This window comes from Anguilla rostrata, chromosome 5 (genome assembly GCF_018555375.3).
Source record: "Anguilla rostrata isolate EN2019 chromosome 5, ASM1855537v3, whole genome shotgun sequence".
NCBI classification, from domain to species: domain Eukaryota; kingdom Metazoa; phylum Chordata; class Actinopteri; order Anguilliformes; family Anguillidae; genus Anguilla; species Anguilla rostrata.
The window spans coordinates 22,943,302-23,053,677 of NC_057937.1; the positions used below are offsets into that span (position 1 = coordinate 22,943,302).

A 110,376-nucleotide genomic window follows, 5' to 3' on the forward strand; every position below is an offset into this window, starting at 1 on the left:
AAACAATACAGCATAGACAAATATGCCACTGATGAACAACATCGTGCAAGTACAAAACAATACAGCATAGACAAATATGCCACTGATCAACAACACTGTGCAACTCCGAAACAATGCAGCATAGACAAATATGCCACTGATCAACAACACCGTGCAAGTACAAAACAATACAGCATAGACAAATATGCCACTGATCAACAACACAGTGCAACCACGAAACAATGCAGCATAGACAAATATGCCACTGATCAACAACACCGTGCAAGTACAAAACAATACAGCATAGACAAATATGCCACTGATGAACAACACCGTGCAAGTACAAAACAATACAGCATAGACAAACATGCCACTGATCAACAACACAAGGAAAATCTGAAACAGTACAATATTACCAGAACGATTGAATCAAAGAAACAAAGACAACAAATGGACTACATTGTTCAGGAATTCAAAGACAAGGTTAGCACTGGTCCCCAATATGTATGCTCCATATGCCATCGACAGCTATTTAAACATCAAGTCATACAATGTAAAAAAGACACATATGGAAAAAGAGGGAATGCTATAGCTTCATTAGCCAGTAAATGCATTACTGAAACGTACCTTCTCAAATGCGAAAGCACCTCTGTAAAACACTGTACAGATCCTAATAGTACACTGTGGATTTGTTACACATGTCACAGAAAACTTCTTCATGGCAGAATGCCTCCAGAAAGTGTTGCAAATAATTTGGTTTTGGATCCCATTCCACCACAGCTGAAGAACTTAAATTCGTTGGAACAACATTTGATTGCAATAAACATTCCTTTTATGAAGATGCTTGCTTTACCAAAAGGGGGACAAAATGGTGTTCATGGACCTGTCACGTGTGTACCATCTAATGTCCCTCAGATTGCAAGTGTACTTCCAAGACCAGAGCACGATGATTTCATGATTCGTGTGAAATTAAAGAGAAAGTTAACTTATAAAGGCCACTATGAATATCAATATGTAAACAGTGCTGCTATTCATAAAGCTTTCTCATATTTGAAACAACATAACCCATGGTACAAAGATATTACCTTCAACCACGAATGGATTAATCCACTGAACAAAATTCAACAACCCAATGGAAATGATGACATACATCAGCACACATGTGAACCTCTGTCTTTTGACAATGAAAACTGTCTTGAGATTAATACAGAAAACGCTAATGATGAAGCATCCACCGAAACAACACCAGATGATGAACACATTGATGAATCAATACATGATACACAGCAACATGGAATGTTCAACGATACATGTTTACAACCTGTCGATATTGTCCAAGAGGTGATGGATCAACACTTTGATGGAATTTTGTCTCTGGCCCCAGCACAACACAACAACCCAGTCAGATTATTAACCAGTGAAGGCAATGAAGCAAAATGCTTTCCTGTTCTTTTCCCCAAAGGTACTGGTACTTTTAATGATACTAGGGAAGAAAAGTTAACCATATGTAGATATTTCAATAACCGGATACTCAATGCAGATGCAAGATTTGCCAAGAACCTGGACTACATTTTTTATGCACAATATTTATCTGAGATTAACCAAGTGGTCTCAAATGTATCTATTGCACTAAGAAAAGGATATGACTCTGGCAGAAAAATTACATCAGACATGCTAATGAACAAAGATTCACTTCAAAGAATTCTCCATTTTGACGAGGGATACAAATTCATGAAACCTATCAGAGGCACACCTGCTTTCTGGCAAAGTGTTCAGAAAGATCTTTTTGCTATGGTCAGACAGCTTGGAATCCCAACATGGTTTTGTTCATTTTCTTCAGCTGACATGCGATGGAAAGAGACATTGCAAATTTTCCTCCAGCTAGAAGGCAAACATATAAATGCTGATGATCTGGACTGGTCAGAGAGATGTGATCTCTTGAGAAAGAATCCCGTAACAGCTGCCAGAATGTTTGATTATCGCTTTCATTGTTTCCTTAAAGATGTCATCATGTCACCAGCTCAACCAATTGGAAAAATTGTTGACTACTTCTACAGAGTGGAATTTCACCTCATACTCATTGTCTATTCTGGGTTGAAAATGCACCTCAAGTTCATAAAGCTGATGATGCAGATGTTGTAGCATTTATTGATCAATATGTGACATGTGAAATGCCACCTCTTGATGATAGGGATCTGCAGAAAAAACAAAACTGTCTGTCGCTTTAACTTCCCACGGCCACCATCAAAAAACACTTTCATCACAAGGAATAAAATTTCTGAAGAACAAATGCACCACAATAGTGAGCCTAACCAAAAACAACCTCAACAACAAACCAATCATCCAAGGCTTTCAATGGAACTTGCAGGACAGATAGAGAGTACGGCAAGTTGTCGTGAATGCTGACATATCTTTTGACTCTGCAGATTCCCTCTTTGCATCTATTGGTATATCCCAGGAGCTGCTTGAAGCTGCATACATACACATGACAAAAAAAACCAATGTTGTTTTACAGAGAAAAACATCTGATATTTGGGTAAATCAGTATAACACACAACTTCTCCGATGCTGGAATGCAAATATGGATATTCAGTATGTTGTTGACGCCTACTCTTGCATTGTGTATATAATATCTTATATATCTAAGCAAGAGAGAGAAATGGGATTATTGCTACAACAAGCCCAAAAAGAGGCCTCAAATAACACTGATGCTAAACTAGCCTTGCGGAAACTTGGCAGTGTTTATCTTCATAACCGAGAAGTATCTGCACAAGAGAGCATATACCGACTAACCAATATGAGACTCAAAGAGGGATCAAGAAAGGTTCAGTTCATTCCAACTGGTCAACATCCTATCAAAATGAGTCTTCCGCTTCATCTTCTTCAGAAAAGACTTGAATGTATTAACACTGAAAATGACAGCATATGGATGAACAGCATCACAGACAAATACAAAGGAAGACCAAAAACAGAAGCATTTCCTGAAATGTGTTTGGCAACCTTTGCAGCACAGTACAGAATTCTGTCAAAATCAGACAAGTCATCACCTAACAGCATAAAACTGGATTAGGATTTAGGATTTGTAATAAAGAGGACACGCACAGACGCTGCTGTTGTGCATTATGCCTGCTTCTCACGCACAAAAAACCCTGAAAAATATTACCACAGTATTCTACAATTATTACTTCCTCAATACAACAATTCTGAGTTGAAACCACCAAACTTCAACACATTTGAAGACTTCTATCACACAGGCTTTGTCAAAATCATCAACAGTGAACTTAAGGCTGTGAAATTCCTGGTTGACACCAATCAAAAACTCTTTGAAAAAGAAGCTGACGGAATTGACAAGGCTCAAGAACATCTAAACAGAGATGGATGGGCGCTAATTTGCCCAGAATCAGAATTACAACGTCTACAGTGTCTGGAAGCAATGACCAGTCATGTAACAAACACAGGGGAAACTGATGAAATCCTTCCCGATCTGCAGCCAGATAAAAGCAACACTTTCACTATCGAACCTAGGTTCTGTGGGTTGCAAAACGACACTGCAATGTGTCTCCTACAGTCACTAAATGAAAAAGAGCTGCAATTATTTTACAAGATTCGGCAGTGGTGTTTACAAAAACTCAACGACGAAAACCCAGATCCATTTTATGTATTTATCACTGGAGGAGCTGGCACAGGCAAGTCCCACCTGATAAAAGCAATCAATTATGAAGCATCTCGTATCTTGTCACAGCTATCAGAAAACCCAGATGACATGCATGTGTTACTCACTGCTCCAACTGGTGTTGCTGCTTACAACATTGATGCTGCTACAATATGGTAAATGGTAAATGGACTACATTTATATAGCGCTTTTATCCAAAGCGCTTTACAATTGATGCCTCTCATTCGCCAGAGCAGTTAGGGGTTAGGTGTCTTGCTCAAGGACACTTCGACACGCCCAGGCCGGGGTTTGAACCAGCAACCCTCCGACTGCCAGACAATCGGTCTCACCTCCTGAGCTATGTCGCCCCACAATTGTTTTTCAATTGGAATAGATGTCTCATTACCATATCAACCACTTGCAGAAGAAAAAATTAATACTTTGAGAGCCAAACTCAACAAGCTCCAAATACTGATTATTGAAGAAATTTCAATGGTTGATCATAAACTTCTTACATATATCCACGGACGGTTAAGACAGATCAAACAAACAGGTGACTATTCCTCTTTTGGTAAAGTGTCTATCATTGCAGTAGGAGACCTATATCAATTGCCACCAGTCAAAGGAAAACCCTTGTATACACAACCAAGTGGTGTTAACTTATGGCAAAATCATTTTGCTGTAACAGAACTCACAGAAATACTCAGACAGAAAGACACACACTTTGCACAGTTGCTAAATCGCTTAAGAACACACAAGAAAAAGCAACCACTGCAACAAAAAGATATCAACATGCTGAAAAGTCGTGAGACAGGAGAAGGAGAATTCAGTGAAGATCTTCACATTTATGCAACAAACCAACATGTTGGACAAAATGTGCCCTCATACCACCATTGAAGCTCAAGATTTTGACAGGGATGCTAAAACTGGTCACTTGAAAAGAAAAATGACACACCATCTCAAAGTTTACAATACTTGTTTGGTAAATACACTGCATCTTGGCATACATGTTACTGAAAAACATTGATGTTTCAGATGGACTTGCAAATGGAGTCTTTGGAACAGTTTCTGACATATGTTACAAGGATGATGACACTTTCTCATCAAGGATATATGTCACCTTTGATAATGAAAAAGTCAGAAAAATGGCTCGAAATAAAAAACCATCTTCCAAAGCTGGACTGGAAAAAGCCACACCAATTGAGCCTGAAGAGGACAGAATAACAAACAGTGGTGGTGTGAGACATCAGTTTGCTCTGAAATTAGCTTGGGCTTGCACTGTTCAGAAAGTACAAGGCTTAACAGTGGAGAAAGCTGTTGTCTCTCTCAAGAAAATGTTTAGCTCTGGACAAGCATATGTAGCACTGAGTCGTGTAACATCTCTTGAAGGACTCATCATTGAAGATTTTAAAGCCACTGCTATATATGCTAATGACACAATTCACACTTCAATACAAAACATGCCTGCATTCATTGAGCCACCACTTCAATCCTTCAATACAATGTACAGAATTTTTCTGCACAATGTTCAAGGACTTTCTGCTCACATCAAAGACATTCGATGTGATCACAGGTATTTTGCAGCTGACGTCATTTGTGTGACAGAAACATGGCTAAAACAAGAACATTCTACCCAAGACACTCATCTCAACAACTTTTCATTTCACAGCAAACCAAGGTGTCTTGCATATGATGACACTGAACATATCTTCATGGAACTGAAGAGACAGCAGCATGGTGGTGTTGGAGTTTACTTTAAAAATGATGCAGACTGCAACATCACACATTTGCCATGTCGAAACATTGAATGTTTAACATTCAACATAAAGTCACTGAAAGCAAACGTTGCCATCCTCTACAGACCACCATCCTACAGTTTGGTTACTTTCAGAACAAAACTGCTGCATTTGATTGATCATCTTGACACATTCTTGGGAAACAAAATAATAATGGGCGACTTCAATGAAAATCTCTTCATTACACAAACTGTTCAAGATTTCATGCAGCAACATGGATACACCCAACTTGTTAAACAAGCAACTACTTAATGGCCACCTTAATTGACCATATCTATGTCAAAGATAACACACCTTATAAAATTGATATTCAAATAATGCAAACATATTTCAGTTTCCATAACTCATTGATGTTTTCCAGTAAATCAATACAAATTCCAGAAAACAAATGCTGAATCAAATTATTGCCTCTCATGCAGCCTATGACACAAGACCAATGCCATTAGTTAACTGAAGCAAACAATGAACTCTTTCCGATACATTGATTTATTTGTCGCAGCCCGCCACATATTGATTTTCTATTTTTTTACACTTTAAAATGGGTAAAATATTCCACAGCTGCGCACACCACATTGATTCACTCAGCCCCTCTTTGCCCCGCTCTCGCTGTCTCACTCTTTCTCTCACAAACACATCAACAATGGACCCATCTGTGAATAGGCCCTCCTCTCCATGCACACTCAAAATGTGATCATGCACAGGAGGAAGATTTGTTGTTGGCTTTTCCCCACAGACAACACAGCTGGCCAAATTCCTGAATACAATCAATCCAGAGTTCACAAATGGTTAGTCTCATTAACACCTCTGCACACATTTTTCCATAACTGATGCATTCAACTTAACTCTCATAAGTTCCTCTACCTATGTTCTTAACAAAACACTGACAATCTCCAAGACCCAACTCTTCAAATAAGTTATTAGCAAGCAGGTAAGGACCCTAGCTAGTAAGGATAGATATAACTTAACATTACAATACAGCTGGCTTGTCAAGGTTAGCACGCTGTCATAAAATTTTCCCCTCCTGTGAAAACTGCCTGACTTGTTTACATTTTGGACAGATGTGGCAAGTGACTACATCTATCCCTGTTTCAGTCACAGCACTTTCAACACAAGCAATATCGGAAGCGCTATCCCAAAATTTCTTTTAATCATGAAGACACTTTGGGATACATTTTGAAAATAGAAAATCAATATGCACCACAATTATATCAACAAATACCATCTTTGGGGAAACAACACTATATTCTGTAAATACATTGCACTACTTATCCCCATTTCCACTATGAACTGTCAACATGATTTCTTCACGATGAACAGGGTAAAAGCATCACTTTGAAAAGCACAACAAATAATTACGCATTTTCTTTATATTACTGCACTTTCTGGTTTTCCTTTTTTCTTTCCTTTATCCTCAGGTGAAGACAGACCTCCGAAACCAGCTTCAAGGAACAACACCTGGCTGCCTACTTCACCATCTCCATAAATGGACGCCATCCTGACGCCTTCCCATATGATAGTGCATTGGAATATTTTTCCACAAAGCCCTGTAAAATAAGATGTTGAAACAAACAGTGCACACTTTGCAACAAGTAGGCTGTGCAGCAGTCACTTAAAGTGTAGCAATGCAGCACTCACTGTATATTTTCCCATTTATTTTACACAAAGTGTTGCCAATGGAGCACTGTATATTTTCCCGTTATTTCACAAACTCTACCAATTGAGCACTCACTGTATGTTTTCCAGTTCTTTCACACAAATTAAAGCTATAGACCACTGTATATATTTCCTTATATGTTCCATGGAACTGTATATATTCTGTTATTTCTTTCTCACAAAGTACTTCCCAATTCAAATATTTCCAGTGCCCCACCTTATATGGTATTATTTCATAACTCATTTTAAAAAGCGTGTGCCTCCCCCCCCCAGTCAGCTACCACTAAAAATACAATCTCATTCTGTGGAGAGGGGCATACAGGGGATGACCAATAATTGGATGGCCCATGTGCGTTATTTTGTATATTACATTTACATTTATTTTCCCTTTGCGTTTTTGAGCTCTTGCCATTTTACTTATGATTTTACTCTGTATTTTTTTCTTTATTTATATTACAATCTTTTTGTGATCTCTTGTCTTTTTTCTTTGTGATTTTCCTTTTCACATGTTTTATTTCCATAGATTTTCACTTGGTGTTTTCTGATCTCTTGCCATTTTGTTCATGATTTTCATTTGCCTTTTCACATTTTTTATATGCATACATTTTTCCTTGGTGTTTTTCTCATCACTTGCCATTTTATTTGCGATTCCCAATCTTTTCTGTGTCATTTTCCAAAACACTTTCAAATAAACAATTACTTTTCTCCTATTAGTGGTTACATTAAATAATTCATTTAAATATGCAATTATCCTTAACGACATTAACTGGACTTCTTGGACTAAAAATCACTACATCTTTACCATTCTCACATTGTCTTACAAAAACTTTCTTAACACACTATACAGACTTCATTTTATACTTAGCCACATTTGTATTTTACAGTCTACCTCAAGCAGGCCCATTTTTTAAGCTACCCTGACAGTAGTGGTATCATATGAAACTACAGATCTTGGATACAAGCCATGTCATGCTACCTCATCTGCAAAGGGAATCAATATTACTGCCATCTATACTATCTAGTTCTTATTAGGGCTCCAAGCAGCAAAGCTGCTGAAACCCTATTGTCTCTGTTAGGATTATTCTTATTTTTCTTTGCTAAAAGTTTCTCAGACTCAGCAACCAAATGTCCTACACCAACCACATTTGATACATGGCTTCCTATACCCCCACTACTCAAGCACTACAAATCACCTATGTCAACCAGATGGTGCCACTATAACAAACGGTCATGCTTAAAAAGCCCATAAATCCCACACCATAATCCACATGAACACAAAACTTCATTCACCTATGCATCTGAACGTGCTCTACAACTTTGCAATTCTATCCACCTATGTCCACCATATTCTTTGCCCACCACTTTTACTTTTTTGAAAAACAGGTTTTTCTACAACGCTTTTTCAATTTTGCCCCATTCAGCACCAAATCACATACACAGCCTCAGCAGAACAACCTACATAAACGCAATATAAATGGGCCCAGTCACATACACGTTATGCCCACTGTCAACCAACACACTTCTCTAACATTGACGAAACATGTCTCTTACCACAAAATTGCCCGTAAGTCATCAATATTTCCTACAATCATCATGATATTCACTACATATGCTGGATGAACATATATGATCATGACAACTAAACCATTTTCAAATCGCTCCATAGCAGCCACAATACTGCAAAAAAACATGTATGCCCAATGCTTGGACCCCTCCCAACGCCGCTTGCGGCTTTAATTATTATTATTAGGGGTCCAAGTAGCGAAGCTGGTGGAACCCTATTGTATTTGTTAGGATTATTAGGGGTCCAAGCAGCGAAGCTGGTGGAACCCTATTGTATCTGTTAGGATTATTATTATTAGGGGTCCAAGCAGCGAAGCTGGTGGAACCCTATTGTATCTGTTAGGATTATTATTATTATTATTATTATTATTATTATTAGGGGTCCAAGCAGCGAAGCTGGTGGAACCCTATTGTATCTGTTAGGATTATTATTAGGGGTCCAAACAGCGAAGCTGGTGGAACCCTATTGTTTTTGTTAGGATTATTCTTATTATTTTTCTCTGCTAAAAGTGTCTGAGGCTCAGCACCCATAAGTCCTAGAGCAACCAAATTTGGCAGGTGGGTTCCTATGGGCCCCCACTACTCAGGCACTAAAAATCACCTATGTCGGCCCAATGGTGGTGCTATAACAAAGGGTCACACGTAAAAGGCCATAACTCCCACACCATAAGTTAGATCAACACAAAACGTAATCGACCTATGCATTTGAACGTGCTCTACAACTTTACCATTGGCACCACCTATGTCCACCATATTGTTTGCTCGCCATTTAGACTTTTTAGTTGGGTCGTGGAAGTTTTCTCCGCTAAAATGTCTGAGGCGCAGCAATCATAAGTTGCAGACCAACCAAATTTGGTAGGTGGGTTCCTATGGCCCCCCACTACTCAGTCACTACAAATCACCTATGTCGGCCAGATGGTGGCGCTATAACAAAGGGTCATACTTTAAAAGGCCATAACTCCTACACCATAAGTTAGATCAACACAAAACTTCATTGACCGACGCATCTGAATGTGCTCTACAACTTTGGGAGCACCTATGTCCGCCATATTGTTTGCCCGCCATTTGGACTTTTTTGTTAGTTGGGGTGCGGAAGAGCTGGAGCTCCAAATCTAAGTGTTACGACATCTAGTAAACTTCTTTACGGCAAGCGACATCCATGGCGACGCAAGTAATCCGACACCGTAGGGTCCAGTTTTCATCAGTGAGGCGAGGGTCTGAACGTCGGGGAAGCAATGGAAGACAGTGACAGCCAGAGTGCATGCTAGGTTATTAAAGGTTTGTTAGTAAAAGCTTTTTGAGAGGATGAATTATTACTTTTCTTTGGCATGGATCCATTTGAAGACAGTATCGGGGGAGTTCGTTCAGTCTTTAAATCTGTCATTATGGTGAGAAATAGCTAAACCATTTTATTGGTAGGTTTTGAGTTTCTGTGCAAACGCTCGAAAACACGCTGGTATAATAAAACAATGATGGCAATACATGTATAGTCCGCTTCGTTCCGTTGCTACCATAACATAACGACCTACAGCTGCAGTTTCTCGCTGCAATTACTAATATTGACCATAAACAAAAGACGCAATTTATGCTGTAGTCTGCCAATGTCTAAATAAATAATACGGTCCATTTGAAGACAATATCGGGTGAGTTCCTTTAGTCTTTGAATCCGTCATTATGCTGAGAGAAACCGTATTCTCAATTTAATCTCTAAATTGACTGTAAGCTTTGGGTTGTAACTAGGTAGTTGTTTCGTAGGTGACTTAACTCGTCTTAACTATCGCTTGTATTTTTGCATAGACTGCGTTTTTGCTGTTCTTGTTTGTGTTAGTGTTAATCAGTTTAACCTACAGGGTCCAAGTGGAACTATGCGGTTGTTCCCTGCACTCGGAATATATAGTCCGCTTCGTTCCATTGCTACCATAAGATAACAGACTATCTTGTGTCTACAGCTGCAGTTTCTCGCTGCAATTTCTAACATTGAATATTCACAAAAGACGCAATGTATGCTGTACTCTGCCGATGTCTAAATAAATAATACGCTACGGTAAAGCTTTAAGAGGATGAATCATTACTTTTCTTTGACATGGATCCATTTGAAGACAATAACGGGTGAGTTCGTTACTCTTTAAATCCGTCATTATACTGAGAGAAATCGTATTCTCAATTTAATCTCTAAATTGACTGTAAGGTTAGGGTTGTAACTAGTTAGCTGTTTCGTAGGTGACTTAGTTAATGCACTCGTCTTAACTATTGCTTGTATTTTTGCATAGACTGCGTTCTGGCTGTTCTTGTTTGTGTTAGTGTTAATCAGTTTAACCTACAGGGTCCAAGTTGAACCATGCGGTTGTTCCCTGCACTTAGAACGGTAGGCTGCTGCCCTCTAGGGTTTTCGACATACTTGTTCCTGGTTATGGTTATACACTTTGTTGTACGTCGCTCTGGATAAGAGCTTCTGCCAAATGCCTGTAATGTACTGGTATGTGATATTCCGTAGCAACAAGATAAACCAGACATTAGCCCTAAATAATATGCCAATACAGCAGTGAAAACGCTGCTCACTGAATAACGAAATAAACGAGACAACGTTTTTTTTTTTTAATTATACCATGTCATTATCTGGGACTACGCATTTAATAAATATACAATCTTACCATCGGGTTTACGCGTAGAGATGTCCCTTTTGCGAATGAGTGGTCATATATTGTCTTGGACAATCCGTTTGTGAAATATAGGCGCATATGTGACGCCTGCGTCGGCTATCTTCATAAAGAGCTGTGCATAATACCACAGGTGTTGCTTACGACGTTGTTGCCCTTTTTAGTGCAATTTGGCTTGATTGACAACTCATTTATTCCGTAGGTGAGAGTATAAGCTTTCTAACGATGTATAACATGTCTGATTTTGCTTTTGGAATAGCGTTTTATAGGTCAGCGTTACCGAACATTTTCTCATCTGCCAATGTCTAAGTAAATAAAACGGTCGGCTGCTCTGCGGCCAGCACGCAGATCGCGACTTGATATCTCGTCTTTTGTTTCGTTTTTTCTCAATGTCGCATTTATTATTTGAAATGTGTATTTATGTGTTATTATTCTATCTGTCTCTGAGGCGCTCTGAAATGTTTATTCTCTGCTAAGCTGAGCAATGGATTGGAATAGGTTTGTGTCTGATGTAGTGTTGCACGGTACACCAAAATTTCAGCACTTTTTCGGTACTTAAAAAAAAAAAAAAAGAAACGGTTCGGTATTAGAATTTTCCGACGTTCGGTAGTTTTGCATCAAATGTAAAAGCCAGGGAAAATTGTCTCCCGCATTACTGATTGAGAGGATGACAAGTGTAATTTGTCAGAATCTTCGCTAGAAGGCAGTAGCAACTAAGGTTGCCAAGTGAGGTGACTTGCGCTTGTGCACTCAGCTCCTTGATACAGCGCAAGCTTTGACTCAGTTCACTTCAGTAGCAATAGGTGTTCCAATTTGGCAATATTTTATTATAGATAGATGCTGTATTGTTATTAAAATATGCTGTTTTTAAATCTATTTAAAGGTGAAAGACCTGTTTTACAGATTATTTAGTTTACAACTGTTTAATTTTTGAAATATATTTAACATATTTTTCTATTGTTCAGTGTTGTAACACTATAGGCCTATGCATATTAATATGTTGAAGCGGCTTCAACTTAAAGGTTGTTAATGAACCAGGTTGTTAATAAACCATGAATTCGAAAATGAGGTCAACCCTTGTGGACATTACGTTTCTGATCTATTAAGGTAATTTCAGTATCGTTAGGTACCGAGTATCGAATTAGCATTGTTTAAGTTTCAAGTATCATTTCAGTATTGAGTATCGTGATACTAAACCTGGTATCAGTATCAAAGTCAAAATTTTGGTATCGTGACAACACTAGTGTGACACCTGTTTTAGTTGCGGCATGGAAGCGCTGCAGCTGTACATACACACAGGGCCATATATGTGTTATGACATCCCATCTAAGTGTTACGACATAGTAAAGGCCTTTACGGGAAGCGGCCAGGACACATCCATGGCAACGCAACTAAGTTTTCCGACAGCGTCTCTTAGCACAAAATTGGCCATAAGTCATCAATATTTTATACAATCATCATGATATTCTGTAGATATGTTGGGTGAAGGCATATGATCATGAGGAAAAAGCCATTTTAAAATCGCTCCATAGGGGGCGCGATGGTGCCAATGCTTGGACCCCTCCCAACGCCGCTTGCGGCTTTAATATGTATTTGATTTTGAATACAGAGACAAAGAGCCAAATTACCTTTGTGTGCACACAAAATAGTGTAGATTATGGTCAATTCTGTAAATTCAGATGAAATTATTTTGAATTTCTACAAATAAATTTCAACATTCACATTCATTTTCACTTCCCAATAAACAGGTTTAGATTAACTGGACTTACTCAAAGGTACATTGAACCTGCAGCCTTGATACGCCCCAAAGACACCATGGTGAAGCTACTGGCATAGAGGAAAAATAAAAAAAACGTCTAAAAAGCCAAAACTTGACAAAGAAGTAGTTGCGTAAAATAATAATCAGAACCAATGTCTGCTTCACACACTTTGTGTCGGTTCCAGGCAGCTGACATTTTGGGAAAGATATCGTGGCAGCATTCCAATGGACCCTGCTCACATTTCTTACTGTACATAACAATCAAACCAATAGATGAATAAATACAAAACCAATATGTGTGAATGACTAACCAATACATGCTCATAGCAAACAAATATACAGTATATGTGAAGAAAACCAAAGTTTGTGACAATAACAAACCAATATACAAGCATAAATGTAAAACCAATGTAACCAATGTAAACAACAAACCAAAATATGTGCAAATTATTCATTCATACATGCGTATATTAAACCAATATGCATGTGAAGCAAACCAGTATGCATGACAATCAAACCAATAGATGCATAAATTAAAAACCAATGTATACATAAATGACAAACAAATTAACACGCCAGTGACAAACTGACTGAAGCGTCAATGAAAAACCAGTACATACGCATATCAAACCAATATATATGCCAGGAAACCAATACACTTGTACACTATATGGATTATTTTTTTCCTAAATGGTGCCCCATATACGTGTCCATCATTAATTCATAACAATGGCATAGTTTAACTGAACGAAGTGGGAATGGATGAGTTTTGGTTTCATCATGTTTTAAATACATGTATTTCATAATTTATGTCCTGCTTCAGCATATATTCAGCAATAATGTCAGCTGGGGGCCAAAGTAAACAAAGGGTAAGAGTATTTCTTTTCTTCTCTGTTTCTGCTTCATGTGTGATATTGTTATCAGGAGTATGTCTGTTTTCAACATAAGAATAGGATAACACAAGGAAGTTCTGCATGTGGGTACGATGGACAATGAGGGCTAACATGGAGGAGGGTAGTTCTGGGACAATGGAACTAACTGTTCCCGAGGTGTTGTGGGCCTAACTTGATAACCCTGGTGATATGCTGGCTCGCACTGCCTATGTATCTACACGTTGGGTTGTGGTGGTCATTAGGGGCCATGTGGTAGGGTATGTAGCATCGGCATTGTCAATACCTGGAGCTCGCATCAACGGAGCACGGGTCTGTTGAAGTTGGCAATGCTGTTTGGGGGCCGCTATGGGCCATGTAATACATTCGTAGTGTATAGTCCCATAGTATAAATATTCATAGGCATGTTAGACTTTCTTTTGGCAATGGGATTGGGTTTCATCATTGAGTGCTTATTCTTTTCATTAGGGCACAAGTATCTTGTGTTTATTATAAATAAAATACATTTGCTTTTTATTTATTTCATATAGCTATTGCCAAGCAACAAAACAACAAGTCTATCCCATGTGGCATGCTTGTAACATACAGAATGTAAATAAAGCATACATATAGAAGGTTATGTAAAGCCTACAGAAAATTAAGACTGGCTGAAAAATGTTTCTTAATCTTCCAAATTGACATGACGACATACACAAATTAACTGTATTTAAAAGATGATGAAACCACAACTCATCCAATCCCACATACATACCATTTTTGGCAATAAACAAAAAAACCTTCCAAATTGGTTTCTGGTTTAAACATCCATGCTCAGTCTGCTCTTTTGCCAAACGAAAACTAGAGCCCATATACATCACCAGGTGCTGAGTATCTTCTCCGGTCGTGCTCTGCCAGGCTTTTACTACAGCCACCTTTCATGGCTAGTTGCCTTACATTTTCTCTTTAGAAAATACATCAAGAGCGGAGGCTAAACAGCTTCCACCTGCGCTGCCTGAGGTACATACTGACAATCACCTGGAGGGACAGGATCACACACACTGCAGTCCTGGAGAGAGCACGGCTTCCCAGTATGTACTCTCTCCTGAGGCAACGTCTCCACTGGCTGGACCATGTCCGGCGGATGGACGACGGATGAATCCCGAAGGACATTCTTTATACAGAGCTATCATCTGGAAAGAGGCCAACTGGCCGCCCACAGCTACGCTATAAGGATGTCTGCAAGCAAGACCTCAAGTCCTTCAACATCAACCCTGTCACCTGAGAAGATGCCACTCAGGACCATCTTCAGTGGCAGCAGACACTCTGCAGTGGGCTGCTGACCTATGAAGCCATCTTGGCTCAACACCGTGAAGCAAAGAGAACAAAGAGGAAGCACCAACAACAGGACACCACCACACCATCAACATCATCAGGGCCGGCCTACACATGTAACACCTGTGGCCGAGTCTGCCTCTCACGGATTGGACTCCACAGCCACAGCAGACGCTGTGCTAAAACCCCAGGCACGAGACTGCAATGCCAATGATGTTTGAGATCATTGTCTTGTGGTAGAATGAAGTGCTGTCTGATGAGTTTGGAGGCATTTGCTTGAACTTGAGCACATAAGATGCTTCTGTATACATCAGAATTCATTCTGCTGCTGCTATTAACAGTTACATCATCAATGAAGACAAGTGAGCCAGTACCTCTGGCAGCCATACATGTCCAAACAGTTACACCCTGCCACCATGTTTCACAGATAAGGTTGCTTTGGATCTTGGGGAGTTCCTTTTGGCCTCCACACTTGCCATCACTCTGATACAAGTTAATCTTGGTATCTCATCTGTCCACAAGACCTTTTTCCGGAGCTCCGAGCTCCGCAGGCTCTTTTAGGTACTTCTTAGCAAGCTGGTGGTTTGCATCTTGCAGTTTGGCTTCTGTAGTTCTGTTTGTGAAGTATTCTGCGGACAGTAGTTGCTGACTCATCCATGCCTGCCTCCAAAAGCGTGTTTCCGATTTGTCAGACAGGTGTTTAGAGGTTTTTCTGCATTATGGTGGGTAAGAATTCTTTGGTTATCAACTGTATAGGTCTTCCTTGGCCTACCAAGTCCTTTGTGATTACTGAGCTCACCAGTGCTCTCTTTCTTCTTTCTACAGTTACAGATTTTGGTAAGCCTACGGTTTAGCCTTAGACTCTTTAATAAAAGTTGAGAATCTGCACTTAAACTGCATGTGATGTTTGATTACAAATTGAAAGGCATCTGCCTTTTCCCGGACATGGCATATTTAGTTCTATCACACCGTATGTACAATGGTTTCATCTATGGAGGATATACTCCAGCTGAACTGAGTGTGATACACAGTTATACACTGGCTGTGTCCCAATACGAAAGCAGCTGCCTTAGAAGGAAGCATTTGAAGGCAGCATTTTCACTATTTTCAGAAATTTTCAAACTTTTCTTTCGTAGGCACGTCCCAAACCGAAGTCATCAAAACATGCGTCCTTCTAAGCTGCCTCGATGCGATTTCCTCAGAGTTCTCACTTCCGTTAAATTAATTGTGGTGGAAATGTGAATATACAGTGAACACAATTGTGTGTTATAGTCACATCTAAAAGAAAATTTAAATTATTTAATACACTGGAATAATGTATTTAATGTTTTTAAACCCCGGTCAGTGAAATGGATCTAACCAGCTAACTTACTTGTAATCACATTACTTCCCAATAGAACAACGTAGCTAGCGTTAACTTGGCTTTAGAACATACAGCGAACCACTGAAATCATGATAATCTGGTTTAAACAAAAAAATAAGTAGCCAAACTAGTTATGTAGTTATGTAGTTATGTAGTTAGCTGAACATAAAACAAATTTTGTTTTCCCTTAAATATAGAATTAGAACAATTATGGCAATAACCACAGAATCCATATTTATTTGCGTAGTCTGTCAGTTGGAAAGTTAAAGACGTCAGCTGTAACAGTAAACACTGATCTCGAGCGGGCACGCAAACTCTCTGTAATGTCATCCTGCCTTCAAAGTGCGTCCCAAATTCATTGCCTTTTGAGGTGCTGTCAGGCAAAATTTCATCCCCCCTATTCACTTCTGGGTTACGTTGTGCCGTTACATTGCGCCGATTGGCCAGATCTCTCTGTCCGAAGATTCACATTCAAATAAGCTTTATTAGCATGACGTGTATATATACTCACCGGCCACTTCATTAGGTACACCTGTTCAACTGCTTGTTAGCGCAAATATCTAATCAGCCAATCACGTGGCAGCAACTCAATGCATTTAGGCATGTAGACATGGTCAAGACAATCTGCTTAAGTTCAAACCAAGCATGAGAATGGGGAAGAATGGTGATTTAAGTGACTTTGAACGTGGCATGGTTGTTGGTGCCAGACGGGCTGGTTTGAGTATTTCAGAAACTGCTGGGATTTTCATGCACAACCATCTCTAGGGTTTACAGAGAATGGTCCGAAAAAGAGAAAATATCCAGTGAGCGGCAGTTCTCTGGGCGAAAATGCCTTGTTGATGGCATGATAGAAAGGCAACAGTAACTCAAATAACTACTCTAGTGTTGTGTCGTTCGCGAACAATTCGTTCGAAAGAACGAATCTTTTGGGTGAACTAACTGAACTGAATCACTTCCTGAAACGATTTGTTCAGTTCAGTTGAGCTCTCAGTCTGTTGCGAGCGAACGTGAACTGGTCGTTCAAAGACTGACTACCGTTCGCAGACTCAGTGAATGAATCAGTTCAGTGATTTGTTCACTGAACGTACTAGGGATGTGATGGTACACTGAACTGACGTACGCCCAAATCGTTCGTGAACGACACAACACTAGCCTGAATCGTTTGCGAACAACACAACACTAGTTTGTTCCTCTTGCTGTAGCGAATGCAAGGAGCGAGGAGTCTCTGGGGAGGAGAGTGGGTATGATATGGAATAATGGATAATAAATGGATAATAATTGAACATCACTGTCAAGTGTGCTTTTATTTTCAATGAAATAAGACTTTTTTTTAACATGTCTCAAAGTAGGCTAGCCAAGGCTACTATTTTATCGACTAAATTTTATGAGAAAACGATCTATCTACTTAGCCAATGTATATCAGCACTTTCTCTTTCAAGCAGCCGACGTATATCGGCACTTTCTCTTTCAAGCAGCCGTTAGAACAAGTCAGGGTAAAGAAATCAGCATCCATGGCTAAAACAACCAATTTTGGGAAACTTGTTTCAAACGAAATTGTTTAGAATAAAATCGAAACTAAAACATTTTATAAAAAATCGGGAAATAAAGTGTTTGGTTCTTTGGCTATTAAATATTCTGTGGGAAAATGCTCTGACCCATAGACCGTATAAAAATATGGACAAAGTGCTTCATGACCTCACCCACTGATCTGCTATGATTAGTGCTCACTGGTGCATGAAGCCCAAATTAGGGCGCAGCCACATTGCCCGTTGCAACCAATGCAAGCGCAATGGAGCGAAAGACGAGTCCACAACTACAGGAAAATCCACCCCGACTACCTTACATGGTAATTAGACACGCCCACGTCTGGACAACAAGCGTGGCCTTGCAACCACAGAACCGTACTGTCATAACATTTCAAAAAAGTTAATTGTGCAAGATATGTTTAGTGTTACGATATTTACATAAAAAAATAGATCATTAGCTTACTAGCTAGCTAGTTATATAGACAGAAAGATAACAGAACTCTAGATAGCTAGACAGATGTATCACAAGATAGCTAGCTAGCAAGTTAGCTAGATAGACAGATAGATCGATAGCAAGACAGTAAGCTCGCTCTCACTAGCTAAGCAAATCCCGCTAGCTTGTCTTCTTAAAGAAGCTTCAAAACTGCTTACAAATCTGATTTCACCAACAACATATACAAATTATAAAAGACGAGACTATGAGAATCAACTGAAACCCCAAACTGGTCAGAAATCGCGTTTTGACATAGAACCTTGTTTATCTGAAAGTGTCTCAAATGTATTAACCGAAAGAACTGGAGAGAAGAATCCTTAGAATAGCGGTTAGTACAGTTGAACGCAGCACACAACATTTTTGGACCTTGGACTTTTAAATGGTGAGATCGTATGTAGCTAGCTAATCGGAATAAAACAGAGACTGTAAAAAATATGGACAAAGCTACTGTGACGTCACCCATTGACTCTTCGTGGGGCTCTAAAACACGTTTTGAAGCTCAATGGCGGGCACGGCCATGTTGTCGATTAGGAGCCAAAACCATAGAGTTAAGCGGTTCTGTGATTTTTACAATGTGATTGACAGTCCGATGTGAGAAAACCCATCAACCTGAACGAATGATTGCAGAACGAACTTGAGGCTAGCTGACTGTCTGCCGTTATATTTTAAAATATATTATCGAATGTTTACGGAGTTTAATTTCGATCTGTGACTGTACTGTGTCATGTAATCACGTTATATGTATGACATTAATAATACAATTATGTTCAGTTATCTTCAATTTATGTTTCTCAGCAAAACAAATATGCTTAGCTAGCATATCAGCTTGCCAGTGAGCTAGGTCGGCTATCCGTGGTTAGCTCACGCATTAGCAATATGAACTACAGGGGAAGAACATTGGCTACACTGATGTTCAATCAATCAGAGATGTGTAGGCTACTGGTGATTTGACTAGGCTAATTTTCATATAACTGTCTGGTAGACCTGCTGTTAACCAAGCAAGTTATCGTCATAGGTTTTCGCCACAGTCAGTTAATGAGCCAGTAACTGCTCCATCGCCGTTTGTGGTGTTCACTTGCTGGGTGACGCTAGCTGACCAATCGTTTGCAAGTTACTTTTTACCGAATAAAAATTAACACTGTCAGCGGTGATTAACAAATCTACCAAGTATTTTAATAACTGATCTGCAGGCGTGTAAATATGACAACGCACTCTGTACAGCTAGCTTTCCACCTGGTGCATGAAGACAAAAATAATGTACATTGAATTTCTAATTATTATTAGGCTATTTTTTTTTCCTTGTAGATCATCAAAACCAATGGAGAAAAGCCAATATACGCAAGGAGCCCCCAGGACCGATTCTGAGAACCACTGTCTTAAATGCTCTTGTCGGTCTCTTAAATGCTAAAAACATGTTCCTTTCTAAATGCCAATCTTGCAAAGATGGTTAATTTCGTTAAATTCTGCGTGTGTAATTTCATCATGTGTTGTATGTTATCCAGCAAATAAACCTTAAGACTCTTAATTCCCTTCGTGAAACTGAATATTTTGCAGTGTTCATCCCAAAATCGCGATTATAGTAGCTTTGTCACATGCGTGAAGCATGGCCCAGGTAGACATTTACGGAATGTACACGACTGACAAGCCATCAAACACGTTTGAAAAATTGAATATTTGCCGGTTAGGTTTAGCTAGCTAGTCAAATTCCTTGGTAGCCGAAGTTGCGAACTGTTTTAGCATAGGCTACTGGACTACCAAATATAGCAAGCTGATTATGCTTTCTGCCAACTAATTATTTGGTTAAGTAGGCTAAAGGAAATAGCAAAAATGACTCGGCTACTGAAAAACTTCAGAGGAGGATTATTTTATGGTCGTCTAGTGCAGCTGTAAATAGCAGACGCCATAATGAAATCACTACGAAATGGGATGCCTGCATTTTCTGACTTTGCACCGCTGGACCGTGGTCGGAGCTGCAATGTCAAGGCCAAGAGGTGCCACCTCCCACCCAGTGACCATAGACTGTAGCCCCTACTGTAGCGTAGTCCTTCGCAGTAATCAGGAAGTGACGCAAACTGTACCTCATTGGTCCACAACAAATATTATAACAGTGCCCAAATGACACAATAAATCATGAAATCTACCCATGGACAGTCATAAGACGAATTAAATACACATATTGTGACTATTTGTTCTCATGAGAAAAAATTATTGACTTCATATTTTGACCACATTTGTACCGTAGACTTACATGGAAACCGGATATGAAAACACCTATACTGGAGCCAACCGTAGTGGCGCTAGTTAGCAACCAGGAACAACAAGACCAGGAAATGAGCTTCAAAAATGAAGTCTGGTTTTGGCCGCTTGGAATAAAACGACACAGCATCACACCTGCCGCTGAAGCACTCTGTCTGGCTGCGAGGATGGGGAAATCCTTATATGGTCATACGGTAGTAGGACAAGCCACATTGCAGGCAGGAAATTAACCCAGATTTGGGAATCTTGGCGGAATTATTTTTTAAAATCAGACCCAGGGGAGACATTACAAGGGATGGCATTAACTAGTTAAACCATCACTTCTTGTGTAAAAAATTTATTGACTTTATATTTCCTCAGAGAAAATTGGCCTCTTTTCAGGCTTTCCCCATTGACTTAACATTGGGTGGGCGGGGTTTCAAGTTCTTTTTGCAACGAGGCGTTGCAGTTCACGCAGTAGCCACTGGGGTAAAAGGCTTCACTAATGGAGGCGAGTTGTTGCCCCTTGGTGTAACCGCAGTGACTTCCACCTACTGTGACGTCATGTGCATACCCTCTATATACGGTCTGAAGTCCTCTCTTCTTCCTCTCCTTTCTCTATTGGCAATAGGAGGAGCTCAGCTGTTCATTCGTTCACGTCACCCTCTATCTCACTCCCTTCTTCCTTCCTTCCTGCAACACAGGGAAACCTAGCGCTAGAACTCGCAGGTTTTCTACGAACAAAACCCACTACAAGCCTTTCATTGTCAAATTAACGACCTGGGAACAGGGTGAGTTAAATATTTGTTGGCTAAGTTCTAAAAGTAACATAAAATAAACAGGTTAAATATTTAGGAATGCAAATCAGGCTGACCGCGTACAATTTATGGCGAAATCCCCTACGATATACAATGACGAATCCCGTAAAACATTTTAAAAACGCTGCTTGGAAAGGTTCCGGTTTTGTTTTGGCATTCAAGTCTTGGTTTAGTACTGTAATCCTGCTCAAATGTCTAACCAGGTCAGTAACTACAGCCAAGATGTCGTCTTTTTAATTTCACTTCCACATTCTTTCATGCCACAAACAGATGGCGTCGGGGGGATGGAGAGAAAGAAAGAACCGCATGAACGAATGCAGCAGTGCGCTCCTCGTCGTCTGTCCATCACAGTGTTGTGCCGTAGTCTATACGAATGATGTGTATCACCGACTGAACCAAAACAGAAGCAATAGCAAACCGTTCCGGTTGTAGGCTGAAGAAAGTTCCGGTTCAAATATGCTTCCCTTTTAAGTTGCTGACACGTGCTTGTGGTATAAACAGTAAATGCTTACTGCTTAGCAGTCATGTGCAAGTTAATTATTAGAAGAGGAAATTCCCCATTGCAATCAGCAATCCTGTTGCATTCAGTAAATTCGTTAGTAAACCTTGAAGTAGTTTCGCTATACAGTATACCAAGTCAGCAAGCAGCTTAAAAATTATATAAGAAATGGACCTGCAAGATGTGATACGGCTATGGTTCAAGTGTTGGCAAGCTTGCAAGGAAATTTGGTCCTAAGGAGATGACGGATAAATTCCGGTTATTTGGGAAATATTTGTAAGTAGATTAGTGCTTTTAAAGGCGGAGGAACATCTGTAGTGTAAATCGTGGAAATCAGTTTTCATCTGATAAAACTAAGTTCATAGAACTTGCAATACAATGAAATTGCTACTTTTTCATGTATGGTTTACTTGCACTACAGCTGATCCTAGGGCATGGTGACCCAAAACAAAAATGTTATGGTGGCCCCAAAGTGCTCCAAAATAGAAAATAAAAAGAAAAAATACTTTTTAAAAGTTTGGAATTGAGTGGCCCTAAACCAGGGCGTATAATGTTTGCCGGCTGCTTTCACTTACGCCAACACCGAAGTATGCTACTCGCGGTTGAAAGAAGTATTGATTTACATGTACAGCATTTAGCATTTAAATGAACGCTGATTTTGGCCATGTGGACCTCCTGGTTTAGTTTTTTAAATACTTTTACATCCGTGTACTTCTTGTTTTTATGGTTAATGTTTCAGTATGGAGTATGCAAAAAACTACACCGTTATAGTTCTGATTTATATATTTTTAGGGGATCTACTGACAATTTTAGCTTAGCTAGTTGTACATGGGGGAATAGCTGATTCCTGATGACTGGCTGCAGACTCTTTTGACTCTGTATTATAAACATCACAGTGTTATAAACAGTTTTACAATGGATTCGCGCGCCATTTAGCAGGTTGCAAAAAAATGCTATGTATTCGCTGTTTTTGGGAGTAACCACCGAATTCATACAAACAATACTGAGTATGAATTGGTCTGTCAGTTCATTCGTTTGTCACTGTAGTATTAGGTGTCCGTCACAAGGTACAACTTTAATAATATTATCCATTCACGGCTGGCCTGTCACTTGGGACATTGGTGAGTCAGGATTGGCATCATTGTTTGTATTTTCAAATGAATTGTTATAGTGCTATATGCTTGTCATGACTTGAATCAATTTAGGAGACATTGGGCAGCATTGCTTTGGCAGGACAGCTTTTTAAATTTCTGTGAGGCAAGATAGCCTATATTGTTTGTAGTACAGTAACTTGGGGTCAATTTGATATCAATACTTCTAATGGCAGGCCTAGATTTAGCCAGTTTGAATGAATGACTTACAGACAGTGCTTTGTAAGTGTGAGTAACTTGGAATTTTTGTATGTTGAAAACGTGTTTTTCATGAGATATCATTTGTTTTTGCACTGTGTTTTTAATGAGTAGCCTAAGTGATAATTAATTAATGTAGGCTATGACAGACATGCATATGGTGCTCTCGCAGAATGATGACACAAGTCTGCCACATATTCTAATAAAAAGAAGCAGTTCTTTTTCACTGCTAACAACAAAAGCTTTTAGCTGACCGCATACGGAGACAGTCACTTTCAGCTCGCTCAGCTTGCTAGTATTCCAGTAAAGCTTGCTACCAAGCATGTTACATTACTGTTCTATATCGCACTCTTTTTCCCTAACAAAAATGATTAGTGTCATTAAAAGTAATGAACCCCCGTTTTCCAATGCATAAATAAGCATTATAACATGGTTTGTGGAGAACCATAGACCGTATAAAAATGTGGAGAACCCACTGTAACTTAGCTAACTAACAACAACAATGTAGCACAGAAGCTAGTTATATTACTAACCAGTTTAGCCAACATTATCTTACAACATTCTATTGCATGTAAAAGTGAACAGGAATTTGTATGCACAGTAAAACTATTTAAAATACATGTTTCATATGATCTTACCTGCAAATAAAACCAAAAAGTTCAGCTGACCACATAGGCAGACGCTCACGCTATGTTCGCCAAGCTTGTAAGTAGTATTTTAGCAAACTTGCTTCCAAGCAAGACGTTCTGTGCCTGCGAATATCACCCTGACTGGTGGCCACTGTCATCTGCTGGCGTCAGCTGGTATCGCATGAGGTAACAGAAAGAAAAAGATTCTTGCAGTAATGTGTATTTAATGAAAAACACGTTTTCAACGTACAAAAATGGCAAGTTACTCACACACTACGTACCTAACATGAACATGCTGAAAATGTCAAAAGTGGAAATGTCCTGAAAGATTTTGCAGATGCAAAAGCAATAGTTTAAATGTTGGATTTTTAGTTAGCCAGCAAGCCAGTGTACCTTGATTTTCTCTTTAATTATCAAGGCAATGACAAGTAATTGGCTAGCATAAGCTGAAGCACCATTCAATGAGTTTGGAGGCATTTGGTTGAACTTGAGCAGATAAGATACTTCAGAGTTCATTTGGCTGCTGCTGTCAGCAGTTCCATCATCAACGAAGACAAGGGGGCCAGTACCTGTGGCAGCCATATACGGCCAAACCATAACACCCCCACCATCATGTTTCACAGATGAGGGGATCTTGGGAAGTTCCCTTAGGGCTCCACACTTTGATCTTTTCATCATTGTGATTAAGGCTGTCAAAAGTGCCATGAAATTGAGTTTGAATATTAGCTTTTGTAATTAGTTAGCCTTTGAATGTACTAAAATATCATTTGCCTACAATTCACCAAAAATAAGCTGCTTATTGTCGGGCGCAATATGTACGTGACGCTCACTCTAAACTGGCCTGCGCATTATTTTCCACAAGCGGGCAGTAGAATAGAGGACATCGGTGAACTTTCATACTAGGTTACCACATCTGGGGCCTCATTTATAAAAACGTATTTCAGATCAACTATGTGGCGCGAAGGTAGAAAATCATGTCAAAGTAGTGATTTATAAAATTTCAACATGACTCGATTTGACCGTGGAAACGGTTGTGGCTCTACGTCAGGTCTTCACTTGACATATGCACACAAGTTCATTTTATAAATGAGCCCCCTGCAGTTTCTACCAAGATAGCACACATATATGGCAAGCCGTTTTAACATTTAATAGCTAGACTGGATATGTATTGCAGATCTCATAAAAAACACGTTTTCAACGTACAAAAATGCCAAGTTACTCACACGTACAAGACATACACCGTCTATAACTCATCCATTCAGACTGCCAAAATCCAGGCCTGCCATTAAAAGTATTATATCAAAATGACGCCAAGTTACGGTACTACAAACAATATAGGCTATCTTGCCTCACCGAAATTAAATAAGATGTATTCCAAAGCAATGCTACCCAATATTTCCTCAATTCTTTCAAGTCACTTGGCCCTGTGTGTATAAGCATGCAGTACATGGACAGGCCAAACATATGTGTGGATGGCTTTCTCACAGTCAAGATTGATTGAATAGGTGTCTATATATCCAATTTGTTTTGGTATGTATGTATTTCGCTGCCCAGCCTTTCTGTTGCGTGAATGATTGTATGTTTCTTGGTATAAATGTGTGTTCGTAAATGTGAATGTAACATGCTGCGACGGAAATGTCCCCATGGGGATAAAGAAGTTCTCTATGTATGTATGTGCAATATGTATTTTACATGCAGTGTTTATTGTATGTAGCAAATATACAATAACTTGTACATTTACTCAAATTGAGCTCAGAAGCAAGTATAAACATGTTTTCTGGAGAAATATGCTTCCTGTAGTTACTCACCAGCAGTTTTCCACATGAATTCCAATGTGTTCCTTGAGGACATTCAAAATATTTGACACTTTGATCTGACACAAAGTTTGCATGACATTGGAAAATGGTAAGATTACAAAACACAGGGCCAGGGTAGATATGGTGCAAAAGCAATAATTGAGAAGTAGTAGACAATTATTAGTGAGGGTTAAAGCAGGTTAAAGAAACGTGTTCCTAGCTGGGCTTGAACCTAGGACCCCACTGTAACCTTGCCCACTAGGCCACAGGCAGACTAGCTGTTTAAACTGTAAATGTTTCAGAGTAAAAAGGTATGGGTATTTTGCGTGTGTATGCAAGTTTTTGATTGGGTCGTGTAGGTGAAGATTTGGCTGGTGTCAGTAAAATGAGCAATGGGGAGACATGTTGTTAGTGGGATAGGCGGCAGAAAAAATAGGAAGAAGAAGAAGAAGTAGAAGAAGAAGAAGGAGAAAATGCAAAATCCCCTTAGTTTGGGGCTTTATTGTGTGGACATGTGTAGTTGTTTATGAATTCTGTCTGTTGAAATGGGGTGAGAATGTACAGAATTTAATGTTTATAAGGGCTGAGTGTCTGTGGCAGTTGTGGTTATTTCTGTGGGGAACCCTGAAAAGTGCCAAACTCTCGGTGCTGTATAGGTATGGGGCATGCCCCCACACCAAGGCGTAACTTGGCGGGATGGCATACCTGCCATCCCAATATCCGTAATTCAATTCTTCCTAGTCAAAAAGAACATTTCAGATATCCACAATGACATTGGGCCTCATTCACCAATATCTTCCTAAGTTTTTTCTTAAATTTGTTCTTGAGAAAAGTCCTAAGAAAAGTCTACGTCAGATTCACGATGCGTTCTTAAACCGCAGAATTGTTTGCACGTGTTCTTAAAATGATGATTCCCATTGTCCTCGTAAATGTAAAGCGCGTGCCAGTTGTTCCTAATTAGCATAGGTAAACGCCCTGCCAATCCCCATAAAAGAGCATGAGACTGCAGGGCCGTGTGCGCACACAGAAATCGAAATGAAAAGTGGAGAGAGAAGTCAAGAATGCCCAAATGAAAATCTAAAGATGCTGGAGCACTGGACTCCAAACTAGGGATGTGACAGTATGAAAAATTTCACGGTATGATAATCGTACTACTCAATATCACGATTTTCGGTAGCCTAGGCTATATCACGGTATCTGGTTTTAAGCTAAAAATAAATAAATAAATAAATAAACACAAAGTTTACAACTCGATCTGTTTATTTGTGCATCTGCAGATTTTTTAAACCATTTTAATTGAAAAATAAAACAAAAAACGCAACTGAATAGTTCACTCCTTGTAATTGTAGCTATATTTAGAATAATAAAAATCATTTTTCCTGAATAAAAAAGTGAACCCACACGGATGAACGAGTTCGCTTTTTGGGGGGATATGATTCTTCATTACGGTCGACATCAGAATCAGCGTCAGACATCGCAAGTGTTGTAAGGGACTGCAAACGGAGATGCAGTGCAGCTGTATAAAGCCGGGCACCCACCGCACGCGTATCGACCGCGAGCGCACTACGCGCGTAACTGAAGCGTAGTTGAAGTACTGTTATTACAACGGCAGCGGGCGACGTCGTCTCCACCAGATGCGAACGCGTCGCGTACCGGCTGCGAAGCTCGCGCGACACAAGCGAACTGAAGCGTAGTTTTTCGCTTCTGTTCTATTTTTTCGGCTTGTCGCGCGTCACGGTGGCCTGTTTATACACAGAAATATGCTCTAAAATGCTAGGTATACATGCTCTGATTTATATTTCATCCTTATATTACTGGGGGTGTGTCCCTAGTTACCTCCCAGATATTTTATAAGCAGCTAAAAAAAATACAAGCCTTTTCGTTTTGTAAAAATAAAAAAATAAAAAAATAACTGGAACCTGGGGAAAAGGCAAACTTAGTTTCGCTGTCTTATTTTGCGGAGGGGGTGGGGTAAATTTGAAAATACACCACAGAAAGACGTAGCCTATTGAATGACGTAGCAGTGAATGCACCGAGCAGCGGTTTGTTAGCTCGAGTGTTGGAAGGTAGTTTTTAACCAACCATTGCTCAGCCTATTTGACTTCTCCGATGTGTTCGTTCGCCGTGCTTTCAAAAAGGGCTTGTTAATAAAAATCAGATAATCCACAGAGCTTTTAAAAAATCAGATTATTTAGTGGTTTTGCCGATGAAAATGCATTTTATAAATGAAGTTGTAAGCAAGCCTTTATTGCGCTTGTACTTCAAAGCTTCCGGTGTTCATGGCGTTGTGGTGTTCATATCCCTTCAAGATTAAACTGTTACTGTCTTTTTCATGATGATTTTACTAAATATGATCCTATAAATGTTTTGACGTGAATGACAAGACAACACGGGAATTCCCAATGGTTGATTACGGATTATTTATTATTATTATTATGATCATTATATATTCTTCATGAAATTGGCACGCTTGTTAACCAAGCAAATAAATTAATACAGTTTGAGATTGATTGTTATGCAGGCTACGTTGCGATTTAAGTTTATGGTAATTCTTGAAAGCGTTTACTTTCTCACGTATTTACGAGTTAACGAAATATTACCAAATTAACAAACTGAAAAAGGTCTCTCACCAAAGTATTCACTTAACCCATAATCAACAGTCGTGAACAAACGTGAAATACACGATGTAATCCCACTGCAGACTGCGAGAGCTACTAGGAATATATAGCTTTTACGCAAGCCTTTGCGCGACACAAACGGAACCAGTGGAGACACCCTACGCGTCGCGCCGTGCTGCTTACGCGACGCTTACGCGACGCGTGCGGTGGGTGCCCGGCGTAACAGCTAGCTAGCCAGCGTTGCCACTGCCAGGTGGGAAATATTAAACTATCGTACCGGAGGCTTAAAATTATCAGAGTTTAAAGAAAATTATCGTACACAGACAAAAAAGAGAAATCATACGTGTAAATATGTAGGCTAATTTTACAAAAATAGCGTAGGCTATTTATTGTAAGCAACAACCTTGTTTGACACGCCTACTCACATACTTCAGCCAATGAGTGCAATACCAACAGCCACAAAGGGGAGAAAAACATTTGCGCACCACATACGCTGCGTGGAAGCAGGCAACTCCCTGGACCCTAATCAGATGAATAGACTCACACTAAAAAGCCTGGTCTATGGATGTCAAATAGCCTACAATTAAATCGCTCAAACATGTAATCGTTGAGAGCTATAACGTTATGATTCATCAGCATGGAAACAACAGTTGTATAAGTCATTAGTGTAGAATTATAACGTTATGCTGTATCAATATTTGTTTGTTCTTGTGAAAGCATGTCTCTCTTCAAAACTTCCAAAAAGTCTCTCAGTGCATAACTGGCACTACCTAGTCTGAGTTCAACTTCAACTTCAGTTCTTCCGACGACTTTCTCTTTGCCTCTCCCCTGCTTTCACCTGACTCGTCGGCACTCATTCATCTAGTTTTTAACTCGTTTTTTACATGAATGGAAAAAAATAACATCGCTGGTAATTTGTAGGTAGCAAGCTAGCTTACATTTTAGCCTACATCAGAAAGAACAAGCGGGAGAACGGCAGCCCTGCAGCTGCTCGCTCCAGTGGGGGCACGCACATCATGCATCAAGTATAATGATTGGCTGGAAAGACGCGACCTGTGTTTTTAAATGACCTGGCCTATAAATACAGATCTAGGATCAGATTTCATTATCTCAATTCAGGTCCAGTATATTATTTAATATGGGTTATTTAGATATTTTATTAGGGTCATAATTGGAAAAAAATTCCCCGCATGAAAATAGCTTTTGTCACGTGATCTACTATCACGGTATTACGGTATGTTTATGATAGTACCATTTCATATTTGAATTTTACGGTATACCGTCATACCGGTATACCGTCACATCCCTCCTCCAAACGTAAGAAAAACTTCAGTAGTTCTGAAGTGGAGGTACTGCTGCAGGAAGTGAACGGCAAGCGACCTGTCATATTTAGAAGGATATAAAATAACACAAAAAAGATGCATGGGATGCTATTACTCGTTCAGTGAACGCTGTATCCGGGGAAGGTCGCACAACTGATGAAGTAAAAAAATGGTTTGATGTCAAATCTGAGGCAAAAAAAAAAAAAAACATGCTGGTGCGAGTGGGCGTAAGGAATTGCGTGTTATGCATTCAAACGACAAAGCGCTTCTCATCATATTAATACCGCTAATTAAATCAACCGGCAATAAACTGCATCAGAGAAACTAGCTTTTTCAACCCGTTGCTGCACAAAAAATTTATTGCCAGTCATTTTGGTGTCACGCCCCTCTGATGGTGTCACCCGGTGCGGTCTACACCCCCCTAGTGACGCCTCTGAATAAGTGTTCTCATGTGTTTAAAAAGTGTGTTACCTAAGTGCTTAGTTTGTATTCAAAATTTAAACATTTGCTTTTGCAGTATAGGCCAAACATTGCATAATTGAAACCCCCAAAAATAAAAGGTCACTACAATGGTTTGATTTTTATCATTTATTTACAGATGAACTCCTGCTGAGGCAACCACCATCTGAGGTGGAACCTGGCAGCTTAATGCTTCGTAAAATAATGAAAATAATTATTAAAAAATATTATAAATGATAAAAATATTATTGTAATTTAAATCCTATAATATTATACAACTGTAGAATTGAATAAAACTTAATAACCAATTATTTTGGATAAACATGTCAGCACTCAAATGTGCGTAATTGTGCTCTTGAGTGTGCGTAGATTCTGTTCTTACCTAAGAACAAATCCCAAATCCCTACGCCTATCAAACATGAAGCAAAGTGCTACACCTGTCTTAAACAAATAATTCCTAATCGTTATATTGTCATTGACCCTTTTTTTCACCATATCTCACCCTGCACATTTAACTGAGAATATTTCATGTTTAGGAAAAATACAATCAATAAATTATTAATATTGTAATGATTAGAGGAAACTCTTGCTGATTTATTGTCACATCCTGGCTGTTAAAAACCCAATTTTTCCACATTGCATTTGAAGTGGCTCTAGCTTAGGCTAATTACCTGGCCCGATTTCAGCGACTTCAAATAATTACTTTTTTTTCTGATTAGGTAACAATAGCCATAAAAGACAAATAAAATGTTAAATCGAAATAAAAGAATGAAGTTGTTCCCGATCACAACCTTATTTAGAAAAAACAGAACAAGAGCACACTTTATAGGCTAAAACTCGGGATTTCCATTTTACATTCAAAGAGTTCGATTAACACAATTTAACAGTCAAGATTTTGCTGTGCAAAAAAATGCAAAACGAATTATGCAATATCGAACGAAACAAATTATACAAAAACAATAATAAAATTATTTAAATGGGCCTGGTTAAATTAGATTAAATAGGCTACACCAATGCTTTTAGGTACTTGCTTCATGGTACCATTTTACCATGATAGACAGTGTCTGGAACTCAGAACAAATTTAAAGCTCAAGGTTTCTGGCCAAAAATACTAACATGTTCACCTTTTCTGGCTTAATAGGCTGCGGAGTGGAGTAACAACACTACCCGCTGTGCTGAACACACGTTCAGATGGAGCACTGGTAGCACACATGCACAAATATTTACGTGCGACGCTGGCCATGAGAGGAAACCGTCCCTGGTTAGCTTTCCACCAGGTTAGTGGGTCTTCTTCTCCAGCACCAATAGCATTTCCTGTAGGTACATTGTCATCTCTGCTTCAGCTTTTTCATCAGCAGTGAGCGTGGCTGCTGTAGCTGCTCTTTTCCCAAGAAGGCTGCCCAGTGAACCTTTCTTCTTCTTGGGCGCAGTGCCAGCACCTGATTCCTCTTCCTCTTCTCTCACTTGTGCCGGACCGGGTGTCGGACTTGCGCGTGTTGCTGCTGCTGCCACCATTTCTGCTACCAGTTCTGTTTTTGTGGCACTTAGCTCGGGTGGCTTCATGTGGTCCCCTCGGTATCTTGGGTCAGGCAGTGTTGCTTTGTGCATCATCCTCTGGTTGGCATCATTGCCATATCTGCCTTCTATCTGCTCCAGGATGACACGCTTCAGGTCGGCTGTGAGTTTGGCATCCTCCACTGACTCCTTCAGCACACCTTCCAGGTGGGCTAACATGGGCAGAAGTGAGGAAACAGTAACATAGTTTTCTCCTGAGAGAATATCTATGAACTCCGCAACTGGCTTCAGCTCGCTGTTAACCGCTTCCAGAACACTTATGTCCTGCCATGTAAGCTGCGGGAGCAGGCGGCGGCTTTTGTCCTGAGCAAACACCTGTTTGATGACTTGCACCTGCTCCAGGATTCTCACCACCATGTGTTGTTTTGAGCCCCATCGTGTTGCACAGTCCTGTCAGGAAAAACATATTCAGCATTAGGCTATTAATAACTTCTAAGTAACTATAGTAAGGCTTTCTAGCCTATAGCTCACATAATGAACCTAGGTCTAAACAACCTATGCTATTTACGATGCACACATTTATGTTTTTTCAACCACCGTTGACAAATAGCTACTACACATAGCCTCCCATGTGATGATCACACAGTGTCAAATCACTTGAACATATAAGCTTAGTTATGCAAGTCATTCATGTTTTTGTGTGCGTCTGCTCGCACACTTGCACTGGTGTAATAGACTATTGTGTCATTTAAATAGCTTCGTTTGCAAAGCTATTTTAGTATGCACATATAGTATGGTTTTACATTTTGGAAATTGCACACTTATTATATTATTGCAATTAGCTAGGTATCGGCCGGCCCACACTTTCCTAATTACTGTGATCAAGGAGTGCTCCTCTTGTGCTTTGCACAGCTCACATCTTCTTAACCAGCTGTGGGGAAAAAGTAGTGTTGACTGCCTGGCAAACCCCAAATGCCCGATCAGTGCTGGCCTTCTGCTGCTGAAGTGAGTTGTTTATTGCAATGTTCAGGTTTTGACCAAAACAACTTAACCACGGCCATTTTAACTGTCTGATGGCTGCCACAATATTGGCCCCATTATCAGTAGTAATGCAGGAGATTTTTCTTTCTTCTACTTTCCACTCATGTATGGCCCCCCACAGTGCCTTTTCCAGGTTGTTGGCTGTATGGCTTTCCAGCTTGTTTGTAAGCATTTCGATTCTTGTCCACTCTGTGCTGACATAATGTGCGGTCACTGACATGTAAGCCATCATGTTGCAGCTGGACCACATGTCAGTTGTCAGGGCCAAATATTCCACATCATCCAGCACTGCTGAAATGTTTGCTCTGATGTCGTTGTACAACTTTGGGACTGCGGTCTTCAAGAAGAATTTCCGACCTGGCAGCTCATACTGCTTGTCAAATGTCTGCAGCATAGCCTTAAATGCACTCTTCTCTCCCGTATTAAAATAAACCATTTCTTTTGCTAGGTAGCGAGTTACAGCATCAGAACACTGCTTCCATCCTTCACTGTCACGCTTGTATTTTGTACTTTTTGCAAAAGCCCCAGATATGGTTGGTTGGTGGTAGCTAGCTGTTTTGCTAGGGCCAGTTGCAGGTCGTGATGGCGATGTTGCATAATTGACGGGATGGTGTACACGCAAATGGTTGTGAAGATTCTTCATCTGTCCATCTTTTGCGCTGATTACATTAGCACAAATCCTGCACACCACTTCAGAAGCGTCTCTTGGTTCTCCTCTTTCGTTAGGCCAAAACCCAAAGTACTGCCAGATGGGCAAAGTGGTACCTTTTTTAACGACCAAGTTTGTCGCCGCCATCGTGAAGGTTTGCCACCGTCACTGATCAACCGCTCACATCCACTGGGCTGACTGCTGTTTTTTTTTGTTTTTTTAATTCACTGGTATATTCTGCAGTTACATCACTATGACTAGTATTTAAAATATTTTTTATAATCAGATGATCTGCTTAATGAGGTAGCTTTTAGGCTATCGGGAGGAAAAGTAAGGAAAGACTGGGTGAGAAGGTGAGGATGGGCTGTGAATGGGCTCAAATGTGCAACAAATAAAAATAGTAATTAATATCCAACATTCCCCCAACAACAATATCATTACATTACAGGCATTTAGCAGACGCTCTTATCCAGAGCGACGTACAACAAGTGCATTAGTTCAAGGTGCAGAGGTGCAAAAGAAACACACTAGAGTGAAGTAAAGATCGTAGTGCCTGAAGTGACCACATAGATCAGGACTCCAACCCTGTAGGGTAACCTGTTCAGCAAACAACAATCCTGCCAAGTACAAACTAGCACTGGAATCACATTTGCCTAATCAGACAAAAACAAAAACAATCCTGCCAAATAGGCTAATACGATTACGTTAGTTTTTAACTAGGTACATTGAGCTAAACTATAGGCTAGGGAGGGGTGGGGAGAGGTGCAGCCTGAAGAGATGAGACGGGAGCGGGAAGTACAGACGCGAAGAGGGGGAGGTGCCAAGCGTCCAGAGGTGGCAGAACGGAGAGGTCTGGCTGGTGTGTAGGGTCTGATGATCCTCTGGATGTATCCTGGTGCTGACCCCTTAGCTGCCTGGTATGCAAGCACCAAGGTCTTAAATTTGATGCGAGCCATAACAGGCAGCCAGTGGAGGTCAGTGAGCAGGGGGGTGACATGGGAATGTCTGGGGAGGTTGTAGACCAGACGCGCTGCAGCATTCTGGATGAGCTTCAGGGGTCTGATGGCAGATGCTGGCAGACCAGCCAGCAGCGAGTTGCAGTAGTCCAGGCTGGACAGGACCATTGCTTGAACCAGGAGCTGGGTTGCGTAGGTGGTGAGGAAGGGGCGGATTCTCCGGATGTTGTACAGGAAGAACCTGCACGTTCGACTCACCGCCGTGATGTTCTGGGAGAGGGACAGTCTGTTGTCCATCACCACTCCAAGGTTTTTTGCGGTGGGTGATGATGACACCACGGTGTCCCCTAGGGAAATGGAAAAGTCAAGGAGGTTAGAGGATGGAGCAGGGATGAAGATCATCTCTGTCTTACCTGGGTTCAGCTTAAGATGGTGGTTATCCATCCAGGTCTGGATGTCCCTCAGGCAAGCAGAGATGCAAGCGGAGACCTGTGTGTCAGAGGGGGGGAAGGAGAGAAAGAGTTGGGTGTCATCGGCATAACAATGATAGGACAACCCATGGGCAGAGATTACAGGACCAAGTGATTGGGTGTACAGGGAGAATAGGAGGGGACCAAGGACTGACCCCTGGGGAACTCCTGTGGCAAGGGGGTGAGGTGCCGATACTGCACCAGCCCAGGCGACTTGGAAGGAGCGACCGGAGAGGTAGGACTCGATCCAGTCTAGTGCTGTGCCACAGATCCCCATAGCTGCCAGGGAGGACAGGAGGATGGGGTGGTTGACTGTGTCAAAGGCAGCAGAAAGGTCTAGGAGGATCAGGACAGATGAATGGGAGGCTGCTTGTGCGGCGTGAAGCGACTCACTGACCGAGAGGAGTGCGGTCTCTGTCGAGTGGCCAGGTCTGAAGCCGGACTGGTGGGGGTCCAGGAGGTTGTTTAGTAAGAGAAAAGAGGAGAGTTGGTTAGAAGCAGCTCGTTCAATTGTTTTGGATAGGAAAGGGAGAAGGGAAACAGGACGGTAGTTCTGGATGACGGAGGGATCCAGAGTGGGCTTTTTCAGCAGTGGGGTGATGTGGGCCAGCTTGAAGGAAGAGGGGAAACATCCAGAAGACAAAGAGGAGTTCACAAGGGAGGTGACAAACGGGAGGATGTCAGGTGTGATAGTCTGGAGGAGGGAGGAAGGGATGGGGTCAAGAGCACAGGTGGTAGGGCGGTGGGAGAGTAGGAGCTGGGAAACATCAGAGTCAGTGAGGGGAGAGAAAGTGGAGAAACAAGGGGAGAGAACAGAGACGGGGGAGTGGGGAAGGGTGGCGGTGGACGTGAAGGAGCTGCGGATGTCTGCAATTTTCTCATCGAAGAAAAGTCATCTGCAGCGAGGGAGGACTGAGGTGGGGAAGGAGGAGTGCTGAGGAGAGAGGAGAATTGATTGAATCATTAGGGATGGAGATTGATAAGATTTTATTGATACCGATTCCATTACCAATTCAGCTTATTTATCCGATTCTTTATCAATTCCGATGCCTGATACGTTTTCTGGGTGTAAAAAGAGTAGGCCTACATACCAGTTTTCAGCATCAACTAACTTTATTTTCCAGCCTGAAATGCGATCATATTAGTAAATGGCTACACGTGATGTAACGTGCAAGTAGTTGGATATCTCCCTGGATATGAATTAAATGTTTTTAACAAAAAATAAAATAATTAATGCAATTTTATCCACAAAAATAGCTATACAAAAAGGAAAAATAAATGTCTTGGTCACGATCGCCATCATAGAAACCAAATTAACCAAACACGGGCTTACATCAACACAACGCACATAGCACTCGTCATACGCTGATATGCACTTATAGTTAGCCACCGCTACAGCATTTTCAATAATATTGGAGCATGCAGCTGAAATCCTCTATAGAAAGCATCCTCACAGCGATCTTATCTACAATCAGTAGGCAGTGTTGTGCATATCCCGCTCTTACAGCTGGTTTCCAGCCCAAACCACTGCAAAGAGAGCAAACTTTTTGGCTGGACCGCAACAGCGGGGCCAGCCCTACAATCACGAATGTCTGTGACTGACTGAGTGACTGAGTGATGAAGTTACACAATTGGTCGGCCGGAGAGGTCCAGCCATGTACTAGGTTTTGACCTGGTCTTGTTTTTTGTCAGTGACATTTCCTTCTGACATCTACAACGACAATCGCAACCACAACATTTATTTTGCCTTTTTGTATAGCTAGTTCCATGGATAAAATCACATTTATTAGTATTATTTATTGGTATAAACATTTACTTCATATCCAGGGAGATAGCCAACTACTTGCATGTTACATGACATGTATAGCCATTTAGTAATACAATCTAATTTCAGGCTAGAAAATAACCCATTAATCCAGAGAAATTGCTGAGTTGTCTTAAAATCTTCATCGCAACAGAATGTATCAAGGCTTTCAGTGTCCACATAGCAACAGACGCTGTAATGAAACTTTAAGTACGTCACAATGAGTATAACAGCTATTTTAGAATGTCAGTATATCACCCGGATCATTTTTGCAGCCCGGATTAAATTTGTTGTGACAGCTGCCGTCCAAAACAAACACCTGAGAGAGGCAGCGTGCTGCCTGCGTGCGTGCCTCCCCCAAGGCGTTATGTCATTGTTTTGCAATGCGCAGCTGTCGTGAAAACATGCTGGCATTGATAAGCAGAATCTATAAGCTCAGAGGCATACGATTCCAATGAATAGGACAACTTGGAACCGGTTTTCGATTCCCATCCCTAATCATCTTCCATCGCGATGTTTAACTGTGGACATCGTCATATACCAATTCGGTAGACATCGCCCAACTCTAGTAAGAAGTGCATTTAGGAGGGAATGTGTTTTTAGAGACCGACAAGATCCTTTAAGGCACTTGTTCAATTATCTTTGTGAGTGGTACTGATTTGGTCATGAGGGAATTATTTACCTCCACAATTAATAGTTATAGGATATAGCCGGAGCCAAGCGTGCCCTAATAGTACCAACACTGTATTGATCTCTGCTTTCTCGTACAGGTACATTTTTATATGCTGTTGACAACGCTGAAAATATAATAATATACTTTATTAGCTGCGACTGCAGCTCTATAGCTCTGTCTGTCGGTCAGTTGGTTAGGCGGTTGGTCCACAAAAAGTGTCCCACCCCGTAGTGGCCACAGTTTTTGCTCCAGGAGGCTGAAATTTGGCGTGGACATTGGTCATGATCGAAGGTAGAGCTGAGAAACATTCCAGGCCGATTGACCAAGAGGGGACATGGCGATGGGTGTGGCCTATCACAAAAAGGCACATTACTCCGAAATGGATTCACAGATTTGCACAAGATTTTGTGGAAAGGTTGGTCATAAACCAAAGAAGAGGTCACATGTTTGTGTGAGGGGGCGTAGCGATGGGTGTGGCCTATCACAAAAAAGCGCATAACTCCCGAGTGGATTCACAGATTGGCACAAGATTTTGTGGAAAGGTTTGTCATGAACCAAAGAAGAGGTTACGTCTTTGTGTGAGGGTGTGTGCGTGGATGCATGCACACATGGATGCATGCGCGTGTGCGGTCGCAGCTATTGCGGATTCGCGCTTGTTTGTTCATTTGTTTCATACATAAAAATGCAATGTGAAGTGCTGCACATTTGCGGACTAAAAGCAAAATGAAACCAACAAACATGATACAAAGTTAGACATACAGTATTAAACAAGGAAATTAAAACAAGGCAGAGACAAAAATGTAAGAAATAAAATAAGAACTGACAAATCATTAAATGCACAGAAGCGAAAATATGAGTAAAGCCACAGTACAGCATACCGATCAACAATCAAGAAAGTGTACTTTGCATTCAAAAGGCATATCTGTGTTCATCAGATTTCCTGGGTATACAAGGGTGAAAAATATTAAGGAAGGTATCTATGCAGGTAAAGATAATATTTTCAGGAGGTTTTTAAAATGGTAATATTTACATAATCACTAATAAATGTTTTCATAATGTTTCCAAATATCCTGAAAGGTCACCCACGAACCTGTTAATAAACAGGCTATGTATTTAATTTTGACCTGCTGCCAGCTCCTTTTATAGTTGCTGTCTTATGTGCTGAAAAATAATAGAATTTAATGTTTCAGTGTGGTGACATTATCAGAACACCAGTGAATGAGTCTTCTTATGTAGGCATAGGTCTGTTTAACTTGTTGGCGTAATCCCCAAGTGGCCATGACACTGGCGTCCTGAGATTTTTCAACTCATACTTTCAGTGCTTCTGCAACCAAACTATGACTTGAAAACACAAACTCTGTGTTTGGGCTTTATTAGTAGACTATTTGGGACAACTATACCGAATACGGAGTTTCTAAGCATCACAATTGTCATGCTGGTCATCCATTTACCAAGCACCCCCTCCCTGCAATCTCATCTGCAATTATACCCCCACCCACGACACACCGGACAATAGTGTCTATTTGGGCATTAATAAAAATATTCTTTCACCACTAAAAATTTGGATTCCGCCATAGCAACAAGATAAACCCAACAATAGCCCTAAGATATGCGAATACAGCAGTGAAAACGCTGCTCATAAACAAGATATATTTTTTAAACTTATATCATGTCATTATAGTGTCAATATCTGCAACTAAATATGGAATAAATATTAGGGCTGTCAAAGTTAACGCGTTGACGCAAATTCGTTTTCACGCCAGTAATTTTTTTAACGCACGTTAACGCATATTCTGTTATGATGAACGTTTTCCCGACCCTTATGTTGCGTTCAAGACAACTCAGAAATAGTAAAAAAACAAGGTCAGACTTGTGAAAAAAGCAACTGAACGGTCGTAGACCTCGGAATTACAGGTCGGAAATTCGAGCATCATTTCTGGGCTCCGACTTTTCCGACTTACTGATTGGTGACGTCACATTAAGATAAATGGCGGCGTTTGTGGTAAGAAAGAAAAATGCTGTATTTAGGCCTAGGCTTTTCATGCATTTTCATTTGGGTGAGTGATTATGTGATATGCGTTAGTATCGTTTATGTTTCCCATTCATTATAGCAGTATGTGAAATTTAAAAGTTACGATGTCCATCAGCAACTTTTTTCGCTAGCCAGCTTAGCTAGAAAACGTTATTTTGCTCAGAAATAAATGCTGCAAATGATATAACGAAACACCTGACAGTGATACCATATTTACATTTCAGTACTACTGCAGCCTAACTAGTTTCGTGATTTCACTCTATTTACTCATTTAATATACTCCTTAACAATAAAATAAAGCAGCGTTTTCTGTGGGAATCCATGTTTTCCCACGTAAAACAGCGTGAATGCAGTTTTTCATTGTCTGGGCATATTGTATAGTATAGCCTAACTGCAATATCCTAGTTCGAGTCCTAGTTCTGTATTATACTCCCTTTCCACTGTTTCCTGCTCACTTTATTTATTGTTTGTTTTATTTTGTATCATCCTGTTTTGATCCCACATAGTAGAGGATGCTTTTGTGACCCTTTATTTTCCCTATGTGAGGGTGGACATAATTACGTTGTGTGATTTGCTTTAGAAGTGCAAGGGATCCAGGGAATGATCTTTGTGTAATGGAAAATTTTGCTGATCAATGTACCTGTTGTCTGTTGCGATGCATTGAGGTCCATCATTTTGTGTTAATGCTTAAAAAAACGGGATGTTTTAGTGAACACAATAAATTCACCAGGGTGTATCAAACAGTCTATTTCAATGGTAAAACCTTGCATTACATACAAAAACGTATTCAGCAGTGAATTTTTGAATATTTCTTGGATCTTTATTTCACCACCCTGTGGTTGGATTGGGCTAGTCTTGATTCTACTGTTGCTGCCCATACCAGTTTTCCAAACTTAAATGGTTTTGAATTATTAGCTTTCTGTCAGCCATATATTGACATAGCCATGAGAAAAATATTATACCTGTATAAATGTATGTGAGCTGAGGCAAGATATCTGGTCTCTATGTCAAACGGTACAGGAGTTATGATTGTTCAGTAATTGCAAACTCAACTATTGTAGTGCCTTCACGAGAACAATCACCACTAAATCTTGTACTGCATTGTTGTGTGACACCTTCTAGCAAAATTCCGAGTTTCGTAAGAATCAGCAGTGGTTAAGGAAGAACTCAGAAAAGTAATAGATGAGCAAATGTAAAACAAAATGGTGGCCATTTCAAGAACCATCCCATATGGCACATATATATGTTCCTAATGAGGCCTTCTTGTAGGAAGTTTGACATTTCCGCAAAGGAAGTGCGATTTGTCGTGTTTGAATTTTAAAAAATATTTGTAAATACTATTGAAGTTTAATCGCAATCATGTAGTTGGACTAGGATAACACTTTAGGGCTGGACTCTTGATCTAACTGTTAATGCACATAGAAAGTTTATATCATACAGTTTTGGGGTTATTAGAATTTTTCTGATAAGCCATGCTGACTGCAAATTCATCAGATCGTCATTTGGTCATTTTTTGAAAGCCTGTTGCTTGGAGCCATAATAATAAAGCTATTAAAATGTTAAAATCAATGTAGACGTATTATACATGCAATAATATATAAAGAAATACATGCACAGGTTGCATAGTGAACATGATTCAAAATGGTAGCTAGTCATACTATTTGTGCTCTAGGTATGAACTTTCATGGTAATGTCCCTGTATGAGTACTTCACTATTAATGGCGTACTGGTTCGTACTAAAAAGTGTCTGAGTTGCATGCCAGATGAAACGGCAAATATTTCTAATTATAAATGAATAGATTTCAACATCAAAACGTGATGTCATTTTTTACAATTTGTACTTTTTCTGGCACTTCTCTCATACAGTATGTTAATTGTGATTCCATCAAGTCGGAATCAGTAGTGCCTAGCATCCTTATTTGAGTACAACAGTTGTAAGTTAAGACAAATACTGTGTACAGCTCGGGGAAGCCAAATGTAATGTCCTTGTATGAATACACAGGGTCTCAGGAAGGTAAAGCGGGTAATATACTTGCTGTGGAAACACTGGATAGTCCTTACAAATTAGCCAAATGATGTAAAATGCCACATTTGTGGAATAAACAATGCTCGGCATTGACCCTGCTGGTTGTACTAGCCGAGATGTTTGTACACCAACGGAGATCACCTACAGTTGTTCTAAAAGATTACATGGGTGGCTGCATACTCTCTCCCATCTCCTCCAAGCCACAATGAGTATACACATGTTTGTATGTGGCACAGTGTTTGGCTGTGGTTCAATTTCAGCCAAGTCCACCTTTTTATCAAGTATACCGCTGCCATAAGTGGCCCAAGTGTGGCCACAGGCAATTTTTATGTTACAATATATTTATATAAATGTCAAGAGTCCATTAGAAAGCATTAATTGTGTAAAGGGGTTGTGTAAATTTGTACGTCATTCTTGGGAAGTTTGTGTGGAGCTCTGGGTGACTAGGTAATGTATGGCAGCCGCTGGATGTTGATTCTGCCTCACACAGATGGCATGAATTAGCCTACCTTGTTCCCTTGTTGCAGTGGCGCACCTGTTTGCTGTCGGCATAAAAAGCACAGGGGACAGAAAGAGCAGGGACAGAGCTGCTGACTCCATACCGCATGCTGCTGACCTGGGATGACTGGAAGATTTGTATTGTGTTTTGAAATTGTACCTGTTTTGTATTTTGACTTATTTGATATTTTAAAATAGACATAGGCCTACTTAAAAAATAATAATAATAATTAAAGGTATCCTTTGTGTATATTTGTATCTTCAATTGGCTTATATAAAACAAGGATGCTCGTCCCGAAGCATGGACGTGGGGTGAGCAGGTAAGGTGCAAAAAGTGGTTGAGTTAGTGGGGCTACCCCCGGGAGACTTTTTTTCCGACTTGGGGCAGTGGGGCAGGAATATGCACAATCTCTGTAATTATCCACGTAAACTGGGTTTCATTGGTTAGAATTTTAGTATGCCAACTTTGCATTGTAAAACTTAAAAACATTAGTTTTCCTGCTGCTGTAATAATGAGTACCTTCCACTTGAAAAGTTTTCCTTGTTTCAATCTGTTAAATTGTTAAATTTAACATCTCAGTTGGCATTTAAAACTGAGATTAAACCTTATTCATGTATTACCTTCATTTTGTCACGAAGGTAATTCATTGGTTAGCACATAACAGTTATGGTGGAGCTATTGCTATTTTCTACAGTTATGTCTTTATTAGTTACAAAAATTCCAAACATTAAAATAAGTATTCTTTAAAAGTTGAAAAAAAAAACTATTAAGAAACCTTTCTAAAATAACAGAAGCATCAAAAACTCAACATCAACAAGTACATGTACATATACTAAAAAAAGGGGCCAAAATTACATTATATTACAGGCATTTGGCAGATGTACAACAAAGTGTATAACCAAAACCAGGAACAAGTGTGTTGAAAACCCTTGAGGGAAGTACAATTCCAAGTACAAGCGCACGGAACGACCGCGGTTTAACTTGGACCCTGTAGGTTAATCTGATTAAAGGCTGCTTCATAATTTCCGCGTTCCACGTCCGCGGACAACTGCGGACTTGTACTGGTCACGCGGACGCGCACACTGTTCCGTTCATACTACAATTGAGGGTCCGCGTCGGTCTGGTGTTCCACGCATGCGCATTTCCCGATCTACACTCCATTCCAGTTCCATGACCACAGAGTGAATGCGTAAAGTGAATGCCATGATAAGAAAATTTTCGGTTACGCTGACCTATAAAATGATATTCCAAAAGCAAAATTAGACATGCTATACATCGTTAGAAAGCTTATACTCCCACCCACTGAATAAATTAATTGTCAGTCAAGCCAGACTGTACTAAAAAGGGCGACAACGCCGTAATCAACAGGTGTGGTATTACGCACAGCCATTTTGGAAGGTACCCAGGCATCACAAATGCGCTTGCATTTCACAAACGGATTGTCCAAGACAATATATAACCACTCAGCCTAAAAAGGGACATCTCTATGCGTAAAACCAATGGGAAGGTTGTATATTTATTCAATATTTAGTCCCAGATATTGACTTGAATGGCATGGTATCATTTTTTAAAACTTTGTCCCGTTTATGTAGTTATTTAGTCAGCAGCGTTTTCACTGCTGTATCTTAGGGCTATTGTCAGGTTTATCTTTTTACTATGACGGAATACGATTTTTGAGCGGTGAAAGAATATTTTTATGAATGCTCAGATAGACAATATAAATGTGGGTAATGGCGGATCTCCTTGCACAACTCTCTTCAAAGCATCCATTAAATTTTGTTATCTGGAGCATGCGCATTCGGCGCACTTGCTATGCGTAGTTGCATATTTTGGACAGTGCGCAGACGTCCTCATAGGGGTCCGCGCAGACCCTTCGGACATGGGCAGATGACGACATTTACGTCACGAGGACCAAAGCAGACCCTCGCGCACACACGGACGCGGAAAGTATGAAGCAGACTTAACACAACAAAAACAGCAACAAACCAGTCTATGCAAATAAAACAAGCAATAGTTGAGTAGGCACAAGTGCAATAACTAAGTCAACTAAGATAAACAGCTTACCTAGCTACAACCCTAAGATTACATAGTCAATTAGAGACTACACAGAGGTAGGGAGGGATGGGGAGAGGTGCAGCCTGAAGAGGTGAGTCGTCAGTTGCCGCTTGAAGGTGGTCAGGGTCTCAGCTGTTCTGACCTCCACGGGAAGGTCATTCCACCATCGTGGAGCCAGAACAGACAGGAGACGTGACCAGGAAGCGCAAGTGCGAAGAGGGGAGGGTGCCAGGCATCCTGACGTAGCAGAACGGAGGGGTCTGGCTGGCATGTAGGGTTTGAAGATCTTGTGGAGGTATGCTGGGGCTGATCCCTTGACTGCCTGGTATGCTAGGACCAATGTTTTGAATTTGAGCCATGCGAGCCATAACGGGCAGCCAGTGGAGGGTAGTGAGCAGGGGGGTGACGTGGGAGTGTCTGGGGAGGCTGAAGACCAGACGAGCTGCAGCATTCTGAATAAGTTGCAGGGGTCTGATGGCAGATGCCGGTAGGCCAGCCAGAAGAGTGTTGCAGTAGTCCAGGCGGGATAGTAATATTGCTTGGACAAGGAGCTGGGTTGAGTAGGTGGTGAGAAAGGGGCGGATTCTCCGGTTGTTGTACAGGAAGAATCTCCACGCCCGGCTTACCGCTGCGATGTTCTTGGAGAGGGACAACCTGTTGTCCATCACCACTCCGAGATTCCTGGCACAGGGTGATGACGTCACTAAGGTGTACCCTAGGGAAATGGAAAAATCGAGGAGGGGAGAGGTTAGAGCAGGAATGAAGATTAGCTCCGTCTTACCCGGGTTGAGCTTCAAGTAGTGATTGTCCATCCAGCTCTGGATGTCCCTCAGGCAGGCAGAGATGCGGGCAGGGACTTGTGTGTCCGATGGGGAGAAGGAGAGAAAGGGTTGTGTGTCATCAGCATAGCAGTGACAAGACAAGCCAAGACAAATCATTTAGAAGTATAAACAGTTTTTCATTAAAAACAGTGTATGTGCCAGGTAAGTTTTAGTACTGAAGTGTCCTTCTCAGAACGTGGGCTAGATGATCAGTTCTTTCCAGTAGTCTACCCAACAGGGTTTTATTTTTTTGCATGTTCACCAAAACGCCACCTTGGAGGAGTTTTTGAATCCTCTTCCTGAGAGTGATCAAGTCCACTGATGTTTTTGGTAGACCTTGATGTACCTTGCCTCCCACAGTACCTGTGCGATGACAAAAATGCCCAGACCTGTCTAGCCACAGAGCATTGCCAGAACAAATTATGAATCTCTGCATTGCATCTGTGGGGGCAGCGTTCAATTAGGGCTAAGTGCCATCTATACATAAACAGTGGGGAGACCCATATGGGCAGACATCCAAGCAGTATCTTTCTGTTTATTTTTTAAAGCTTTGTGTGACATTTGACAAGATAGTTTGTGGGTCCCGGGCTGGCCCGCTTCTCGTGAGTGTTATAGTTTGGCTAGATATAAAATGTGCCATGCTCATTTTATAACTCAGAGGTTAGACCAGCCCTGGACAATTCTGAAGTCCCTCAGGGCCTGATAGACATAAGGGCCATCCCAGCTATACGGCACTGTTAGGTACAGCGTGCATCGCCCTCAAGATGGGAGTGGCATAGTACCTGGCAAAGGCACCAGAGGCCTTCTAAACTTTCTGTGCATTTTCTACCAGTGCAGCCAGACCTTGCACTAGAATGATGTTAATATCTGTCCCTCCCATTATTCTCCCCCTTGAGGAGGGACTGGACTATGGAGTTTCTCAATATTGCTCCCCCTGACTAAATGAAATGCCACTCTGGTGATGTCCTTACTGGTGGCCTTATCTGGGGGGAAAGGCATCCCCACGTATAAGAGAAGTCCCAGGATCATTGCTAGGGGCTGCGCGCTTCAGCTGTGGAGTTTTGTCTGGATGTAGCGGAAGGCCCCCTTCCAGCTTTGCTTCCCCTCTTCATCTGCCTGGCAGGTGACCTCCAGGAGCTTGATTATTTCTCTGTGTATAGGAAAGGTGACCTCCAGGAGCTTGATTATTTCTCTGTGTATAGGAAAGGGAACAGTTAGTGCCTCACTCCAACATGATGACAGAAAAAGCTTGCATTTGTCTCTATTGACAAGGGTGCACAGAAGTCATTCTGCAACTTAGTTGCAGTGGTGATAGAGTGACTATCTGTCCTGGAGTTGGTAATGTCGTCCATGTGCGCCATCACCTGTAGCCACCCTCCCTGGGCACCTGGCAGTGGGTACCCCACAATGCCTGGGTTAACTGATGGTTTGAAGGAATGGTTTGAGGTAGATAACATACAGAAGGGATGCTAGAGGGCACCGCTAAGTTGATTGACAATCACTCTGCTCGGTTTTGTCCAGTGCAAGAGGGACCTAGGGATGTTATACCCTCTCCAAGCACATGCGACTTGTCAAAGGCCTTCTCCTAGTCTAGACTAAGAAGGTTCAAGGAGGACCTGTGCTCCCTGGAGTGAATCATGAGGTCCCTCACGAGGCGCATGTTGTCGTACTGGGTATGTTACATGTCTGATTCAGGCCAATCACTGATGAAATCATGCCTTGGAACCTCCTCATCAGTGCCTTTGGCATGATCTTACATTTGAAGCCAAAAGTTTACATAAACCTAGGCTACAGTCATTCAAACTCTATTTTTCACAACTCCACACATTTCATGTTATCATACATTTCTTGTGTTAAGTCAATTAGGGTATTTACTTTATTTCCATAAAAGGTCATTTCAAAATAATAGAGACAGATTTATTTCAGCTTTTATGTACATTGTCTTGTCTTAAAACCATTTTATTACAACTTTGGAGGTATGCTTAGAATCATTGTCCTGCTGGAAGACCCAGTTGCGACCAAGTTTTAACCTTCTAGCTGTTGTCTTGGGTTGTTGCTTCAGTATTTCTAGATAATCCTCCTTCCTCATGATGCCATCTGTTTTCTGAAGTGCACCTGTCCCTTTTCCAGCAAAACACCCCCACAGCTTGATGCTGCCACCCCCATGTTTCATAGTTGGAATGGTGTTCTTCAGATTAAAAGCCTCACTCTTTTTCTTCCATACATAGCACGGATCATTATGGCCAAACAGTTACATTTTTGTTTAATTTGACCAGAGAACATTCCTCCAAAAGGCTAGGTCTTCGTCCTGGTGATCAGCTGTAAACTTCATTCTGTCTTTTTTATGCCATTCTTGGAGTAGGAGCTTCTTCCTTACGAGACAACCTTTCAGGCAATGGTGATGTAGAATTCTCTTAATGGTGGATGTAGATACTTTGGTACCTGATGCCTCCAACTCCTTCACCAGTTCCTTTGTTGTTGTCTTGGAGTTCAGTTGAACCTTTCGGACCAAAGTTCGTTCAGCCCTGGGAGTTAATTTGTGCCTTCTTTCTGAACGATGCAGTGTCTGTGTGTCCCAAGATTTTTATATTTGCATACAATTGTTTGTACAGATGGTCGTGGTACCTTCAGTTGTTTGGAAATTGCTCCTAAGGAGGAACCGGACTTGTGGAGTTCCACAATTTTTCTTCTGAGGTCTTGGCTGAGTTTCTTGGATTTTCCCATGGTATCAAGGGCAAAAGGCAATGGCTCTAAAGGTAGGCCCTTAAATGCAGCCACAGGTGCCAATTAACTCCCAATTAACTCCTAATTATTACAATTAGCCAATCAGAAGCTTCTAAAAAGTCATTACATCAATTTCTGGAATCTTCCAGACTGTTTGGAGAGACAGTCATATTGGTGTATGTAAACTTTTGACCCACTGGAATTCTGATATAGTGAATTAAAGCTGATATAAATTTGTCTCTAATCGATTGTTTTAAAATGACCTCTGATTTGAACAAAGTAGATGACCTAATTGACTTGCTAAAAGAAATGTATGGTAACATGAAATGTGAAAAACTCAGTTTGAATGTCTTTAGCCTAGGTGTATGAAATGAGGTTGATCAGCCACCAGTTATAAAGGTACCTGTCCCTTCTTTGGAACAAGAGTCACTGAGCTCTCCAACTGTCCCTCCCCGGATATAGCTGGGTTTCATTCTCCATTCACCCCTGCCCATGGGTCAGCCACCATGTGGTGTTCTGAGAAGTGCATGCACCCTCAGGCCGGGGGGAGCAGGAACATGTCAGGGGCGAGAGCATTCGCAGGGTGTTGCTACTCAGTCAGTCTACCCTGTATAAATAAAGGTTAATAAATAAATTCTTGAGGAGGAAGCACTAGAGGAACTCACCCATGTGTGTTTGGACTGTGGGAGGAAACTGGAGTACCCAGAGGAAACCCACACAGGGAGAACATGCAAACTCCACACAGAAAGGCCCAGGTCGGATTCAAACCCAGACCCTTCTTGCTGCGAGGCGACAGTACTACCCACTGTGCCACCCTCTTATCAAATAACTCACAACAAAAATTGTGTCTCTGTCCAAATGCTAGTTTTTTCTTGATTGGACTTTGTTCCAAAAATATAGACTTGGAACCAAATGATACACGTGGTTAAAGTGCAGACTCTCAGGTTTTATTATTTTGGTTTTAAAATACACTTTAAAACTTTATACATTCTGGATTCACCATGTAGAAATTACAGCACTTTTATACATAGCCCTTAATAAACCTTATGGAGGGCACTGTATGCTCATTCTCATTTATATATATATATATATATATATATATATATATATATATATATATATATATATATATATAAATCTTTCTGTATGAACCATGATTGTTTCTCAGCTTCTTAGTTGGTTATTAGTTTTTTGTTGACTAATGGGTTTCTCCCTTTCACTTCTTTTTCCTTTTTCTCATCTCTCTCTGTCTCTCACTCTCTGTTTCTGTATTATCTTGCTTTTCTTTCCCTCCCCCTTTCTCTCTCGATCTCTTTTCCCCATTTCTCTCTCACACCCTTTTTCATTTGTTCACCCTTACCCATCTACGACTACTCTAGCTTTCTCTCTCACCCCCCCCCACTCTTACTCTGCCCCCTTGCTCTCTCAATCTCCTCTCATACACTCTTGTTTTCTCTCTCCCTTTCCCTGCCCCCACTCTCTCTCTTGCTTACTCATGCATTCTCCCCCTCCCTCCTGTTTCTCTCTCTCAAACCATCATGCTCTTTGTTGTCTTCTCCCCTCCTCCTTTTCCTCTCACACTCATACAGTCTCTCATTCATTACATCCTTCCTTCTCTCATACAGTCTTCCTCGTTCTCTCACCCCTCCTTCTTTCTATGTCCTCTTTACAGAAAGCTTTCCCTCTGCTGTTCCTCTTTATATTCTCTCCCATCATTCTTTTTTGTACTTTTCTCTTCAACTACAGGCATTTTGCTTCCAATATCCAATAGCCAGGTCCCCCCATGCCAAATCTATATTCATTTTTAACCTCTAAGGGGAGGGGACATGAAGGATGCAGTCCTAAGATGGGTGTTGTGGCTATAGCGAAGCGTTTAAGCATTTTCCTCCTTTGGAATTCACCTGTACAGAAGTGTGGAAGTTGAGAGAACAGCCCAGTTCCTGTTGTTGAGTCTTTACTTTTCTGAGATGGGTAGGGGTCAGCGTGTTACCGGACTGGTGTTTCAGATTCAACAGTTTATATTCTTCAGTGTTCCATTAGACATAACAGATGTAATGATAGTAATCACAAAAACTATATTTTTAGTGAAATGTTTGATCAAAAGACAAGAAATTAAAGTAATCAATCCTACACCCCTCATTAATATCTGTCAAAATGTAATTGACTGATTAAATTCATATCATGGCTGTGCTTACACCAGTCACTCGGTGATAAGGCACCTACAAATCTCTTTGTGAGGAATGAATGTTATAACAATTATATACAATGATAACAGTATAATCTATATTTTATCTGCTGAATTTATCAAGTAATCTCGCTTAATCATTCACTATGCAAACATTTATAATGTAGTCAGTACTCAGAAGAGCATGAATTAGGCTCTTTAAGAGTAGAATTAGGCTCATGGTGAATACATGCTGTTTGAATTACAGTATACATATACAGTCTCAAAGCTCTGTGCTGACACACCTTGATGGAGAGTAGACTGATGTTAGCGTTAGGGTTGATCAATTTAATTTCCTGTCTTCAGAGGCTTTCAGTAAATGGAAACATTTCACTAAATGTCTTTTTATAATTCATTTTCTTAGTTTGTGAAATTCAAAACACCATCCTTAAACAAGTATTAGATCATATATAGTAGTGTATCAAATGTTTATATCATGTTTTCTGTAATGCTGCAATACATAGTGTGTATTGAGTATAGCACCATAGGTGCAGGAAATTTCCCACCAAAAAAAACTGCCTGTAAGTCCACATTCAAATTGTGAAAGGGAATTGATTAGCATTCACTGTTAGCTAGCGCTAGCCATATCAAGTTGTAAATTTGCTAGCTAGTTAGCTAGACATCCTAGTTACCCACAAAGATCCTACTGAAAAGATAACTGTAGTCCAGTTTTAATTATTTAGCTAACATCTAAATTCGCAAAGATGAAACGGTAGCTGATGTTACCAGAAATGGCTAGTTAAGTGGTTTGAGAAATCAACATTGAGAAGTGTAATTTCTACTACTGTCTGCTGCTACTGTCAGTGTACCTATCTGCTGCCTGCCTGTGACACTGTCACTGGACATACAGTTGAGGCCAATAGTTTACATAAACCTAGGCTAAAGATATTCAAACCCAGTTTTTCCACAGCGTTTCACATCAGAGGTCATTTTAAAACAATCGATTAGAGACAGATTTATTTCAACTTTAATTCACTATATAAGAATTCCAGTGGGTCAAAAATGTACATACACCAAGTTGACTGTCTCTTTAAACAGTCTGGAAGATTCCAGAAATTGATGTAATAAATTTTTATAAGCTTCTTATTGGCCAATTGTCATAATTAGGAGTGAATTGGGAGTTAACTGGAACCTGTGGCTGTATTTAAGGGCCTACTTTTAGAACTACTGCCTCTTGCCCTTGATACCATGGGAAAATCCAAGCAACTCAGCCAAGACCTCAGAAAAAAATTGTGGACTTCCACAAGTCTGGTTCCTCCTGAAGAGCAATTTCCAAAACACTGGAAGTACCATGAGTATCTGTACAAACAATTGTATGCAAATATGAAAATCTTGGGACCACACAGACACTGCATCGTTCAGGAAGGAGGCACAAATTAACTCCCAGGGCTGAACAAATTTTCATCTGAGTTCAAACGAAACCCCAAGACAACAACAAAGGAACTGGTGAAGGAATTGGAGGCATCAGGTACCAAAGTATCTACATCCAACAAGAAAGGCTGTCGTGCAAGGAAGAAGCCCCTTTTCCAAGACCGGCAGAATGAAGATTGCAGGTGATCACCAGGACGAAGACCTAGCCTTTTGGAGGAGTGTTCTCTGGTCAGATTCAGCAATGCCACCAAATAGTAAAAGTGTATGTAAACTTTTGACCCACTGAAAATCTGATATAATACATAAAAGCTGAAATAAATCTGTATCTTAGTTATTATTTTGAAATGACCTCTTATGGAAATAAAGTAGATCTCTAATTTACTTAACACAGGACATGTATGGTAACATGAAATGTGTGGAGTTGTTAAAAAAAATGTAGTTTGAATATCTTTAACCTAGGTGTATGTAAACTTCTGGCCTCAACTGTAACCATCTCCCATTGTTCTTGTCTGATGTTTTAGAACTTTAGAGCAATGGAATTTTGAAATTTTGACACTGATTTTGTAAGTTTGCATTTTGTCTCCCCTTGTGAAGTCTCTGAAGAAATCAGCATTAAAATTTTGTGGTCTCGTTCAAATTTAATAAAGTCTACAGCTATGGAAATATAAAAAGCATGCATGTCTCAAAATGACAGATAGAATGTGGGGGGGGCATGTGTCAGGAGATCCGATGATTAAAACTGAGTTATAAAAACAGCTGTTTTACATTGGAGTTCTGACCAATGCAACATACTGCAACATTGTCACACTTCCCTCAAGAGAAGGCAGCTAGGAAGCAATGAAAATGCCTTCAATGAGCTGTGTGTGATATAGCGCTACTTCTGGGGTGACAGGCTGGGTGAGGCATACCTGTTGGCAGAGGCATGCATGAGTTATGCCCCGGGTGAAGGCATCTAGCATACGGGCATCTGCACAGCCTCATCAAAGGTATGTCAGGAGCGAAGGTCAGCCGGGAACACGCACAGTGGTTCTCCTGGCTGTCATGCATGCTCATGGAGCTGCTGTGATAGGGACATGGGTGGGGGGTGGGGTGTCTGAATTGATGGGCCAGGGCCTGGTGTTTCACCTCTGCACTTTGGACACAGCCACCTATGCACATGCCTCATCCCAGCCATTGCTCACTGCGACTAACTGGAGCGTCCTCCTAAAAGCCTCATAGGATGTGTACCCGTCATATTGGCCCAATTTGAAGTAGCCACGGTGGTGGCTTCGCCCTGGTTCAGGCACTACACTCGTTGCTGCAAATGTGAGGGATTGGCCAAGAGATTTTGGTGAAGGACGTTCATAGGGTGCTGGGTTGAAGCATGTTCAACAGGCTCAACAGTGAAGCCCCCTCCTGACTGATATTCAGGAGGGGGCTATGTGACTGCTGAAGCCAGGAGGTTGCACACGGCAGTTGTTGACATATGATTATGTCATGCCAGATGAAGCAACTTCCCAAGGCTGAATGAGTTTGTGTGTTGGGGGTCCATTGATACTTTAGGAGCCAGGCCCACCCAGGGAGGCATCATAAATGTAACTATGTGCTTTCTTGTCCGCAATGGGTTTGATGGGTAGCAACCAGCTTATAAGGCTACAAGTGGTGTGGGGCACCAAAGTGTATGTAATTTCACTCTTATAAGGTGGAAATGTACTATTAGCTTGGGATACTCCTGTAGAATAAGAATTAATTGCTGTGAGCCAGTGTAGTTACTTTGGCTACATGCTGGGTACATGATGTTTGCGGGGGAAGGTCATTTGTAAATGCATCGACTTCAATTTTGTTGCTGCCTCATTCAGCTGAATGTTAATCTGTATGTAGGGGTACAGATCCTCTCCACTGTGTGGATCTTCCAACATTGTTACAAAGCTATTATTACCATCTTCCATGTAATGAACTGGTGAGCTTGTGAATCGGATCTTTTTGTTAGCCTCAGGGGTTAAGATCAGGTGACAAGGGATGGTGGTTACCTATGGTATTGCATTTTAGTAAGCCTTTGGTGCCAAAAAAGCAAATTTCCATACAAAACTACAAATTTACCCAGGCCATATTAAATTAAATTTAATTATTATGGACAGTATGTTTCTCTTCACACTGAACTAATTACTCTCCATGCATTGATTTTTTTTCCTTCCTGAGCCCCTCAGAAGAAGACATAAGATTGTCACGCACCTGTTTACACAGGCACACCCGCGCATGAACAAGTAATAAGTCTGTAATTGACTGATCAATGCTGAAATGGGTTGAACTGAGGGGTGCCTGCACAGAACCTTTGTATCAAAATATGTTGAGTATTAAACCTTAGCCTGGGATTACATGAATCCACCATCATTATTGTTTTGATGATATTGTTATTTTGATATTTCAATTAACATTACAATTAATAATGATACCTACCACAACGTTCTTGTGTCCATTGTTCATGGTAATGAATCATGATGAATAAATGGATAATAAGTCATAAAGCTGGCATTTGTTGCTCTTAAATTCAGATGCTATTATGCTGATTCTACCACATAATTTTGAATCTATTGTTATTTTGGTATTGCTACTAATAGCCTTCTGTCATGAAAAGTGTTATTAGCTTTTAGTATTTCTGTCTTTGTATAATGATGGTGCTGATGATGACAAAGTAATGACATATTAAAAAATAAATAGGCCAACATAAATAATGAGAATAGTTTAACATATTTAATTTGCTTTTAAATAATTTTCTGAAACGATGCTATGGTATTGGCAAGCCCCACATTCCGAGGGATGATTAAAGATATCTGTAATTACAATTTGACTAGTCAAAATGATATTAAAATCATTCCCAGTCAAATCTGCTGTGCCTGACTTGACGCAAGGCTTCACAATGGATTCATGCTTACTGCTAGAACTAGCTATATTCATGGCACTGGATAACTGATAGTTTATGAGCATTGTACCTTGTCAGACCTATGTTCTGTAGATGTTCCAAGGACCTAAGGTATACACTTATTGCAAGTTGTTTGGATAAATTTGATTTGCAAAATAAAATATTATATAAATGTAATGTTTTGCAAACCTAGTGTGATCAATTTTGGTTGAAGTAATAGCGGTGGCTGTTCTCGGGGGGAAAAAAAGTAAGAAAATGCCATGAAGTGGAAAGAGACGACGAAACAGATGATGAAAACTGACAAAAACGTTTGACTCTGGTTCAGGTTGGTCTGAGATGGCGGTCGCTGCATTAGTAGAATGAGGACCTCCTTACAACAAGGAGCACGTTTTTGATATCTACAACTGGATTTTGACCAGTTAAAATGATAATTGAAGATATCTCCAAAATAAGATTGATCTCCTTTCAAGATATTCGTAAGTTCTTTGTAGATATATTAAATGGACTTGTGAGTAGTAATAACTGAAATTTGAGACATCGTATTTTGACTATTAATATTTTTAATATCATTTTGATATCTTAAATCACAAGGAATTAAAGATATTGTAAGGCCATGGGTGTAAGTGCTTCATTTTTGCCGTGTTCCTGTTGCGTGAACAAAGTTCTGGAGACAGTCAGCCGATACAAGGATTCAGCCTTTAACTTGTTAATTCTTTGGAAGAATACAGATGGCATTTACTCCCAATTTGCAATACAGAATTGGTTATCTATCGCTTTTAAAACTGTCTGGACAGCTAGCTATCTTCCCTCCAACCCAAAATATATGTACCACTACTCTCTCTGACTCTCGTGCCTTTTTTCTTTTCTTTTTCTCTTCTCCTCCTCTCACACTTTGTATATCAATGGGTACAGCAGTTAAATCTTATGTCTTACAATATCTTACATTGGAATTATGACTAGTCAGAACTAATGTGGAGATATCTCTAATTTGAGTTAGGACTTGTCATAATTTAAATGGAGTGATTTCAAAAGTAATTTCAATCTTACTAGTCAAAATGTAATTACAGATATCTTAAATTAATGTTTTGACTAGTCAAAATGCAATTCGAGATATCTATAATGAGAATATGGTCAGGCTATTCATTGTTAAAAGGGCTTGACATATGCCATACTATGGTGCTGATTAAGGTAAAGTGGTGACGAAGATGATTACGTCAATTACAAAGATAATTATTTGTATTGCCTATGATTGTTACAGGCCAATTAAAACATTTTTAAAGACCAGATCCCACACACATTGAGTGTAACTCAATAAAGAGTGTAACTGTAACTTTTTCTAATTCCACTAAATCCCTCGCCTATCAAAACATTATCTAAATCCCTAATTACTCCTGCCCCAACACCTTTCCCAATCAATGAAACATAAACATGCAACTGTACATGACTGACAGAGTGCACACAGACTGGAGAAGAAAGGGTGAAACATATCATAGCGGTGGTCAGCAAAGCTACAATACACTGAGTGCTGCCACAGTCAGTATAATATGAGCAGTATTGTCAGATCTGGAAAAATTATTCCCAGACCAGGAAGTAACATCACTAAAGTTCTAGTGAAAGTTAACTAGGGTAGAACTAAAGTTTAAGGACTACAGTACTAATTCTAAGAACTTTCAGACTATGTCTGCAAGAAGCCCTAATAAAAGAAACCTATGACCATAAAAATACTGCTGCGTAAATTAGTACAAAAAGAGGTTGTGGTGGGGATGGGATGGAGAGCTAAGATGCAGACTAAATATATGTCGCTTCAGTCAGTGTTGCAATATGACAGATGATTCGGCTGTTCTGACCGCTTTGGGAAGTTATTTCTATCACTGTGGGGCCAGTAGAGGCAGGTATTGTGATTGGAAGATGCCATCATGTAGAGAAGGGAGAAGCAGTCCTTTCAAGATTGCAGAATGGAGAAATCTGGTTTGGGTGTAGAGGGTTTGTAGGTTGATTGAAGGTATGGTTTGTCTGCTTCATTCACTTCCCTGTTGACTAGTACCAAGGTTTTATACTTCCTGTGAGCTCTAATTTAATAGCCAGTGATGGGATGTGATATGCTTGAGAAGTGTGTATACGTGTGTTTGCATACTCCTGCATATATTAGTGTCAGTGACCAATTTATCGTACTGTATAAGCTCATTCCCCTTCTGAATATACACACATGCCTTGTAATTGCTACAGGTGAAATCTCCCCCAGTATTAACACAGCAGTGGTGCAGCTTATGTAATGTGTGTTCTCTTGTGTAAAGAGGTGATATCACCGCCTGTGGCCTAAGCTTGTTGCTTGCAGTAAGGAACTAATGACTAGATCTACATCCTCATGCATGAGCAGGCTCTTTCCATAATGGCCAACGGAAGTGAAAGCCTGCCTGTTGGCTGTCTTTCTGATGGGCCTGGCTAAGACCAAGATCCTTTCTCTCCTCTCTTTGTGCTCATGGGGAATCCCTTGTTGGGATTCAGCCAGAGAATTGTGGGAAGCGAAGAGGTTTTTGTTATTCAGCATGCATCCACTCTCTTTATCTCTTTCTCTCTCTGTGTCTCTGCCCCTCTTCATCACTCCCCCTCTCTCTATCCCTCTGTACACCTCTCCCTGGGTTTCATATGCTGGTTAGCAACAGTTCCAGACTCTTGTGCAAATGTGCAGAATGGACAATGTAGATTTCGTAAATATGGGCCTGGAATACCATGATGTTTGTGTGTGTTTTTTTCCTCCCCAACTTTCTCCGTTTTTTCCAAGACAGGTTCTGAGTGCTTCATGTAGGAACTCCATGTTGTTTTTTTGTGTTTTCTTAGCTGGGGCCCGGTTTATGTCTCTCACTCTCGCCAGCATTATACTTCTTTCATTCCTTCAGCTTCCTGCTCTCTCTCTCTCACTCACTCACTCTTCTTTAAGCAGCAGTTTTTCACAGTTTTCCTCTCTTTCTCTTACCAGTGGGTTGTGTTCAGGCATCTGATTGTGATGAGTGTGACCCTCATAATTTGCCTGCATTGACTTAATGACCAACAACAAAAATTGGAATATTAGAAATTAAGCTGTGTGTTTAATATGCAGGAGCACACCTTCTCCCCGCGGCCAGTTTTTCTCCATCCTCCTACCTGGCTACACATGGCCACCGGTCCTTATAGTAGTCTCTCTGCCTGGTACCTTGAGCCCAGCCTCACAGCCCAAAACTAATCTGAACTTCAGTTGTTAATTTCTTCCTTTTCTGTTTTTAATTTTCCCCTCTCTCTCTCTCTCTCTCTCACACACACATTTCTGCTCTCCCCTCACTTGCTTGATGGGCTCTTCTTTTTATTTTCACACTACCCATCCCCACTTTCCTCTCTCCTTTTCTCTCTCACTCTTCCTCCCCTTCTCTTTCTGAATTCTGTCACCCTCACTCTATTTCTATTCCCATCCCCCAACACTCTCTCTCCTTCCCTCTTTTGTTGCTGTCCCTTCCTGACTCTCTGACCTTACTCCCATTTTTTTCCTTCCACTCTTTTTTTTTAACTATATTATTTCTCCCTTCCCCTCCTCCCTCTCTCTCCTTCCCTGACTCTTCCTTCTCCCTCCTTTTTCCTACCATTCATTCTCTTGCATATCTGCCTCATTCCCTCTCTTCCCAAATACCTTTCTCTCTGTCGTTCTCTCTCTCATCACTTATTTGATCCAAATTTTAGTTTTACTATATGTGAGAGTATTCCACTATTTAATTTTTTAATAAGAGACAAACTGATCCTGTTTTCCACTCTGAAGTGAGGGAGTCTGACCGGTTGTCAGTGGCACACACCTCCACCTCTTTTCAGGGTAGTACGGCCTGAAACGTGAAGTTTGTGTGTGCGTGTGTGTGTGTATGTTTGCACAGCACAGTTGTTTCTGATAACAGCCTTGGTGGGAGGTGGGTGAGCTTTCTCGTCCAATAGATATAAATAGGGGCAGGGATTTTCTGTGCTGTTCATTCCTCTTGAAAGATGAGGTCGCTGAAACACCTAAAGCCCCACAGCAGAAACAATGTGGTGAGTCCTGTTTACACTTTCAAGTGGAATCTACTGCTCACTGGCTTTTTAAAGTGCTGGTGTGGGTCTATTCTGACACTGTAACAAACAGAATGGTTATCTAGTGATAAGATTTGCTGCACTGTTTTTCTGCTTTTGTTTTCTCTCTTGCTCTTCATCTACCTCACATTCATACTCCCTTTCTCTCCTTTCAGTTCAGTTTCTTTGTTAATTAAAAATGTTTGTTTTATTCTATCTATGTTTATTTTAATCTCCACCTCTTATTTGGCTTCTTCCTTTTTCTCATTTAATGGTTTTATGTGTTTCATTTTTTCTGCCTTTCATTTTGTTGCCTTTTCTTTTTCCCCTTCCCTCTTCCCCTCCCCTCTCATTCTCTCTCTCTGTCTCCCCTCCCTTTACTCTCTCTGTTTCTCTCTCTGTCTTTCTCTGTGCCCTCCCTCCATCTCTTTCCCTCTCTCTCTGTGCCCACTTTCTCTCTGTGCCCTCGCTCCCCCCTCTGTCTCTCTCTCTGCCCTCTCTCCCCCTCTCTCTCTCTGCCCTCCCTCCCCCTCTCTCTCTGCCTTCCCTCCCCCCCTCTTTCTCTGCCCTCCCTCCCCCTCTCTCCCCTCCATCCCTCCCCCCTCTCTCTCTGCCCTCCCTCCCTCCCTCCCCCCCTCTCTCTCTCTCTCTTCCTCTCCGCCCTTCCTCCCCCCTCTCTTTTTCTCTCTGTGCCCTCCCCCCGTCTTTCTCTTTTCTTTTTTTTTTTTTGAAAAATAAAAAATTTCAAATTCAAAATGCTTTATTGGCATGGCATATTTTGAAATACATATTTCCAAAGCGCAATAATCAATCAGAATTATAACAACAAAGATGAAAGGAATAACAATAACATGAATACTAATGAATATGAAGATTAAGATATAACTGACTGTATATGTATATTGTATATGTATATTAGTGTATAATGATAAACAATAATTATAATACTGTAAAAGACATATGCAGTTAAGCCCAAAATTCTTCATACCCATGTTATAGTAAATTTTTATTTGACGAATAGGTTTCTTCTGGCTGGAAATGACATAAGAAGGTGACGAGATGGTAAGACATTGTGTTAGAGATATTAATGAAAAATGTTACCTATTTCTATGTTTTTTTTATACACATTTTTTTTACAAAAAATGCCATGTCCAAAATTATTCATAAACCCTTGAAATTGTTGCAAATTTTTGAAGAAATGCAAGCTTCTATACCATTCCAAATGGTCCTGGTAATTTCTATCATGTTCTAGAACATTCTAATCAACTATAAATTGAGAACATCTGATGCAGTTGTTCTCTAGTCAGTTTCTAGTCAATTGCAAGTCATGGCTAAAACCAAAGAGCTTAGTGAGGACCTCCGGTTGTGCATTGTGGCTGCTCACAAGAAGGGGAAAGGCTACAAAGCCATATCCAAGTGTTTTCAAGTGCCAGTGGCCACAGTGCAAAGCATCATCAAAAAGTACAAGGAGTTCCACACTATGAAAAATCTCAAAGGGCGTGGTAGGAAGCCAAAAGTGACCCCATGCGCTGGCAAGAATGGTAGTGCGAGAGGCCAAGATGAATCCAAGGATCACCACCAAGGTCATCCTGAAGAATCTGAGCAATTCTGGTACCAACATCTCAAGGCAGACACTCCAGCGGACACTGCACAAGGCTTGCCTCCATGGACGCCGACCAATGATGACTCCACTTCTCCAAGAGAGGCACACAAAAGCTCGCCTAGCCTTCACAAAAGCTCACCTGGACAAAGAAGAAAGCTTTCGGTCATCAATTCTGTGATCGGACGAGACGAAAATTGAGTTGTTTGGACACAGGGATGTGGCTTTCGTTTAGCGAAAGAAAGGAAAAGCATTCAACCCCAAGAACACCATCCCCATGGTCAAGCATGGCGGTGGGAATGTAATGCTTTGGGGGTGTTTTCAGTCAATGGGCCAGGCAACCAAGGTAAACAGCATCATGAGAAAAGGGACTAAATTAAGGTTCTGGAGGAAAACATCAGGCAGTCTGCAGAAAACTTGGCCTTGGGCAGCACTTGACCTTCCAACAAGACTATGATCCGAAACATACAGCCAAAGTGGTCAAGAAATGGTTAACAGAAAACAATATCAACATTTTGGAGTGGCCCAGCCAGAGTCCAGACCTGAATCCCATCGAGAATCTGTGGAGGGAACTAAAGACCAGAGTGATGGCAAGGAAGCCTTCCAACCTCAAGGACCTGGAGATCTTCACAAAAGAGGAGTGGCCCAAAATCCCAGTGGAGACGTTCAAAAAGCTTGTTAGCAATTATAAGAACCTTTTGACTGCTGTGATGGCAAATAAAGGCTTTGCCACTGATTAGGGTATGAATAATTTTGGACATGGAATGTTTGTCAAAATGTTAAAAAAAAAGAAAAAACAAAAATAGGTCATATTTTTAATTAATATCTCTAACACAGTGTCTTACCATCTTTTGTCACCTTCTTATGTCATGCCTTTTCCAGCCAGAAGAAACCTATTTGTCAAATAAAAATTCACTGTAACTCCAAATTTGGCATGGGTATGAATAATTTCGGGCTTAACTGTATATGCATACATACATATGCAACACATATATATATATATATATATATATATACACATTTGTACATATATTAATTGGTGGGGGTTAGGGGGTCACTGCTGTCCCTCTGTCTGTGGCAGGTGTCTACATAGTGGGCTGCGCAATTTATACAACAGTTGGGTCGGGAAGTTTAGGTGTATTGTTCTAAATGTCTTAACAAGATGTTTTCTAATTTCTTTATATTTTTCACACTGGGTGAGAAAGTACAGCTCTGTCTCTGTTCCTTGTTGGTTACAGTGGGAGCACAGTCTCTTTTCCCGAGGCAACCGAGTCTGCCGATGGCCAGGCTGTCCTCGCTGAGTCTGTATTTTGTCAATGTTTTTCTGAGTTTATAATTTTTCACTGTGGTCAGGTAATCTGCAATAGTGTATTCACATATTAGGGCCAGGTAGCATTGTAATTTGTTAATTTGAATAGGTTTATAATTTGGTTCATTCAAATAGGTTCAGTTAGTATGTAGCTGTCCTGAGGCTGCAAAGGCTCCTTCGTTGTGGGTTTTTAGCTGGTTTCCTTTCATCCTTTGGCATTAAACTGGAAGTGGGTGATACTTTGGCAAGGTCTGGCTTATCCATCTCTCTCTCTCTTTTCTGGTATTTCTAAATTAATTGTTTAATGTGTTGTGTAATATATTCTGTATGTAATTTAGAGGTAGTGAGTCTGCATTCAAGAAAGAATGTATGATTTCAATGCATTAATCTACTAGACTGCTTAATACAGTTGAGGTCAAAGGTACAACAATACACCTAAGCTAAAAATATTCAAACTCAGTTTTTCACAACTCCGCACATTTCATGTTACATTACATTACAGGCATTTGGCAGACGCTCTTATCCAGAGCGACGTACAACAAAGTGTATAACCATAACCAGGAACAAGTGTGTTGAAAACCCTAAAGGGAAGTACAGTTCCAAGTGCAGGGAACGACCGCGTAGTTTAACATGGACTCTGTAGGTTAATCTGATTAACACAAACAAAAACAGCAATAAAACAGTCTATGCAAATAATACAAGCAATAGTTCAGTAGGCACGAGTGCAATAACTTTAAATTAAATTTTGTTATCTGGAGCATGCGCAGTCGGCGCGCTTGCTGTGCGTAGTCACATATTTTGGGCAGTGCGCAGACGTCCGCATAGGGGTCCGCGCAGACCCTTCGGACATGACGACATTTACGTCACGAGGACCAAAGCGGACCCTCGCGCACACGTGGACGCGGAAAGTATGAAGCAGACTTAACACAACAAAAACAGCAACAAACCAGTCTATGCAAATAAAACAAGCAATAGTTGAGTAGGCACAAGTGCAATAACTAAGTCAACTAAGATAAACAGCTTACCTAGCTACAACCCTAAGATTACATAGTCAATTAGAGACTACACAGAGGTAGGGAGGGATGGGGAGAGTTGCAGCCTGAAGAGGTGAATCTTCAGTCGCCGCTTGAAGGTGGTCAGGGTCTCAGCTGTTCTGACCTCCACAGGAAGGTCATTCCACCATCGTGGAGCCAGAACAGACAGGAGACGTGACCAGGAAGCGCAAGTGCGAAGAGGGGAGGGTGCCAGGCATCCTGAGGTAGCAGAACGGAGGGGTCTGGCTGGCATGTAGGGTTTGAAGATCTTGTGGAGGTATGCTGGGGCTGATTCCTTGACTGCCTGGTATGCTAGGACCAATGTTTTGAATTTGATGCGAGCCATAACGGGCAGCCAATGGAGGGTAGTGATCAGGGGTGTGACGTGGGAGTGTCTGGGGAGGTTGAAGACCAGACGAGCTGCAGCATTCTGAATGAGTTGCAGGGGTCTGATGGCAGATGCTGGTAGGCCAGCCAGAAGAGAGTTGCAGTAGTCCAGGCGGGATAGTACCATTGCTTGGACAAGGAGCTGGGTTGAGTAGTGAGTAGGTGGTGAGAAAGGGGCGGATTCTCTGGATGTTGTACAGGAAGAATCTGCACGCCTGGCTTACCGCTGTGATGTTCTTGGAAAGGGACAGCCAGTTGTCCATCACCACTCCGAGATTCTTGGCACAGGGTGATGACGTCACTAAGGTGTCCCCTAGGGAAATGGAAATACATTTCTTTTAGCAAGTCAATTAGGGAATCTACTTTGTTCACATCAGAGGTCATTTTAAAACAATCGATTAGAGACACATTTATTTCAGCTTTAATTCACTATATCAGAATTTCAGTGGTCAAAAGTTTACGCAGACCAATTTGACTGTCTCTTTAAACAGTCTGGAATATTCCAGAAATTGATGTAATGACTTTTAGGAGCTTCTGATTGGCCAGTTGTCATAATTAGGGGTTAATTGGGAGTTAATAGGCACCTGTGGCTGTATTTAAGGGCCTACCTTTAGTGCCACAGCCTTTTTGCCCTTGATACCATGGGAAAATCCAAGCAACTCAGCCAAGACCTCAAAAAAAAATTGTGGAACTCCACAAATCCGGTTTCTCCTTAGGAGCAATTTCCAAACAGCTGAAGGTACCACGATCATCTGTACAAACAATTGTATGCAAATATAAAAATCTTGGGACCACACAGACACTGCATTGTTCAGAAAGAAGGCATAAATTAACTCCCAGGTCTTAACAAACTTTCGTCCAAAAGGTTCAACTGAACCCCAAGTCAACAACAAAGGAACTGGTGAAGGAGTGGGAAGCATCAGGTACCAAAGTATCTACATCCACCATTAAGAGAATCCTACATCGCCATGGCCTGAAAGGCTGTCACGCAAGGAAGAAGCCCCTACTCCAAGACCAGCATAAAAAAGCCAGAATGAAGTTTGCGGGTCATCACCTGGACAAAGACCTAGCCTTTTGGAGGAGTGTTCTCTGGTCAGATGAAACAAAAATGAACTGTTCGGCCATAATAATCAGCACTATGTATGGAGGAAAAAGGGCGAGGCTTTTAATCTTTTAATCGGAAAAACACCATCCCAACTGTGAAGCATGGGGATGGCAGCCTCATGTTGTGGGGGTGTTTTGCTGGAAAAGGGACTGATGCACTTCAGAAAACAGATGGAATCTTGAAGAAGAAGGATCATATAAAATACTGAAGCAACACCTCAAGACATCAAATAGAAAGTTAAAACTTTGTCGCAACTGGGTCTTCAAACAGGACAGTGATCCTAAGCATACCTCTAAAGTTGTAACAAAATGGCTTAAAGACAACAAAGTGAAAGTATTGGAGTGGCCATCACAAAGCGCTTACCTGAATCCCATAGAAAATTTGTGGACTGAACTGAAAAAGCCTGTCCGAGCAAGGAGGCCCACAAACCTGACTGAGATACATCAGTTCTGTCAGGAGGAATGGGCAAAGTATTGTGAGAAGCTTGTGTAAGGCTACCCCAAGCGTTTGATTCAAGTTAAGCAATTAAAAGGCAATGCGACCAAATACTAACAAAGTGTATGTATACTTTTGACCCACTGAAAATCTGATATAGTACATAAAAGCTGAAATAAATTTGTATCTTAGCTATAATTTTGAAATGACCTCTTATGGAAATAAAGTAGATACCCTAAATGACCTAACACAGGAAATGTATGGTAACATGAGTGTGGAGTTGTGAAAAATTGAGTTTGAATGTCTTTAGCCTAGGTGTATGTAAACTTTTGGCCTCAACTGTATTGAATTCAATGTTTTAATCTTAAAACCTGACATAGAGCTTGTTTTGACTTGTTAGTTGATTCCACTAGTTCACTGTTGACAAACAGTCAATGAATTTGGCGATTTAATTGATAATTCTTATTTTTAATGATAATTATTACATTTAATCACATAAAATATATATTATATGTGGGTTAAGTGAGGGGTTCTAGCACGCAATCGCTTGTGTTCAGTATTCAGAGTGTTGAACATTTTAACAAGGGCATTAACTGTTGGAACTGCTGGATTCAGAAAATAAACATTTTTATTTAGTCCTTGCTTGTCCACACTATGTTTTTTAAATTTAGGATCTATACTTTTTAATCCAAATGCTGCAGAGTACAAACCCTGAAGATTCCATGACGTAATACTAAAAGATCTCATTTTGAATTGACAAATAAAAATGATATAATCCTAAGTATAATAACAAAGTATCTAACACTAAGGTTTTTATTCTTCATATTGTTATTTGTATTTATTTACATATGAGATATTTAATGAAAAACACCATTATGCCAGGTTTTCTCTTCCTACCCTGTTGGTTGTAGCCTGTAACAGCAGGGTTAGTTCAGGGGTCTCATTTATAAAACAGACTTACGATCAATTTTGATCTTAAGTATGACTTACGCAGAAAACCACATACAAGTAGTTATTTATAAAACCTTACTTTGACGTGGAAATGATCTTATCTATACGCAAAGTCTAGACTTGACGTAAGTGGTTTTCCTGCTGGTTATGTAGGGGTATTGCAGTATGCGTCCAAGCCTGTGGTGAACTTTGCATTAGCTTTTTGCTGCCCCACCTTATTCACTGCAGCGGCGACACACTCCCAAGCTACCTGTTTGGCTTTGTTTGTCAACCCACTATTTAGTCCACCGAATAATACGTGTTGCCCGTCTTCAATCTCCTCTACCATCGCCATGATCTGGTCTTCCAAAAAGTTTGCTTTTCATTTTTGGTTCATGGTTATTCCTGACTTAACCCTTATTTGTGCTAGCATTATGTAAGAGGAAATCGCTGATTGTAAGGCACGTTCAGGTACCGTCAATTTTAATTTGAGATTTATAGATCACAGGTGCCTAAGTTACAAATGGGCTTCTTAGAACCTGCATAAGCAAGGTTCTTTATGCTCAGTATCTTTTATGAATTGAACGTAAGCACACCGTCAGAAATGATCTTAAGACTAAGTTCAAGTATAAATCTAAGAACATTTTTATGAATGAGGCCCCAGCAGTCTGCCGCGGAGGATCCCCAGCAGGTGCTTGATTTCTCCCAGTTCTGACGGGGCAGGGGACGTGGGTGGAGGAGGGGGTTTTGACAGGGCCGCAGCATAGCTTTGGGGCTGCTGCTGTACAGAGACTCTGCTGGTGGGGCACGGCCGGTACTCAGGGCGTGGGGTGCTGGGGTGTCATGGGGGGACAGGAGGACGAGCAGAATGACGTGGTCTCTGTGGAGCTCTGTGTGTGTGGGCAGGGGGGTTGCAGCTGCATTCTCTGGCGCCCCCTGTTGGCATATATGTAAGGCAGGACTGTTTGGTTGCATCCCAGGTCTGTATCTTTTAAGGTTTTAGCAAAGATGCATCCCAGGTCTGCATCTTTTAAGGTTTTAGCAAAGATTTTGACCCCTTTCTGTAGATAAGTTGGAGGGAAGGGGAGGAGTTCAGAAAATGGAGGGAAAAAGTAGAAAAAAGAAGGGTGTGGCTGGTTACACTGGAGGGCACAATTGATTGACGAGGAAGTGGGTGCTTTAGAGTCCTAGTTTTATCTCTGTCTCAAGTAGCAGATCTGCTAAAAAGTCTTGAGAAAAGATTTGTAAACACAAGATTGATGACTGTTGGGATTGTTTGGACCAGTTTTCTGTGTTTGTTTGACACTCATCATGGGACCATACCAGTGGTGAAGACTTGGGTGAAATCAACCTTTTTTCACTGTTGGTTGTATTCATTTTGCTGAGGATCAGACTTTTTGGTTTGTGAATTTGGAATATATATATTTTTATTTTTATTTATCTTTTTTGTGGTATGTATTTATGTATCTGGGACTTTGCTGAGGACTTCCTTACAGGAGAAACAGAACTGACCAAAACAGTAAGGTTTGCATGGCATGGATGTGAACAATACTGATGTTGTTTGTTGGATATGTTTGTTGTCATAAGAAACCCAGGGATTAATATCCTTTTTGATTATGATAATTCAGTCCTCCCTTTATTATTTCTATGAGCGACTGTAGCAAAAAGCTAGAGAAGCATTATACTGTATTGGTATGGGGCATGCCGCCCCACCAAGGTGCAACTTGCCATCCCAATAGGCAAAATATTGGTAACATTCTGTACATAGTTATGTAGAAAAAATGTTTTTGTTATCCTCCGGAGCCAATTTCTTCTGTGCCAGCAAATATGTTGGATGTCGCCCAGCGCTTGCATTGGCTGCTAAGGGGGCGTGTACCGCCGGTAGCAATTCATGGAACTTGTCTTTCTTCACTGAGATCATATTTTGGAAGTGTCCCGCCTCTATCAGCCTTTCTAGCAATGTGTACGTATTCACAGTTATAAGTCGCAGGAAGCAAAAAAGGCATTAGTAAAGTTACCGGTTACTGTGAAGTGATGTTTCCAGAGGTTCAATTTCATCGTCGCAATTAAGGAATGTTCATGTTCCAAGTCTGACAGTTGATAACCCACTGTAAAAGAGGCTGTATTAATATAGCAAAATGTATTTGTATGTTGTAGATTTTTGTTACTTTCAGCAGTTTAATATGTGTAATTTTGCAGAACTTGCATTTTAATAGGTAACAGCATTCAGTCCTCTGGAATAAATAATAAATATGAAATATTAATAATACATATTCTGTATATCAGCAGTTCCAATTTGCATACACCTGTCGTAGACACAGATGGGCTTGATGTGAGAGTGACTGCAAGTAAAGTGAGTGACTTTCTTCCTGAACTCACCGCTCCACCTGTAAAAAAAACAATCCTCTGGGGAAAAGCCTCTCTCTGTCACCTCTCAAAGTTGGCAGCCCTGTTATGACATGAGTTACAACTTACTGTAGCCAACTGAGTGATTAATAGAAAAACTACAATGTTGCCTTTTAGTTTAGCTCTGTTACATCTGTAATCTTCACGTCTCTCATGGCGAATTCAGCTTTTTAAGCTGTAAATCTCTCGGAAAGAGATTTTTTTTTAATTTAGGGAGAAGTTGAACCTTCCTGTGCATTGCAGGATGCATCAATAATCGTTATTTATCATGTGTTCTCCCTTTTCTGTAACTTGAAAGGTTTTGAAAAGACCATTTAAAGATTTTTCCTAATGAATTTAATTAATACATGATACATTCTATTAAATGTTATGCAAATTAGCGGAAGTAACCGGAAGTAAACAGGCCTGTTTTCCGTTTTTGTGAGGGAGGAATGTATATGGCACAGAGAAATATATCTTTCTGTGAAAGGACAAGGTCTTTTTTTATTTTAATATTTAAATTTGCCAATTTAAAGGATCTATAAAATTGTGTAATTTAGATTTGTACCTGGTTTTTATTCCCCTTGAATCTCTGCCCTGATGTACAGTGCTAAACCTTTTGGAGAGTATGATGATCTCTCTGTAGTCTGGGGGACAGTGGGTGACCATGGCTGCCTTACACCATGTTTCCTGTAGGATCATAATATCCATTTCCTTTACACTCCTTTGGAAATTGCAATGTAGAGTCTTTAATTCGAAGGCTGATTTCAGGCCTTGGATGTTCCACATACTGATAGAAAATGAAGTCGTATTAAATAAGTAAACCATTTTTTGTTTAAAATGAGATAAACCTGTAAAAAAACATTTGAAACTATATTTGTAATATATCAAAACTTCTGGAGTGTATTTTACATATAATTGCATTATACACCACTTCACCTCTTTTTAAAATTTTAGTTTTATTTTATTTTATTAGAAAGAGCAGATGAATTAACAATTAACAATGTGGGACAATTTTTTTTTAAATTTAAATGAATTTGTAGCTTTATGGTGCAGATGATTTATAGTGGATCAAATTGGTTGTAAAATAGCCAGCCAAAATCCAGATAGTACATTTAGGTTTTAAACTCTTTATCTTCATAGTTGGTGGCTGTCCTGATTTTATGACCCGTAATTCACAGGTTCTACTGAATTGCTGTGCTCTGCGTTGCTGCACCAGGATTATTTGATATGATTTCACATGCTATGGCTATAGCTATTTGTATTTGTGTTGCGTAACTGTGTTGTGTGTGTCTCCTGCATCATAAATTAATGGCCTCTTTTGTTCACAGTTTATTTACATCACGCAAATAAGAGAGTAGGCTACTCATAGCCTTTAGCGTTTCTCATATATAACTGGGCTAACCAGCTACTGTAAACAAATTGCTTTTTATCCTATAGGTCTACACATTACTCAGGAAAGTTTGTCATTGCAATATGGAGGCATTAGAGGGAGAAAGACACGTAGAGCTTACCACCAGCCACCAGTGTTAAACACATTCCAGTTTCAGACCCAGACCCAAGGAATCAGCATGTCCAGTTCCTTCACGGAGTCGGTCCCCACCGCTTTCAGTTCAGGAACTGAACTGTTTTTGCTTCAGTCACACTGACGAAAGGGCCTCAGAGCAAAGCATGGCCAATGGTGAAATATGGTTAAATAGGAGGAGTAGCTGCCACTTCAGCAAATGGCAAGTTTCCAATTTAACTTACAGAGGGGAGAACAAATCCTTGCATGGAGATGAGTCAGTTCCTTTCGTGCACCAAAAAGATTAGTTCAAAAGGAACAAATCGTTCATGAACGACACACCACTCTGTAGTAGTAGTGAGGCTTTGAGGAAGCTCTGTTTATTGGGGCCCAGTAGTCAGACTCATGTTTTACTCTCTAACACTGCCTATCTTTTGAAAGAGTCAAAGGCTATGAGGGCAGCCTCACCTTGTTGCACCATTTCTGTGCCATTCTGATATCAATTGTAATAGCACAGTCAATTGTGCTTTCATCACTATTCTCAAATGTATATATCTGATGTCCTTTGCAAATTCCCCTTTTTGTAACATGTTTATAATGTTTGCTGAGAGCTGAATGCCATATTGATGCATACTCTGTATAAAAGAAGTTAGTAATGACACCTTTTCTGCAGCAATGACAATTTGACTGCAGTCTTTAAATAGAATCTCTGGAATCTCTCTCTGAATTTTTTGTTTATATTTCATTCTGCCACTCTCTGTATGGATCTCTGGTGGAAACTGAAAGAGGTCCCTGGCTAGTGCTGCTACTGGTGCTGCTGCTGCCATTGTGTTACAATGTATCAATTATTTAAATCAAATTTTAAAAATGCAAGTAGCTCAACCATCCAATCAGAGGAAGGGCAGAGAACTGTCAGAACTCCACTGTCAACTGTCACTCTGTCAGTGATCTCAGCTAGTGTAGCTAATGTTAGCTAATTAGCTAGCTGTCTTACTAATTCATATAACAGATTCTCTCAGGATCTTTTGGCTTTTGGTTACCTCCAATTTGGGGGAGTACACAGGTCTATCTAGGATTATCCCCAAAAACAATCCCTTTTTGTTGATGAATCCTTGTTTTTATCCTTCCTTCAGAAAATTCTCTCCCTTTTTGTCCAGATGTCCTACCAACAGTTGTTTTCCTTGTGCTGTTCTTTATTAGGGGTCCAAGCAGCGAAGCTGGTGGAACCCTATTGTATCTGTTAGGATTATTATTAGGGGTCCAAGCAGCGAAGCTGGTGGAACCCTATTGTATCTGTTAGGATTATTATTATTAGGGGTCCAAGCAGCGAAGCTGGTGGAACCCTATTGTATCTGTTCGGATTATTATTATTATTATTATTCTTATTTTTCTCCGCTAAAAGTGTCTGAGGCTCAGCAACCATAAGACCTAGAGCAACCAAATGTGGCAGGTGGGTTTCTATGGCCCCCCACTACTCAGGCACTAAAAATCACCTACGTGGGCCAGATGGTGGCGCTATAACAAAGGGTAATGCGTAAAAGGGCATAACTCCCACACCGTAAGGTAGATCAACACAAAACTTCATGGACCTATGCATCTGAATGTGCTGTACAACTTTGTCATTGGCACCACCTATGTCCGCCATATTGTTTGCCCGCCATTTTGACTTTTTAGTTGGGGCGTGGAAGTTTTCTCTGCTAAAATGTCTGAGGCTCAGCAACCATAAGTGGTAGTCCAACCAAATTTGGTACGTCAGTTCCTATGGCCCCCCACTACTCAGGTACGACAAATCACCTATGTCGGCCAGATGGTGGCGCTATAACAAAGGGTCCTGTTTAAAAGGTCATAACTCCCACACCGTACGTCAGATCAACACAAAACTCCATCGACTGATGCATCTGAATGTGCTCTACAACTTTCCTATTGGGACTACATATGTCCGCCATATTGTTTGCCTGCCATTTGGACGTTTTTATTAGGTGGGGTGCAGAAGAGCTGTGGCTCCAAATCTAAACGGTTACGACATCTAGTAAACTTCTCTACGGCAAGCGACATCCATGGCGACGCAAGTAATCCGACACCGTAGGGTCTAGTTTTTATCAGTGAGGGGAGGGTCTGAACGTCGGGGAAGCAGTGGAAGACAGTGGCAGACATTATTTAATATTGACATTAGTAATATTGAATATAAACAAAAGACGTAATTTATGCTGTAAATCTTATTGTCAATTTAATCTCTAAATCGACTGTAAGTTTAGGGTTGTAACTAGGTAGTTGTTTCGTAGGTGACTTAACTCGTCTTAACTATTGCCGTAGGGTCTAGTTTTTATCAGTGAGGGGACGGTCTGACCGTCGGGAAGCATTGGAAGACAGTGTCGGGTGAGTTCGTTCAATTTTTAAATCTGTCATTATGCTGAGAAATAGCTAAACCATTTTATTGATAGGTTCTGAGTTTCTGTGCAAACGCGCGAAAACACGCTGGTATAATGAAACAATGACGGTAGCCTAATAGTCCGTTTCGTTCCGTTGCTACCGTAACATAACGACCTACAGCTGCAGTTTCTCGCTGCAATTACTAATATTGAATATAAACAAAAGACGCAATTTATGCTGTAGTCTGCCAATGTCTAAATAAATAATACAGTGCATTTGAAGACAATATCGGGTGAGTTCGTTTAGTCTTTAAATCCGTCATTATGCTGAGAGAAATCGTATTCTCAATTTCATCTCTAAATTGATTGTAAGCTTAGGGTTGTAACTAGGTAGTTGTTTCGTAGGTGACTTAGTCTTAACTCGTCTTAACTAATGCTTGTATTTTTGCATAGACTGCGTTGTTGCTGTTCTTGTTTGTGTTAGTGTTAATCAGTTTAACCTACAGGGTCCAAGTTGAACTATGCGGTTGTTCCCTGCACTTGGAACGGTACTTCTCTCTAGGGTTTTCGACACACTTGTTCCTGATTATGATTATACACTTTGTTGCACATCGCTCTGGATAAGAGCGTCTGCCAAATGCCTGTAATGTAATGTTATGTAATATTTCATAGCAACAAGATAAACCCGACATTAGCCCTAAAATATGCCAATACAGCAGTGAAAACGCTGCTCACTGAATAACGAAATAAACGAGACAATTTTTTTAAAAATTATACCATGTCATTCTACAGTCAATATCTGCGACTAAACATTGAATAAATATACAATCTTACCATTGGTTTTACGCGTAGAGATGTCCCTTTTGCGAATGAGTGGTCATATATTGTCTTGGACAATCCGTTATATGCGCATCTGTGACGCCTGGGTCGGCTATCTTCAATAATAGCTGTGCGTAATACCACACCTGTTGCTTATGGCGTTGTCGCCCTTTTTACTGCAATTTGGCTTGATTGACAACTCATTTATTCCGTAGGTGAGACTATAAGCTTTCTAACGATGTATAACATGTCTGATTTTGCTTTTGGAATAGCGTTTTATATTCTAAAAAAGAAATACTCAAGTAAAGTACAGATACTCGAAAACTGTACTTAAGTACTGTACTCAAGTAAATGTACTTTGTTACTGTCTACCCCTGATCAGCATACATGTTGCCAAAGCTTTACAAAACACATTACAATGTACTTGAAGTACAGTACAATGTCATCAACAAAATTATTACTGCTTTACTGTAGCTCCACAAACTGCCAGGTCATTGTTTTAACCCCTCTGTGCACATGCCAAATCTGGCCAATACTTGCCCATTTAAGGGGTACCCTATTTTAAGCTTTATAACTCCAGATGTGAGCATCACAGAGACTTGAAAAAATGGCTTAAATGAAGCAGGACATTTGTACCATTTAAAAAGAAATAAAGTGCCACAAATGCAATTTCAAAAAATCAAAAATGAATTTGCCATTTTTTAGTTTGCAATGAAATACTGAGAGATTGCATATATACAGAAGGTTAAACTATACATGTGCTGGATCAAAAATTCCTTGAACACAAGTGCGTGGATATACTGAACTACTAAATATCTATGAAGCAAGAAGTAAGCAGTGTACCCAGTGTCACCAAATCTATCCAAAATGTCTAAATTATGCATCGCTGTATATAACAACTTAATCATGTATCTAACTACAAATCAACTGTTTTGACTCAAGAAACTCACTTTTGTATCATTTTCAAGTGGGAATTACACGCTTTCTGTCAGTACAGTGGCTTAAAATATCTAGGGGTCCTGAAACATATCAAAAATCTCTCAAATGATGAATAAATGCTTTTTGTCCATTATAAAGCATATACATGTGCCCCTTATGAAGGTTTAAGAGGAAACATTTATATCAGATAAAAGAAATGCAAAAACATTATCACACAAAGTAGTACAGTACCTAAATGTGTAATCATTAACTCTCATATGTTTTTCTGTACTCTACAGTATGTGATGTTCGCTTGTATGAGGATGGGCGACATTAAAACAATATTCAGCTGTACACCACGTTTTGGCAATATTCCTGTTCAGTTTACATCTGGTGCATTAAACACAAACACTACTTAGCAAACCAACAAACACTTGCGTTACATTGTGAAATATCCTCATTATAAAATACCACTAACCTATTTAAAAACACTCAATTTAAAAAATAACATATATCAACAAAATATTTTCAGCTGTAACACTTGCATTTGGACAATGAAATCTTATCTGTGTTCAGTAGATAGAGACAGAGACAGAATCAATGGCGTTGTTCCCCAGTTCCCCAGTCCAGAAAACAGTATATCAGCTAGGTCTATCAGCAACATATGCCTTAGCCATGCTCAGAATTTCTCAAGAATAATAATATTTTCCAAGAAATGAGGAAAATCATCGATAAAATTACGCCAGGTGCAGTCTTTTACTGCTACCACAGACTGAATGCCTAATGCAGCCATAATGAGACAAAACTTTTGGTTACGCTGAGCTATAAAACGCTTTTCCAAAAGTACAATTAGACATATTATACATCGTTAGAAATATTCTGTCACCTATTGGATCGATTAGCTGTTGATCAAGCCAGATTGTACTACAAAGGACAACAACACCATAAACACCATGTGTGGTATTACACACAGCTATTTTTGAAGGTACCCAGGCATCACAAATGAGCATATATTTCACAAACGGATTGTCCAAGACAATATATGACCACTCAGTCTCGAAGGGGACATCTCTACACGTAAAACCAATGGTAAGGTTATATTTATTCCATATTTAGTCGCAGATATTGACATGGTATAATTTTTATTTCAGTGTTCAGTGAGCAGTATTTTTCACAGCTGTACTGGCATACCTTCGGTTATTGTTGGCTTTATCTTGTTTCTACATCAAAATACAAATTTTTAGTGGTAAAAGAATATGTGGTGGGTGTATAGAATGTGTAGTTCCATACACCTTATTAACAAAACACAACATGTTCTTACCTGCTGATACAGCAGTGGCTGCAGAAAACATAGTTCCTCATGTATGCTCAGATCGATACCATTGTCCAGTGTGCCATGCATGGGGGGTGTAGTTACAGATGAGACTGCATGGAGGAGGTGCTTGGTAAATGTACAACCAGCATGACAATGGTGGTGCTTAGAAACTATGTCTTCGGCATAGTTGTCCTGAATCGTCAACTAATAATGCTATAACACAGGGTTTGTGTTTTCAACTCATAATTTGGTTGCAGGAGCACCGAATGTCTGAATTGAGCAATCTAGGCACGCCGGCGTGCCGACCACTCAGAGCATTGCGCAAAGTGGTCAACAGTCATTCTGAGAAGGATAAACATAAAATAAATAAATCATTCCAGTTCAATGTAAAGGATATGGCTGCACGTTATGAATGACAGCAAAAATAACCACTAACATAATCAGTTCAGGGTGATTTTATGAACAACATTCCAACTGTTAAATAAGTCAGAACAATTAATGCAGAGATTTATTTTGTGAGAGAACTAGGCAGTTCCTAGTGGAACTATATTTTCTGCAGCCACTGCTGTATCAGCAGGTAAGAACATGTTGTGTTTTGTTAATAGGTGTGCTGAACTACACATTTTATACACGCACCACATATTCAGGTCTGTTCCGTCATTCTACTTGAAGCGGTTGACTAGGAAATTAGCCAATTTTATGTGTCCTCTTAAGGGGCGTGACTACACTTTTGTGCACTATAATATAGCACCGAAAACTCTCTGGTAAATGTTATGTAAATGAAACACATGACCACTCCAGTAGTCATGTCGGTATACTGTAGTGCTAGTGGTCAGTGGGAAGGCTTTTGGGTTCAAATCCCAGCCCTTGGCCCTTGGCCATGACAGAAACTGTAAAAGTTTACCACTTACAAATGTTGAAAGAGGTTGATTATTAGTAATTGCCCTGTGATATTCTGGGGTACCTTTCCCTGGTTCGGTGTGCTTGTGCATTGGTTTTTATTCAGCATAGAAATTAGGATGAGCTTGGGGTATTTGAGACACACAGGCCAGGATGCATCCTCTGTTACAGAGTGACTGTGTAAGCTGCACATCATTTGTGAAAAAAATAATTTGTATGTCCATTTATTTATTTCATTTTTATGTACACATTGAACATTTTGTCAACGCATACTGTAAATATCGTGCAACTCAAAAGCCAAGGCTAATAAAGTTGGTTCAAAAACCCATGCAGCTAAAAAAGAATTGCTATGTTGAAAATTGAAAGCACTGGTAGACCCCTCCTTTTTTCATCTCTGAAATTTTTCTCAGGAGATGTGATGTTTTTTTCCATGATACCAATGACATGTAAGGTGCCCTGCATGAGCTAAGCAAATGTATAATAGAATATGATGTTGCTATAATCTGACAGCCAGTCAGCTTTGTGTTTTCTGGCTGGTGTATCATAAGGGACTATTTGTTCCGTGGAGATGAAATGCACCTTGGCCTCCTCGCCATGGTGACCTGTCTGCAGTCTCATGGCGTGGCTCCTGTCTTGTCAGTAGCGCTGACACAAATGTGGCAGACAGGGTCACCTAGGGCAATGCCCGTTACAACAGGAATTTCAAAGGAAATTTTAGATTTCAAAGGAAATGTAGATTTTCTGGTGTTGTTTCTGTCATTATTTTATAGAGCATAAGAGGAAGGAAGCTTGTGTGGAAAGAGAGATCTGCATATCACAGAAATGCATGTAAGCACACAAACATCATGCACTGTACATATACATACTAGTAATAGGAGAGTTAGACTTCATGAAACCAAAAAGTGATTTGAATTAATCGTTGTGTTCTTCTGTGGAGGACAAAACTTGTTTGGTCAAACAATTGACAATATATTGTAGTTCTTGAAACATCTGTCTTCATCACTCAAATACACACTTGTGTAAGCATTCATTACTACATGTACACATACTGTTCATAAATGCAGACATGCATGCATACATAAGTTTGTACATCATAGTGTGTGAACATTTTATTGTTTTGTCTATGGCTGAGATCTTGAGAGTCTGGGTCAGTCCAGGGCACAGAGCAAGGAAATCCACACCTGCCACATGAAAAGGGACAGTTTTTTTGTTGTTTCAAGATACATAGGCCTCGTGAGCACATTTGGTTGTGATGGGAAGTAGCTGTGACTCATTGGTCCCAGATTTGTTATGTCTGAGCTGTTTCAGGTGCTTCTGTCTATTTTGAATATGGTCACAATTATAATGATGCGTATTATATACACAGCACCCATTTTGCTCCAGAATAAGCATCACACTTCAACTGGGTTGGAGAGGGAAGCAATTTTATCAGCCAGGTGTAAACAATTTTGTGGTAGTTTAAGAAAGCAAGGTTGTGAATGCAACCAGAACACCAGGGAACCCCCTACGAGAATACAGTGAGTCAGGAACTGCGACTACAAAAAAAAAAAAAATTTAAATGCTGTTCCAGGTGACTGTCTGTGCTGTTGCACGTATCTGCGCTATTAATGGTAACTCAAATTCAAATGTGTTATTGGCATGATCACACAAAGGCATAGAACTGCCAAAGCATAATTTTATGGAAATTTGAAATCAAGAGTACCGATACTCTCAACTAGTAATCATTGTTTTTAGTTTTTAAGGACAGTTTAGAAATTAATTGTGGAGAAACAACTGTAAAATTAAAGAAATTAATAAAAAATATTAATTACTCTTATTATGTGTTGTTGGACACACAGGAGAGTGGGCGGCTGGTTAGATGCTACTCTAAGGTGATGGATCATCATGTGGACACCAGTACGCAGACGGACCCAGTCGTAGTCCTGTCGCTGGCCCAAGCTGCTGTTCTGGGCCTCATCTCCCAGAATGAAGTCTTTGGCGCCACCATCGCCCCCAACGGGTTCTACATGGGAGACACCAAAGACTCTCCCACCCTTGGCGCGGACACCCCCTACGAGTATGCTGACCAGCTCATCGGGGCTAATGGTGACTATCTGGTTGAGCCCAGCCATGAAGGCCAGGGGCTAATCCAGACCACACCCCTGAGCAGGGAGGGAGTGCAGTCAAAGGGGATTGAGAGCAGGATCATTGGGGACCCATCAGGCCAGCTCCCAGGGTGTGAGGGAGAAGTGAAAGGGGAGGAGGTGCCAGAGCCTGAATTGTTGCACCCCCCTTGTTTTCACATGCTTAATGACCTGGTCCCGAGAGATGGTGTACAGCTTGTGGACCCTTCCAGCTACCGGGTGACTCCAAAAGAGGAGCACTCAAATAACTGCTGTCCTGAATGTGAGAAGGAGGTGCAAAGCCGGCTGGGAGGAGCACAGCCCGAGGAGGCTCCCCAAGGGGGCCAAGCAGAAGTGGAGGATGTTCAGGAGCAGCAGCTAGAGGATGACGAGGAGGAGGAAGAAGAGGAGGAGCCGGCAGAAGAGCAGGAGGAAGAGGAGGACGAAAGACCTCTCAAATCTGGAGAGGGGGAGGACAGCCCAGAGATGAGCCACTACTTGGAGTCGAGTGAGGTGGGATATGAGTCTGTGGAGATGGGGGGTCCGGGTGACTTTGAGGAGAACAGCCAAGGCCTGGTGTGGGTGGAGGCTGGGGAGGGTGGCGGGAAGGGCCAGCACTGCGGTCATCGTGTGCAGATAGACCGGCTGGACATCAATGTGCAAATTGATGAGTCTTACTGTGTGGACGTGGGGGAGGGGCTCAGGCGCTGGAAGTGCCGCATGTGCGAGAAGTCATACACCTCCAAGTACAACCTGGTCACCCATATTCTTGGCCACAATGGCATTAAGCCACATGCCTGCCCACACTGCGGAAAACTTTTCAAGCAGCCCAGCCACCTGCAGACCCACCTGCTCACCCACCAAGGCACCCGGCCACACAAATGCACCGTCTGTAAGAAGGCCTTCACCCAGACCAGCCACCTGAAGAGGCACATGTTGCAGCACACCGATATCAAGCCCTACAGCTGCCGCTTCTGTCGCCGAGGCTTCGCCTACCCCAGCGAGCTGCGGGCGCACGAGACCAAGCACGCTAGCGGGCGCTGCCACATGTGCTCGCAGTGTGGCATGGAGCTACCAAGCCTGGCACACCTGAAGCGGCATCAAACCAGCCACCAGGGCCCCACCACCTACCAGTGCTCTGAATGCAACAAGTCCTTCACGTACCGCAGCCAACTGCAGAGCCACCTACAGAAGCACAAGGCCATCCGGCCTTTCATCTGCGCAGATTGCGGCATGGAGTTCATCCAGATACACCACCTCAAGCAACATGTGCTCTCGCACAAGGTACCAAATCGACTACTGACTTGACACTGACTGAAGTACTTATCCAACACTGACTCAACTGCAGAACCAAGTACTTAATTTGCCATTGTGGACCCTTTCCCACAAACTCTCCCTCACCCAAGCTTGTGTCCCTCACTTTGTCCCTTTGTGGCTGTGCTGAGTGTCCATGTGCTTTACTTACCAGAGTTTATTAACTGTGTGTTTTTTTGCCATACTTTAAATAATGCTTTAAGAGCCTTTCTCCTTTGTGTATGGTATGCCCAGCTAAAAACTCTGCTCCTTTGTGCATATATTGCTATTTATGTTTTTCATCCCCTATTTTGAATGTCCAGCAATGTCCTATTGCTGCAGATTTTTTCTGTCAGTGTGGTAAAGTGCATTCTGTCATTCTGTGTCCCACGATGCACGTTGTTGTAGTGTTCTTTCCACACTAAACTTTTTAAACTATTTGTCAAAATTTGTTCTAATATTTATGTTTACATGTTTTAATGATGATGTTTAAGAAAGCGCAAAAGGTGTTTTAATTTAGATTAAATATTGAATTCCTCTGAAAGGCAGACTGATATTTGCTGCTTTAGTTCTGTTTTATTTGTAAATTGTATTTCTGCCCATGTTTTCCATTCCATTGCCAGGGAATGAAGGGCTTCAGGTGTGATGTGTGCTCACGTGAGTTCACCCTTTCGGCCAACCTGAAGAGGCACATGCTGATCCATGCCAGCGTGCGCCCCTACCAGTGCCATGTCTGCTTCAAGACCTTCGTCCAGAAACAGACACTCAAGACCCACATGATTGTACACCTGCCTGTCAAACCCTTTAAGTGCAAGGTGAGTATGGTGCCTTTCCTGTACTTGCAGGGCTACTCAACCATGGTCCTGGGAGGCCGCTGTGTGTGTGTTTCCCTTCCAGGTGCTCTTCCTGAAATGCTGGGCCAGAAGAACTACGAGGAGAACTTTCACATTGCGGGATGTGAAAATCTTGCCGGGAACAATGCTCACATGTGTCCATGTGGATGTTGCCGGAAACAATGCTCACATGTATCCATGTGGATGTTGTGGTATTCCATCTCTTTCATAGCCTCTCCCAGGAGGCCATGCAAGAGAAGGAATACCACAACTTCCACATGGACACATAGTGTTACAACACAACCTAAAGCAGCTAGCACTCTGAGGCAGTGTGATATAAAATATACTTTTTAAAACCAGCACTGGCTGGTCCATGTTCTGGTTGGGCATGTAGACCCCTATTACTACAAAACTACTCTCTCCTAAATAGAACTCCTGCAGGGAGAAAATCATAAGTTGACTGGCGAAGCAAGAAATTGGGTACTCGGCAATGGTTGTGCTTTAAATGAGTACACTGAAGTGTAACTGAAACTCTAAGGGGAAACCTGATGTATCATATACATGGAAAGTTACTCACACATGCAAAACACTGTTTATAAGTCATTAATTCAAACTTACAAAATCTAGGCCTGCCATTGAAAGTATTGATATCAAACTTAGGCCAAGTAACAAGATACAATATTGGCTAGCCTAGCTCACAAATTGAACAAGCTGTATTCCAAAGCAATGCTGCCCAATGTTTTCTATATTATTTCAAGTAACTTGGCCCTGAGTGTACAAGCATACAGTACATTAATGGGGCAAATATATGCCTGGGAGAAAACCAGCCCCAGACCAAGAGGTGTCCAGATACTTTAGGTCATGTTGCATGCGTGTGTGTGTGTGTGTGTATTAGGGGTTGTGGAGGAAAACCTCTTCTTAGGTTCGGTGGGTGAGTCGGCGATGTAAGAATAAAGACTAGAAATTATGATTTCCTCTAATAACCTTTTTATTCTCTTCAATCAATATTCCTTTTCATGTACGTACGCCTACGGGAGGTCTCCAGTACCATAAAGACACATAGAGAGCTTCTTCGCATTATGTTTTACATCCTTTTTATACAACCAGATCTCCTCCTACCCTGATGTATCTTCCCTTTAAAATAACAAATCCCAGCCTAGGTCAAACTTATGTTTCACCAGTTAGTTTAACAATAACTATTATATAATCTTCAATTTTAATCAATGACAGATATTTCACTACACACACTTACTGTTTTGATTTATAAAGCTTAATTTTCCTAGTTCAAACTGATTGGTCAGTGTCCCCCAGCTAGTTTAGGGGGAGTGGTGGTGGGGTTCAGATGGTTTGCAGTCTATCCAACCTTAGTTCAGTAGGGGGAAAAAATTAATTTAATTAAATAAAACAGGCAAAAAAAAAAGTTAATGTTTACTGTTATGTAATTACTGTTGTAAAGTCGTAATTCACGTTTCCCTAGCGAACTGCAGTAACGTTAAGAAACGCGAACGCAGTATCATTGGAATTTAAGACTATTCCCTTCAACTGACGGATATTTTTCTATACATCTTTACTGTAAATAGTTTCTATTTCCAATGCAAAACAGAATCCTTTGATTTATAAAACATTTTTTTAAGTTTCTGATTGTTCAATGTCCCCCAGTTAAAGGGGGGTGGTGGTGGGGTTCAGACAGTTCATATAACCTTAGTTAAAAATAAAAATTAAAAAAAGAGAGAGAGAGATGAAAAGTACAGTATGAGGATGTGGACATATATTTCATAATAAAATATATGCCAATATTAAATCAATTTGATTCTTTGAAGGCACAACAATTGCATTGCCAATAAATATTAGGTTAGAAAATACAACATTTGCCAGATTTAACGTGACTTCCCGTATAAACCATGCCCACTTCCGGTGTTCTATCTGAATACAGGTACAGATACAGATCATTTTGTTGGTTGAACAGATACAGATACAGATAATGACGTCTCTGCACACCCTTAGTGTGTGTGTGTGTGTGTGTATATATATATATATATATATATATATATATATACATATACATATACATATATATATATATATATTTATTTATTTTTTCACAGATCAAGTGAAAGCATATGTGCCTGATTCCAAATTGATTCCTAGCATGGGGAGGAATTTTTTTATTTATTTTTTTTTTTACACATCTAGGCCGGGCAGCACCACTCATATAAACAATGCATGAACCCATTACAGCGCACATCAGTACCCAAGTTTTTCCGTCATAATAAGTATTAATGTTTAGCCTATCTTGTCAATAAACACAGTCAGTGTCAGATATGATACAAATAATTTTATTTTCATCTCACAAATGCCCACAAGGCCTATATACAACAGCTTGGCAATTCTGATTGACTGGGACTTGTGTACCATTTTTCAATATATGCCGTTCATTTTGTAGCACATACAAAAGTTCAATCACCATTCTAAATTAATGTGCATTGGTCTGACTTGATAAATAAAGTGCAAATTTGTAAGAGCAAGCAAGCCAAATTATAATATACTTGCAATGGTCAGCTTGATGTCCATGAATGACTGTATAGAGAGTAGCTAGTCTAATTAAAACTTGACTACGTTATTGGTAAACCTCTGTTTTGAATATAATTTAATTGTTGGCTAGCTCTGTGATGAGCATTTGAGACAATTTTGACTTAAAAACCAAACTGAATTTCAATATTAGGTGGTATAAGGTATGGGATATCTGCTGGAATACTTAAGTAACGTTTCCATTGCAATGGAATCGCATATTTTGAAAGGCATGTTTTCATTACAATTGACTGAGGTAGCAGCCTAAATGTTCCTGTGTATGTGTGTGTGTTTTCACAGCCGGCTTTTGCTTGGGTTTTGGCAGGTGTGTGGGAAGTCCTTTAACCGAATGTACAACTTGCTGGGACACATGCACCTCCACGCAGGTAGCAAGCCATTCAAGTGTCTGTACTGCTCCAGCAAGTTCAACCTGAAGGGCAACCTCAGCCGGCACATGAAGGTCAAGCACGGCATCTCTGACACCTCCCCTGATGGACAAGGTGAGGTGTGCTACTCTCTGGTGTGGGGGATTTATACAGTGAACAGCTCTGACACATCCATCTACCCTATCATGCCTTATACTGTACCTTGTACACCTCTCCAGTACAAGCCTGGAACAAAGCAATGCAGTTGAGAGCAAAAAACCTTTTGGAGTTTTTTTCTCTGATGCTCATGTTCCAACTTTTTGGAACATAAGTATCAATTTTTAAACAATCATACTGACTCACTGAAGGTAAAAACATGCAATTAAAACATGAACTATGCGACACAAGGGAAGTGGTCTGATTGTGAGGATGAGGTGTGTATCTAATACAACACATTTCTGCCATCTAACACATGTCAAAGCTGGCTTGTTCCTGAGTACCTATTACTGCTGCAGTAAGTGCTCATTCCAGATATTAAGGTGCTCTTTCCAGAGTGTATTTATCTCCAGAGATCTCACCCCTGACCTGAAGGTCACTCTAACAGTGTACACAAGGCTCACCAAATGCACAGATCTTGTTAGGGTCATAACTAGCTTTAGTTTCACTGATTTTAATCTTTCTATCTAAATCTTTGTCTTAGGTCTGCTTCTGGAATATTTTATTTATTTAAACAGGAAGTCTCATTGAGATGAAAATGTCAAAAAACAACATAATCATAGTTTTATTTACAGACATTTATTTAAAGGAAATAAATATGTCAAAAGTTATGGAAGAGAGATTTTTTTAAAGATTATGGAGGAAACTGGATGTTTATTAAAGATCCTCATTAGGTGACGCATAAGTGAGAAGTTGGTCTTCCTGGAGTCCACATGAAACATTCATTACAACGGAAGAGAAAAGATCTTTAAAAAGAGAAAAATCTTGCAATTCGTGAAAATGAAATATATATGATAGTAAGAATAGAATCCTTACAAAGTAATGTCACAATTAAGCAAATGTTATAATGTAAAACATAAAAGCAACACAATCACATAAGAAAGATTTAAATAAAAACCTGTCATTGACAAATCAAACATTCTTGATACAACTATGTCAGTCATAGAAAAGATTTAACCATCTTTGAAAAACCGCTTTCCACAAGTAGCATGAATATTTAGAGGTTGTGTGTTCCATGAGGATACTGCCATATATATGAGTCTTTTTCAGAGCATGAGATCTTGTGCAAGGTGGCTCAATGGAAATGATGCATGGACATTTCCTGGCTTATATACAAACTGTGGATTGACTGTTTATGGCTCAGAGACATTTTGATGATGACAATGCCATTTCTGTAGTATTTGCAGTTTCTTTTACTTGTTTAAGACAGTTCCTGGGCTATAAAATATCATAATCATGAACCTCTGGGAAGGGGACAGCCTTGTTATTTCTTTTGTTATGTCTAGTGGTTGTACTGATCAAGAGGGTTTTTTTTTTTTTTTTGCATCAAAGTGCAAAGAGTTTAAGCTTTACAAGGGCATATAAATATAGTGCTGCACCTTTAATCAATGACACAAAAGCAATAATTTAAGACAACGTTATTGTCAGTCATCATCCAATTTAATTGTTATTGCTAGCATTTAATTTCATGGCCATTTGGCTAGAAGTATATAAAAGTAACAGGGTTATGGGTGATTTAAATCTTGAAAGTTTATCTGTGAAAAAAACCTATATTTCAATATAGATCAAAATTTCAACAAAGTTATAATGTCATCAACAGCTCCAGAAAATGTTTGGGTTTTCGGTTTTTGAGTCATTGCCGAGATCATTACTCCTCTTGAGTGGTATGACATCACCAATTCTTCACAATATTGTTGAACATGATCAGTGCTAACAGACATTTTGCAAAATTTCAGTCCTCTGCCTTCTTGATTGGCCTTTGTTGATATGTGCTGACTTTAGGAGTCACTTGACTTTGCAAGCATCAGAGTTTATGTTGTGATTGCATTTGATAATTGGTGGCTGGGCTGTGTTGAGGAGACAGTGCCCGGCACCAGAGTTTTGAGATTGATCTGTATTCCTCATGGGCCACCTCCATTGTACCCATTCCCATATTGCCCTGATACATTTGTAATGAACCACCAATATGTGCTAATGGTGGCTGGACCAGTCACAGCAACTGCACAGACATGCACATTTGTTGAACTGAGACACGATCCTTGCATCAACAGCTCTGAAGGAGCACAGATTGACAATATAATGCTAGCGCGTTTCTTATTTCTGCTAGTTATATTATTTCATCTCCATTTTAGAGAGGAGTTTTGGTTAGACTGTTTACTTGCCCTCTCTTTGCTTGGATGATGAGTCCTGCTCTCCCTGAGTGGATGATTCCTCTTCATTGGCTCAATCTACATTTAAAACTGGCTGGATTTGGGCTTCATTTGAAATTTTGAGACATTATGTGCCTTACACATTAAATTTTCCATGTAGCAAGTTTTAACGATCTCCCTGTGTTTTGGTTTTCTGTATTTTTGTCTTATTTGAGTTGCAACTCCTCATAGGTATCCTATGGGGTACCTTTCAAAACTCTTTGCTTTGATTTCTACTGTTTTGTTTTGGATATTTTTACAATCAATCAATCAAACTTTATTTATATAGCACAAGTCATACATCAAATACAGAGTGGGGATTTTGTTTTTGTTTGGAGGGACATAAAAAAACACAGTTTCTTCACTTCAGTACATCAAGAAGGGCCCCATTTTGTGGGATTTTGTGCATCTATTCCAGGAGCTAGGAGTGAGATTTATACTCAGAGACTTCTTGGTAAGATTAAAAGGCTCACATTTTACATTGTCCTTTTCCATGGTCACAGACACCTACTGGGAAGAAAGCACACTTCTTTTTCAAACTGAGCACATTCCAATTTTGTTCCTCCCATAAAGTAATCCTGCCGAATGTTTTTATTTCCCACATGCAGAACTTTACATTCGGTTATATTAAATTTCATTTGCCAGGTTTCCGCCCACTTCTGTATTTTATTTAAATCTTCTTGGATTACTTTAGTAGATTCCAAACTCTTAACTATTTCACCCCGTCAATATTACTTACATTTTCTCGCATCTTTTTTAAATTGACTCGTCTGAAATTTAAAATTCTGGCCATAGAGGAGGCCTTGTTAATTTTCCGTAAAACATCAAATCTAACTGCAGAATGATCGCTGGTCCCAATTACCTGGCTACAAATTCTGTCCGGATTGTTCCTTAGCACCAGATCCAGAATTGATTTCCCTCTTGTGGGCTGACTTGCTATTCTGTCCAAATAAGGTCATTTATAACATTTGGAAATTCTTCCTCGCTTTTTCCTTGTCGGTCATCATTTCCCAGTTAATAGCAGGGTAACTGAAGTCACCCATAATAATAGTCTCATAATCCTGACAAGCTTGTTTTATTGTCCCAAAGAGCGTTGAGTTCACACTACTGTCTGAAGCTGGCAGTTAGTAACACACTCCAACCGTAAGGCCCTTTTCATGTTCCCCTATGAGCTTTATCCAAGTATCCTCACTAGGCATAAGCGGGTCAATTTCTGGAATTTTCTGCACATTAAAATTTTATTTTACATAGAAAGTACAACCCCCCTCTCTTACTGGATCTATCCTTCTTAATGAGTTTGTACCCTTCTATATTATATTCATCCACATCTTCATCTCCAAGCCATGTCTCTGTAATCAAAACTATGTCACAACACCCCCTATTCATAGCAACCTCAAGTTCCATAAATTACTTTTTTATACTTCTAGCATTTAAACAAAGACATTTCTGATTATTACTTCTACACATCCTCTCCCGTTGATATTGTAAGTGCAGACAAGCAGGTATGAGAAAGTGTCTCCAAAGAAAAGATCACTACGCCTCGGTACACAGTAAGGTAAACAAATGGGTCATATCACATAGAGGAGGGTCAGGCAGGGATGTCTCACCCTGCGTTCACACAGCGAGCACCTCGGTTGACGGGTTGCTCAAGTTTACTAGGCTGAGGGAGGGGCAGGAGCTTCCTGTTGTATCCTCTTACGGTGAAGCCACACTATACGCGGCCCCGCCGCGCGGCGGAGCCGCCTCCATTCATTTTGAATGAGGGGTGGCGGCCAGACCCCGCAAGGCATTTTGGGATTGCCGGCGGCGCGGCGAGAGGCAGCGAGCCGCGGGGGAGATGGCAAAAATTCAACTTTGACCCCTTCGCCGCGTCGCGGTAACCAATCAGATTTGATCTAATGATCCGTCAAGTAAATTGTCCCAATTTTTTTCTAATTTTAGTTCCACATGCAATTGTTCCACAATGGAGGACCTAACTCGTAATTTCCGTATCGGCCTTCCCAACTTAATAAAATCTCCTACAGAGACATTGATAAGAGGAAGTAGCGTGGAGAAAAGTCTCTGAAATTGTCGGTGGCTCTGCAATGTAGTTATCGCCGTTAGCTACTATCACTGTCCAGTCTGAATAAAATTCATTTTTGCAGTAACCTAGCTCTGAAAAATGTTAATAAGCTGCCTAGCTAGGCTGTCTAATGTCTAGCCATAGTGAGTAACAACAAACAGTAACAAACAAAAAAAATCTTCATAATGTATGAGTTGCTAGTTGTTCGTTTCTACCAGCCACCTAGCTAGCTAACCAGATATAGGTGACTTAGGCGCATCAACTGTCTTAACGACTACTTGTATTTTTATTTATTTTTATTTTTATTTTTCCATAGATTGCGTTGTTGCCGTTCTCGTTGTTAGTGTTAATCAGTTTAACCATCAGGGTCCAAGTTGAACTATGCGGTTGTTCCCTGTACTTGGACCGGTACTTCTCTCTAGGGGTTTCGTCATACTTGTTCCTGGTTATGGTTATACACTGTGTTGTACGTCGCTCTGGATAAGAGCGTCTGCCAAATGCCTGTAATGTAATGTAATGTAATGTAATATAACTTTGAAGGCATTATCTGGCTAATTAGCCAGACAATGTTTTTGTTGTTGGTTGTAGACATTAAACAGCCTAGCTAGACAGCTGACTAACATCTTTCAGATCTAGGTTACTGCAAAAATAATTTTTATTCAGACATGACAATGAATATGAAACACGATATTAAACCCGGTCAACATTTAACGAACACAACTGTCTGTCAAATATAGGTGACACGCCCACAAACAGCCGATTGTGGGGACGCGGCGCGGCGACAGGCGGCAGTCGCTGCGTATAGTGTGGCTTCAGCCTTAGTGGTCTCGGGTAACTACATATTGAAGAGAAATAACAGCCTCATCAAAGACTTATATTTGCCATATAGCCACATACCATCTCATTTTGTTTCTATAGCTATGTCAGGACACTGATAAATATTTGGCCATATAGCTCTCTGTCTGTCTCACTAGTTAGCCACCTAGCTAGCGACCTCTCTGTCCCTCTCACTAGCTGGCTAGTGATCTCTCCATATCTTTCTCACTAGTTAGTTGCCTAGCTAGCAATCACTATCTCCCTCACTAGCTAACTATCAAGCAAGCTGAAACTTCCATCCAAGTCATTTTCAGACGCTTGTCCCTGTAATCTTTTTTCAAAAATGTTGTATAACACCGGGTGCAATTGTACCATAAGGATAAGTTATTCATCCATTTTTCCTCACTGAGCAGAACAATACTTTGCAAAATGGTATCATATTGTTTGGAATAAATAGGAAGCCTGAAACTCTGATTGGCTGTTGATGAGCAACACCCGCAAAAAGTTAAACTCTGGGCAACATTTTTTGGGCAACTGTGGTTGCTCAGTTGCCCAGTTGCTCATGTTGCTGAGTGTCGTTCAGCTATATAGAGAATGAATGGACTTCCGACAACCTGTTTGACGAGTTGCACGCTGTGTGAACGCACCATCAGGGTTACAGCATATTGAGACACGTCTAGAACTAATTATATGCCCAATGTCACACTACAGTGAATAAATACAGATGGGTAACAAACTAATATAAAAACTTTTTCAGCTGTCTTAGAAGGCAGCATTTGAAGACAGCATTTTCACTATTTTTCCACACTTTTCCTTCGTAGGCATGTCAAAAACTGAAGTCGTCATAAAAAGGGTCCTTCTAAGGTGCCTTATTTTGCTTAAATTTGAAGGCAACATCTGATGCATCCTTCAGCTGGAAGGCTATCCCATAGGTCTTTGCGATTTCCTCAGACTTCTCACTTCTGTTAAATTAATGGCAACTCAAACCAGCGAAGTAGTGAAAATGTGAATATACAGTGAACTTGATAATTTGTTGTAGTCACATCTAATAGTACATTTGAATTATTTAATACACTGGAATAATGTTTTTCAGTCCTTCTCCCCACAAACTACACAAGGAAGGGGATTAAACAGCACGTCGCTCCCACGTGTGTCTCTCATTCCAGTGCCCTGGTCTCAGACCAGCTAAACCACTCCCTCTCCGCCTGCAGATGGTGCCCTAATCACACCACCCCTCCACACAACTCCACTGCCCGAGCCATCCGGCCGTCAGCCACACACCACCCCCCACCCCCCCACCCCCCCAAGCGGGAGAGGACGTCTGCAACCTCCATCTGAGCCCCTGACCTGTGGATCACTTTGAACTTATATGGCCCGCTGTTTGATGCATCCATCTGCAGACAAAACGGGAGAGCAAAGTTAGGTGTATAAAGGAGCGGTTAATCATAGAGAGCCTGTTGTACCCTGCCCAATGCCTGCTGACACCACCCTGTCCACTGGACCGGATCTGAGGCACCCTTTCAGGTCAGGGCTGTGTTTCCCAGAGTCTCCATAGCCCTACGTGCGTCGTAAGGTATACCTTAAGGTCTTCCTTTAGGTCTCGAGCTGTTTCCCAGCGCCTCCTTAGCTAAGGTATACCTTTAAAAGGGTGGTCTGAGGCACTTGTAAGCTGTCTCTTAGCGATGCGCTCCGCTCATCCTGTCACAGTTTTAGCCTTATTATGCCAACATTTTGCTTTTCAAATCGACAGTTGTACTACAGTGCGCATCTAGTAGCACATCTGCATGCAAAAATGACATAGATAGTTTAATATTAACTTTACAGAAATAAATTATCCAATCAACGTTTCTGTGCGTAGCATGTCATGAGAATGTTGTCGTTTCACCTGTCTATTCCCATCATGATGGTAATTAAGTATAGGGCCCATCCATAATGCTAATCCAATTTGTGGAAAAAAAAGTTTTTTTTAAATTTATACGTAGTGGAGCTAACTGAGGATATGGCTTTTCTGACTGCATACCCTGTAGAAATTAGTTTGTTTGTGTGTGAGTCAATGATCACACTGACTTGGAACAAACCACCGGTTTATTAAGAATATAAAACCCGTGTGAGCAAAGCCAATGTTGAGTGAGTCTACTTGCATGACCGAACTAGAGCACGTTTATTGGCCTAGCCATAAACACACGTACACGTATGGTGGCCCATAATGACCAAACATAGCCAAATGATCTACATCCCCTTCCTTTAGCTCACACCTACTATATGAAACAAAATAGCACTGGGTAAATATCAACATTACAGAACATTTCTTTCTTACCATGTTGTTTTACGATTTTCGATAAACAACCCAATAATGATTTTCTTGGTTAAACTTAAGATTATCCAACAGCAAATCAAGGTAGATGAACATATCACTTTAATAGGTAAGCCTATTCATAAGGCATACCTGGTATAGAATTAATCATGATCAATTTCCACGCGCTTTTGCCTTTCATCTATGATCATTTTTGCACTGCAGAGAAAAGTCTGCGGGAATCAGTAGATATGCTGCTACAGTTGCCTATATATTGTGTGACAAAAACAAATTAACATTAGACCTTTGTTTCAATAAGGACAAAATAATTCACCCATATGTAGCCTATATCCTTTTTCCTGGGCTTCCAAGTCCCAGACTGGCTTATATGTCCCGATTGATGCTCTTTATTTTATCTTTTGTAGCCTATATGTACGTATTTATTGAAACTATCAAAAGGTCTCGTCTTGACTCTTAAAGAGATTAGCAGATGATCTTTAGTAGGCATAGTTTGCTCTTCTGCAATATTAGATTGATGTAAAATGATTATGACAACACTTTATATTAACCCCTTAGCGCACATGCCAAATCTGGCCAATTCTTGCCCATGCAACTCTTCCTGCTCTCAACGAAGGCGGACGCTTTTTCCTCTGCTCCCTCCCTGCCCTTATCTGCCCCTGCTTGCTGCTCTCTTGTCTTGTGCTGCGTCTGTCTGAACTATCCAGAGCCTCTCTCTGCATTTCTCTCCGAAACCTAAAAGCATGGATCTGATCAACTGGTCTCTCAACGCAATTGATAGTATTTTCTCGACGAGAAGAACGGGTCAGGGAGAGCCCTCTTGCCCTGACGGAACGTTTGCAGCCGGATACACGATGGACTCCTGGAACGAGTGGAGGGTCGTGTGCCTGTCGATCCTTTCCGTTGAGGATGTTGAAGACATCTTGATTGGAATTATGATAACAGGCTTTCTGCTGTTTGGAGCTGGCAGCATCCTGATTTATCGCAAAATGCCAAAGGCGTTGGCAGCACTAATTGGGAAGCTGCCCGCCATTGAGGGAACGGGCAGGGCTGTCAACACTCAGACTCAAGCGATTTGTGAGCTCAATCGCAAACTGGATGCGATTGGATCGCAAATTCGCATGACGGATACCAACTTGGAGAAGTTGTCGGTCGGCTCACTGAAATGGGCCACTAATTCGGATGATTGGAACAACGCTGAGAGAACCACAGGACTAAAGGTAGACGAAAAATGCAGAAGTCTGCCTGAACCCAAAACAATCCTTATCCTCATTGGCTCCCCCACATCGGCCTTGGAAGGCTGATATCTCTCCACTCTCCTGGATTGTTATGCAGACAGATGCTCGGCCCTACCCCCACCTCCCTGCTCCTATGGAACTTTGTCTCTGGATCAGGACTCTTCGAGGTCGTCTCCTCGTCATCAGTATCAGACGGCAGAGACAATGTTGAGACTGTGGTGGAGATGAAGTCCATGGACTTACACACACACGCACACGAAGATACATAACACACACACCACCTCCTACTCAACGTCTTCTTGGCTCCCACCCCCCCTCCCTCCCCCGTTACAGTGCAGTCTGCTGAGGGTTGATGCGATGCGCCTGAGCGGCTGCGCGCTCCCCCCAGTGTCTGTGCTGCGACACTTCCCCTCCCCGACACCCTACCCCCCTACCACATGTGCAAGTCTTCGAGTTTTGTTGTAATGTTTGTAATGTTTGTAATGTTTTTATGATGTTGCTATGTGCTGAGGTTTTTCTTCGTTTCAATGAAACGAGTGCCCTCTCGTTTCATTGAAAGGACTGTTTTTTTCCTCCTCCTTCCTCCTGTTCTCTCATTTCTCATCTAATAAGTTGGCGCCGCAGATGGCTGCCTCGGTGTGTTGACCAAAACAAATTCCTCGTATGTGCAAATGTACTTGGCAATAAAATACGATTCTGATTCTGATTCTGATTCTGATTTAGGGGGAACCCTATTTAAAGCTTTAAAACTCCAGATGTGAACACCACAAGACAAGACATTTGTACCATTTACAATACTAGCTTAGATTACTTTATATTCATAATTTTGGAAGAAATAAAGTGCCACAAATGCAATTGTTTAGGCAAAAAATCTAAAATGAATTTGCTATTTTTTAGTTTTCAATGAAATACTGAGAGATTGCATATACACAGCACGTTAAAGTATACATAATAAAATCTAAGGGTGGATATGTAGAACTACTAAAAATCTATAAAGCAAAAACTAAGCAGTGTACCCAGCATCTCCAAATCCACCCAAAATGTCTAAATTATGCATTGCTGTAAGTCACAACATATTCACGTATTTCACTACAAATCAACTGTTTTGACTCAAAAAACTCACTGTTGCTTCATTTTCAAGTGGGAATTACAAGCTTATGAAGGTTTAAGATGAAACATTGATGTCAGATTTAAAAATAATGCAAAAATATTGTCATATAATGCTGTACAGTACCTAAATGTGTAATAATTAACACTTGTATGTATTTCTATACTCTGTACTCTCGTATGTTTTCTTGTAAGGGGATGGGATGACATAAAAACAATTTTCAACCGTCCACCACGTTTTGGCAATGTTCCAACACTCTCGTCATCACTGTTGCATGCGTCACAAAAACTACTAGACTACCAACGAAGGCTTACATTACAGTGTGAAATATCCTCATTATATAATACCACTAACCTATTTAAAGACACTCAATTTCAAAAATAACGTATATAACGACATATTTTGAGCAGCAATACTTACATAGCAATGATGAAATCGTATCTGTTTTCAGTAGATATAGACAGAGACAGTGAATCAATACAGTTCTATGCGCTTATGTCTTACACCAGAAAACGATGTCAGCTAGACCTATCAGCAAACATATGGCTTAGCTATGCCCAGAAGTCCTCAATAATAATAGTATTTTCCAACAAATTACAAAAAATCGTTGAGAAGATTTCGTTAGGTGCAGCTTCTTTGAATGCTACCACGGAGTGAATGCGTAAGTGAATGCAATGAAAAGAAAATTTTCGGTGTGTGAGTGAGTTGCGAGTGGGTTGCGCTGGTACCAATCAGCGAAATAAACATTACTCTTTCTTGTCCTGGACAAGTAACCGCCCTCTATTGGAGCAATGCTTCATGGGAAATGTGTTTCGAAGTGTCTAATGTCCATGACAATGGAACTGCTAAAAAAACAACATTTTCCATAATTTCCTGGTAAACGATCCTGCCTTAGAGACAGAGCGCAATTACGTCCCGCCCACACCGGAGGGGAAAACAATTCATCGCTCTCTATTGACTTTGTATTGCGTGAAGGTGCATTGTCACTTTTGTCTGCTAGCAAACAACAGAAAAATGCCTAAAAGCTGGTGTGTGGTGGGATGCACTACCAAATGGGTAAAGAACCCAGAACTAAGTTTTTATAAGCTGCCGAACCGAAAAACCTGTCCTAACATTGGAATCTAGTGGCGTGTCAGCTAGCAAGCTAGCTACAGGCTACAGTACGTTACTGTCATTAGAAATAAGTTGGAGATGGCTAGCGACGTTGTTTCAACAAGCTTGTAGATGGCTAAAATGATAGCTACTTAGCTAGCGTTAATAAAATTGCAGGTAATAAGTAGCTAACGTTAGCTAAGTTCTAGCTGCCATGTTTAAACTACGGTTAATTTCTGCATCAGTTTCACCAGAAGCCCCCCGAGCCAAAGGCAAATGCCGTTTTTCAGAGACCGTTATAACGTTGTCGCTACACTGAAGTAGCAAGCTAGAGCTAGACTAATGCAGGTAGACATAGGGTGCTAAAATAATCCTTTGACATGTTTAAATCTAACGTTTTTAGCTAGCTACGGGCATTTTGTTAGCGTTTCAGCCCTTGGTTGCATATGTGGCGCCAATTGTTTTCCCCTCCAGTGGGCGTGGTTTTCAGAGTATGACGCGTTGCGCTCTGTCTCGAGCTACGCCAGCTAACAACAACATGAACAACAACCACAAGAAGATTTTAAACTATTCAGACATCAACGAAGATGAAAAGGTACTCTTCGGTAGTTAATATTTTATATTTTTGCTTTGTTTTTTATTTTGTAAAGAACCATTCAGACATTCGCTCTCACCACTAGGCCACCCTGCCGGCTACATGATTGGTGTTAGGCTCCTCCTGTGTTGAAACACTTTGGCCCCTTTGCTGGCTTTGTTTATGTTTTGATTGGCTGCATCGGGACATTTTCTTCAACTGAAAATGATTGTGTGAGTTCATAATAGTATGTGACAGCTAAACATCAGTTTTACATGTACTTTGAGGTTGTAAAAGGTTTGTTTTTGTTGATGATTTTTGTAAGATTGAGGTAAAGCAGACCTGTATTTTGAGCTAAGATGGTTTGTGAAAAAGGAAAAAGCTCATGTTCCATAAATACTGTATGTCACACTCTTCAAGAATGTTTTATTCAATTCATTTTGTCTGTATGCATGTAGATGTGACATTTAATACACTTTGGAGTTCATACTAAAGAATAGTTACATGTTCATGTCAGAGAAACACCTCTAGAAATGCTTTAATTTGTGGCCACAGGTTGAAAAGTAAGCAGCTGTTAGACCGTCTGCTCTGCTGTTACAAAGTAAAGCGCACGTGCAAATAAAGCTTGAATGATTTGAAAATACTACAGTTCAAATGCCAGTCAACAGTAAATTAATTTTTTGACCAATATCAAATGAATTTTGACCAATAAAACGTGTTTGACCGCCACCTGTGTGTGCTACTAAATTTTTCTTTGTGCTACTGAAATTTTTAGGTTACTAGCACCAGTGCTACCACCTAAAAAAGTAAGCATACAGCCCTGACTTTGTTTAATATGCAGACCTAACTTTATTTTGAAGTTGCACTCAAGCGGCCAAAACCAGACTTCGTTTTTGAAGCTCATTTCCTGGTGTTGTAGTTCCTGGTTGCTCACTAGCGCCACTACGGATGGCTCCAGTATAGGTGTTTTCATATCCGGTTTCCATGTAAGTCTACGGTACAAATGCGATCAAAATACAAAGTCAATAATTTTTTCTCACAAGAACAAATAGTCATAATATGTGTATTTTATTGGTCTTATGACTGTCCATGGGTCGATTTCATGATTTATTGCGTCATTTGGGCACAGTGCCAATATTTGTTCTGGACCAATGAGGTACAGCTTGCGTCACTTCCGGATTACTTCGGAGGACTATGCTACAGTAGGGGCTACAGTCTATGGTCACTGGGGTGGGCGGTGGCACTTCTTGGCCTTGCCATTGCGGCTCCGGCTACGGTTCGCCTGTGCTAAGTCTGAAAATGCAGGCATCCCATTTCGTGGTGATTTCATTATCGCGTGTGCTATTTACAGCTGCACTAGACGACCATAAAATAATCCTCCTCTTAAGTTTTTCGGTAGCCGAGTCATTTTTACTATTTCCTTTAGCCTACTTAACCAAATAATTACTTGGCAGAAAGCGTAATCAGCTTGCTATATTTGGTAGTCCAGTAGTAGCCTGTGCTAAAACAGTTCGCAACTTCGGCTACCAAGCCGTTTGACTAGCTAGCTAACCTTAACCGGCAAACATTCAATCTGTCAAACGTGTTTGGCGGCTTGTCAGTCGTGTACATTCCGTAAATGTCTACCTGGGCCATGCTTCACGCATGTGACAAAGCTATTATAATCCCGATTTTGGGATAAACACTTTTTCAGTTTCACGAAGCGAATTAAGAGTTTCAAGGTTAATTTGCTGAATATACAACACATGATGAAATCACACACACAGAATTTAACGAAATTAACCATCTTGGCATTTAGAAAGGAACATGTTTTTAACATTTAAGAGACCGACAAGCTAGGCATTTAAGACAGTGGTTCTCAGAATCGGTTCTGGGGGCTCCTTGCGTATATTGGCTTTTCTCCATTGGTTTTGATGATTTACAAGAAAAAAATAATAGCCTAATAATAATTAGAAATTCAACGTAGGCTACATTATTTTTGTCTTCATGCACCAGGTGGAAAACTTGCCATACAAAGTGCGTTGTCATATTTACATGCCTGCAGATCAGTTATTAAAATACTTGGTAGATTTGTTAATCACCGCTGAGTGTTAATTTTTATTCGGTAGAAAGTGATTTGCGAACGATCGGTCAGCTAGCGTCACCCAGCAAGTGAACACCACAAACGGCGATGGAGTAGCTAGTAGTAGCAGGCTCATTAACTGACTGGCGAAAACCTACGACGATAACTTGCTCGGTTAACAGCAGATCTACCAGACAGTTATACGAAAATTTGCCTAGTCAAATCACCAGTAGCCTACACATCTCCGATTGATTGACCATCAGTGTAGTCAATGTTCTTCCCCTGTGGTACATATTGCTAACGCGTGAGCTAACCACGGATAGCCTACCTAGCTCACTGGCAAGCTGATATGCTAGCTAAGCATATTCGTTTTGCTGAGAAACATAAATTGAAGATAACTGAACATAGCCTAATTGTATTTTTAATGTCATACATATAACGTGATTACATGACACAGTACAGTCACGGATGGAAATTAAACTCCGTAAACATCTGATAATATATTTTCAAACATAACGGCAGACAGTCAGCTAGCCTCGTTCAGGTTGAGGGGCTTTTCCGCACCGGACTGTCAATCAAATTGTATAAATCCCAAGACCGCTTAACTCTATGGTTTTGGCTCCAAATCGAGAAAATGGCCGCGCCCGCCATTGAGCTTCAAAACGTGTTTTAGAGACCCACGGAGAGTCAATGGGTGACGTCACAGTAGCTTTGTCCATATTTTTTACAGTCTCTGGTTGCACTACTGACTTAAATAATAAGCCCTCTTTTTTATTTATTTTTATCATGTTGGAGTTGCCAGTTTAAACCTACTGTTTTGCACTTTAATATATAAACCTTTGTTTACATTTTGTTTTGTGCTGCATTATACAATGACACATTCATTTTGTTGTTGTCAAAATAAAATGAACTCAGGGTTTTCCCTAGGTTTTCAGAGGGCTTAGGCGCTCTCAGCTATATTTTGGAACAGCGTTTTTTTTTTAATATATGAAAAAACGCTTTGACCAGCGGTTTTCATCAGAAAAAGACGTTACGTGTGAACACAGCCTAACTTTGTTTAGCTACCAAGCCACGTTAGATACTAACATTAGTTCAAGCGAGGTATCTTTATGTAACGTCAACTGACTAGCTACTGGATTACTTGTTTACATTTTTGACAAATGTGGCTAGTGGGTAAATCTATCGCTGTTTCCGTCGCAACACTTTCGACACAAGCAATTCGGAAGCGCTATTCTAAAATTTCTCTTTACCGTGAAGAGTGCCTGACCCGCAACTGTAGTAATGTGTTAGCACGGTGGCACAATTATATCCAGATTCACCATCTTTTGGGAAAAAACGCTATATTCTGTAAATGCATTTAACCTACTATGCATAAAAACATAAAAACACTCATCAATCACCCGCTTCTATTTATAATGCCATCATAGCGCTGAGTGTTTAAGACCATAAAGCCACCTCTCCTTTTTTTTGTTTTTGTCAGCGCATCACTGTTATTTTTACATTCATTCTGATATGTAGCCTAACTGTCAGCGCCTTTTTACGTTAATTTGGCTTAAGGCACTTCGCAAAATCACTTAGGCGCTGCGCCTAAGCCTTTCTATGGTCGGGAAAACCCTGGAACTTAACTTAAATGGTCAATTAGATTTTTTTGGAGGAAAAAGAAAGTGATGACCTAATGAGGGCTTTTGTGATTGTAGCAAGTTTGAAATCTCTGCAAAGGAATAGTGATTTTTAATGAATTTTGGAATATTGTTTTTAAATATTTGGATCTCTATAACGCCAACATGTGGTTGAATTCAGTGAAATCTTTATGTTTTAATTATATCTACCAAATTTCATAACTTTGTTAAACCGTTTTGGAATTATGAGCACTGAAATTTCATTGGTTTGTATTTCAGCCATATTTTCAGAAGTGTTAGAATATCTTTATGAAGCTCTGTAAGCTGAGCAAAAATACATAATTTTATGAAAATTGGTACATTTTTATAGGAGGAGAAACATTTGTGTTTCTGAAAAAAAGTCTAAATGGCATAAAATTTTGGAAGGCACAAACTAAATTGGGAATGTGCATTTTGTTTGGCATGAGCCACGCAATCTGAGGAAGAAAAAACTTTCTGGATTCTAGAATACGTGGTTCAGAAGTTATGGCCTAAAAAGTAAATGTTTGTGTTATAGTGCCATCAGGCCAATGTCATTACGATAACCTGAGTGGTAGGGGGTCATAGGAACATAACGTCCATGTTTCGTAGCTCTATAGTTTCTATATTTCTATTTCTATAATCCTATATACACTCTATTGTCCAACACCTAAAACCCCATCTTACTGCATAACTGTGAAGACAGTCACAGGTACACAACATGGCCAAAAGTATGTGGATACCCCGGCTACCTCAGCCGAACCCATTGCTAACAGGTGCATAAAATCAAGCATACAGCCATGCAATCTCCATAGACAAACATTGGCTGTAGAATGGGTCATACTGAAGAGCTCAGTGATTTTCAGTGTGGCACTGTCATAGGATGCCAGATTTCCAGCAAGTCAGTTTGTCAAATTTCTGCCCTGCTAGAGCTGCCTGCTCAACAGTAAATGCTGTTGTTGTGAAGTAGAAAGGTTGAGGAGCAATAAAAGCTCAGCCGCGAAGTGGTAGGCCATACAAGGTCACAGAACTGGTCTACCGAGTGCTGAAGCTCGTAGCGCATAAAAATCATCTGTCCTTGGGTGCTACACTCACTACCGAGTTCCAGACTGCCTCTGGAAGCAATGTCAGCACAAGAACTTTTAGTCAGGAGCTTCATGAAACGTGTTCTCTGGAGTGATGAATCATGCTTCATTATCTGGCAGTCTGATTGGTGAATCTGGGTTTAGTGAATGCCAGGAGAAAGCTACCTACTTGAATGCATATTACCAACCAAGTTTGGAGGAGGGGCAGGGGCTACTTTTCATGGTTTGGGCTAAGCCCCTTAGTTCCAATGAAGAACAATAACAATAACATTTTCGAGAATTCTTTACTTTGTGGTTGAGGTCTATAAAGAAATAGTTTGCTGAGTTTTGTGGGAAAGAATTTGACTGGCCTACAAGGAGCCCTGACCTCAACCCCATTAAACACATTTGGGATGAATTGGAATGCCGACTGCGAGCCAGGCGTTATCACCAAACATCTTTGCCCAACCTCACTAATGCCCTGGAGGCTCAATAGAAGTGAATCCACACAGTCATGTTCCAAAAGTGGACAGCCTTCCCATAACAGTGGAGGCTGTTATAGCAGCAAATGGGGGGACCAACTCCATATTGATGCCCATGGTTTTGGAATGAGATGTTCAACAAACAGATATGGGTGTGATGTTCAGGTATCTACATACTTCTGGCTATGTAGTTTATGTTTGTGTTGGTTTTTTATGGTATATGTACGTGAGAATGTTATGTCTAGCGCCTGCGCAAACAGTAAACAGATGGCATACAGACAGAAGCAGTCAGTGACTCTATAAAAAGTAGTAAACCCTCAAGTAGTGATAATGTGATTCAGTAAAGCAAGCAAAACCACATAGCTAGCCATTTCTGTTAATGTTTGTTAGTGTTTAGTCTTTTGCTAGCTGTTACCTATATAATTACAGATTGTGTGACAATTTTAGTAGGATCTTTGTGGCCAACTCTCATGTCTAGCTAACTACATGACTGTCTTAACTAATTTGATATGGCTATCACTAACAGTAAACATTAATAAATTCCCTTTCACAGTTTGTTTTGTGTATTAAAATTGTGTTATTGGTATACTAGCCTGCAATTGTCCAGAAACTAGCTAGCTAATACCAATGTGTTTCATTTTTATGAGCATTGGGTTGGTACAGCAAGTTATGTAGCTAGAATTAGCTATAGTTAGCCTCCTGAGCCATTTAAGCTAGCAAGACCAACAGTAGTTTTCTATGGTCTAAATGGTGTTTAACTCACATAGCTTACTCTCTGCTACTGTGTATTGCTACCTAGCTAGCAAGATAATATTACATATATGTTGTAAATGCACATTTTTGATGTCTCATAGGCACAGTGGGTGGGATATTTCTCTCACTATGGTACTATACTTATGTACTTATATAGTGTAGTGTTGTAGGAAATATGATTTAAACATTTGATACACTACTATATGATCCAATTCTTGTTTTAGGATAATGTGTTGAATGTGTTGAATGGTATGTTCCGGTGTAGTTTACCTGCATAATAATACCAGCCATTAATTAAACTTCCTGTTGTAAAAACTAAGGAAATTAATTTTTGAAAAGCAATGTTTTAAGTGAAATTTCTTCATTTACCAAAAGCTTTAAAAAACAGGAACCTAAATTGATCAAGCATGTCAGTCTGCTCCCTATCAAGGTGTATCAGCATATCAGCACAGTGCATCTGGAGTTATGTGATGAACATTCGATTCATCGTATGGCCAGCAGCCACACCACCATGCACCCAGCTCTTATCTAATGGCTGAATCTAAGCAAGTGTGGGCTTGGTTAATACTTGAATATGAGACCTCCTGGGAAAACTAAGTTGCTGCTGTGAGTGGTGTTGGTGAGCCAACAGGGGCGATCTTCCATCAGGTCAAACCATCCCCAATGCCCCAGTGCAGTGGAAGGGACACTGTGCTGCAGGAGATGCTGTCTTTCAGATGGGAAACTGAGGTCTTGCCTCACTGTGGTCATTGAAGATCCTATGACATTCTTTGCGAAGTGTAGGGGTTCCCTGCTGTCATGGCTAAATTCAAACCTGGCTCTCTCAACTTGCCACCTAATCATTCCCTGATTTAATTGGCTAAAAAATACCTCAGCTCATGTTTTTGGGTGTGTTCTGGTGTGCATCACCCAGGTGGGTGCTACACATTGGTGGTGGCTGAAGTGAGTTTCCCGTGATCACTGCAAAGCACTTTGTGTGTCTGGAAAAGTGCTATATAAATACGATGTTTCGTTTCGTTTTGTTCGTCCGTTCATTTGTTTGTTCCCGTAAGAGATTGTAGCAGTATACACTCTACACTATGATAATGCAGAGTCTATCAATCACACTAGTTTAAAACACAGTTGCGTACAAACACAGTTTGTGGACAAGTGCTGAAAAAGTGAAACAAGGTATGTGATCCAAAATTGGAGACATGGTTTGAAATTAATCATGTTACATAAAAGCTCTGATTTTAGCATTAGGGCTGATCACTTAATGTTTTAGGACGCTTTTGGCGAATGTAAACATTTCAACTTAAAACAGTTTTTTTGTGATTAATATACCATGCAGCCCCAACAAAAAAATTTTGCACCAGAGCCCACACTGTAAAGAACATGGCAGGGATATGGAGCTAAATTGTGTGTGTGTGTGTTTCTCTTCCAGATGCTCTTCCTGACATGGAAGGCCAGGAGGACTTTGAGGAGAACTTTGACTTTGCGGGACATGAAAATCTTTCTGGAAACAAGGCACAAGCATTGGGCAAACTCTCTGAGGAGGCCATTCAAGAGATGGAATACTACAACTTCAGCAAGGACACAGAGCGTTACAACACAGCATGAAGCAGCTAGCACACTGAGGCAGTGTGATAGAAAATAAACTTTTTTAACACCAGCACTGACTGTTACAGGCAGTGATTGGGCATGTAGGCCCCTAATACTATAAAACTACTCTGTCCTAAATGGAGCTGCTGCAGGGAAAAAATCAGAAGTGGACTGGAGAAGCCATTTTGGATCTGTTTTGTGTTACACAGAGCCAAGAAATCAGTCACTTGAGGAAATGGTAGTGCTTTAATTGATTTCACTGATGTTTAACAGAAGCTTTAAGGAGAAGCCTGATGGCAGAGTCTTTAAAGGGGAATTACACTTTATAACACTTCTGCTTCTCATGACTGATATTGTCCTAATGAATGTGTCGCCCTTCATTTTTCGATTAGTTATTTCATTATGTTAATATTTTACGCTGTTTTGTTGTTTTCTTTTACAAATGCAGGAAGTAGACCCAGGCAGTTTAGTGTCGAACTCGAGGATGCATATCATTGCGTGACTTCTGATGTGGGCGTACCTGCAGACAATAACATTAGGTTGGTCGTAGAAATCATAGACATAGAAATAGTGTTGGATGACTACTAGCTAGCGAAACCGAAAATGTCTGAGGACAAAGGAGATTTTGTTTTTGATCATTGTTGTGCCCTATTGATTCGAGCCGGAATACACAGAAGAAGAGCTGGCTAATTTGCAGGCTGATCGTGCGAGAGCGAGTCAGGAACGGGCCGAGAGGAACCACAGGCTATTCCCAGGACAAACTGCAACTGGTGGTAGACATCCTATGTATCACTGACAGATGCGATAGCGTTAGCCAGCCCGCACAGTACCTACCTCGAGCAGTTCGACCAATGGTGGGTACAGCTCCAGGCTTCAGACGGTCGCCTTGGCAGTCGGTGCCTTCAAAGTAGTTGCTGCATACCCTTAGTCCTCGTTTGCGAACTACTTCAGCTGTTATGTTCGGGTGTCTGATTACATCCAGCCATGTCTGGCACAAAGTTGCATTGCGTGGAAAATTATGAAAATGTGCTTTCAAGGCAAGTTTAACGGGGGCATTATAACAACCAGGTACAATGCACCTCATTATTACACCGATATTGCATCAAACAAAAGCTAGCAAACGTTAGTTTGTTCGATTTCAACACTAAGCTGAAATGCTTTGTTTAATGTTTGTTAATGTTTTGCTTCGCTTCTTCTCGATTTTTCCGCGAAACGAAATCGAAGTAGAAGAAAAAAACGGAAACCGTACTACTATGTGGACTTGCGCTAAAAAAAATTGGTCTTTGTTTCTAACGTTAGACATTTAAAATGAAATAACTAATCTAAAAATGAAGGGCGACACATTCATTAGAAGGAAAATATCAGTCATGAGAAGCAGAAGTGTTAGAAAGTGTAATTCCCTTTTAATTAGCTATGCTGTGTTTATATATACACAGTGAGCTCCATAATGTTTGGGACAAAGATACATTTTTTCTCTTGATTTGACTCTATACTCCACAGTTGTATATATTTCATCAAATACATCACATGCAGATTCTCAGCTTTATTAAAAGGCATTTTTATTTCACCAAAAATTGCTGCACTTTTTATACATGATGTTTGGGACATATAAATGGCATGCAAATAAAAGTATGTTTCATATGCATATCATTTGCAAGCAATGCCTGCTTGAAATCTGTGATCCATAGACATCACCCACATTGTGCTGAGTATCTTTTCTGGAGATGCCCTGCCAGGACTGTACAGAAGCCATCTTTAGCTCCTGCTTGTTTTGTGGGCTAGTTGCTGTACGTTTTCTCTTCAGCATATGAAACACATGGTCAGTTGGATTCAGATAAGGTGAATGACTTTTAAGGTCAAGAATTTTTCAGTTTTTGGCTTTGAAAAACTCCTTTGGTGCTTTAGCAGTATGTTTGGGATCATTTGTCTTGCTGTAGGATGAAGTGCCCTCCAATGAGTGTGGGGGCATTTACTTGAACTTGAGCCAATAAAATGCTTCTGTACACTTCAGTATTCATTCTGTTGCTGCTGTGAGTGATTACATCATCAGTGAAAGCAAGGGAGCCAGTATCTGTGGCAGCCATACATGCCCAAGCTACAACACCCCCACCACCAATTTTCACAAATGAGGTGGGGTGCTTTGGATCTTGGACAGTTTTTATATTTTGGCCTCAACATTTTGCCCTTGGCATCACTCTGATACAATCTTAGTCTCATCTGTCCACACAACCTTTTATAAGAACTCCATAGTTTCTTTGAAGTAGTTCTTAGCAAACTGTAACCTGGCCATCTTGTTTTTGCAACTAACTATTTCTCAGCCTCATAATGGCTTCCTGGATTTTCACTGGCACAACTCTGGCCCTCGTGTTGACAAACATCAATAACAGACTCCAAAGGCAATCAAAAGCCTGCAATGAAAACAAGATACTGAAAGTTCTTTAAACCTGCATGAACGAATCAATTGAACACACCAGTCTAATAAGAAACACCTGTGAAGCCATTTGTCCCAAATATTATGGTTCTTTGAAATAGGAGTACTATGTATAAAAAAGTCTGTAATTTTACATGGTGAAACAAAAAGGTATAAAACAACCCTGTAATAAAAGCTAAGAATATGCACTTTAACCATGTGTGAATGGTTTGATTACAAATCAAATTTATGGAGTACAGAGCCAAATAAAGAAAAAAATGTGTTTGTCCCAAACACTATGGAGCTTACTGTATATACAAAATATACCGCAACAGAAACACAGGTTTGAGAGCACCATGCACCATGTTCCGTCAATTCTTGCCATATCAGCAGCTTATAAGTTCTAATGTGTAATAATGAATTTACATGTTATTTCAGAAACTTTCCTGTTAATTAAGGATGTTTAATAATTAATATAAAGCACATTGCATATCAAATTCTAGATTATGACCAGACTTCTCTTTAGAGGTGCAGTATGTAAGGAGAAACAAGTTAGAGAGCTAGATTTAGGAAGAACAAAAAGTTCCACCACCTCCCACCTTGTCCCCTCAGCTCTGCCTCCAAAGATCCTCCCTTCCTACATACCTGTATGCACGCATGCTGCCTGACATCTGAGTGCAGGAGAGGACATGTACTGTATAACATTGAAAAGTAGAGAAAGGAGTGCAGAACATCTCATTCCTAGGTAGAAAAGAAAATGTAATGTCATCATAATGAACATAAACAATGAACATATCTATTGTTTTTAAGTACAGCTATGGGCTGTAGCAAGCATGATATTTTGCAAAAATCATTGTGCTTAATGCAGTATTGCTGGCTAGGTTGCAGTAGAGTTAATATTAGCTGGCTGTGATAACCAAGCTTTAAAAAGCAAGAAAGTTAGCGATACTGCACAGCCAGACTTTATTTTTTATGAATTCTTTTTGAATTTTTTGCTACAGCACATTTCATTCCATTACAGGCATTTAGCAGACGCTCTTATCCAGAGCGACTTGCACAACTTTTACATATTCACATTGCATCCATTTATATTGAAGCAATGCAGGTTAAGTACCTTGCTCAAGGGTCCAATGGCAGTGTCCAACCTGGGATTATGATCTTTAGGATACAAGACCAGCTCCTTACCCATTATGATACACTGCCGCCCCATTACCCATTATACCACACTGCCACCCATTTCACCCATAATGCTTGTCGACAAAGCAGCTGCAACTAACTAAGTTACCCAGTTAGTAGCTACCTCGCTACTTGATTTATTTCTGTTTGTATCAGTAACTGACATCAAACCTATTGTTTTCCAATAGTTAGCTAGCTTTAGCACTATCTGTACAGTATCTCTGCTCTTAGTAAGTTTCTACACAAAGGATTTATCTTAACATTACTTTTTAGTGTCATGCTCATTCAGCTAATTGTTGATTTAAAACCTGTAAACTGTGCTGTTGAGGACACTTTAGGGATGTATTGGTGGAGAAAACATTTTTCACAACCAAACCTCAAATTAAAAAGAGGTGGTACCAATATTCTGTCAACACTGTATTGGAAACAGGTTAGCACCCAAACTGGCGAGGGCCATGCTGTCGCTTCCAGTCTGTGATGTCATCCTACAGCAGCAGGGAGCCTCTGCCCTAATGTCAGGAAATCAAACCATCAACTTAAGCTTTGGTCAGGTCTGTGTTGAGGACACATGCATAAGGTAGTGGCTCGTTCATATATTGTGGGTTTTTCTCAGGTTTTAAGTTTCAGCTTTGTGTCTGACAAATTATATTGGTGCCTAGAGCGCCTTTCAAATAAATACACTTCTAATTTCTGCAAGAAACTAAATCAACTACTGTGCTGATGGGGCAGTGTCATGTTTAGCCATCACTGAATGTAGATGATTTTTGATTGTCTTTTGGGGCATTTTCAGTCTAGCCATTTTTTTTAACGCTGACTGTGCAGACCATGTGGTGTACACACCAAAACCAACTTTTTCTTTAATGATTTTGCTAAATTTAGCTAATTTAGCTCAAATTAGACTTGTTCATTTTTTTTGAAGTGAACTGCACAAGTAGCTAATTTTTATTTATTTTTTTACTATAATTTGAGAATCAACTCAAAGGGAATCAGCCAATAACTGAAGTGGAATGTAGGCACAGTTATTCTTCCCTCCCAGTTCTTGAAAATATGTTCTGAAGCTACATGCTTGCAGATGAAGGCCAACCGCATGTGCATCTTAAATGTAATTATGTTCACACAGCTGCAACTGTCAACAAAACCTATGCTGTTGATGAATGGCTGATTGAATAGGCATAGCAGGCTTTAATGAGAGCTGGTTCTCCTCATCCTCATGCACACAACTAACATCTTTGAGTACAATTACTTACAGAGAGCAGGCATACACATACCACCAAAGATAATAAAATAAGGATAGGATTGGCCTGCTTTAACCTTTTGCACCGAAACCAGAGAGGAGCTCCACCAATCAAAAGGTACATTTGAGCAATGCCTGGAGTGATTGGTGGATACTTTTTATCAATACTTCTAGAAACAGCATCTTAGTAAATATAGCATAGAAGGTATCCACCAGTTACTATCAGCATTGTTCCATTACTCTTTAATTAGTGGATCTCCTGTTTTTTGTGCAAAAGCTGAGGAAACCAATGTTCTATCCCTATTGTATTATCCCTGCATACAACCTGGAAGCACAGTTGCTGTGTCTGCCATTAGTTATAGACAGAGGAAATGGCCATCCCTGTCCTGCAGTGTTGTGAAGTTTGCAGTGAGCACCAACAGTGAATATGGTTTGATTTAGGCAGGTTTATTGAGCTTACTAATGTCATTTTGACCACATGTTTGTTCTTGGTTTCCTACTCGTGGTCTGAGAAATTTCATAAATGTCAAATCTTTTGTTGCTGTTACAGGACATTAAATGAACTTTGGTGGGGCACAGGTCTTTTTTTCTTCCCATTTAAATTAAGTTCATAAACGGAAGGTCAGATTTCTCAGGACTCTCTTAAGACTGGTAAATTGCCTGGAAATCAAAGCTCAGCTGAAAGAATTGGACAGCACCAACTTGATTCCTGGGTAGCTAACAGATTAATGGCTTGCGTAATAACAAAATTGAGTTTAATTTTCAACTTGTCTGAAGCTATGTCATCAAGCTATGCTGAACATCAATGTTAAATTAGAAGTGGAAGCAGACACCTGCCTGCCTTTCTGTGGTTGAATGAAACTGAATTTTCTTTTTGTTTGTTTTCTCATGGTAAAAATAGAAATGAAAACATGACTATTGAAACTACTGTCAGCTTGGAGAAATGAATTGCAGGAGCAGTTCTGAAATGGGGGTACAAATCTGGGAAACATAATCAGACAACAGCACTGTACACTTTCTGTTAACAGTTACTTGAAAAAAGTCTGAACTTGGGAGGATAATCAACAATTATTATCTGTTATGGGGGGAAAAAACCACTAGAAAGAGATCTAGCATTACGAAAAATCATTATGATTTACTAATTTGAGTTCTTCAGCTCCTAGTAATTACTGTGCTTCTTTGTTACATCTCTGCACTACAGCTTGTTCCAAGCAAGATCCCATTGCCTTCTGTAAAGCTTCACAAACCTTTGGAAACATGGTCACCAACAGAAGAAAAAACCCAACTGTGTTCCTGATTATATTTTGTCGCCCCATGTTCCTCAGGGCCCAGCTGACTGTAGTTCCTAACCTCTTATACTGTCACTAGAGCCAGGGGAGAGGTTTCAGGTACTCCAAAATGGGCAGACCAAATGTATGCTGTCAATTGCAATTTTGCAAAGCAAAACGATAGTAAGACTCATTCAGCAAAGCAACTGAATGGGTTGTTGATTTGTGGATTGGTTGGATCTAAGATTGCAGCAAATTTAGTTTCAATTCAGGAAATGGCCCAGGATTCAATTAATTAATTTAATCTTTACAGAACATTTTGAGGATTTTTTTCAATTAATGACTTGGATTTCGATTCATTTCCTTGATTTCTTCAAGGACTGTTCACATCAAGTACTCATGTGGTCCTGAATGTGCACCTCCCATTTTTAGGTTAAATGAAGCCTCACATTCCTGCTGCTGCCCATCACCTGTGGACCAAAGAGCCCTACTACTGCTGTCACTGTGATACCAAAACCCATTGGTGAACTGTGGAGGCTGAGGCTGCCCTCTGCCCCGGCTCACAAAAGGGGAGGTTTTGTCTGGCTGTTCCCCCACCCCAGGCTTACAGTGAGGGACCGGTTTGGCTGTTCCCCTTATCCCTCCTTCCTACCTCACCAAGCCTGGGTTTGGGGCTCAATTGTGTTCCATCATCAGAACTTAGAGCAGTGGGGATTTTTTTATTTTATTTTTTGAACCACCAATCGCCCCTTCATCCTTTTAAGATGAAAAACTGAAAACCCTTCGCAAAAGACAGTGTGACCCACCTGACATGGGGGCTGGTTGAGCAGGAGTGGTCATGACAGGTCCATAACATGGAGCACCATAATGATGGTCTTCAGGATCAGGGGCTACAATGTACAATCCAGTGGACTTTGAATTTCTGTGGACTGCGTAGGCATCCTTTTGCACTGTGAAGGGGACTTTACTTGCCTGTAATTATCATCTGTGTGGTCCTGTTGACTGAATGCCATGGTCTTGACTATACAGTTTAAGTGAAAGATCAGCAGGTATTTGAGGACTGTACTGTTTGAACATTAGTGGTAAAAAGTTTTGAAACCAACAGAGTGAAGAGGGGTCTATGGTTTCATTTCAAAATACATTTTTTATAAACTATTTTAAAAGTGAGTTGCGTATGAAAGGACGGTCCTTTCATACACAACTCAAAGTTTGTTTTTTTTGCATTTTTGTAAATAATTCTGATGAATACGTAAATGACCTTGGAAATGGGCAAGAATATGGGTGTATTGTTGTCTCAGAAATAAATGGTGTGAACATTCCACTAATAAAATAATTGATTCACAAATAAATGTAACTGGATCACACAAAAAAAGGACTGGGTTCACAAATATGTTTTCTCTCCCAATAAGTCTCTCCAAAAAAATGACTGTGCATTTATGTGTGGAATCACTTGCATTTACTTATATTTTTGAGGCAATCCTCACAGCAAGATTTGCAAAAATATAAATAAAAATTCACAAATAGGTTTTTCCCCATTGGGTCTAGTCCAGCCAATCAGATTTAAAGACATCCTTTCCACATTAGTCGGACCAATCACAGCACGTATGTGCTCTGTTTAGTCAGTAAAAGGAGTTGATGAAAAATAACATGGATGGTGAACATTGGCATGTTTAAAGACATGCAACATATGAGTATCATCAAGATCACAGACTGCAGTTTGCTAATTACTTTTTATATTTAAGTTAACTAGTAAGCTTGACATCTTGCTGACATAGTTACTCAGCCAGTAGTAGCTAGCCCGCTAATGTCGAGCTGTAGTTCAATCTACCTAGCTATCATTGCTGTCAATGATGACTATGACGACACTAGCCCTATCTATACTGTTTTTAAATGTGTGCAGGGCCTTTCTCCAGAGGGAGAAATCGCTGCTCGGGCACTAGTCCAGATATTTGCCATTTGTGAACCAGTTACATTTATTTGTGGATTAGGTACAATTATTTATGGATCAGTTACATTTATTTGTGACACAGCTACATTTATTTGTGAACCAATTATTTTATTTTTAATTTACAAAAAATATTTGTTAATCTAATTTTATTTGTGGAATATTCATGGTATTTATTTTTGAGACAGTAATACCCCCATACAAGAACATTAACCAACTTTGTGACCCTGTGAGACCACACCCATAAGACCACACCCACACCATAGTGGAAGCTGTGGCAATAGAAACTGGTTTGTACTTATGATGGTTCCTCATGGTTTAGCTTTACAGCAAGAATACTCCTCATCTGCAAACATGTTATTGTTGGTGGGAGGAAAATCAATAGTCAAAATTAAGGCTAACAAAAAAAACCATGATGAATTTCCTTTCCTTTATACTCAAAAGTTTGTGTGATGGAGGACAGGAGTCTTGCTCCTAGGTGTGAATATACTGTGGATATGACAACATGTAAAATGTGCACCTGACAATATTGTAAATAATAAATTTATTTACCTTTAAATATTTTTTTAAATTGACTAGATTTATTTCGTATTTTATTTATTTGACGCAGAAACAACACACTCTTTGTTATGCAGAAACAACAATTTTACACCTTCTGGAGTGTGGAAATGGGACCTGGACAAAGAAAGCTTTAAAACCACTAGTTAGGACGTTTTTATTAGTCAGCTCTGTGAAACTGCTCTTCATGGTGGTGTTCTATGACATTCAATTGTACCTAGTTGAGAGCATAGGTGAGAGG

At 40.4% G+C, this 110,376-nt stretch overlaps 1 protein-coding gene across 7 annotated transcripts; it reads left to right on the forward strand.

The window, feature by feature from the left end:
- Positions 1-21,441: 21,441 nt before the first annotated feature.
- On the forward strand, positions 21,442-110,140 carry LOC135254976 (zinc finger protein 710-like). Of its 7 annotated transcripts, none has more exons than XR_010330015.1 (7): positions 21,442-21,668; positions 31,509-31,644; positions 77,037-78,584; positions 79,217-79,408; positions 82,320-82,494; positions 88,854-89,166; positions 101,387-101,518. XR_010330015.1 is itself a non-coding variant. In XM_064335625.1 (6 exons), exons 3-6 carry the CDS (start codon positions 77,073-77,075, stop codon positions 101,560-101,562), a joined length of 2,055 nt encoding a protein of 684 aa, XP_064191695.1. In that variant the 5' UTR covers positions 21,446-21,668; positions 21,966-22,470; positions 77,037-77,072; the 3' UTR covers positions 101,563-110,140. The 7 variants fall into 7 exon arrangements, 5 of the variants coding, with proteins under 5 accessions (XP_064191695.1, XP_064191690.1, XP_064191694.1 ...); XR_010330014.1 differs by lacking the exon at positions 88,854-89,166 and adding an exon at positions 102,372-110,140 and having other exon boundaries at positions 21,446-21,668; positions 101,387-102,008; XM_064335625.1 differs by lacking the exons at positions 31,509-31,644; positions 88,854-89,166 and adding an exon at positions 21,966-22,470 and having other exon boundaries at positions 21,446-21,668; positions 101,387-110,140.
- The last annotated feature ends 236 nt before the right edge of the window (positions 110,141-110,376 follow it).

What these genes read in the sequence shown, in the direction of transcription:
- LOC135254976 (XM_064335620.1), top strand. Translation starts at nt 31,579, where the DNA reads ATGCACAAATATTTACGTGCGACGCTGGCCATGAGAGGAAACCGTCCC. An exon ending in TCAAACCCTTTAAGTGCAAG is followed by an intron (nt 79,409 to 82,319) that starts GTGAGTATGGTG and finishes GGGTTTTGGCAG; the next exon opens with GTGTGTGGGAAGTCCTTTAA. An exon ending in CACCTCCCCTGATGGACAAG is followed by an intron (nt 82,495 to 101,386) that starts GTGAGGTGTGCT and finishes TTTCTCTTCCAG; the next exon opens with ATGCTCTTCCTGACATGGAA.